General features: G+C 44.7%; 3 protein-coding genes across 4 annotated transcripts in view; all 3 read left to right on the top strand.

The window, feature by feature from the left end:
• Window positions 1-10787, top strand: part of Tmem273 (transmembrane protein 273) — a 19811-nt gene extending 9024 nt beyond the window's left edge. The window contains exons 2-4 of the mRNA XM_035453070.1: window positions 7721-7774; window positions 8622-8753; window positions 10753-10787. Coding sequence (XP_035308961.1) covers window positions 7721-7774; window positions 8622-8753; window positions 10753-10787 — 221 coding nt within the window. The remainder of the gene's footprint in view (window positions 1-7720; window positions 7775-8621; window positions 8754-10752) is intronic.
• Window positions 10788-38326: 27539 nt separating this feature from the next.
• Window positions 38327-40551, top strand: Fam170b (family with sequence similarity 170 member B). Its single transcript, XM_027389337.2, has 2 exons — window positions 38327-38441; window positions 39626-40551. Exons 1-2 carry the CDS (start codon window positions 38327-38329, stop codon window positions 40549-40551), a joined length of 1041 nt encoding a protein of 346 aa, XP_027245138.1.
• An 11259-nt stretch (window positions 40552-51810) lies between these two features.
• On the top strand, window positions 51811-137015 carry Vstm4 (V-set and transmembrane domain containing 4). Of its 2 annotated transcripts, XM_027389485.2 has the most exons (8): window positions 51811-51965; window positions 58743-59141; window positions 80907-80975; window positions 86321-86428; window positions 97639-97672; window positions 112212-112318; window positions 113606-113667; window positions 135841-137015. In XM_027389485.2, exons 1-8 carry the CDS (start codon window positions 51911-51913, stop codon window positions 135964-135966), a joined length of 960 nt encoding a protein of 319 aa, XP_027245286.1. In that variant the 5' UTR covers window positions 51811-51910; the 3' UTR covers window positions 135967-137015. The 2 variants fall into 2 exon arrangements, with proteins under 2 accessions (XP_027245286.1, XP_027245287.1); XM_027389486.2 differs by lacking the exon at window positions 86321-86428.
• The last annotated feature ends 7164 nt before the right edge of the window (window positions 137016-144179 follow it).

Here is a 144179-nt window from a genome sequence, read left to right as displayed (position 1 = left end):
TTCTCTGCAATGTCATGGCCCCTTCTAGTGGGCCAGGACAGCTGTCATCCCACAGCTCCGCTGCCTGCCTGGGCATGTGCTTCCCTCAGCAGGTCCCTCAGGACTCTAAGCAAAGCTTCCCAAGGCTGAAGAGTACAGTATGAATATTGCATGAATAATAATAACCCCACCACTTAGCGGTTATGCAGCGCTTCCCTCTTTCCTGATACTTTACCATCATTAATTAGTTATTCTGCACTGAGCCTGCCTCCCTGCTCACTGCCAAGACAGCCCCGAAAAGGCAGCTCTGAGCTGAAGCTCCAAGACAGGCTTGCAGACCTTTCTCCTTTTATAATCTGGTCCCTTTTGCCTTTGCTGGGAGGATCATCCTTCCGGTCTGAACACTCCCTTGAAAGCTCCTCCCTCTCCCACCAGGAAAGAAAACACTCTCTAAGTGGGTAGCATGTTTACAGGTGCAAAGACAGCTGTTGCCTGCCTTTGCCTGTGGGGGTACACACATCCAGAGGATTCATTTGGCCACACTCTGCCAGTGGCACTGAGCTCAGCACACCACCATATTCAGCCCAAAGTCACTGATTGGTAGCAAAGTAGGATTTCCTGATTCTGAGTATTCTCCATGTTCCCCTCTATACCTGTGACTCCCCCTCTCCCCCCCAGGTCACAGTGAGGCTTTCAGGCACTCACTAATGGGTTTGGCACTCACAAATTTCCCTAGTGAATGTGGGCCTTCGCAGCAGCGGGGTGGGGGTGGGGGCACCAGAATCCCTTGGAGGGCTCAGCTTGCTAACATCCACCGGGCTCCCCTTCTTCTAGTGTCTATCTCCACCCTCAAGGCTAGTAGCCACTTCCTTGCCAAGTTTTGGTTTGGTGAGTGTCTTTACTTTCTGGTAAGAATGAATGCATCCCCTCCCAGGACTCTCCAGTTTTGCAAAAGTTCTCATTCAGACCCAAGCCATCTCCTAACTCCAGCCCCTCCATTAGTCTGAGAAGTTATCGATTGCTTTGGCTTCTGGAAGCTGAGTGTTTGGATACCAGTGTGTGAATCTTTAAGAATTAATTAGCCAAGATTGCTTGGGAAAACATTATGGGCCCAAGGTTTTGATGTTGTCTGGTCACCCACTGTTATCATTCCCCTCTTAATTATGTTGCTATTTCTGGAATGTGGAGGTACTTGCTCATGTTTCATGGCCTCCCTTGGCCTCATCATCTGTCTGGTGGCCTTCTATGGCTTCCTGCTTCTCACTTGTGCCCAGGGCAAATGTGTCCTAGCTGGACAAAATATGGGCAAGACCACGCCCTCCAGCCCTCAGAACTGCAGTTTAGTAACAAGGACCATCAAGGTGACCTGTGGTATTGTCCCCATATGTATTTGAGGATACTCGTGACAGTCTCTATGTCAGTGCCCTGAGAGCTCTACCCATTTGAGCCACTATTTTGGTTCTCACACTCTCTTATCAAGCTTCCTCTCCCTCATCCCTGACTCCTCCTCTGCCTTCATCACCCCTCCCACCCCTCTTCACGGGCTCCCATGAGTCTTCCTGCCTTTAATTGAACTGTGAGCTTGTAGAAGCTTCCCAACACCTCAGGCAGAGCTGAATGCCCCATTGGTCCTCTTTGCTGGTCAATCACCATGGACTGAATGTATGGATAGAGAGGTACTGTGTATGGCCATATCCACTCACTGTCCACCTTCTTGGGTGTCAAGTCCAAGGGCTTGGCTAGATGTGTGGATCAAGAGATTGCTCTGAGTCCTTGGAGATTCTCTTTCCATAGGATGGGCTCCCTGGGTACCAGGGGGCAGCCATTGTGCCCCTAACTGCCTGTAGCTTCTCTCTGCTCTACTGTGTTTTCTCTTACTCAGAAGCATACAGCTCTATCTCTAATCTTGGTCCTTTCAGAAAAAGACAGGGGCATAAAGAGCCATGGGAGGATGTGAGGATATCCTGTTTACTTAAAGTTTGGCTGCAAAGTTCTGGCTGTGATGAGAGAGAAGGTGACCCAGGAAAAGCTGTTTTTGGTGGTTTTGGAGCTTGTGATAGGGCACCTGAGGTTTCTGTAAGTTATGGCATCTCAGAAGGTTCTAGACCCCAGTGGAAACCACACAGGCAGTGGGAGTGAAAAGACCACAAAACCAGATAGCATGTCTGCAGTATTCTACTGGGACAAAGGTTGACACATACCACATAATGGCAGACATGTGTCATTTCAGGTTCAGTTCAAACAGCCCCGTGGAGAGGGCTAAAAGGGACAAGGCTGCTGGCCTTGCTTTTCTTAGATTCCCACCCATTTATGAGTGGCCAGGAAGGGAAGGAGCTGCTACCACACTCAGACCACCCAAACAGGCCAACCTAAAAAACATGCTTTGTGCTCTGCTCTGACTTCCTTGTACAGAGAGGAAGCTGTGTCTCTGGTCAGATAAGGGTCTTCTGTCTCCATTTTCTCAGAAGAAAAGCAAGGCTCAGATTCCAATAGTGACATGAAGCCCAGCCAGACTGTCCCTTTGATGTTGCATATTCGGGGTCCTTTCTGAGCCTCTTTCAACTGCTACATAGTTCTAGCCATGTGCCATCATGTCCCAGGCTCCTGAGAACTCAGCTCACTGCAGAAGATGCTGCGTAGCTGTTCCCAGGCTCAGAGCCACACATGCAATGCTATCGCTCATTTGTCTTGTGGTTGAACTTGACTTTACTTTTTACAAACTTGATCTTATCACTTCAAGACTTCAGTCTACTTCTGGGCTGTTGAGTAGCTTTAGAGTGATTGCTTGGTCAGTTCAGGACTCTGCCTTCCATTTTTCTCTGTCAATCAGGCAGGAATCCAAGTTCCAAGGGTTCTCAGGTATCATCCTGGCCCCGGGGAAACTAAATCTTGTATTATTGGTACCTCTGTGTCATAGAGCATGACACATGGGGAGAGGTCTGAGGAGGGTGCAGAAGTGATCCTGGACCAACAGAGCCAATAGGAGACTTCCAGAGGACTTCTAGAGGTGGCTTTTATGCTAACTCTTAGAGGTGATAAAAAACATCAGGACAGGGGAAAGCATTGTACCAAGACTGCAGCATCTGTAAGGGCCCAGGATGTATAAGGGCTTGATCTGCTTGCATGCTCTCACAGGGTTTATCTGCCACTGTCCTAATTAGTTCCCCATTTCAGCCTACATTCTCCATTCCCACCTCACTTGACAGCCTGATTTTCCACGGTGATGTGTCAAGACCATCGCCTAAGTCAGTGACCAGTGTGCTTCACAAGGCCATCCTGGAGCCAGCCCTTCCCCAACAAAAATCACCTAAGTAGCTCCCCAGAGAAACATGAAGGTGTTACTAGCAGACAAGGCATCAAGGGTGGTGGCAGACATTTATTCAAGTTTCCTTGGTCACTCTTTGGCAGCTCATGATCTCCTCAGGGCACTTTGAATTGGCCTGCTGCCGGTTCCTTGTTTGTGTGTGGACTCTTTAATGACAAGGTGGATGCTGGCCCTAACATTTGAAACCCATTTCCTCTAGCTGGGGATGTCGGAATTCATAAGATCTAAAGTTAGGACCCAACGCCCACCCCACAATGCTCAAGTACCAAGATGAATGTGGCCAGGCATCAGTTGACAAACACTTAGGGCAGCCACCCTATTTTTAGCTCAGATACTTATAGAATGACACATGGCGACTAGCCTACAACTGAGAATCACACACCCTGATTCTTCCCAAATAAGGTGGCAGCAGGGAATTTTAGCCCCCAGTGAGGGTGGACCCAACAGGTGGACAGCACAAAGAGGCCTGGATGCCAGGGATGGGCTTTTAGCTGATCAGATTCCAACAGAGATGGGCAAGTCCAAACTGTGCCCTGGGATCACTCTTCTTGGCTCTTCTGAGGCAGCCCCATCCTCTTCTGCTCCAGGAGGGGTTAAGCCACTTGGTATGGCCATTTCCTCTTGTCCCCCAATTCCGTGCTGGCAATGAGATATGGGACTTGATGCATGCTAAGTAAGTGTGCTACCACTCAGTTACCTACACCCCTAGCTCAAGAGCCATTTACTCTTGCAACATTGGAAGATACCTGCAGAGTAGGCCCCAGGCTGGAAGGCTGCAGGAGACTTTGCTGTGATCATACCTCATCAAATTTATCTGAAGCTGCTTTGTTAAGGGCAGAGCCACTCGCAGAGGCTGTGTGGACCACTTCTCTGGAATGCTTCAGGGTCTCAGCAAATGCATCTAGAAGGCAGCAGCAGAGGCTCAACCTCTATACCCAGCTCACAAGGGACAGTGCTGGGGCACAGTGTGTGTGTGTGTGTGTGTGTGTGTGTGTGTGTGTGTGTGTGGTCAGCCAGGCTCATGGGGCTAGTGGTAGCAAATAACATTTGCCTTAGCGACAGCAGTCATGACAGGTACATCCAGGCCCAGCCCCTCTGGACTGCTTGAGGGTCTTAGAGCCTGTGTTCCAGTACTGTGCCCTGCCTCAGCATTGCCAGGACTCCTGCTGAGCACATGGGAAGAAGCTTCTTCTGGCTTTGCTGGGGCTTCCTTCTGGGGTCTCACGCATCCCAGTGCAGAGCAAGGCATCTCACATGGAGTACTCTGGCTGTGCTGGAAGACAAGCCCTGCTAGGGCCATCCATCCTCCAGCTACTTTGCAGAACTGGGGGCTTGCTAAGGGTCTACAGCCCAAGAGGGACTACCCCAGCTCATGACCCTAGCAGGAGGCAGGTCTCCTGGTGATGGATCCTCACCCGGGGGCTCATTAGAGAGTTAGACCTCCCAGTAAGACTGTGAGAGCAAAGGAGTCAGGACAGATCGGGAGTAGTTTTCTCCCTGAGGAGGGGAAAGGCTGCCGCCGAGTGGCCAGAGGGCTAGCTAGCAGGAATTATTGCTCCAGTGCACAGCTCGATCCAGTAAGTTTGTCTCCATGCTCACACATCTGCTCAACAGTAATGCAGACCTAAGGGAAGAAGTTCCCAAACTGGAAGCTCCAAAGACTGGTAGAATGCCTCAAAGCTTAGAGGGATCTGAGCACAGTACAGAAAGGGTGGTGTCTCAGGGACCTGAAAAAGGCTGAGCTGACTAGAGGCATGGATTACTGCCTTGGGACCCAGCAGAAGGAGCCTAGTGTAAGGACAACGTTAATCTAGACAGTATTGCTGCCTAGGATGGGAGCTGGGGAGAGCAGAGCCAGGATGCTGTCGGATGCGGATGCTGGAGCAGGGCTTGGGGCTTGACACTGGGGCTTCCCTCCTTTCTCCCGTCACTCTTCCCCAGTGTTCTAAGCTTTCCTGACACAGCCTCTGGGTCCTGTGGTTGTGGCTATTGGCTCTGCATCTGGCTTTCTCATCTGTATTTCTCAACCTTATTTCCTTGTCAGTTTCATCTGGGGCTGGTGTAAAGTGTGTATGACAAGTGCTCCCATTATTAAGAGCTGTGGTCGCCAAGGGGAAGACCCAAAGATGGGAACCTGGAAGCCCATGATTGGGCAGCAAAGGCAGGCTGACCCCTAGAGGCGGAACCTCCCTAGAGGATGCCCTCCCTGGCTCCTCCTGCCTTTTATCCAGTAAAGACAGAAAGAGGCCTCTCTGTCAGCAGAAGGCATGGCTCAATGTGAACATGGAGCACAGTGGCTCTAAGGCTAGAGCATCTACCTGAAATCCTGCTCTCATCCATAGCCCCTCAGTGCAGTTCTAGATCTTTCCCAGGTGCATGAATGGTCCAATCTAGCAGGCTTTATTTAAGGAAATGTTAATGCAGTGTATCTTATTGGGGTCTTCATCCATTAGACAAAATCAAGGTTATTATGTGCAGTGATAAGTGTGTGTGTGTGCACACACGCACGTGTGTAAGCTTGACTTCTGTTTGAAAGAGACATCTGTGTGTCTCTAAAGGAGCTATAGTCAGAACAAGACTGTGAGCTTTTGCTCTAGAATCCCCAGGCTTCATTCACCCATCAAACGGGTGAGATAAAACTTTAAAACTAGGGGCTGGGGAGATGCTCAGTGGTTAAGATTACTCACTGCTCTTCCAAGAGGACTCAAGTTGCGTTCTCAGCACTCAAGCCAGGCAGTGCATAACTGCCTGTTCCCCCAGCCCTAGGGGATCTGACACCATCTACTAGACTCCTTAGCTGTGTGCACGTATGCATGCATGTGCACCCCCCAGACACATACCTATACACACAATTAAAAGTGAAGCCAATTTTTAAAAATAAACCCTGGTGTCTTATAATGATCTCCTCCCCACTAAATAGAGAACACAGTTGTCCTTCTTGTAATTCTGGCTTAACACCCTGTGCTGAATGTCACTGAGAGTGGTAGTGGTCATGGGTGGATGGAAAAGGTCTTTACTGATTGGGCAAACAGAGTCTCTATTCCTTTCTCCCCTAGGAAGTTGGGCCTTTACTGCCTCTATCATTAATTCAGTCATTCATCAGACATTTGTTGACACTTCCTATATGTTCCTATGTGTCAGATGCTGTGTCAAATACTGGACACTCTAGTGAAGACAGTGGGAGAGCACCAAGACATATTCTGTGGGCTGATAACTGGCTGACATGCTACTAGCATGGTATCCAATGCACAGCAGCAATATGAAAATGTTGAGTTGGTATTGACTTGGACAGTTAGGTTGGGGAAGCACAGGGCTATTGAGGTCCTAGAAGGGTAGCTCACCTAGGTGTGGGGATCAAGGGAACAAATAACATAGAGCCAATACCAGATAAGAGCAGAGAAGGGAGCAGGAGAGACCAGACAGAGAGAGAGGGCCAATGGCATCTAGTCAGAAGATGCCTGACTAGACTACAAAGGGGTTGGTGAGTATGATCTGGATGTAGGCTAGGATCAGCACAGAAGTCTTAGAAACTGCTCAGGAATAGTGTGCTGAACTCAACAAGACCTTGTTCCTCATTTGGGTGTTGGGGAAAGCTTGAGCACTTCAGCAAGGCCCTGAGACTCCATGACAGTCAGAATCCCACTGAGTCCTTGAGGGTGGTGGTCAAGGGGAAGCAGGTGAAGGGGAGTCAAGTTTGGCCAACAACCTCCCAGCTGGCACTCTGCCCTCTGTCCCCACCAGTGTTGGGCTTTTTTTGTTATTTTTAGTGTGTGTGTTGGGGTGTGCACACATGCATCTGTGAATATTTATGTGAAGGCCAGAGAAGGACACTGGGTACACTACGCGATCATTCTTTGCCTATTTCCTTGAGACAGGGTGTCTTAGTTAGCTAGCTGTGAAGGGACATTTAATTGGGGTTGGCTTACAGTTTCAGAGATTCATCCCGTTACCATGGCTGAAACATGGTAGCATATAGGCAGACATAGTGCTAGAGAAGGAGCTGTGAGTTCTACATTTTGATCCTCAGGCAACAGGAAGTGAACTGTGACATTGGGCATGGCTTGAGCATAGGAGACCCCAAAGCCCACTCCCACAGTGACATACTTCCTCCAGCAAGGCCACACCTAATAATACTATTCCTTTTGGGGACCATTTTCTTTCCAACAACCACGAGGGTTTCTTACTAAACCTAGAGCCAGGCTGGTAGCCAGTAATCCCCATATCTATCCTGTCTCTGTCCTACTACAAAACTGTGGTTACAGGCACATGTGTGATTGTGCCTCTCCTACGTTTTATAATGTAGGTGCTGTGGATTGAACTTGGGTTCTCATGTTTGTGTAGAAATTGCTTTTACACCAAGTAATCCCCAGGCCTGGCTGTGGGTTTCTAAAAAGGTTTGGGATTCTTTCTTTGCAGGTGTGGGAGGAACTCAAGTGCTGGCAACGGACAAGTCTGCTGGGACTGAGATTGGTAGGTGGTCTCCCTACATGTTCTGTATACAGAGTCAGGCAAGACTCTGTAAAGAATGCAGGTAGATGCTGCTGTTCATTCTTACTAGCCAGCACACATCTTGTCCACAGGTCTGCTTAGTGGCCAAAATAGCATTATCCTGGGGACACAAGCCATCAGGCTACCTCTGTGTACTGTCTGTATCTGATCAGCAGCCCTAGCTCCTCCAATGCCTTATGCTGTATTTATGGACATTCTCCCTGGTCCTCACCTACTCATCAGCCCTCTTCTTATAGTGCCTGCTTCTCCACACATTGAGGCTTGCTTTCCTAGCAAGGAACATTCCACCCATCACCTCCTTTAAGAAGGCCCTCAGCCCCAGGGCTCCCACACCAGTCCAGACCACCTGTCATGTGACCTTACTGTGAGCCCTTTGCCTGACTTTCTCAGCCGACTCCAGGCTCCTCTAAGACAGCGCAGGTCCTTCCCCATTAGCTTTCAGGTTCACCATATAGCAACAATTTTCATATCCTTGATAGAAATGTCAATGAATGAATTAAGGATGGCAGGAAGCCAGAGTCAGCTGCCTACCACCAGACTTCAGGTGGCCAGGTCCTGCTGCACTTGAATGACCCTTGAAGATGGGCACAGTTCTGAGAGTTGGATGTCTTAGTTAGTTAGCTGAGAGTTGGAGAGACACAGGGATGAAGCTTTGGGGGATGGGGAGAGTGGAAAACAAGGCTAGCACAGTAGATTGACATTGGGATGTAAGGGTCCAGGGACATGAGTCTGGCCTTCATGTAGAGCCATGGAAGGCCCTTGGAGGCTGGCAGCTGAATCTTGAGTTCAATTCTTCCCTGTGCTTCAGATTTCAAATATGCCATCATTGGTACGGCCTTGGGAGTAGCCATATCTGCAGGTTTCCTTGCCCTGAAGATCTGCATGATCCGGAGACATTTGTCTGATAATGACTCTTCAGACCTGAAGAACACACCTCAGGGTAAGGGACCCATGACAAGCAGAACCTGCACTGCTCTGCAGAAGAAGGGACTGTCTGTTGGTCTTTGGTGTTTCTGTGACAAAATACCTGAGGCAATCAACTTAAAGAGTTGGAAAGGGTTTGGGACTCATGGTTTGGGAATTTTGGTCCATGCTCTATTGGTCTTCTTGGCTTGGGACCTATGGTGACATGATGTACCATGAGTGTGTGGAAAAGGAAGCTGCTTCCTCTCAGAAGAAACTGGGACTTTGCAATTCCCCTCAAAGACATGCCCCCAAGGCCTAAGATCTCCCAGTAGTTCCCACCTTTTAAAGGTTGCCCCACTTCCCAATAGCATCATGGGCTGGGGAATAAGCCTTTAACAGATGGGCCTTTGGAGAACATTCTAGACCCAAACTATAGCAGATGGTGTCCTGTGAAGCCCCTTAATGTGAAGCACCAGGGGAAACTGTGGCAAAAGAGCGAGCAAAAGCACAGGCTCACAGCCCAGGAACTTCCCCAGAGAATAAATGGGTGTCTCTGCATCTATCTTTGTGCTGTATGTCTCTGCCTAGCTCTCTGTCATAATGTCTTCTATATTCAGTTACTTTCAGTAGTCTGAGAATTAAGTTTTCTGGAAAAAGGTAGAAAGATGTTGTTGGTTGGTTTTTTGCTCCTTGCTCTTTTGGGGGGCCTATCACCTAGCTTCCAAATAAACACACACAGAGAGTTATTATAATGCCTGGCCTTAGTTTGGCTTGTTTCTTGCCAGTTTTTCTTAACTTAAATTATCTCATCTATCTTTTGCCTCTGGGCTTTTATGTTACTCTTTTCTGTATACCTTTCTTTACTTCTTACTCCATGGCTTGCTGTGTAGCTGGGTGGCTGGCTCCTGATGCTCTCCTCCTTTTCTTACTCTTTCTCCTCTCTTGCTCTTTTGATCTCACCTCCCAGATTTCTCCCCCTATTTTTTCTCTTTGCCTGGCAGCCTTGCCCATCCTTTATCTTGCCCTGCCATTGACTATTCAGCCCTTTATTAGACCAATCAAGTGTTTTAGACAAGCAAAGTGATACAACTTCACAGAGTTAAACAAATGCACCATAAAGGTATGCAATACATCTTTGCATTATTAAACAAATGTTGCATAGCATAAACAAATGCAACACATCTTAAAATAATATTCCACAACAGAAAGAACTGAAGTTAGTTTCAAAATGGCACTTCTGTTTTCTTGTCCCATGGATATGATCAGATAAAACTGATCCCAGGAGGTCCTGTGGTAGTTCTGACCTCAGCTCATTGATGGGCGGGTCAAACCCAGAGCAGGACAGAGTGGTTGCACATGATTCAGATGTGCTAGGCTCATGTGAGTCTGTGAACAGCAGCATGGCACATCCTGTGCTGTTTTGGGAAGGAGGGAAGAACTTCACTGCAGGATCTGAGCAGTTTCTCTGTGAGTTATGTAGCAAAATGTAATGCTGATTTTCAGCCCTCTCTCTGGAAGATGCCTGCAAAGCACTCTCTGAGACAACGGAGATGATGATGGTGCAGTTTTCTGTGGGGTGGTTCTGAGGACAAGGAGGAAGGATGTTTTCTTACCTTTGAAAATATAACATGACCTGTAGAGATACATGGAAAGGGTGGTATGGGTGGAAATGGGCATCATAAGCCCTGGCTTAGCTTTGGTTTTTGTTTCCCTGCCAGTAAGAGTGGAGGAAGCTGTCCCTTTATCCCACAGTCCCTGGCCTCCACTCTCCTGAGAACTTCAGCCCCATTGGGAGACTCAGGCTGCAAACAGAGGGGATGTGGGCCCTGGGCAGTATGGGGAACTATCAAACACACCTGTGTACTAGCCAAGGGGCTCAGGGACTGGCCATGGACAGCACTAAGATGAGCCCTGAACCACTTCCCAGTGAGTGACCCACCCTAGAGCTCCTCCACCAGGCTGGCTTTGAACCCCGCCACATAGGCAGAGGAGTCACAGGCCTTCCTTGCTAATTTTCTATTTTCTATGTTTAGACACCATCTTGCAGAAGAAGAGAAGCCCCAGGTAAGGTCACTGCAGACAAGTCAGTGTGTACCATCCCACACCCTCAGCCCTTGGCCCCTCCTCAGCTAGTCAGTCACCATAGAGGACTGAAATGTACCCTACACAGGAGTGCCTGCAGCAGAGGGAGATGTCCAAGTTTTCCAAGTTATCAGGAGATGAAGTCTGGGGAATCCCAGGCAACTTGAGACCCAGCAGCTGAGCACAAGGAGCCAGGGCTCCCACACAGCCTGGCCTTACCATCCATTCTGAACTAGACTATTAACAACATTCTCCTCTGTTCCAAGGCTGGTCCTCAGTGTCCTGTGTAGCTCATGGGCTGTATTCAGAATAGTAACTCAACAGCTACCTGGGATGGCCACTCTAGGTCTGAAATCATCTCCCATCTTCCCCCTGTCCTCTTTCTGTTTGGAAAAAAAAGAAACTTGAAATCCACAGAAAAGTTCAAAACTTGCAAACAAAATATTTATGTTCCCTGCACCTCTTTTTTTTTTGTCTTTCTCACCACAATATTGTTCATTTTGAACTGCTTCAGCTAAAAATTGTATTATGTCCCATTTTCTTTTCTTTCTTTTTTGGGGGTATCAAGAATACTGGGGCTGGGGCAGCATTGCCTATCTTGTGCTGTTTAGTGCCTGGAGGTGTAAACCAGGCTTCCTGTTGGTTTTGCTTCTTTTGATAGCTTGGCTTGCTCTAGGCACTGTAGAGATTACACTGTTCTTTGTCAATATCAAATAGGCTAATACCAGTGCTTTGTGAGCACAGCCTGATCCCTAGTGATCCTCACCCATTGATTTCACCTATTCGTAAGCCAGGTCTGGGTCAGCTGCTGTGATTGGTGCTTATGAAAATATTGAGTGTCCAATCCTGTTACTACCTCTGCATTTAACACCTGTCATTCTTTTGGGGTGGGGAGATATTTTTATAGTTTTTTATATATTTTATATAGTTTAAAATATATAGATATTTTATAGTTTTATATTTTTATAGGATAGACGTTTTTATAGTTCTCTTTTTCCCAAGACTGTTTCCCAAGCCAGACTTCAATGCTTTTTAATCTATCACTGAAATAGTTCTTTGTTGCTCAAAGTATCCCAAGTTGAGTAAATGCAAGGCATTCCTTTTTTAAAAACTATTTATGAATTCTTTGTGTCTTTCACATCACCCATCTTGATTCCATTCATCTCCCTCTCCCTTCTTACCTGCCCTCTGTTCTTGCAACCTCTCCCCCCATATAATAACATAAAATTTAAGAGAAAAGAAAAAAAGAAGAAAAATATCATCATATTCACTGTAGTCCATATATCTTTACTTGAAAGTGTTCCATGCAGAGTCATTGATCTTGTTCAAGGCTACACTTTGATACTGGGGCCCTCACTGGTTCTTCTCATGGCTATCCTGTTTCTGTCCTGTGTTGTGGAAATCCTGCAGCTTTGGATCTGTAGGACTGGCCCCTTCACATGCTCCAGTAGATCATAGATGGGGTGGATGTTGGGGTGGGCCAACTCACAGCCCTGATTCTGGACCTGTGTGGTTGCAGGGTTGGTCAGCAAGCCAGCTCTCTCACCAGGGTGAGCTCTCCAGTATTGCCCCTGTACCCTATGCAGCAAGGATCAAGGGACGAGACAAGTTCTCCTGCTTTCAGGTCCCCAGGGTCAGTTTATGCACACCTACACCACCAGGGCCAACTCTACAGTGTTCCCCAGGTGAGGTACAGGGGCCACCCTTCTCAGTGCTGCAGCTGTTGAGGGGCAGGGACAGCTCTCCCAACTGTCACAGGCCAAGAAGGGCAGGAGAAGGGAGAAGTGAAAGTCATTTTTTGATGACAAGTGGACCCCTGTGACAACATCCTGACTGTTCTGGAGCACCTTCCAGACTAAATACACACACACACACACACACACACACACACACACACACACACACACACACACACACACACACACACACAGGATCTCAGGTCCCTTTTGTACTATCTCATCCAGAGTTACACCTCACCCCTTTCCTTTGTTTTCCTTCTAGTTTTATGGGGGTTGATTTTTAGAAATCACATTTGGACAGACTATGTCACACTCATGACCACCAGCATATCTTTTTTCCTACGTCCTTTCAGTGTGTATATGTAACAGGCTAAGCCAGTCCTCTGAGGTCCTCCCAAGCTTCCCCATCTGCGTTTCCGTCTTGCCTCCCCTGACATGGAGACCCTGTTTCTCTATCATAGCCAGATTTTTACCCTTTTGTTCAAGTCCACTCACCACACATGATGCTTCCTGAATTACAACGGTGTCCTGACAAAGCCTGCCCAGCAAGCACGAAGACATATTTGCAGTGCTTTTTGTCTGTGGAGTTTTGCTTTTTTATGTGTATACAGATGGAGTGATATGTTCAACTTAAATAATTTTCTCTGTGTGGTTAGTGCTACTTAGTTGATACAGAATTAGAGATACTGGTCTCAGGGCCTAGGGCAGTTTAATGTTTTTAAAAACCCTTTAATTTTATTTTTGAACATGTAAAACAGGAACAAAAGCCAAAGATGAGACTGTTCAAACATAAACATAGAGAATTCTTTCCCTTCAAACTATTGATATGTCTCTGCTTTTAGGTCATCATCTCAATGGCTCCTGGCTGACTAAAGCCCTGCCCTTGACCTTTTCACAAAAATGTATCTCAACATTTACATATAATCAGTTTTAATTTTATATCTATTCATGATATTTTATGCTATTTACATATAATGATCTATAATGTATCTATTCAGATACATTTTTTGTGGTATTTAAAGATTTTCTTTTGTTTGAATTGCTGGCATTCATTCTGGTGTGTGGGGTGAGCTATTGATACAATACGGTCTTTTACACAAATGGCAATCTCATTAAAAACATTGGTAAAGTGTAGTGGTGCATGCCTGTAATTCTAGTGCTGGAGGGTTGCCAGTTAGAGTCCAGCCTGAACTAGACAGTGAGTCCCTGTCTCAGAAACAAATGAATGGTGCTGGAGACACTGTACAGCAATTAGGTGCTTGCTGCCCTACCAGGGGACCTGAGTTCAGTTGCCCGTGCCCATGTCCAATGGTTCACAGCTGCCTGGAACTCTGTAACTTGAGCTCCAAGGTGATCTGATGCACTTTTCTGACCTTCAAAGGCACATACACGTGTGTGTGTGTGTGTGTGTGTGTGTGTGTGTGTGTGTGTGTGTGTGTGTACATACTCTAAACGCACCCACCCACAAAATAAATAAATTAAAAAAAAAAGACAAATGGTAGTGCTGGCTCCAACCTCTTTTCCCATTCTCTAATTTGCTCTTGGTTCCAACACGTGTGGATGTTTCTGGACTTGGCCACCTGTGGTCAGTAATGGGCAGGTACCACACTATTACTTGTGGGGATTCCTGGTGTGCTTTGCCATCCGGTAGGCTGGCTCCTTACCCCCAGGAAACCCACACTGCTCTTGCTTCTCAAGGAAATGTTTGCTAGTTTAGTTCTGGTAGCTTTAGGCACAACTTTCCAGTCAACTTTAGAATTTTGCTATAAAAACAGATTTCTTGCTATTTCATTTGGGGATATATTATTTTTACACATTAGATTAGAGCTGATTAATTTCATTGTGACATTAACCAGAAATCCATGGGAAAATCTATTTTATTTTTGATTAGCAAATGGCGTTAATCACACATATTAGTGGGGTTTAGTATGCTGTCTCAGTACCTACATGTAGCATTCAAATCCAGCCTCGATTTATCCTGACCTCTAGTGCTCAATAGTGTATGTTCAGGTTAATTTTTTCCTAACATCCACCTGTGTTCAGAACATGTGAGAGCTTGCTGTGTCTAGCCCACTGCATTTAACTCAATGCCCTCCAGCTCTAGCCATTTCTACACACCACAGTCTTTTTCTGTTCTTTATGGCTGCATTCCTTATGAATACATACCATAGTTTTGTTATAAAGACACTTAACATACTTGTTCTCATGTGTTTCAGTGGAAGCTCTTGGGTTTTATCCATAAGTTTCTTACTTTTATTGTAAATTTAATCCTAACTATCTTGTGTGTTTATGGTCTTTTCCTTTACTCCTCTGACCTGGCCACTGAGCATGTATTACACTGGTTGTCCTCACAGATGCTTGTATCATTTGGCTTGTTTTTTCTTTGGTCCCTTTGAGTTTTCATGGCACTCCCTACATCTGCCCAAACACATCCCTTCTTTCCCAGCTCTTTTTTTTTTTTTTTTTTTTTTTTTTTTGGTTTTCGAGACAGGGTTTCTCTGTGGCTTTGGAGGCTGTCCTGGAACTAGCTCTTGTAGACCAGGCTGGTCTTGAACTCACGTGCTGGGATTAAAGGCATGTGCCGCCACCACTGCCCGGCCTTTCCCAGTTCTTATGACACTAATTGTTCTCTTCTTGATATATCTTAAATTGCCACTGTTATGTGACACGAGACATGGAGTACTACATGCCTTGGAGGGAAACACACTCAGCATCCACTGACCAGCAACCTGGGTTTTGAGTGGGCTGTCAGGGAAGGACTTTACCCATGACATTTAGTGGGCTACCTCCTCATCAGTAGACATTTCTGACAAAATCCAAGACCCATGCCTATTTCCAAAACTCAATAATAAATGCTCTGAGGCTCTCCCTGTCTCACCAGACACAGAAGCACATATTGATTTTATTATCTATTTGGTTTTCCTTTTCTTATTGACTGACCTACATGTGATTTTTTTGGAGAACATGGTAAAATATTTTAGCTTAACAGTCACTCTAATTGTATTGTGTCCAAAATTTTTTGTTCCTTCTCTTCATGCCAACACATTGCTGGGCAGTCTAATTCTGCTACTCACCTAACCAGCTTATGTTGTTGCCTCCTTTGCCTAGCTTGCATTTTGCTGCAGGCTGTGTCTGGCTCCCAGGAGCCTGTTGACACCCACACATTCATAGAGTCATGACTCCTATGAGAGAATGACTTGGTCCAGGAGGTACTTGTCTAGCTCAGGGCTGCAATGGCAAGGAGGCTGTTCTCCTTGTCCGCTTGGGTCTTCAGCATCTTAAGCACTCGTGCAGAGTGACCAGACACCTAACATTCTCTCTTCAACCCTGAATGGGCTTTTGAACTTGGGCTGGATAAAGTCAACAGAAGGAATGAACTCTGCCCAGCCTCTGCCTATCTAGACCAGCCCTCACAAACTCCATGTTCTTTTGCACCATTATCCTTTTTATGGAGACACACTAGCGTTTGACCTCATTGGGTGCCTTCTCTTAGATTTTTCTTCTTCAATTATCTTTGGATCTTTCTTTTTTTAATGTTTTTGTTAGCAAATATTAATTTTACAAAGTAATGGGTTTCTTCCTGACATTTCCAGGGATGCATATAGTGTACTTTGATCAGACACACTCCTGCCCTGTCCTAGGTAGTTGTCTATCGCTGTGGATAAGATCATGACTAAATGCAGCATGGGGAGGAAAGGGTTCATTTCATCTTACAGCTTGAAGTGCATCACAGGGGGATGTTGGGGCAGGAACTGAGGCAGGAGCCTGGAAGCAGAGATAACAGAGGAAGACTGGCTTACTCTCAAAGCTCATCCCACAACCACCTGCAGAGGGGTAGCACCTCCCACATCAAGAAAATGCCCCACAGACTTGCCTACAGGATGGAGGTATTTTCTCATCTTCGGTTCCCTCTTCCCAGCTGACCCTTATGTATGCCAAGTTGACAAGAAACTAAGTGGCACATCCCCATTACTCTTTTGTCTGCGACCATGCCATTCTCGCTTGCTCATAATCATTGTCAGTTCACCTGTCATTAAGCTCCATAAGCTTGAGCCTCACATGTGTCCTTAGCCCTCAGACTCAGGCTAGGTGAAGATGTGCTGTCTCTTATGGTCATTGACTTGAGATGCCCCATGCATGCTCTGTTCTTCTGTCTTCCTGCCATGGCTCCTCCTACCCCTACGCTGAGATGTCTGACCCCAAGAGATTGGTGCTGAACAGACCCAATGAATAGCATTTCCAATTAGGGAGCAGTCAGTGAAGCATGAATGTGGCATTCTGTTGTCGCTATAGGTAATGATTATGAGAAACTGTGGTATCAGTGTGAATTCCATCTCCTTCATGGAGATGTTGGCAATCTCCATGAAGATGTCCTTTATCCCAGAGCTTTGTACCCCAACCTCCAGCTCCAGGTGTTTGGTGACATCATCTTTTCTTCTGTTTTCCTCTTTTTAAAAAACATTCATGGACAGTGCCTTCCCTCCTGTCTCAGTTGATAAAGAAACTAACAACTTGTGACTTAGAGCCGAGGGAATCATCTTTCATTATATTCCCATAGCCTCCCTATCTTGTTCCTCTTAGCCTCAGCCCAGATCTGAACATGTTCTTCACACACAGACAGTGATACTTTCCCCAAACAGTCTGATTAACACTAAGGAACGAGTTCCCGACACTTTCTGATTAACATTGAGGAATGAGTGCCTGACACTACTGTATTGATGTGGGTTAAGTCTTGTGGCCTTGGGTTTGTCAGGTAGGAACAACCCCATGGCTGATATCTGGCTTCAGCACTGGCTGCAGGCATCTTTCTAGATCATTTGAAGGGAGGCTGCTTGGTACTGACCTCTGCTGGTGAGCACATGCTTACTGTGCTGCCATAAGGACACAATCATTCTAACAGTGAAACCTCTAATGTTTCTTTTCCTTTCTAGAGATGCCCAGGAGATTAAGCTGTGAGTGGCCAGCCACATCGGGAGAGGCTTTGGGTGTTTTGGGTCTGAACACCCAAGGCTGATGATGGATCATTACATGGCCTCAGCATAGCAGCAGGTACTAAAAGGACTACAATCAGCAGCACCTCAGTCCTGAGGGGAGATGCCACTCCTGTTCTGTAAGTGTGTCTGCACAGGGGCAGTAAATGACTCAGCAGTCAGGAAAAAGAAATCCCAAAGCCATATTTCCCAGCCTGCGTGCCCATGTAAGAGCTGTGCAAGCTTCTACAACAGCATTGTGTCCACATCAATGGCACCCCACCCCAACATAGCTCATGAAAATGGGAACAAAGACAAGACAGATCCTCAGCACCACAGGCTTTAACCACCTAGACTTAGGCCTCGAAGTCTTAGCTGCCTGGAGGTTCCCACTTTAAAGAGGAACCATGGAAGCATCCAGAAGGGTATGGAGCTGATGAGCCAGTGTCTAGTACTATCAATGGAAGACTGACCTGGTAAAGAGGAGGGGACAGTCCAGGCCATGGTTAGAGGAAGGGCATCAACAGCCCTGGGAAGGGCCTTGTAGCTGCAGCTCTTCACATGAAGGGGGCAGGGGTCAAGAGCAAGCTGGAACGGTGCCCCACAGAGAGCTACAAGAATGCAAGCTGGCATTGTTACCCTCTTATAATGGTTTTGTGGTGATTGTTGCAGTATACACAGTGCTTGCATGAAAGGCCTCAGGCAACCCCCGTCATGCACTATTGACATAAATACAAGATTCGGGACACAGGCTCTACAAACATTCCCTTACTCGAATCATTTCTGTCTTGGAAGACCCTGCTTTTCCATTCTCCCAGAAGACGGGTGACCGTGAGGACTTGGTCTGCTCAGACAGGGTTATCTTCATCATGTTGTGATGAAAGAGGAGCTTTTTTTTTTTTTTTTTTTCCAGAACAAAGTGCTGCATTATAATAGCATCTGGAGTCCCAGGGTATCTTTTGTCTGACTTGATAACAGTGCTACTCATTAGCAGCTTTTGCTAACTGATCACCTAAAGCAGTTACATGATACTCATAAGCAATCTTCTGTGTGTGAGATAGAATAAATCATCGTGTACTGGAGCTGGTAATTGATTTGTTTCTTTTAGCAGCATTTTAATTAAAACATCTGGTTTGTGAACGGCAGAATCACTCGTGAGCGAAGGTGAATTGCTTTGGATTCTCAGTCCTTGTTTTACGTCCTCCCCACCACTGCACCTCATGACAAAGTTTCCGGACATGAGTTTGTTTTTTTCTCCTTGCCCTGCACAAAGTTTAACAAAGAGAAGCACAGTCATGTGACACTGGATGGTGGGGAAACTCCGAGGAAGGCATCACTCCATGCTTTCAACTTTGGGTAGGCACCACACAGCATGCTTTACATAAGACAAATTAAGATGGTTGTAAGGTCTCTAGATGATGCAGTCTTACTGTACGCCTCATATAGGCAGTCCATTCTTGACTGAAATGCCATTGCACTGTTCTTGGCTGACCAGCATCCTCTCCCCAGATGACAAGAGACTAATGTCATGGATGGGGGAGGGTCATTGACAATGATACCTCCCTGGCTCTCTTCCCAAACCCCAATTCAAGTTCTTCTAGCTTTAATAGGAAACTACCAGGCCCTTCTTCAGAGCAGCCCCCAGAGATTCCACTCCAGAGGACAGTACCTTCTGACAGTACCCCTTCTCAGGAGCAGCTTCCAGGGAGGACAGTAGCTCTTAGAGATATTGGGACAACCACAATGAATCACTATGTGGGTGCAGTGTCTTGGGGATAGGGCCATTCAGACCTGGTTGTCTTACCCTCTCACTTGGGAACATTGTAGCAGAGGCCATGGATGAGGTAAACCTTACTTTGCTGGCCTAGGAGACCCCAAAGCACTTGTAGTGTGCTCCCCACATCAGGGAGAACACCATGCTTAAAGATCAGGGACAAGTGACTCTTGTATCTTGTATCTGAAGGAAGAGAAGGGGAAGGTGAGAGAAGTCAGCAAATTAAAAATTATCGATAGACATATCAATCTACTTAGAAGTTAAAAATATTGACATTTAATTCCTAAATAAACCCAAGGCATAAGAATAAATGTATGCATATATGTATGCTTTCTACTGTGTATTAAAAGTGCACACAGGCAAGTCTAAGAAATGTGTGGGGATTGTAGGTGATGCTGTAGATCCCCTTGTATCATCAAAGGCTAAAAACAGCTACATACAGACAAGTTATGCAGGTAGAGGTGAAATGTCAGGTTGATTTCCAAATGAGTCAGTATCCTTCTGTATCTTTGTCCCGATCCAAGCAGAAGGATAATGTAGTTGGGGCTGGAATAAGGCAGCAATGATGGTGAGGATGGATAGGTTGGAGGAGAATGGAAAGGAGATAAAAGAGGAAAACAGCCCTACTCTCATGTCAGCAGCCCCTGGCTTAGGCTAGACCCTACCTAGCCAGGAAAGGTCTACAGCTGAGTCCTGGATTGTTAAAGTGACGCTTGAGAGCCAGCATAGGCTGGCTGCATTTGGACAAAGTGAACCTCACATTTCCCACAGGGTTTTTACAAGAATTCTGTAGAGGTTGTGCCTGAGAATTAGGATTAAAAGCATGTGTGAATTTTTATTCTAGACTGGATTATGCTTAGAGATCCCTGAGAAGGTCCAGTGGGATGGGGAGAGGGGAGAAGCAGACTGGAGGAGATGAAGGAGGAAGGTGGGATTGCTGAGACAAAGGAATGCTGAGGCCAGCAAAGCCATGACATAAACACAGAGAAGGGCTGTTGAGGGCAAGTCTGAGAGAGGGCTGCCTGGGCTGCTCAGAGCACAGCCTGAGAACTGATTCTCTTCCTCTTGGGTCATTTGTCACAACCTCAGACTTGTCATACTAATTAATCAACCTTCAAAAATGGGCTTTTTCAGGAGTGTATTACTATCAGACGAAAAGTAAGTGGCACTTTCAGGCTATGAAAGCAGAGTTCAGGATTGTCACCACGGCATCATCAGCCCTGGTCAATGTATCTTAGACCCAAGTGCTCATGGTCCTGAGTTTCAGCCAACAATCAACACATTCTCTCTCTCTGTGTCCCTCTGTCTCTCCTTCATTTGTGGTTGCTGGCCTGTGTAGTACAGGACGGTATTGTGGTGTGCAGGCTCTGCAATCAAATGCTGCTTTGCAAGCAAGACAAATCAACAGCATCTTTCCTCACTCTCCTCATCTGTACAATGGACTGAGAGTTATGCTGTCTGTACTATCTTTGGGTTAACAAAATAAAATTGTGCATATAAAGCTCTTAGCTTACTGACACTCAGGTGGCCCTCAGTCAACACGAACTATTACTTACCAATGATTTGGGTCAACTTCTACCAAATCCCCAAATTCAAAAAAGGGAATCTAAGCAAGTTTCAAAGGAAAGTTTTCACAGTGTAGGTGAGTTCTGGGAATCTAACTCAGTCATCTGGCTTGGCAGTAGTCACTTTTATCTTTGGAGATTTCTTGCCTTTTTGTGGTCCTTTAAAGCTAAGTTGGAAACAAACTAGAATGCAAAAAAAAAAAAAAAAAAAAAACTAAGTGTTCACTTATCTTTATTATTTCTGAAATATATAAAATTACACAAAAGTTAACAAACCCCAATTATATTTAAACTGGATAGATTCAATAAAAGGAAAGATTTTATTGTTCAAATAAAGCTAAACAGGCGCTAGGAGGGCAGCTCAATGCTAAAAGATGTGCTTAGCAAGTACGTGGTGATGGGTTAGATTCCCAGCACCCCAGATAACACACACACACACACACACACACACACACACACACACACACACACACACACACGATAAAATAGGACATGAGCACCATTTGGACAAGGGGGTGCTCTCCTTAAGCAGTGAAGGCCAGCATGTGCTTCAGGGAACAGCAGAGATCAGGGGAGCTGAGGGCCTCAGCTGAGTAAGGGAATTATAGTGGGAAATTACCAGCTGTAGCCACGCCTACTTAGGGGCTGGCTACAGCTTCCCCTACAGGGAATGCTATCCTCTCACCAAGGAAAAACTGCTTCTTCATGTCATCTCTAGAGCCACCTGGGAAGATGGACCAGAGCTGCCCCTGATTTGTCTCTACAAAAAGAGACTCATTGGGAAGTATTTATAATGCAATCTCTACAATGTGGCTTCTATTTTTCCTCTATCGTGTTTACATCAAGAGATAGCTGAAAGTTGTGAGTCTGTCACAGAGGCTGAACAACAAGAAAAGAATGAAACCATGGTGGAGAGTCACCCCAGTGCTTCCTGATGGGGTGTTTACAGCCACCAGTTCTGCGCCTGTGGCCAGCAAGCTCTTCCCAAGGGGAGATGCTTCGTGGACTCCCCCAGGATGCACCTCCTCTGCATGGTATACCATGCCCGTCTTACCTCCATTAGCTTTTAAAAGCCAGGGCCTGTCACTTGCTCTGTGCCTCCTATCAGATTAAACTGAATCTACTCCATGAGTTAGTGTGTGGGACTCATGGTCCTGCAAAGGTCCTCGTATTAAATGTGTACTCACCAGCTTGATGGGATCTTTAAGAGTTGGAGCCTAGAGAGCAGTCACCCTGTGTGCTCTTGAAGGTGATAAGGTGACCCTGGATCCTCCTCTTTCTTCTTTTTCACTCTGGTCATGAGGTAGGTAGTTGGATGAGCAGCCAAAGGCCCACAGCAATGGGGTCAACAGGCAGAACTAACATAAACCTTCTTTTTTCTAAGTATAGGTCAGAATGGCCCTTTTCTCATCATATGTTGGTTTATCTCAAGTCTTTATTAGACAGACAGGAAATTTGACTAGTGCAAATAGCTTCATAGACATAATAGGCCTCAGACACAAATAAAATAAGAGAATACTAAAAGAGAGACGGCCATCTTACACCGTGGCTACTTCACTCACACCCCCACCCATTATGTCTGTGTCACCAACCATATCTTGCCTAGGTGTACAATTGGTTTTCCACAATTACAGGTCTACATTTATGGGTTCAAATAATCATGGTTTGGTCCTTTTCAGAAAAGTAAGTTATACTTGTATTGAACATATACAGACTTTTTAAAAAAGTTATTCCCTAAACAATAAGGAATACTTATTTACATTACAAACACTTATATCTGGTACTATAAGCAATCTGGAGATGTCTTACAGTATTTGGCATGGTTATTTAGCTTGTATACAGATACCATATTCTTTATATAAGAGACTTGAACATTCTCTGATTTTGGTACCCAGAGCCTCCATGGATTCCTAGGGGCAATTGGAGTTCCACTCACTGTAATAACCCACCATCATTGGCAATCTGCTGCTTCAGGGATTGACTCATTTATTCACCATGGGTAGCAGTATGAACTCTGGACCAGCAGGCTGAAGTGAGACTCTGGAGTGACTCTACTGTATCCCAGATTTCTCATATCTGAAATGAAGCTGATGACCATAGAGGGCTAGGTGATCACCACTGTGTGTGAGACACTGATCTCTGCTGTGTGTGAAACACGGAACATACTCAAATTTATAAATGATCTACCCGTGTGCCCTCCTCTAGACACTGTAGGAAAGATACCAAAGACAGAAGCAGCCCTTAGTTGTAGGAACCTCAGGCAAGTGAATAAGAAGCATCATTATAGAGGTGTGAATGGGGTGCAGTTAGAGTATAGGGGGAGGGGGACAGAAAATCCTAACCACCCTCATAGTCACCTCCCACCCCTGCATGAAGGAAGAGTTCAGGGAATCATGTTCCTTGGTATGCACAAAGTTACAAGTATAAAAGACCATGGCAAAGCTAAAGGCAAGAAAGTTAGGTGTTTGGGGCTAAGACTTCATTGAAGACCATGGTCACACAAGGTCTTGCTATCTTGGGCTATTTGACTATGTCTATTTTGTGAAACTGATTTTATTGTTCAGAAATGAATTAAGTGACTAGTCATGAAAGTTCAGAAAAGTAGAGAAAAGATCCAGAGGTCTGACATGTGTTTAGGAAGTATTTAGAAGAGAACAGTTAGAACCAAGAAAAGTGTAACTCATAAGAAAGACTCGGGGCTGAGGAGATGGCTCAGAGGGTTGAATGCTTGCTGTGAAAACTCGAGGAGCAGAGTTCAAACCCCAGAATACACATAAAGCATCAGTCTAAGTTTTGCAGGTTTGTTCATCCCTGTGCTGGGTGGGGTGGACACAGGAGGATTGCTGGAGTTTGTTGACTGTCAGCCTAGCTCCAGATTCAGTGAAAAACCAATCTCAAGGGAATAGGACACATTATATCCTCTTGTGGCCTCTGCACAGACATACACATGTTTATCACATGAACACACACACACACACACACACACACACACACACACACACACACACACACACACACAACCTTATCAGAGTTGTAGAGGACAGGAGGTTGTGATGTCATCTACTTCTCTCACTGGCAAAAGCCAATGAAAACAGAGGAGTAATATATTCAAAAAATTTAAGTACCAATTGAAGTAGGAATCCTGAGAATGGCTTTCAGAACCCAGGCCAGAGAACCCTATTAAATGCAAATCCTTGCACTCACTAATACACATCTAGATAATACTATAGCAGATGTGTTCTTCCTACCTCCTGGTTTTGCTTTGCTTTGTTTGTTTGTTTTGGGTTTTTCTTTTTTTGAGATATAGCCCACACTACCTTCAAATTCATGCTCTGCAGTGAGGCAGGTCTTGAACTCCTGCCTCCACCTCCCATGTGCTGGGACTATAAATGCAAGCCACTACACCTGTTGTTTATTGAGTTGGTTTTTGTTGTTGTTTTTGGTTTTGGGCAGTGTTGAGACTGGCAGGCCTTGTGTGGGCAAGGCAAGCACTCTTCCTCTGTGCTACATCTCCAGCCTTGTGCTCTTCCACTGTGCTCAGTCTACCCATGAGCATTATGGCACAACTACAAAGCACAGTTGCTTTGTGTATAGTCCCTTCTAGAAGTGAACCTGAGGGCAGAGGTTATCCTTTTCATCTCATGGCCCTTGTTTCCTCCATGCATGCCCACTGTACCCTTATTGCTCAATTATTGGACTGAATGGTACAACTTGTAATCTCCAAATGGGTCTGGTACAAAAACCAAAAGATTGAAGATAATCGGAAAAAATTTAAGTACCAGAGTATCCCATACTGAAACAGAAAACTATCACTAAATGAGAAGGCAGAGTCAAATGAGCAACAGGACTTTACAATGTGAGCAACAAAGACTTTACAACATTCACTGCCAGCGTTTACTATCAAGATCATCTGCTGAGGAAGTAGATGGACTTTAGCACAGGGAAATTTTTGTTTTAGACAGGATATCCTCTGTAGCCCAGGTTGGCCTGGAACTCACTATGTAGCCCAGGCTAGGCTTTGAAGTTGTAATGATCCTCCTGCCTTAGTCTCAGGGTTAGGGTTAGGATTAGGGTTAGGGTTGGGATTACAGATGCAACACACATAGACGACAATTTTCAGAGGTGTGAGTGAGCAAGGGAATGGGGTGAGAGCGAGGCCAGTAGTGTTCACATTCATTGATAGGCACCTGGAAACAGCAGCACCAAATCATTCATTGAGGTTCCTGTGATCTCAGGATGGGAGCTGGTGCCAGGCCAACAGAGAGAGGAGGAAGAGCTGTTATCAAGAGAAAAAGGCAGACTGTTGCAGGACTGATTCATGCTCCATTGACTGACAGCAAGGTGAAGCTCTGAGTTTGTGTGGTGACAATTGAAGATGCTAAGAACAAAAAGAAAGTGCACTGGATGCTTACAAACAGCTACCGTCCAGAAGGGTGGGGAGAGACAGGAGGGAAAGGGGAGGGAAAGGAGGAGGAGCAAACCCATCGAATTGTGTCATCAAAGCAAGTGGAAGTGGATGCAGTGGTGCATGTCTGCAACCCTAGAACTCAGGAGGCAGAGGCAGGAGAGTCAGAGGTCAGGGACATCCTCAGCTACGTGGTTACTCGAAAGTCAGCTTGTACTATGTAAGATCTTGTCTCACAAATTTACATAAACCAATAAATTAGGTGTAAATTAATTAAATTTATGAAATTTACCTACAAAACCATTTATTTTTACTTTTAAATTGAACAACATGTTATTTTCTAGGAACACAACTAAAATTAAAATTATATAAAAATTATAGTGTGATTGCAAATAAGAAAATGAGACTTAGCATATATAAGGCCTGTGATGGGGCCATTATACAACACATACGGACACAAGGAGACACAGCCACACAACACAAACACAACACACACACAGGCACACAAAGGCACACTAACACACAACATACACACACACACACACACACACACACACACAAAACATTTACAGACACATATACAGAAGCACAATACAACACAGACCCACAGAGTCACACAGACACAAAACAAAGACACAATACATACAAACACACACACAGACACACAACACATATAGACACCCACACAGACATCCACATACACACAACACACATATACAATATATACATACATACATATACACAGACACACATAAAACACAGAGATGCATACACAGAGATAAACACACACACACACATATACATAACACATATAAACATACACAGGAACATCCACAAATAACACTCATAATACCACAGATAAACACACAATATATACAGACATATACACAGAGACACAGAAAGCACTGATACACAGACACATATACAGAACACACACTGACACACATACATACAACACACAATATAAATACAAGTAAAGCACACAAATTCACAATACACATGGACACACAAAGAGAGAGACACATACAGAGTGATAGGAACATACACTTTAAATGCTAGAAAAAATATTTATTTACTTGGAAGTTGCAGGACACTAAAAAATAATGCAGGATTCCAATGCTGGGGATAACCGAGTTATGCCTCATTCTCCTCTTCCCCAGTGTCCACAATATACTTGTACAAAGAGTAGTAAAAGAGCCTTTAGAAGGGCCATTCGGAGCTGCCAAAACCTTCAGGGTCTCCGGTCTGCTAGCCTACTCTGTGGATTTAGTCCTCACTTACTAAACTTACTCCAATTTTGTCTGAGCCAACCCCCTCTTTCTACACACAAGTCCTGATGTTCCTGAGAGTCCTGATGCAAGTAGTGAGCTCAAGAGTCTTCTATTCAAGGCAGGATGGGCTGGAAACAAACTGAAATAGACCAACAAAGCCCACGACCAGAATCACAGCAACATCCCATTTAACCTGCCAGACCAATGACCTGTGTCAAGGTATTAAATTGTAAAGATGACAAGTGTTTTACTACACAGAATTTGATGTCACTGAAGAAGTATTCCTACAAGAGAAAGGCACACACTATGTCTCGCATGGCAACAGTGGGTGACAGGAAACAGGAGGGAAAATTTAAGTGACTACACTTGAAGTGAAAGGAAGTTGGAAACAGTGCAATCACTGCAGGGGAACTGAAGGTGAAAACAAAACAAAGCAGCCACTGCTTCATTCTTCAAGGATGAGTCTGTGTCCCCCATCCCCTCTGCCCAGAACAATATGGTAACCCTGTCCACATGCTCTCAGATGCCTGATTTTCTGCCGTCTGCCATCTTTAATTGACTTAAATAGTTTCCAGTGTTTTCCTTGGTTGAAGTATTACAATTAATAACTAATACGTAGCCCGTGATGGTCAGGATATATATTTATTAGGTAGCCAACCGGCAGGCTAGCAGAACAAGCCAAAACAGCAGGGAAAAGAGAGCTACCTTGTGCATTCCCTATCCCTTTAAACCTTTCCCTTGTCACCCTGACATCACCTTGACCACACCCTGATGGGCGTGGCCTGGCACACCTGTAGCCAGCCCTTAGAAGGCGTGGTTATGGTGTCTCCCTACAGCAGGGAGCCTGGGCTCCATAACTTCTGCACCCAACATCAGAACAGAAGCCTCTGAGTTTATATTTCAGGTTTGACTCCATGGACAGCAGAAGTTATCTTTTGCTCTCTTTTCTCAAGAGCAGATAACTTGGTGATAGCTTTATTCCCATTGGTTAGATCAGCAGGCATGAGGATGCCTGAGACCATATAGGAGCCTCTGGGCTCAAGTGTCCAGCTTGGGGAGGCTCTGGCCTTCCTGGTGGTTGTAGATCTACACCAGTTCAACTGTCAAAGTAGACAAGTTATAGAGAGCAGTCCCCTCCCATTCTGTGTGAGAACCTGTGTCTAAATTGCCTCTGACAGCAGAGAGGGGAGCAGAGGAAGAGCATATTTGGGCCCAGGTGGGAAAACAGGCAAGTGCTTCAGCTGTTCTCCAGTGACTCTGGGATATTCATCTCCCAGGGGGAAACTTCTCCTCAATTAAGAGTAACTTACCACACTGTTGTTGACAGAGGTTCTGTTCCACCTGGTCTCACAGCCCTTTAGCCCCAAATAAACACATAAAGACTAATATTAATTATAAGCCAGTGGCTCAGGCTTCTTATCAGCTAGCTTTCTTTTTAATTATTAACCCATTTCTATTAATGTAAGTATTTTCATGTGACATTGCCTTACCGGAGAATGCTCCAGCATGTTACTCTTTCAGCTGCTACATGGCATCTCCTTTTGGCCTCTCACTATACTTTCTGCTTGGCTACTGACAAATCAGTGTTTTATTCATCCACCAATAAGGGAAACATATATACAGAAAAGCATCCCCGATCACACTGTCTAGTGCAATTCTAGATAAACGCCATAATGTGGCTCCAGTTTTTTAGGCTGGAAGCAAGAGACTCCTCACTCAGGTGCGATTATGAGCCACAGATGCATTTAGTGCAACTAACATGACACTCTGTCACACTTCAGAGGACTGTCTTCTCCTTGGCTGCTAAACTTCAGAGGAGGCCCAGGTTACATGTTGCTCTTCACCATTGTGAAGTCACAGAAGAGCGAGTCCAAGTATCTCAGGCTGGGGCACCAGCAGCACCTTGCCTGGCTTTAGCCATCTCTCCTGGGGATTCCCTCCTGGAGTGGGTGGAAGAGCTGTGCCTGGGGACAGGTGTCTGGAGGAGGAAAGGGAGGTGCTGGAAAGCCCCAGGCAGCAAGATGACCCTCTGTGACATGACATGGACCTTAGTGATGATGTTCACTCCATAGCTTAGCAGCTATTTGAGCTTGTGAAACAAAGGAAAATGGGGATGGGAGGGTGAGGAGGCAAGTGCATCCCCTCAGGGGCTTTCCATACATGTGCAGGGTCATGCATCCTATTTTCCTTTCTGCTGCTATGACAAAATACCTTTACCAAAAGCAACTTAGGGATAAAGGGCTTGTTTTAGTGCCCACTTTCAGGTTATGGTTCATCACTACAGGAAGTCAAGGCAGGACCTTGAAGCAGCTAGTCACATCCATAGCTAGAGCAAAGAGACTCAAATGCATGAATGCCTCTTACTACTCAGCTCATGCTCTCCATTCTCCTATGTCCAGGACACAACACCAGGGAACAATGCCACCCACATCCAATTACCCCAGTGCCTCCTTGGTGGTAGGTGTGTGCTGCCCTGCTATCGTGAGGCTGAGAAAACACCTAAGTGGGTCTCCTCCTAGCAGCTAGAACCGCCACCCCTCAGGTGTCTGAGCTGGTCATGTCCAACCTCCCAGGCAGTGTTGAGTTCTAGGCCATGCTCAGCAGTCCACACAGCTGGAGAGGCTGCTCTGACCTCCAGAGTCTACTAGGCCAAGCCCACCCCTGGGCGCGGCTCTTCCTGCAGCCCAGCTGGCTTCCATCAGGCTTTCCCCCAGAGTGTACTGTCTTCATTTGTCCTTGTTTATGTTTTCTGGCAAATGCATGTCATGGCTTTCCCACAGGGCCCTGTTCTTGCCTGTCCAGTTTTAACCCTTTGTGGCTGGGACATTTTGTCTCCTCAGCCCAACTCCATTAGCTGCACCCATGGATGGGGAACTGTCCTTGATCCCATGGGGCTGGTGCTGATGCTAGGCCTCTGGCTTGAGAGGCCTATGGGAGGGGCTGGTGCTGAGCCTTAAGTGGACAAAGGTTTCACAGGAGGCTTTGCATATCTTACTCAAGAACCTGTATCTTTTCCCCCAATCTCATACATTTAAATAAAACAGAGGTAATTTATTGCTTATTTTCTTATGTAAACAAAAATTTATAACACAGGGTCATTGTTTAGGGTGAGCACTTAAACCAGGCAGAAACAACTGAAAGTGAACAACAAAAGTCAAAAACAAAAACAAAAACAAACAAAAAGGAAAACAAAAAATACACCAGAAACAGCCAAAAGTAAATAACAAAAACAAAACAAAACAAAAACCCAAACCAAAAGTCAAGTAAAATGTAGCCACTGATGAGTTCCAATCACCATCAGGGTCTCCAAACTGAAGCTAAGTTGTCCCCTCACTTGCCAAGACCAAGTCAGCCAAAATCCCAGCATGGATGAAGTGGGGGTGCTCATAGAATCCCATCCTTAGCTGAGGAACCATCAGTAAACGATGAGGGAGAGTCAGTTTTTTTCAGGGACAACAGCCTCTGAGAGACTCCCCGTGCTCCAGTAGATAGTCCCACAACCATGCACACACTGGCAGCATTGAGAGGATTCAGTTGGTTAAAAAAGAAAAAAAGCACCTGAGGTTGGGAGGAAATATTTACTGGTGGGAGCTCATAGTGGGCAAACTGAAATGGAGGGAATGAGGGTGGATTTCATCAAATCACACTGTATATATGTATGAATTCTAAAATCATGAGAAAACAGAGTCCTTACAAAGTGAGGCCACCAGCCTGCAGGCAGCAGTTTCTCCTTCTGCCTCTTTATCATGATGCACATGGTAGCACCATGCTGTTCAGATTCCAGCTATCAAACTCATGAGTCAAATAAGCCTCTTTTGCTTACAAAATATGTGTCACAGCAACACAAAACAGACTAGGCAGCTATCTTTTCCCATGTGAACAAAGCCGAATGTCTACAAGATTGGCCAGGGTTCTTTCTCCTCTTAATGGTGCTGGTTGGTACAACCAGATAGATTGGTGGGGGGGCTGATCTGGTCTCTTCTGCCCAATCCCTGTTGCTGTGGCTGTCTGTGATCCCAGTTCTGCCAATCTAAAGCCATAGCATCAGGGATGGAGCAAAAGAACAGGTGGCTCAGCATATTCATAAGGCAACCTGTAGCAACAAATAGCCCCGAGAATCAGACTCTCTAAGGTCTCGGGGTTAGTGTGGTGGTGTGCCTGTTGCCGAGCCAGTCCCATCAAACTGCAGAGGATGCAGTTGTGGGACGATTAGAGAGCTTGAAAGCCCACTTCATGCTCTACTCTAAGCCTTGGCTTTGCATTGCTTTCCGGGAACTTTCTGGTGGACATTTCACATGACCTGATCCAGCCTTCCCAGAAACCCCCACTCCATGCCGCTGCATTACTGAGATTTGGAGTTTTTTGCTGGGTTGGGACAGAGTTGTGGGACCCCTCCCCCTCGTTAAGCAATTCCACCACATCTCTGAAAAATGGTGTGAGAGCAGGCCGGTCTTAGGGCAGATCTTTGAAAGCAGATAATTGACTCATGATTCTGGGGCTGGAAGGAAAGGGGTAATCTGTAACTTCAGATGGTTTCCTACAACGCCACCCATATGCTTTGGATGTGAGCCAAGGGTGCAGCACAATGCACAGGCGGACTTGGAAGTTAACCAAGTTGGCCTTCAGGGCTGTCACATCCAAGTACAAGATCATTCCAGTTAATTTAGCAATCGCAGCCTGGGAGCTGGGGGTCTGGCTGAGAAGGAAGGCAGTTCTATCCTAGAGCTTCTGGTGTGACTCTCTAAGAACACACAGAGGGTGTGGTCAGCTGCTGGGTGCCAGATCCTGGATCACGTGCTGGAGTCCCGCTGTTAGAGAGAGGCATTATTGCATGGAGCAGCCTCATTAAACAGCAGAGTTCCCACTGAGCTCCAGCTGAGCAGGAGGGAGGCAGGTTCTTGGCTGGACTTGTCTTGCCTTAGGGCTCAACTACTCCCTGCTCCTAGAGGGAGAAAGGCTAGGCTGCTTGTGTAGGAACCCAAAGGTGAAGGTCAAAACTTTCAAAACAAGCTGTGTTCAAGGAGCAGCCAGTTCCAAAACCAGAAGGACAAAAGCGAAACTCTGTGCCTTCTGCTTGTGCTTGCCTTTTGAGACCAGACTCGTGCTGCTACATTGCTAAGTGACTGAGTTTTTCCATGTGGGTCTACAAACTCATAAAAAAAAATCCTCAGGAGAAGCAATAGACAACAGCTCCAAAGGCAATATTTCTCTGTGTACCCTCAACCTGTCTGATCACACTGGCACTTTCTTTGTCCACATAACACAAGGATGAGGTCATCTTTAATCCCTTCACTGTAAGACACTGCTTTCCCCAGCTTTGCCCTTGCCCATGCCTGGCCCAGTTTCTAATGCTGCTGCCCATTGCCTCTTTCCCTTGGGTGTTAGGTCTTGCTTTGAGGAGGGGCCTCAGAAGTAGTCACTACTGGGAGGTGTTTACCTTTCAGTAGGAAGACAGGGTCCCTCCCCACTGAAACACCTTTGCAATGTGACTTGAATACAGAAATCCCACAACCACAGCCTGAGCCCAGACGCCACACCAGGCCACACCAGGCGTGGACAGGCTATTTCTGGCTCTGGTTGTGTGGGATGGATGGGTGATCTGAAGCTCTGCAGTCTATTTTGCAGCACAAGTCTCACTGGAATTAGAAGCCAAGGCAAGGCAAGTGTGGAGTCTCTGCTTCCTGCATGGTTGTGGCTGCTTTGTTTCCTGTTTCCTTCTCAGCTGAGATGATCTGAGGCAGGGAGGAGCAGGGTTTGGAAGAAAGGAGGGTTGGAAAATACTGCAAGCTTTCTGGACCAGGCTTCGGGCTCACATGCAATGTGTGCAGAGCATTGGCCAAGAGACAGCCAGAGCTCCAAGAAAATGCTGTGCTAGGCCTTTTGGGGTTTTGCACACAACCCCTCCTGGCTGCCTCAGAGAAGCATGGAGGTTCCTGGCAAGACCAAAGACCCAGCTGGAAAACTTTGGAGCTGAGGTGGGGGGTAGGGGATGGGGTTGGAGAGGACTGAGCAGAGCCATGCATGTGTTCTTTGCTCAGTGTCTGTGTGGAGTAAGTGGAAGGCCCTTTCCATGGGCAGGAACAGTCCAGAGACAGTTGTGAAGGTGAAAGATAGTTGCACGCTATTGTAGGGTTTAAGCAACCTAGGAAGCAACCCTCATGTACCACACTATACAGCCCAGAAGAGCCACCTTGCCTTACACATGTAGGGGATCAGAACCCTTCCACAGCCCTCCCACCTGTGCCTCTCTTCCTATGTATAGGAAGTATGAACAGTGCCTTCCTGCTGGGACTGGCGACAGGATTTCAAGTCACAAAATTCTGGGAAGAGGGGAGGATCTGACTAGAAACTATGAGGCTGAAGACAAAGCCATATATCTATAAATCATGTCATCCAGTTGGTAGTGTCCAATGAGATGGGGTTAATGGTGTTGAATTTGCTGACAGAACACTGGGTCTGAACAAAATGTCCTCCCAGACTGTCCCGGGAAACCAGAATCACCTGGTTCTTAGTGGTGACCTGTTCTGAAATTCCCTAATGGGTCCAGGGAGGCCACAGAACCAGTTGTATCTGGGAAACATGTTGCCCTCTAGTACAGGGCACAAAAAAAACAAGCCCACTTATTGGGGGTAGGAAATTCAGACTGGGCAAGAAGATGATGTCCAGGGCCCCACCTGGACCACTCCACAGCTGGGCAGCAAGCAAGGTCATCTGAAAATACTCTCACTTTTGAATATAGTGACTGCTGCCTGGAGTACCTGTGTGGCCTCTCTATGTGGTCTGAGCATTCTGGACGCAAGGTGGAAGACTGAAAAGGAGAGTAGGGAGGGTAGAGAGGAAGCCACCTTCGCTAGCCTGGCGCTGGCAGTGGGCAATCTCCTCTCCTCCACACTGGACTGAGACAATTACAGAATCTGCCCTGGCCCAAGATGCAGGACCCTTTCACACTATGCAAGAAGAGCACAGAGCCTGAAACTGGTGTTGGCATCTGTGATGCTTGGAATGAACAATGTTTTCTGTAGGCCATGTATTTGAACACTTGGAACCAGTTGGAAGGGATCTTTGAGGAGATGATGGGACCTTTGGGTTGTCTTAGAATTTCTATTGCTGTGATAAACACCATGATCTTAAGCATCTTGAGGAAGAAGTTTATTTGCATTCACTTCTGCATCACAGTCCATCATGAAGGTACCTCAGGGCAGGAACTCAAGGCAGGAGCCTGGAGGCAGGAGGTGAGGAAGAGACCATGCAAGAGCACTGCTTACTGGTTTGCTCCTCATGGCTTGATCAGCTTGCTTTCTTATATAACTGGGGACTATATGTCCAGGGGTAGCACTGGCCTTCTGTGGGTGACCCCATCTATCATTAATCAAGACAACACTCCACGGACTTGCTTACAGGCCAATCTTATGGAGGCATTTTCTCACTTGAGGATTTCTTTTTGCCAGACTGACAGAATACTAGCCAGCACAGAGGTGGAGACTTGCTAAAGGAGGAGGGTAGCCCTAGGACACATATAACCTGGCTCAATTTCCTGTTCTTTCTCTCTGCTTCCCTGTGTGTTTGAAAATGTGACCAGTCAGCTATACATGCTATCATGCCTTCACCTCCTGTGGACTCTGACAACCCTGGAACTACACACTAAAACAAATCCTTTCTTCCCTAAGGTCCTGCTTTTGGTCATGGTATTTTATCATAGCAACAGAAAATTCACTAGTTCACTGTCTGTGGGGAAAGTCAGTCTCCCACACTTCAACTAATTATTCCTTTTTCTGAAGAGGACAGCTCACACTTGGGTATGTCAGTTTCAAATCCTCCTTGTGTCTTTCTATATGTTCATAACAGAATCCTATTTGGGACTTTCGTGGAGAAGGGCACACATTTAGTTTTCCACAAGTGACATCATCACTACGTTTAATGACTAGTTAGTGAGGCTCTCATTATGGAATGGTATTACATAGTCTGATTACACTGTGATTTATTTGACCATTTCTTTCTCTTTTTTTAGTTTTTTATTTTTTATACATTTGAATTACAAACAAGATTGAATTACATGACGATCCCAGTTCCCCCTCCCTTTCTCCTCTACCACCCTCCCCCAACTAAAATCCTACCCATCATATGTCCTTTCTTCTAATATACACCTGACTCAAAATTTCTGCCTCCTCATGACCTCTGCATCCTTCCTTTTCTTCCCTTCTCACTCTCATAGCTTCCTCCCCCCTCTTCCTGTGTTCTCAATTTGCTCAGGGGGGACCATTTCTTTCTTTTGATGACTTTATGAATGTTTCCTTTTTTCCCCACTATCGATAGCCAAAGCTGAAATCAGTATTTCTCTGTGTGCTGTTTTACATAATGCAGTGTGGTTCTTTCCTAGGAAGAAGATGGTGGTAGCATGTACAGTGTGGAGCATGCCCACAGGCATGATGGTAGTGTGTACGGTGTAGAGCATGCCCACTGAAATGATGGTAGCTTGTACAGTGTGGGGCATGCCCACTGACATGTTGGTAGCTTGTACAGTGTGGGGCATGCCCACTGAAATGATGGTAGCTTGTATAGTGTGGAGCATGCCCACTGACATGTTGGTAGCATGTACAGTGTGGAGCATGCCCACTGACATGATGGAAGCTTGTACAGTGTGGAGCATGCCCACTGACATGTTGGTAGCTTGTACGGTGTGGAGCATGCCCACTGAAATGATGGTAACATGTGTAGTGTGAAGCATGCCCACTGACATGTTGGTAGCATGTAAAGTGTAGAGCATGTCCTCTGACATAATGGTAGTGTGTATAGTATAGAGCATGCCCACTGACATGTTGGCAGCATGTGCAGTGTGGAGCATGCCCACTGACACCCACGGATAAATTGAACTATTTTATGAAACGTTAAGTTTTTGTGTTAACACGGGGTGTGACTGTTCCCTCATCTTCACCAGCATTTGCTAGCTTCAATCCTTCTCACTTCTGCCTGCCTTATAAGGGGAGCTTGATGCAATAGAGAAGTGAGTGAGCTTTGAAGTGGCTAATGATGGCTAGATGGAAAGGCTTCTCTGTTTCATTCTGGGGGAAATTGCCTATTCATTCCCTTTGCTCTTTCATTTCATTTTGTTAAGACATAGAGAAATGCAACTACAAATTGAAACTTCGCTGTTTGCATTATTTTTTAAACAGGATCCCAGGTTAGTCTTCAGCTTCTGATTTCACCAACTCTATCTCTCAAATGCTGGGACTCTAGGTAGATACCACCGACCCCTGTGAACAGTAAGAGATTTGTTAAACACAGATGTGATGACAAACACTCTTAAAGGGTCATCGAGATGGCTCAATGGATAAAGGCAACTGTTACCAAACTTGACAACCTGAGTTGAATCCCTGGGGCCACCAGGTCGAAGGAGAGAACTGATTCCTGTAAGTTGTCCTCCGACCTCCAAACACGTGCCATGGCACATGGGTGCCTCTTCCTGATGCCACTTGCAACACAAAATAAGTAAGCAAAATGTAATAAAAACCTAAAATAAAAAAAGACCCATAGTGCTTGTGTGGACAGATACCACTTAGTAAAGCCACACTAAAATTGCATATAAATTATTTTTCTCTTTACACACTTATTATTAGACATAGCCTCTGAGCTGAATGAAGAATATTTTAGTTGTTTCACATGAGGTGAGACCCAAGTTCACCTTTTTATAGCACTCGATATAAATTTTCAGGATCATTTACTGGCCAAGTACTCTTTTCCACCAGACCGTTGTTTATTTGCGTTATTTGCTTAAATGTTCTAACTTCCCTCTACCATCGATTCAAATGTTCTTTCCTCTACCATCGATTGATTGCAATGTTCTGCTGGTACCCTCCCTTTCTTATAAGGCATGCCTTTGTGTTTATATGGCGGAAAGGGCACACAGCTTCCTATTCCCACTGTGAACTTGATGCAGGTGTGACTTCCTGGTTCAGTAGAAGTTTGCCAGGAAGAAGCTGGATATGTAGGTAATTTAGGGTTGTTTTGGGAATATTGGGGTTCTCATAAATCCATCACTTTTCATAACTGTTGAGAATTTTGAATTCAAAGGGCTAAAGCTGGTGAGACTGAGCAATGAGTGGGCATGCTCCAGGAAGTGCACGCAAACGCTAGGATGAGCTGGAGGAGAGAGATGGTGGCAGGCAGGACTTGTGCTAGGCTATTTGTGTAAGTGGAGGGAGGAGAAGGTGATTCTCTGAGTCTTTATGTGAGAGGAACCAGTATGCCTGGGAGCTTCGGGGCTTTGGGGTGTAGTAAGCAGGCAGCTTCAGGAGGTAGGTCATAGTCTAGTCAGACCAATCATTCATGTTTGTTTAGTCACTGATTTGGCAATCAGCACTTGTTAATGTTGCTTAAGTATGAGCCATATAACTGTTAAGGTAGAGGCCTCACCTCAGCCCCATCTCTCTTTCCAGACCCCACCCCAGAGAAAGCCCACCAAGCAGAAGCTCTTCTCCAGGAGGTTATTTAAGGACTCCTCCTCAGGAGCAGCCTCGTGGTTTCCCCTCTTCCACTAGACAACCTAGGAATGCATTGCTCAGATTAAAACCTGGACTTGGCTTGATTGGCATATTGCATCAGCAGAATTATATACGACTGGGTTAGGGGATATTTTTTTATTATCAATAATGAGAAAGATGAAGGACATCTCAACTCAGGGTTTGCATTTAAAGAGAGACTAGATCTGGTAGCAATCCCACCACTCAGGTCACTCAGGTGGGATGGATGATGGGTAGTCTGAGGCCAGTGTGGGCTCATTCAAGGTTGACTTCAACTGCATGGGGGGAGATACTGCTTTCAAAAACAAACAGAAAAGATAATTGTGTGTGTATATGTGTGGCTAACGTCATCAAGGAAAACAAAGATCTTAGAATCTGGGGCAGACAAGGAGTGACAAAGTCAAGAGCCCCGAGCCCAGGAGAGGTGTCTTTTAGCCTGTGAGGGCAACTGAGAGGAAGTGAAGCAGCAGGAAGTGGGGAAGGCATGCAGAAAGGAACAACTTGTGCTGGGGAGCCTAAACTTGCCAGGTGAATGCTTTAGAGCCAAGCATTCTGATAAACTGTTTCCATGATGTGAAGTCAGGCCAGGTTGATGTTAGGTGATGGCTGTTCACTTGTGTGCCTATCTATTATTCAATTCATATGGTGTGAGATCATATGTGTGGATGTGTGTGTGTGATTGAGAGTATGTGCCTCATATGCTTGTGTGTGTGTGTATGTGTGTGTGTGTCAGTGTGAATGCTGTAAACATATACTAATATACCTTGTCTGTGTGTTTATGTGTGCTTTAACATGTGCATCGAAGTGATTTATGTATGCAAAGGTTCACAATTATGTATGTAAACACTTACATTTTTGTTTTTTTTTTCATTTTATGTGTGTGTTTTGCCTGCATATACCTCTGCACTTCATGAGTGCAGTACCCGCAGAGGCCAGAAGAAGGCATCAGACTTCCTGGGGCTGGAATTACAGATAGTGTAATATGGATGTTAGGAATGAAATCTGTGTGCTCTGAAGATCATGTGCCAGCATTTGTGTTCCTGAGAACACACCAGGCAGAGAAGATCACAAAGGGAAATGAGCTCACACTGGGGCCCTTTCCTGATAAGCTGGCAGGGACTTTAGCTTGCCAAGGGTCACAGAACAGACCCGTGTCACTGATGACATCACAGAATAAAGCCAGGATCCTAGTGACCATGTGGCCACTCAGGCTGGGGCTGGCTGGAGGGCTTCAGCACAGCCCACACCAGCTCTCACTGAGATTCTGGGTGCTGGTTTAAAGCCATGAAACGCCAACTCATGGAGCAGAGGGAAGAACAGACACCAATCAGTGGGACCACTATCAACATGGACAACCCAGAGTCCAAGGAGGAGAGCACGGGAGTGTGCTGGCCAGGTGGTCAATAAATGGGGAAGGGGCAGGTTGGTCTCTGATGCTGTTATCAAAGGGGTGTGTTGATCATACAAAGCAGATGTGGGAAGGGCCACAAAGAGAGTGATCTTCAGGGGAAGCTGGTAGTTCCTAAGCTGTTGTGCATCTATGGGAGTTAGTTCAGGAGCCATGTAGATGAGAATGTAACTGTTCACCTTTCTGTATTGATTTTAATGTGTTTGAAAAAATTATGCCAATCCTGTAAGTCCTGTGGTAATGTAAACATTCCTTTATAGTACCTAGATGCAAGCTAATCTAGAATGCCAACTCAATGATCACCAGGGTGTGTCTTCAGGCAGCACTTTAGGATAAAATCGGCTCTTGGAGCCAAGTGGCTCAGCCAAGCAGGCACATCCTCTTTGCCTCAGTTTCTTTATCTGCTGGGTAAAAATCCAAAGAGTGAAATTCTTTAGGCTTGCTTTGAACCTTAAAGGAATCAAAACATGGCAGACACTTGCATGGGGACAGGAACACAGTGTGTCCAAAGAGTGGATGGGAGGCCCTCTGGATGAGATCTGAGATAAGTCACAGAGGAGAAGCTGGGGCTTCACTGATTAACAGAAGCACAGCTCCATTCTTGATTTTAAGTGGGTTTTATGGACCATCTGATATCTGCATAAATTATTTGTACAGTGGAAAGAACTGTGACACTGTTCATTTGAGTGGCAGCCACAGCCAAAGCACAGGATAGAATCATGACCCCTAAAATTCCCCCATGGGACCTTTATGTCCTGTCCACTCCTCCAGCTCTTGGTAATTGCTGTGTCCCTATAGATTTGCTTTTTCTAGAATGTCTTCTAAGTGGAATCATGAAGTGGCTTCTTTCATTTAGCAGATACTTTATCTTTCATGTCTATTCTGCATACATTCCTAGTTCATTCATTTTATCCATAATATAATTGCATCTTGTGGTTGTACCACAATCTACTTTTTAGTCTACCAGCCACTGGCCTTTTACACATCAGTTGGTAAGGTTCACACACTCTTTTATCCTTGTGTCCCTATGAGGTAGCATTATGGTCATCTCTGATGAATAGCAGGCACTTTCCCCAAAGCCACCAGAGCCTTCATGATTCTGCTGTGACTTCTCATGATAGTTGTGAATTGAAGCCTTCTGAGAGCACTGATGAAACTGTCCTTCCACTTCTCAGGGACCATGAAGAAGAATGAGTCATCTCCACAGCCAGGGCCTGCCTTCCTCCCGGAGGACGACATGTACTTGGAAGCCCGGGCACATGGGATGCTGGGCTGGAGCAGCTCTCTATCATCTCAGTCGTCCTCAGAGTACCAGTCTTATTCTCAGTACCAGTCCTGGGCCTCCAGCAGGAGCGAAGAGCAGCAGGATGCCCCACCCGAGAGTGTGTGTGCCCTGTACACCCACGTGCAGACCGTGCGTGGTGTGGCAGTGGCTTGGGAGACCGATGATGGCTTTGAGCCAGTCACCAGGAAGCCCCTTATCCGCGAGGCTGAGTTCATCAAGCGACAGCGGCTGAAAGGCTCCTCCTTCGAGATGGCCTCCAAAACAGACCTGCGCTGGGAGCTGGAAGCCTGCCAGCACTACTGCCCACAGGCTGAGGACAATGTGGACTGCTGCTTGCAAGAGCTGCGAGCACCACCAGACTGGCTGGTCACCACCAACCATGGCCTGCGCTGCGTGGCCTGCTGCAGAGTCTTCCCCACGCTGGAGGCGCTGCTGGACCACGCCCAGCATGGCATCCGTGATGGCTTCAGCTGCCAGATATTCTTCGAGGAGATGCTGGAAAGGAAACGGGCCCGGGATCAAATGCAGGACCAACAGCCTGTAGAGGAGGAACAGAGCCCTTCAGATAATAGTGAATGTTTCAAGTCCTGCGCCAAGGTGCCTTCCCAGCAGCAACAGCCCGAGCAGCAGCTGCAGCAGCCACAGCCGCCACAGCAGCCACAGCAGCAGCAACAGCCACAGCCGCCACCGCAGCAGCAGCAACAGCCACAAGCACAGCAGCAGCAGCCACAGAAACAGCCACAGCAGCAGAAGTCACAGCAGCAGCTGCAGGAGCAGAAGCAGCAGCAGCAAACACAGCATCCACAGGGGAAGTAGAGATCGGAGGTGAGGTGCCCACCGTCCCTCCAGCATCATGGCTGGCTGGCTTTTCCAGCCAGCAGGACCAGAGCCACCAGAGCATGGGGAGAGGACCAAGGTGGTGGGGGGAAAAGCCATCCATGTGGCAAGGTGGGAGGGGTAGGACCTTTCCCCAAGGTGCAACATTTCCACCAAGTCCATTTCTAAACCTGAATCCAAAGAAGAGGGCTTCAAGAGTTCCTGCTGGTGTATGCAAAATAAGAAACATGCAAGCATGTGGCCACAGGGATTTCCATTTTTGCTGAAGGATCCGCAGCAGTCCACATTTGCCGTTCAAGCACACGTGACTCACAGGAGAGCCAACTGCAAATGAAGCTTCAGCCCTATTTTTTTCATTGTTAGGAATCCGTCATATGCCCTAATTCTATGTCTCATGTTGTTGGGATTAAACTTGAGTAACACAGAGTGGTTCAAAGTGTCTTGAGTAAACCATGCTACCAGGGTGGGCGCATAAATAGCTGTTTGTGTAGGTGACCAACTAACATGTGGGGAGACATGCAGTTTTGCAGAAGATGGTGCTTAGGTTCTTCTGACTGGTCAGTTCAAACGCATTTCAAATGTTGACAGGAAATTGATCTGCACCCTCCTCCTGACACATACAGGTGCTACAAAGATGCCGGCCAGGAACACTAGGATAGGTATGTGGCCAGTGTGGCTCATGTAGGTTGAGTAATCATTATTAGAAATGCCTGGAGTCCAAGCATTTCACACTCTTCCAGAAGTGTCACTATTTTCATATACTTAATGAAATATCTTGAGAATGGGACCTAAGTACAAAAATCTGTCTCAACCACCCTGTATACATGTATCTAGAAGGGAGTCTATTTAGCATCTGTACTGCCCCTGGTTTTCACTGGCTCAATCACATGAGGTCAAGTGTGAAATGTTACACTTGTGACATTATGACAGCGCTCAGAAAGTTTCACACTGGGGAGCAGGTCACAGTTTGAATTTCAGTTTCTGAGGTTAGGGATGCTTAATTTGTATGTAAGCTCCACAATGCCCATGACAAAGTCAATTGCAAAGCAAAGGGTTAATCTCATCAAGAAGGTCCAAGACCCAAGAGGAGGGGACCTAAGACAATCTGTATGATCAGAAGGTGCTTATACATAGTATAAGCCAGGCAGAACAATATGCAGGAGGGTTTCACAAAGACAGCATTGCCGACATTGTGGGCTAAATGGTTCTTGGTGGATATTCCTTCCTGTGACAATCAAAAACATACCCAGGTAGTAACTGTGCATAGAGATAAGACTGCCCCAGGTTAAGAACCCATGAGAGAGGTAAAATGAGGGCCCTGGGAGAGAGAATGAGTCAGTGCGTTCAGAGAGTACTGTCCACCTGACCTAGCTGCCAGGCTGGAGGTATTGCTCTCTACACTTTCAGTGAAGACTTAACACCTACCACATGGCAGGGGCCAACTAGACACAGGAACGAGAAAAGGATAAAAGGGATGAAAACAGGTGTAGGTGCTGTTTGGGGGACCATATAGCCAATGGGGGTGAACTGATTAGAAATAATTTCAAAAGTGCTTTCTCCTGACCTGCAGGGCCCTCAGAGCTCACTCAGGGCACTTTTCATCTGCCCCAGCACTATCTGCTTCACTTGCTGTGTTCTAGCCACACTGGCCTTTCTTAAAGTGTCTAAGATTTCAATCCTCAGAGCCTTGGCACATGTACTCAAGTGGAATGTAGTCCCTTCCCTGTCCTCCGGCGGACATGTTGCTCTTCTCTGGAATTTTCTCAGTCATGCCACCTTAGCTTATTCCTCCTTCTATGTGCTGATTTAAGAAGACAAGTGACAGGATCAAGCCCACGTGTTTAAAAGCACAATGCAGAGTATAAGAACTCGGATGGTAGCAGAAGGGGAAGGTGAGAGGTGGGAGATTTGTAACACAGTACAGGAGTTTAGCTCAAAATGGTGGTGATTTCTCAGGGATAAGAGGAATGAGTTCATTCATGACATATTTGGGGAATCAAGCATGAAGGACTTGGAGATGAAGAAAGGGCACACCAAGGTGGAGTATCCAGTTGATAGCAGGAAATAATGTTTGCTGACTGATAAGGGAGACTTTGGTGGAAGATTGGAGTGTGTTTATGTGAACATATGTGTGAACATACTGTGAGCATGCACATGTGCCTTATGTGATTGTGTCTGTGTGTGAGCATGGTCTCCATGTGAACACAGTTCTGGCATAGAGGTCAGTTGGGACGTGTGAATTCTAAATGCTAACGACAAGTTCAAGTAGAGATGTTGACTGTGAAGTGGTGTCTGAGTTAGACACAGAGCAGCAGACACGTCTGAATTGGAACTGTAAAAGAGGATGCTGAGAGAATTCCCAAGGTGGACAGATGAGACTCTAGGGAGCTGGAGTGGAGATAGACTGTGTGAGCTGGGAAATAGAACTGGGTAGGTGACTCAGCTGTTGAAAGTTAGTCTTACAACCAAAAAGGTCAAGAAATGGGGAGGGGATGCTTCATAGGATTTTCCTTCTGTTCATCTGACTTAAGGAAATATGGTCTTCAGGAGTGGTAAGCAGTGCAGTGCCTGCTGCTGGGGGAGTGGAGTGAGCCAAGGACAAAGCTGTTTTATTTCCTCTGGGTTTTATGAAGCAGGCTCAGTGGCTGAGAAGAGCAGCAGTCAGATAGGACTGGTCAGGTGGAAACATAAGACAAATCTTTAGGGTCAAGCCTGAAACCACCCTAGTGACAAAGCAACCATGGACCAGAAGGAAACTGAGAACAGAATCAAGTGTGGATGCTAATGAAAATAACCCAGTGGAGAGGGAGAAATGCAAGAAAAAGCCAGGGAAATCCAGGACCCAGGCAGGGAGGATTGAAAAGGAAGGAAAAATTGACCTGGAAGAAGTCAGCTTTGTATTCTGTTGCATGTGGTGGTAGTTTGGTTAAGTGGGGCTTCAGAGTGTAAATCATGGAACCTGAATTTCCACCCCTTGGCAATATCAAGGAGCTATTGAATGTTAAGCAAATGAGATTGCATCTGTGAATGACACTGGTGAACATGGTGGAGGATGGAGAAGAGCAGCCTGGCTGCTGACAAGGGGTCCAGGTGGTCTGACAGCTGGGGAAATTCAGAGGATTGAAACTATGGAGTCTGGCTGGGGGAGGTGACCTGGGAATTTCTCTGGGGGTGTGATGGTGAATGTTAGAACTAAAAGAATGGAGTGGGGGTTGAGAAAAGAGAGGAGATTAATTAAGATGCTGATGAGAAGTTTGAGAAGCATCTAGAAGGGAGCTGGTTTGAAAGGTGCAGAATGCGGAAGAGTGATACTTAAGAATGGAGATGATTTGCGATTACCTACACATGTATGGTTAACTGAGACCATGATGTACCCCATGGGCCTCATGAAGGATGTATTCCCTTTGTTGGTTCCAGAGAATCTGCCATGAGGACCTAATCCATTTTAAAAGGCTGTCTGAATGCACTTTGAAAGACGCTAGAGGATCTATATTGTCTGAGTCATAGAAAAGCTATTTGGCATAGAAGGGGACTCAGTCAGCTTAACGGCAGGTAGAATCCAACCAAGGACAATGTAAGAAAAGAGGAAACCGCTGAGTCAGAAAAACACCAGTGACAAGCAGGATATTTTTATGTCAAATTTGGTAGGCAAAGAAGCTAAGGTCAGACATAGTAGTCTAGAGTTGACATGTTTACACATGCTTAACCTTGATATTCTAAAGACTTTGCGTTGTTTAACTTGCCTCATTCATATTAAATCATGTATATTCTCTACAATTCCACAAAAGGCAGCTCCCAGCCTTATCTCTGACTGAGTGACCCAAGACTTCATCAAGGTCACATGGCTATGCATGACAGAGTAAGGCTTCACTTCCAGCAGCCTGGCTCCAAACTGTACTGTAACCATGACGCTGAGACCCCAGCTTGGATGGGGAGACAGATGAATGTGTCTAGGAAAGCATATATGTTCACCCTCACAGACTGTGTTGGCTTTAGATTAAATAGCAACACCCAGATAACAGAAGAGATGATGGGAATATAGGACAAATAAAGGATTGTGGGTGACATGGATTGGGGAGAGGATAAATGATGCTTTGCACAGTGCCTGGCTCCTACAGATCGCTTTGCAGAGATCTGGGACCTCCATATAAGACCAGTACCAGAGTGTGAAAAACTCTTCTACACTTTTCAAGGCATCACAAACATTTGAAATGATAAATCACCTTAAACTCTTTATTTTCCCAAGGCATAGGGGGAAAATAGAACTCATTTCCCAAAACGTATATAAAGCCAATAACAAAGCCTGTCTAGGGTGGCACTAAAAGTCAAATGATGCATTAATCTCATACACACACATGATCATCAAATTTAACCAAGTATAAAAGGTATAATTCACCTTGACTGAGTCCAGGTTATCTCTTGACTGAGGATAGTTAAAAATTATTACATCTGGCAATAATTAGTATTGAAAGAACAATCATGATTCTCTCAATATGAAGTGGACCTGATAGGCGACTCTCTCAAGTCCACGCCCACTCTAGGACATGCACTACTGTGCACTTACATGTCTCCCTTTCTCATAATGTCTGTGTTTAAAATCTATAGTAAAACCATTTCCTACTAAACTCCAGCCTTGCTGCAAAAATATAAAAGATGACATGATAAACAATAAGCTGAAGTAAAACCCATATATTTGTGATCAATTGATTTTCTGATGCAGGCATCAGGCAAGATAATTCAGTGGGGAAAATTAATTTCTTCAATTGAAACCAAAAACATTGGGTATCTGCAGACAAGCAGTGGAATTGAGGGCCTTAAGAGACAGCTTAGTGGTTAAGAGCACTTGCTGTTCATATAGAGGACCTAGGTTCAATTCTCAGCACTCACAGGGCAACTTATAACTAACTCTAGGGACATAATGCTACCTTCTGGTCTCCATGGGCAGCTGAACACACACATAATGTATATACTCAGGAACATAAGCATGCACATAAAAACAAGTCTTAAAAAACAATGGAGTTGTGTATCTATTTCTCTCTCTCTCTCTCTCTCTCTCTCTCTCTCTCTCTCTCTCTCTCTCTCTCACACACACACACACACACACACACACACACACAACCACACACACACACACACAGGAACCATAGGTGCAAAATCTGAGACTTGAAAACTTGTCTACACGGAAGCTTATATGTGAATATTCAGAAGCAGCATTACTCATAGTATAAAAATGTGAAAACATAACCTACATATCCACCCAATGGTGAACAGATAAACAAATGTAGTGTTTATAGTATATATCTACACAATGGGATATGTGTAGTGCATGGAAAACATGAACTGAACCCTGTGCAAATGTGAAAGAAGCCAGCCATAAAAGGTTACCTAATGTGCAATCCTGCACATTTTAAATATCCAAATAGGTGACTTCACAGAGACAGTAAGCATATTAGTAATTGCCAAGCATTCATCCAAGGGCAGGCATGTGAGCGATGCTAACCTCTGTGGTGTTTCTTGGAGTGATAAACACATTCCAGAATTAGCGGTTGATGGGGGAGGTCCTTCTGTGTATGTGCTTGTCTTATTTGGTTGATGAATAAAGTACTGTTGGCCAATAGGGAAGCAAGATAGGCAGGACTAGGAGAGGAGGAGGATTCTGGGAAAGGTAGGAGTCAGAGTCACCATGTGAGCCCAGGAAGAGAGGACACTTGCCGCTGGTGTCCTCTAAGATAAATCTTATAAAACATATAGATTTATGATAGTTAATACTGAGCTAGCATATAAGAAACCCTAGTCAATTGGCCAGCAGCATTGTAACCTAATATAAGACTCTGTGTGTTATTCTGGGCGCCCTCATGGCGGCAGGGCTCAGGCAGATGGAGTCAACACTTATCATCATAAGCGGTAATGTGTACAAAGCTTTGTAACTGTAATAAGGCACTCAGTTGTATACTTGAAAAAGTTGAATTTTATGGACTATGGATTATATCTTAATAAAAAGAGTGAAAAAACACAACCACCATTGTGGGTCAGCAATAGACCTTAATCAGTGTACCTGGTGGCCTTGCAAGAAGAGGAGGTGAAAGCATAAAGCTGTACAGAGAAAAGCCATGTGTGTTAGCTCCCTCTCAGAAAGGGGAGTGTTGTTAGCTTTCTGTTGCTATGACAAATGTCTGGGATAAGCCACTTATGAAAACAAAAGGCTTGTTTTGGATCACAGTTTTGGAGATTTCAGCTCATTATATTGGTTGGTCCTGTCGCTTTGGGGCCTGTGGTGGGTCAGATGACTATAGTGGGACAGTTTACTATGGTGTGGACACATAGCAGAAGAAGCTCTTTTACCTGGTAGCTATGTAGGAAAGAGAGAAAAGAAAGAAGAAACCAGGTCCCACAACCCCATTTAAGGATACACAGTCAATGTCTAAAATCACCCAATAGGTCTCTTTCTGTCTGTCTGTCTCTGTAGTATATGTGGGTGTGTGTGCATGTTTATGAGTATATGTACATGTGTGGGTGGGTGTGGCTGTGGAGATCAGAGGTTAACCTTAGATGTCTTCCTTTGGGAGCTGCCCATCTTTGCTGGTATTTGAGAGAGGGCTTCCGACTGGTACCTGGGGCTTACAGATTCAAGGCCCCAGGCATCCTCCTGTTTCTACCTCCCCAGATCTTCCATCTCAAGTTTACACTACCATGCCCAGCTTTGCACGTGGGTGCTGATAAATAGACTGGCCATGGCACTTTACTGACTGAGCTGTTTTCCAGCCTTATAGGATTCACCTCTCAAAGGCTCCACCACCTTATAATGCCAACATCAGAGCCAGTCCTTCAACACATGGCCCTTGCAGAATCATGTAAGATCTACACTATAGCAGAGGATGACTATCTATAATCCAGGGGAAGGGCAAGACTCAGAAGAAACCAACATTGGGTAGTCAAGTCCTGAGACTCACAGTTTGCTTTCAGACTTCTGACCTGTATGTAGGTCCATGGGACAATGCATTTTATCCTGTCTGGGCTCTTTGTGACAGCCCATGTGACTGAATCTGAGGAGCAGAAGCCAAAGGATGGCAGCAACAGCCAGGGATGAGTGAGATTCTCTTCCTGGTTGATAATCCTTGGAACAATCACAAAGCAAGAGCTGTGTAGTGTTTGTAGGTATAGAGATAACATAAACTTCATGAATTATGAAGTTCCGTTCTGAGTGGCCTCAAGTCTAGAGCAAGCAGTATGTGTGGTCACCTGTCAGAATGTTTGTAAGAGGGCTTGGGTGTGAGTGCATGGTGACACTCTGAAGCCTAGCCTTCCTCTCTGGGAAGCCTGATCAGTAGATTGCACCAGGAGCACAGCTGGACACAGGGATGAGGAGGCTGTCCTGAGCTGAAAGGAAGGCAGAGCAAAGAAGTCTGTGAAAGTGTCACTTATAGATCACAAAGCCTGGCAAGCACATGGTGTGTCTGTGTTTGTAGGTGTGAGGGTGTGTGTGAACACAAAAGCCCATTTGTGCCTGTGTTGGTAGGCTTGGGAGTGTGTATACATATGCATGGCATCCTGATGTCCTGCACTGTCACTAACAAGAGGCTTGGGGCAGAGCACAGACCTATGGAAGGTCGACAGATGGTACATGTTCCCAAGAGTGTTTACATTCTCTGCAGAGCTTTCTGGAATCTTACAAGTACAAACAATACAGTGTGAACTAAGGCACTGTCATCCCCAGGAGGAAGAGTATGGGGGGGTCTATGAGACTTGCCCAGGGGCTGGAGAGATTACATTGGCTGCTCTTCTAGAGGACCTGGGTTCCAACTCCCAGCACCCACATGGCAGCTCACAACTGTCTGTGATTCCAGTTCCAGAGGATCTGACACCTTCACTCAGACATACCTGCAGACAAAATGCCAATGCACATGAAATAAAATTTAAAAGAATTTCCCAGAGCAGTATCAAGTGAACTCCAGTCCTGTGCTTTTTCAGGACCAGGAACACATTTACTAAAACTGTGCTGACTCAAGCTACTGCTGCTGAAATTATTTAAGCAACACAGACATAGACATCTGAGCTTATAGTTGCCTTACAACTGTAAACCAACACATTTTTACATTAAACACACACACATTACAGTGACAATAAAATCCAATGTAACAGCATTAATTTTATATGATGGCTTGGGAAACAGAGTTGCCTCTTACACGTGTTTACGGTTGAACATGGTGGAGAGTGTTCTGGATTACTGGCGTCTCACCACCGTGTTCCAGACAGTGAGGCTGTCACTTCCAGCAGGGAGCTGAAGACCTGTTGCTTCTATAAGCCTTTTGGTCTAGATTTTCCCCAACCTGGGAGTCTTCACTTCTGCATACAGATAATCATAATTCTGTCACAGAAAGCATATACCACTGTGTCAAACACGGTAAGATGTCTCCATCTTCTATTTCCAAATTATTAGGAGACTAAAATGGGAACTTTCTGATAGCCAGGACCTCATTTTAGATTCATAAAACCTAAGAAATCTATTGTGTGAAAACATCTCTGAAACTGGGGGTAGGATTGTGTACTCAACATTACCTTAAAATAACTCAACTGTGAAAATGTGCATGGTATCTTAGATAACTACAGGGTGCTCGTACCCAACTATCAAACAAAAATGAGAATATATTTCATAGTCTGTAACCATTTTGTGTGCATGTATGTGTGTGGTGTGTATGCATGAGTGTGCTATGCATGTACAAGTGTATGTGTGTTTTGCATGTGTGTGACACAGGTGCATGGAAGTACATATGCATGCGTGTACATATGTGAGTGCACACTCAAGGGTGGCATCCAATGTCCTCCTCAATTACTCTCTGTTGTATACTGAGGCAGGCCTGGTGCTTTACCTTTTTTCTCAGTCTGGCTAGTTAGCTTTCTTCAGGGAGTTCCTGTCTCTGCCTCCCTTGCACTGGGATTATAGGTGGGCTGTCACATGCTGCTGGCTTTTACGTGGGATCTAGAAATCAGTATTCTAGCCCTCAGACTTACAAGGCAGTCCCCATACCCTCTGAGCCACACCCCCCCGCCGTGTGTATTTTAATTAAGATGAGATCTGCTATTGCCTAGGCTGTCTTTGAACTCCTAGACTCAAGCAATCCTCCTGCCTCAGCCTCTCAGGTAGGTGGGACCATAGGCATATGTCACCACACTGGCCATAAACAAATGTTCATTTCTGAATTTTATTTCAAAATACAACAAACTTGCAAAGGCTGTACAATAAAGTCTTTATAGTCTTCACCTAGTGTCTCATTGGGCCCTTCTCTTCTTGTGTGTCTCTCTACAAATATTTCAGAATACATGTTGCAGATACGTGTTGTTGTTTATTTAAGAGTAGTTTGTTAATATCATGTCTGTTAAGCTCAAACACCAAGTGCCAACATCAACACATTGTCTTCCAGAACCACATCTAGGAAGTAAACCTAAGTGATATGCGATTTGTATTGTCTGTGTACAAATTATTTGGAAGTTATTTTCTGATCCACCATACACCGAGTTCCTTTTAACCGCCTCTATTTTGTGTAACTCCTGCATCGTTTTGCTCAGTGAGTGTTTTATTTGTTGATCTGAGAACCGACGGCACGGTGTGCTCAGTTATATAGGTGGCCTGTCCCATTCCTACATGCTTTATTCTAATCCCCTCCTTTTAGAGCCTTTGACTCTGGATCTCCCCTTTTTCTGCCTCCTGGGAACCGACCCAGATTATTGTATCCAGTTAGCCTGCAGAGTCCTTGGCACCAGTGACACTTACCACTAAGGGCATTGTAGTCTGAGTACAAAATGTCCCTAACAGTGTTGAAGCCTACGTCCCAGCTGGTAGGCCTATTTTGGCAGGTGATGGTAATGTCTTGGTCTTGGCGTATGATGCATGGGCACTTACACACACACACACACACACACACACACACACACACACACACACTACAAAGAAAAGAAATCATGTGGTCCATAGTATCCTGAAGATCAAACTCAAAGCCCTACATGAGCTTGGCAAACATTCAATCACTGAGTGGCACCCCTCACCCCTAAGGAGACAAGGTCTTGTTAAGTTGCCAAGGATGACAATCCTCCTGCCTCAGCTTCCCCTGTAGTTGGGATTGCAGTCGTGTGCCACTAGACCTGCTAGTCTTTAATTCTTGGCCTGGTGCCCACCCAGCAGCTCTGCAGCTGCCTCCCCATCAGGCCTCCCCGCCTTCCACAGACCTGGCTCTGTAACAACGGAGCTGCTGTTTCCCTCCTGGCTTTCTGGGTGACCACTCCAGTGCCTGGGAAGCTCTGCTCCATGGGAGGAACCCAGAGGTGGCAGGTACCAAAGGAATCGAAAAGCCCACTAGTGTTACAAGCAGGAGTGGATGGTCCACCCTGGAGTACTTCTCTCGCCTTACTCCAAGCCTCCCCCAGTCTTCCTCACACCTTGTGAGCGGAAGGGTGTGAGGCTTCTGCTTTTTCTTCTCCCACTCCTCACCCTCTTCCTTTTCCTACTCCTACCCTCTCGTTCCTCCTCCCCCTTCTTCCCGCTTCCAGGGACCCTACTGGCTGTTGCTTTTCTTTTCTGAAACCCCATAAAGGAGCCCCGAATAACTGACACAAATGATTGCTGATGTTCACCATCAGGCGTTGGGTGCCAAACTTAACCTGATTGGCACACACCACTAGGAAGGGCGGGACCATTGCCCTGCAACAGAGCAACAGATGGAAGACACAGAGGCGCATGAACATTCCAGGCTCATTCTAGGCTTTCCCCTGCAAAGTTTCCTAACACCTACAAGCCAGGCCCAGGGACGGAGAGCCCTAAATAGCTATTCTTGCCCATAGTCTCCAACCTTTTCTGTGAACCCTTTAACTTTCTAAGGATCATCACCCAGCTCCCAGTTCCTTCAAATTCAAGGCAGAAATAGAAAACTTTTCTCTCAACTGCTGTAAGCCTCAATGGGAGTGCCTGGGGAGCGAATGTGTGAGGTCCAGGGTTAGGGTTTGTGGATGAACAGGGTCCGGTCCATAGATGCCTGGACTCCTCTTAGGAATATCCATGTTGGGGAGGAGGCGGCCAAGGAGACCCAAAGGCCTCAAGGAGACCACAAGGTCCTCGGGTCTGTATGGCCTGAATCTCCAGTGTCACCTCAGTTTTCCTATCTGAGACATGGGCGTGGTGAAACGGGACACCATGGGCTGGTTGAGCCCGTTGATGGAGAGGCCGCTCCCCCAACCCGGCGCGGACCCAGGGCTGGCCAGGGCTGTGGCAGGAGGCCGAGGGGCGGGCCGGACCGGGCGGGCGGAGGAGCTCTCCCGGGTCACAGCGCCGAGCGGCGGCGGCGGGAAGATGCGGCTGCGGCTCCTGGCGCTGGCGGCGGCCGTGCTGTTGTGTCCGGCCCCGGGTAAGCGCGGCGCGGCGGGCGGCTGCGCGGGAGGCCGGGGCTCGAGCGGGAGGGGAGGCCAAGGCTGCGCGGGTTACTGGCGGCGCACTCCTCCCGGAGATCGTGGCGGCGCAAGAGCGCCGACCCAGCTCTCTGCGATTCCTTGGTCCTGCCGGCGTCCCGTGATGGGGACCCGCTCTCGGGACAGCTCCGGGTCCCTTCCGAGCCGCAGGCCGCGGAGCACAGGGAGAAGTCAGCCAGATCGGAGCCCTAAGTTGGCGGCTTCTTTCTGTCTTCCGTAGCAGGCGGGACCCGCGGCTGCTGCCAGCATCAACTTCCCTTTAACTATCTCTGGAGACACTCCGAAATGAGGCCAGGAGCGACCCGATCCTGGGCACTGAGAACTTACACTTGGGTCTTCTGAGATGCTCAGACCTGGTTAGAGAGGGTGTCCTAGGCTTCAACCAGCCGGGTCCTCTCACACAAACACTGCTGGCTTGCCTGGAGCTTCACGGTTCCCACTTAGAGTCGCTGAAGAGCCTTCTCTTGGTTCCCTAGGACCGTGCTGGCTGGAATAATAGGCATAGATACATTAGTGGCTCCCATTTCCCAGGCGACTACTACCAGTGCCAGGGGCACACCACCTCATTTAATCACAAAGTAAGAACCTCAAGTATTTATTGATCCAAGTACTTCACAAAACATTGGCGCAATTTATCAGCCCACCAGTCTCTGAGGGTTGTGCGGTTTTGTCCCCATTTTTAAAAAACGAAGAACAGAGGTACAGCCCTGAAAAGCAGAATAGAATCCTTTAGATTCTGTCCTGGACGTACCTAGGGCCACCCAGTAGCTCCTGCTTGTGTGGCCTTCACCCAGGGCCTGTCATCTACTTGTTTAAATGTCTCCTCCAAGATCCTCATCTTCATTTGCAAGGAAAGGCCCAGCATATCTGCTTAATGTGTAAACCCACACTCCTGCTTCAGTCTTCCACCTCCATTTAGGGGGTAGAATGGGAGTTTGTTGACCACCCAATCCTAAAATTCATTTTACAGAAACAACAACAACAACAACAACAACAACAACAACAACAACCCCTGCCAGTCCAAGTAGCCACAAATCCAGGCCATTTGAAGTCAGATCTCCCAGGTTTGAATTTCATCCAGGCTATGTGCTGTGTGAGCTTGAACAAATTGCTCAGCTTCACTGGGCCCTCAGTCTTGTCTGTAAAATGAGAATTGGCAGCTGGTGAAGATAAATTGAAAAAATACTTCTGATTGCCTTAGAACTGTGTTAGGCCTGAAGTCCACTTGAGCAGATGCCCACCTCTGTAATTTTAGGTGCCAATTTTGGCTCACAGTGAGTGCTGTGTGGGCTAGGTCTAGAGGCCCCTCTGCTTGGAGCTTCTCAGCAACCCATGTGATGCTGCAAACATTCATGAAAGGCAGTGTACTTCTCCAGAGTTCTGCTGTCCTGAATCAGACATCACTTTGCTGTCATTGAGGAGTTCCTGGCTCCTGGAATTGAGTGGAGCATTTCTTTAGGCAGAGAGGAAGGCAGGCCATACTTAGTACCATACTCATCTTCCTGGTGTGCTCAGAACTGTGACTGCTTCTGCGTTGAGTGGGTGGTGGTGGGGTGAAGCCCTTGCTCCCTGCACCTGAGGGCTGCTTCAGGAGAAGACATTGCTGTTGTGTCAGGTTTGTGGATCCCAGAGACTAACCCAAGGAGTTGACACTGTGATGCAAAAGCAAAGGTTTCTTTTTATTTCAAGCTGGCCAGGTAGGATCTCACTGCATGGTGGGCAAATGAGATGCCAACCTGCCAAAAAGAGAAGCTTTTAAAGGGGCAGACCATAAGTTTGAAGGCCACAAATTTCAGAGTTTCCATGGTTACTTAAGGCCATACAAAGTACAGAGTAAAGCAGTAGCTATATATTTTAAGTGAGATACATTTGAGTGAGATAAGACAGGGCATGGGCTTATAGGGTTACAGGGTCACAGGGTCTGTCAGTTATCCCCTGGGTTGGAGGATCTTTACGGTCAGCAATTAGCAAAGGAATATTAATAGGAGTGGTGGACAGTTATCTCCCTTTCTCTGAGAGCAGGGAATCAGGCTCCAGCCATGGCACTCCTGATTTAAGGAGTTAAATTTTCCTTTACCATTAAAAGTTCCCTTTTCAGAGCCTAAGATTTTAAACATTTATTAATTTTATTTTTTGGTTCCCCAATTGCCATCTGGAGCTCCACAGGCTTCCTCGAAGAGAGCTGTGGGAGTCTTGTCCTTCTGTTTGGATCAATGTCTTCCATTGTCACCTTCCTCTTTTAAGAACTGGCTTTTGATTGGGATAAAGAGTCCCTGCCAGAGGACTATGAGCAGGAAGGGGCGTCAGTCTAGGCCATAGTGGGACAAAGTTCACAAAGGGATAGCCATCTTTCCAGTTCCAGCCTGCACCTGGTTCTTCCTGCCTCAGGGACTCTGCATAATGAGACCCTATCCCTTGGGGGGTCATTCTTGGCTGTTGAGTTTTTGCTTCATTGATTTCAAGATAGCCTTCATCTCATGGCCATATTCTTGGGTCTCTTTAACCCCAAGGCCAGGGTTCTTCCAGGAATTCCTTAAACCCTGCATGTTTCCCCCATGGCCAGTGACACTGTAGTTACACCCCACTCCCTTGTGCTGATGAGAAGCTCTCTCGCCCACTAGGCTATGAGCTCCATAAGGTCAATAGAGGCAGTGGAGACAAGGGGGAGGTAGAAACTCTGAGTGAGGATGTGCAGTGTGGGGGTAGCCTACTTCTCACCTTAGTTTTCTGCAGTGGATGTTCATAAAGCAAACATTTGCCTTCTGCTTCAGGCTAATGTGACAGGTTTTTGGGTCAGGGATTGCGGGTCAGCCCTGCCTGGTGGCTACATTATGTCAGCAGGATGAAGAGTGGCGTCTACCCTGTGCGATGCCTCATGCTGAGCCAGCATTTACTCAGTGTTCCTTTCCTGCCCACAGGTTGTACATGTTCTGCCATTCAGTCTGTCTGGCCTGTATGTCTACCCACCCTGTTGGCCCCACCTCAGTCATGCCTCCTGTAAGGATTCAGACATTAGGCTGGCCTGCCCCTGTCTCCTGGCAGAATGCACTCAGGCAGCACCCTGGTCAGCCCAGGGTTCCATGGTTGCATAGTCTGCACACAGGTGCAAAGGACCCCTTTAAAAGACAGACCCCTGCCAAATTATGCTCTCTTTCCCCGAGATTCCCCTGGGGCAGACAGGACTTTTCCTGTCTTCCTCTTCTCTTCAGTCCTCTCTCTGTCTCTGTGTCTTTTTACCTCTTTTCTCTTTCCTTTCCCCTCCTTCCCCTTTCTAATAAAACGTCTCACTTAAGCTCTGTCTGCCTGGCATGTTTGTCCCTCCATCTCGGTCACCCCCACCTGCCATGGAATTTCAACAAAGTCCCACATGCAAGGTCCCCCCACAAGCTTTATCATAACACCTCCTAATGCTTTTCCCCCCTTTATACTGAGCCAAAGGGGACACAATGACCATGGTGGGACAGAAACAGTTCAAGCTTCTCTCTACAAGTATTGAAAGAATAGCCTTAACTTAAAAAAGTCTGTGCTTGTCTATGCTTGTCCTTCCCTTCTGGGCCCACGTTCCAGCCGTCTGTCTGCTCATGAGCTGAGCTCCCATATGTATATGCTTGGTTGGCACAAGGAACCTTCAACTCAGCTCCAGTGCTGGAGGGTGCTTGCTCATGGCACCTGGCTTTGACAGAGAACCCCATTTCTGAGAGCCTGTGACTTTTCAGCAAAGCTTTTCTGACAGAGCCTGAGGTGCTTTGCCATCTCAGGTTAAATATCTCCCCACTTTTTTGTGTGTTAGCAAGGATCAGGGCCAGTGGCAGGTGAAGGGTTAGGGTAAGCCTTCATCAACAGGGCTGTATGCAGTTGCCTGCTACCGCACCAAGTGGCTTATCAATAAACATGTATTGACTAAAAAGGGGTGAAATCTGAGATCAAGGTGTTGGGTGGAGTGGTTGGTGGGGGTTCCCCAAGGTGTCTCTGTCTGCTTGGCTTTCAGTGGTGTCATCTTCCTGTATGTTCAGTCTTCCTCTGTATGTGTATCTTCTTATATGGCCACCAGTCAAATTGGGCCACATTGTCTCTGGGCACACCCTAAGGCTCTCATTTAACTTAGTCTTTACCTCTAAAGATACCCACATTAGGAGGTAGTAGGGGCTAGTACTTTGATGTATGAATAGCCTAGGGTTCTTCACAATTCAGTCCATGATGAATGTATTTGCACTCCCATGGGAGACACCAGGGTTTGGACCATATGTAAGAGAACATGAGGTGAAAGGAGGGCAGAAGGGAATGCTAAGAGAAGAGGGCACACTCTGAGGAGTCCCTTTGCTGCCCTCTAAGCTCAGTCCCTTCATTTCCGGAAAGCAGGGACTGCTTGAGCCTGAGTCACAGGGGGACAGGAGGGGAAGGGTTACAAATTTGCCTCTGGGATGGAATCTGGCCTCCCATGGGGAACACTTGGCACATTCTCTCCTTTCAGTCACTATAAATAATCCCCTCTTCGTGTAGAGTTAACAGGGGGAGCCTGGAGCATAGGGTTCAGTCTGCTTTCATCCCACCCATGTTGTTTCCGTTCCCTCTCTTCCCAGCCCCTCTGGCTCCAGTGGGGAGCCTTTGGGGGTGGGTCAGCCTGGCCTTGGATTCTGTAAGCCAGCTGCTGCTGCTTGGTGCTCTCTCTTCTGTCCAGTTCTCAGTGGCTAATGGAATGGGGTCAGCCAGGGGTCTCAGATGCCTCCTTATTCACTAGGGAACTCCCACAAGAGGCTATCTGCACTCCAGATGAGCCTCAGCCATCAGGAGGAAGTGCTGTCCACATGAGCCAGGTGCCAGCCAGGTGGGCGAGATACACAGGAGGTGTGGACCACTGGTCTGGTTCACTGTGGTTGACTTCTCACAACAAGGCACTGTCCCTGGGGAAGCCAGGGAGCAGCCCATAGGACACTCCCAAACAACCCAAGAGTTTGACTTAACCCAAACAGTGCAGAGTGCCCCTTGGCATGTAAAATGACAATTGAGGTCCCTAAGCCTAAGGTAGACTTTCTCAGATACCTGTTGATTTGGATTTCTCATGTATTCTTGGCCTGTTTTGGTCCCTCATTGCTGGAAAGAAAGGATTGGGGACCTCACACAGATGCATAGCACCCAGCTGCCTTTCCCCTAACCAAAGGCTGTCATGGTGTCAGATGGGTGCTGAAAAATACCTCCCAATATATACTGTCCCGACCCTCCTTGGGAATGTTACCTTACATGACCAACAGAACTGATGGATACAACTGAGTAAAAGTTCTTATATTATTCTGGAGGGTCCTGAGTTGAGCACCAGATAAAGGATAGAACAGTGATCCTCAGAACATAACTCTCCATATGTTAAATTATTTAAAATAACCAAGAGCACGGCTGCTGTGGGTTGAATGTGGCTTACCCTCAGAAACTCGGGTTGAAATTGGATTTCCATTGTGAGATACTAAGAGATGGGGCTTTTAAGAGGTGGTTAGGACCCTGTCCTCATGAATGGATGGATCTGTTCATTCAATCAATGACTGTTATTGTAGAGCATTTGGCTAGGTCACTTGAGCACCCTTGTCATGACCTGTGATAGCCTGTGTTAAGTTGGATTCTTCTAGCAAGAAGGCCGCCTTTCCTCCAGTCCACGGTAAGGTCTCTCAAGCACTTATGTCTTGAAAAGTGATTTCCTGTGCTACCCTGGGACCCTGCAGAAAGCTGTGGTTTAGAAGGGCTCCGAGGACACCTGCAGCTGAGAAGGCCCCTCCCATGAACTTCAGGGTGGCATGGCTGTGTTGTATCACCCATGGTACACTGTGGGAAGTGGTACATGAAAAAGGCAACAGTGTTCTGCTTCTTTAGGATCAGGTAGTCTGGGTGCTCTGGTGGGTATTGGGGTGCTCCACAGAAGGTCAGTCAGCTCAGGTGTAGAACTGTAGCTACATGTGGGCTACCTCTGGGTTAGTTTGAACTAAGAAATCAAAGAGCAGGTTGTAGTGGACAAGACCTGGAGTTCTGAAGCATCTTCTAGGGTATTGGGAAAGCCCCATATCCCTCTGGTTGCAGAGATTCCTTCACTTTTTATTTTACTTTGTGTGCTTCAATTCTGAGACCATAGATCCCGATTCCAAAGAAGCCACTGAGAATCGAGTGTTGGTCCAGCTTGCTAGCACTAGTGTAGCCTTCTCCTTGACCATTATTGCCTAGAGATGGACTCACTGAGACTAAGAAAGTGAGTAGGGAGAGAGACAGATTCAGTCTCCTAGTTAGCAAGACATATCACAGGTTGAATCTCTAGCCTGCATTAAACAGCTGTGACCCACAGCCCTGTCATCTTGGATTAAAACACTCCTTGGGGAGGTTACTGGAGAAGATGGGGTATTAGCTGAGTTTTCAAAAGTCCTGATTCATTTATGTAATCAAATGCTAGTGGCAGATTAAGACATTTTAGAACATGTCTGTTTGGATGGCCAGTGCTTCACTCTCATGTGAAAGAGACCATCATAGGTAAGAATTTGGGTGCCCATGAGGCCATAGAAGAGCCATCCCTTTGGTCACAGTGAGACTGGGGAGTGAGTGTAGAGAGCACTGAGACCATGGCCTCTCTGGCCTTACAGAGTATCTAGATGTCAGCAGAATCAGCATATCCCTGGCTCCTGGCAATGGCCTGGAGGCCACCTTCATTCATTTATCTTTTCTCCCTTTACTCTTTTCATTTGCAGAGGTATGTGGTGCTCTCAATGTCACTGTGACCCCAGGACCTGTGGTTGACTACTTGGAAGGGGAAAATGCCACTCTCCTCTGCCATGTCTCCCAGAAGAGACGGAAGGACAGCTTGCTGGCTGTGCGCTGGTTCTTTGCCCCTGATGGCTCCCAGGAGGCCTTAATGGTGAAGATGACCAAGCTTCGGGTGATTCAGTACTATGGGAACTTCAGCCGTATTGCCAACCAGCAGAGGCTGCGCCTGCGTGAGGAGCGTCGGGGAGTACTATACAGGCTGTCTGTCCTGACACTCCGGCCAGCAGATCAGGGGCAGTATGTCTGCAAAGTACAAGAAATCAGCAAGCACAGGAACAAGTGGACAGCCTGGTCCAATGGCTCCTCAGCAACAGAAATGAGAGGTAAGAGTGTGACTGGGGTCTCTGAGGTGGGTATGTGGTAGGTAAGGGGTCCCTGCTTCCATTACTATGCAAATGCTGGTTGGCTCATTTGCCCTGCTAGTATAGTACAAGTCTTGTGGGCTCTGTGGGCCACTGGCCTGTGAGTCAAGTCATGCACATGAGGACAGATCTTAGACACTGTGGCTGAGGTGTAGTGTAGATGTGGAAGCAAGGACAGAGGAGTGATTGACCACCTCCATGCACATCATGTCCTGTCTGAAATATTGGACTATGTGTGCTGTCAGATAAAGAAAGCTGGTTCCCACTTACAGTGGTCAGGCATCTGTTAGAGTTGGGCCTGAACTGCACTTATTTGGACATGTACTGAGACTTTGTGGTTCTGAGACATAATAACAGGGGTGTGAGGGGGTGACTATGTGGGACACTGAGTCATGGGAGTATACAAGTTACAGAGAGCAATAGTGTTTGTTACTTTTCTTGGAAATCATTTAAGAGGGGGGATTATTATGGTTTATTGTTTTAGTGTTCAGGATGCAGCTACTTGGCCCCATGCATCGGGCCCAATTGTCATGCAGTGGGAGGACGGGGTGGTGGAGGGCAGCTGCTCATGTCACAGCCAACCCAAAGTCAAGGGCATGGTAGGGTGAGGCTGGGCATGGTAGACCTCCAGGGTCCCACTTTCTCTAGCTAGGTTCTACTGCCCACAGTGTCTACTAGCTCCTCAGTTAGCACCCGCAGCAGCTGGGGACTAAGCTTTCAACACTTACACCTATGGGGACATTTCACACTTAAAGGGTAATGATATTGAAAAGCAAGGGGTCTTTTCACTTGGCCCATGTGGAAATGTCTAAGTATATATAAGAAGTTTCCAGAAGCAGGATCCTCCCTTTTCACAAAGGCTGGAAGATGAGGTATTTTCAGATATGATCAGCTAGAGATAGGTCTTTGGATACCTTGAGTTTTCTCAGGTGGGCGCAGCATGTCAAGTGCATCATCACAGGCACGTGGCCTTGAACTGTGAGTAACACTATCTATTCGACTGCTCCCAAGTCAAGGTTGAGCCTAGCTGAGAAAGATCCCAAGGAACTAGATTAGACTTTAGTTAGGAAAAAAACCACTTTTTCAATTCCCGGCCCATTTTTAGGGCTATGTCTCTGTGATCACCTTAACTAGAGGTGCCTGGTACCCCAAAGCAAATTTATGATGAGAGGGCCTGATATAAACTTCTTGCCCTGTAAATTGGCAGCCATGTGTTCCTGATCTGCTGCCAGGCTTAGGTCTCAGCTAACTGTGAAGTTAGGAAGTCAGGAAGGTGAAGGCCCCAGGCTGGCCCTCCCTTCCTGCAGGCAGATAGGAGGTGAGTTTGCATTTTCCAAATATCTTGGCTACCAAACACCGTGTTGGAAAAGGCTGTCATTTTTATCTCCGGTGTTCAATGATCTTATCACAAAGACGCCTCTGGCAATTTTAATGCCTTTCTATTGTGCACTCAGATCATGTCTTTGATAGAGTCAAACTTGGATTTAATTGCACACAGGATCAAGAGATTCACAGAGAAGAGCTGCTTGTTTGAAATATGAAAGAGAGGATAATTTTATCACATACAACATATAGTATTAAACATTAAGACACATTGTTTTGATAAGCCCTTTAAAAGGTGACTTTTTTTTTTCATTTGCGATAGGTATTTTTACAGTCCTGTGTATTAAGGCACATGTTAAAGGGAGATAATCCATGTGGGGGGTCTTTGAAACAGCCACTTGTCCCCTGGAGCAGGTGTTATGCTTCGTGGTATGATGTATTTGCAAAAATGTTGTGCACTTTCCCTCCTTAAGCAAATTAATTCAAGAAAACAAATGACTGCTAATATAAATATGTATTTTGGCAAAGAAAACAAAAAAGTTACAGTGGCTGAGGATGCAAACCACAAAGATGATCTCTTGGCTCTACAATATTAGATCCTTTGTGTTCCTGTGCCTCTCTCTCTCTCTCTCTCTGTCTCTCTCTCTCTGTGTGTGTGTGTGTGTGTGTGTGTGTGTAATATATATGTCTAAGTGTCCCATATATCTTCGAGTCATGTACTAAATCTGCTGGCAGTGACAACTGCTACCAATTAGCATATGTAAAAAGGTCTGCTGCCTTTAAGTAAGCAATTACCCAGTTTATTAGTTCATGTGAATCTGCTTTAAGTGAATGAAGCTAGGTTCTTTCCAGAACATTTATTTGAAAACTTGCTTCAAAAATCCAAGGTAGCTTGCAAGACTTCACCAGAAATAAAGATTTCCTCCCTTCATTTCCCTCTCCCCTCTCTCTCCTTCATTTCTGTTCATCCCATTTCTCCCCCTCAGCTCCCTTTCCCTTTGTTCATTTTCTTTTATATTTATCTTTTTCTTTTTTTAAAGCTGAGTAATATTCCATTGTGTGTCACTGACACCTTTTCATTACCCATTTTTCAGTTTATGGACATATAGGTTGTTTCTATTCACTAGCTACTGTGAATAGAGCAGCAATGAAGATGCTGAACAAGTATATTTCTAGTAGGATATAAAGACCTTTAGGTAAATGCCCAGGAGTGGTAGAGCTAGGTCGTATGATAGATCCATTTCTAATTGTTTGAGAAATCTCCATACTTATCTCCAAAGAGACTTCACTCCTTTGTACATCCACCAACCCTGTAAGCATCTGCCTTTCCCCATACCCATGGGAGTATTTGTCATCACTTGTGCTCCTGGGGGCCATTCTGATTGGGTGAGTTTGGTGCAGGGAGGGTGGTAAGGATGGAGTTTTATTTTCTTCTATGTTGAAGAACTGGTTTCTCAGCACTATTTGTTAAAGTTTCTGTCTTTTCCTCGTTTGTTTTCTGGTGTCTTTGTCAAAGATCAGATAGCTATAATCACATAGAGTGTATATGGCTCCTCTATTCTATTCCAACAATCTATGTGTATGTTTTGTGCCAGTATCATGCTGTTTTCATTGCTATGGCTCTGTAGTGTAACTTGCAATCAGGCATGGTGATACCTCCTTTTGTTCACCATTGCTTTGGCTTGGTCTTTTGTGTTTCCACATACATTTTGAGTTTTATTTTTAATTTCTGTGAAGAAAGGGTCTGGTGTTTTGATTGGGATTGCATTAAACCTAATCTGTGGATTGCCTTTGGTAATATCCGAGTTCCTGTTCTATTGCAGTGAAGAGATGCCATGAACAAGGCAGCTCTTATAAAAGAGAGCATTTCACCAAGGGCTTGCTTACAGTTTCAGAGGGTTAGTTCATGATCACTATGGCAGGAGCAGACAGACATGGCACTGGAGCAGTAGCTCCAGAGTTTTATAGCCTGATATTCACATACAGTAGGCAGAGAGAGACACTGGGCCTGGCATGCACAGGCTTTTGAAACCTCAAAACCCACTCCCAGTGACATATATCCTCCAACAAGGCCACACTTCCTAATCTTCCCCAAGAAGTTCCACTAAATGGTAGTAAACATTCAGATTGGTAAGCCTATGGTAGCTATTCTCATTCAAATCACCACAAGTAGGGTTGCCATTTTGATAATATTGATTCCACTGGTCCATGAACTGGGTAGTCTATCTATCTGTTAGTGTCTACCTTGATTTCTTTCTTCAGTGTATTGAAGTTTTCAGAACATCCGGGAACTCTTGCTCCCCAGTCTGATAGCTGGGATACCAGCATGGGACTGATCCAGATCCCAGGAACGTGGGTTTCTGTGAGGAAACCTCAAAAATCTACGGGACCTCCTGTAGTAGATCAGTATTTATCTCTAGCAAAGGTGTGGACTTTGGGAGCCCATTCCATATAGAGGAATACAACCTGAGCCAAGACACACGGGGATGGGCCTAGGCCCTATCCCAAAGGATACAATAGACACTGATGACATCCTATGGAAGGCTTCACCATCCAGGGGAAGCAGAAAGGATATGTGACAGATAGGGTTTTAGTTGGGGGGGGTAGGGGAGGACGGGTGGGAGAAGGGAACTGGGGTTGCCATGTAAAACAATCCTGTTTCTAATTCAAATAAAAAAGTTGGAAAAAAAAGAACTAGAATTTACAATTTCAAATAAAAAATTAAAGGTTTCCTTAGTTATATTTATTCCCAGTTATTTTAATTTTTATGACTATTATGAATTGTTTTGTTTTTCAGACTTCTTTTTTAGTATGTTTGTCATATGTATATATACACATACATAAATACATATGAAAGCTACTTATTTTTGTGTGTTAATTTTGTATCCTGTTACTTTGCAAAAACACTTATCAGGCTTTTTTTTGGTAGAATCTTAAAGGTCTCTTATGTATAGAATCATGTCATATGCAGAAAGGAATACTTTGACTTCCTCTTTTCCTATTTCTTTTCTTGTCTTATTGCTCTAGCTAAGACTTCAAGCACTATACTAAACCACACAAATACTTCACATTTTATGGTGATTTGTGTGTCTAACTTGCATCCTTTTCCATTGTGGTATTCCTTTTTCAGAAGTTGTTTTTACTTGGATGTAATTTACACTTGATTAATTATACTGAGTAATTTTGGTGTCTACTCTTAGAAAATATTTCCAATTTCATGCTTATAAATGTATTTATAATTTTCTCTCACACTTTTACTCTTAAAAACTTTATTTTTTATCTCTTTGAAATCCATATTTATATAAAGATAACTTACTTTTATTTCCAACTATTCCAATTATTAGAGAATCAGACAAGTCCCCCCATTGTCAGTGTTTCATATTTTCTTATGTATTTTGTTTTATTATTCTTACATGATTTATTTTTCATTAAGATGATCTTGAGAAACAACTTACCTAGTTTTGTGGATATTGTGTGAGGTTTTGACTGGTATGTTGACTTTTAAAATTATGACTGTGTTGATAAGTGCAGTTCTATTTTTTTCTGTTTTCTGTTGCTATGGAAAAATGTCTGAGGTTGGGGTTTTGATAAGGCAAATGGGTTTATCTAATTAACAGCTTTATAGGCTAAGAGCCCAAGATTGGGGGCTGCATCTGCTTGGCGCTGATAAGAGACCTCTTGGCTGTAGCAAAGTATGACAGTGGGCATCAAGATAGACATGTTCAAGAAGGAGAGGTACATGGTGAGACAGGAAGCCAGTGGGAAAGTGTAATCTGTGTTTTGCCTTTCTGTAGCAGTCATCTTTAAAGAAACTAACCAGGGACTTAAAAAACCTTAGTCCCTTCTGAGGGCAGTATCCCAAATAAACCAACAAATTGGCTCCACTTCTGCAAGGTCCCAACACCTCTGAAAGTCACTTGCCAAGGACCAAGCCTCTAGCACATGAGTTCCTGGAGAGAAAACTCATAACCATAGGCACAATTTGTATATCCTTGCTATGTAGTTATTCTTATCCATGAGCCCTATGTTCCTTTGTCTATTTCAGCTTTTTAAGCACCTTATGAAAATATATCCACACAGGACTCTTGAAAATTTTTTATTTTATTTCCCAATATTTGATTGTTGTAACTAAAATCTAGCCCTCTGTCCCATTCATGCACACACAGTTTGGGATTGGTTATTGCTGGTAAGTAGGGAGTCTGACTTTTGTTGACTTGTTTTTAGCAATGCATGGCGTCCTGTGTACTTCAGATGTGATCTTCTCAATTGCTTATTAGTGTGTCTGTCACTTTATATATTATGATCTTTTTTGATACATGTCCTAGGGGCCAGTACTTTAAAAAATTTACCTGCATTTGTTTGGGTTTCCGTCCTGATCACCTTTTTTTTTTTTTTTTTATTAGAGACTGTTGAGACTCCTGTTAGAGGCTCAGTTGCCTTAGTGAAAAAGCCAAATTTGAGATATCTGTGGTCTCTACTAGTCAACTCACCAGAGAGGTCACTGTGGTTGTCCTGGAGGACTTTGCACTCTGGGGTTTCCAAAGCCCTTGTTTAGACATCCATTCTATATGTCTGTCAGAGAGAGGGAAAGCCCATCAATTCATCATAGTGACATTCACATGCTTCTAACCATCTGGCATTCCTCCTCTTTTCTAGGAGATTCCATCTTCCTTAGCTGTAATTACTTCTGTGCCTGTGAGTGGTCATCTCATAGAAAGGACAGAATTCTTTCCCCCCTTGGAAGGGGAGGGAGGAGAATAGGACGTCATCTGGCCATAAAGAGTCATTGGTAGGAAGCCCTCAGCTACACTGTTGCGTAGATGCAAACCATGAATATTATTGGGCACTACAACCAAGGTTCATGACCGTGGTGAAGTGTATTCAGGTAGGATTCAAAGTATTTAAGTATATCACGAAGCAGTGAGGTCTGATATCAAGGCACCATTCATATCACTGGGCTTTGATTTACTACTTTGAGTGGGAGAGCTAGGGAAAGAGCTGATATACAGAGACAGACTGCATAACCTTTACCCTGTCCCACCCACACTGCATCCTGTGGGTGGTGGATTCATGTACCTGTCAAATTTATTGTGAATGCCATGCACAATAAAAATGGGAGCAACAACACTGAGAAGCCATGCTCCGAACAAAACAATCATCACTCACCAATAACTGCAGCTCCCCTTGCCTAACTTTGTTCTGTTGATGTACCTGTGATTTTTCCCTAGGTCAGGCCATACCCTGGAGCCTGTGTGCATGAAATAAGTAACATTTTGGTGGAGTAAAACTATGCTAATAGGGCTGCTGTTTTACATTTAAAGTGAAAAATTATTAAGCGATGACAGAGATCAGAGATTTTGAAATGTGGAGAAATAGACATTGGGGCCTGTCAGAAAATCATGTGTTGGGTTTTGGCAATTGCTCCTGGGTGCCCCAGAAGTTGCTGGTGTGATGGGACACAAATACATAGGCAGAAATGATGAGTGAACACTTGAGCCTCCTGAGGACCATGACTGGGTTCAGCTTATTGGAGAAAATCTGTCATAGCTCATGAACTTGTCAGCGGAGTCTTTCTGTGCCAAGGTAAAGGCAAAGGCAAAGCACGAGGCACCCTGTGCCATGTGCCACTTGCTGGGTTAAAAACCCTGCTTAGAGAGGATGGGGACTAAAGAGTCCTCTGTCGTGCATGGTGTCAGAGTCCCGCTGACCTGTGCAAGCATCAGGGTCAGTGTTGGGTCTGATTGCACTTAATTGTTTTTATCAATGGTATTAAAAAGAGTGTTTATATCGCCTTAACCAACTTTCACAATATACAAAATTGAGAATTTTTTTAACATCGGTGAGGAGTACAGCATAATAAAAATGATTCCAGAGAGGTAAGAAACACAAGCAGGAAATAACAAAATGAGATTCAATTTGAAGGCAGGCAGAGTAATACATTGGGGGCACATGAATCTTAAGCATTGTAGGATCATCACCAGGAGGCTGTCTCTGTGAAGGGATAATGGAAAGTGATTAGATGATCTTCTGCAATGTGACACCACAGAGTATCAGCTGTTGTTATTTCTATACATACACGGATCAGCTGACATCCCTAGGAAGACAGGCAAGTGTGCCAGACACTGTGTTGGTGACATTTAGTGGGATCACACAATGAACTCTGAGAATACATTTTCAGAAAAACAGATACAATCCTTTAAAAGAAAGACCAATGTAAGGAATGACAGCCCTGGGGAGGGAATTTGATTTTTTCAGTCCGAGAACCTATGGTTGGTTTAGTGAAGAAGTTGCACTGGAAAAAATACCTTCTAGTGCTAAGTGAACTCATTTATTTGGATATGTATCTTAGTTCCCTTTTTTATTGCTGTAACAAAATGCCTGAGACTGGGTAATTCATAAATAATAGAGATTTATTTAGCTTACGATTCCAGAGGCCAAGAAGTTAAGTGCGTGTTTCTGGCATCATTGATGGCTTCCTGTTTATTGGTGTAGTCCAGGGCAGAAGGCTCACTTTTATAACAGACTTTCCTATATAATCCAACTTACTGATCATATCATTGATCTGTGAATGGATTTGAGAGGGCCGTGTCCAATCACCTTTTTAAAGTCCTACCTTTCAACATTGCTGCATTGGTGACCAAGTTGCCAATGCAAGAAGTTTTGTGGGACACAGTCAGATCATAGCGGGATCATAAAGTTACTTACTAGACCATTGAAATGATGTGGATGTGGGAGCACGAGTGGATCCATTCTGCAGGAGAGATAGCCCATTATGAGTACAGTGGTAGAGATTCACAGAGGGGCCCCTTACTAGCTAAGGGAGAGAGCAGTGTTGGTGCTGACACTGGTGGCTTATCATGAGGTGTTGATAACTAGGGGTCACAGACTGGACCATGAAGGGGCCTGTACAGAATCCAATGGGTGTTGCAGGGCAGTGTTTTCAACTTTGCCTGATGAAAGCATCACTGGAGGCATTATGAGGGTGTGGATTCCCAAGTGTGTGCATGGGGTTCTGGTTTATGGGGTCTGAGATGGATTTGATCACTCAGTCTGGGGGGGGGGTTCTGCTTCAGTGCTTTTAGCCATGGGAAACTGTGATGCAGCCCACAGCTTTAGGTGGATCTATCTGTTGACTGACTGTCACATGTGTTTAAGGAACCAGATGAAAGGGGAGGAGACTGTCTTTTGTAGTTCAAAGGATTACAATGATGGGGTGTTAAACTTGGCCAAAAGGAAAAGAGAGATACTAAGATGTCAAGTGAGAAACATTTACTAATGGACTGAGTGGTTATGAGAGAGATCTTTGGGACCTCAGTGTGAGGTGGAGCCCAGACAAGCAGTGATGTTTGAAATCTTCGTCCCAGGGGTACCCACATAGGTGGGCCTGCAGTTTCCTGGGTTCTGACCACTTCGAGCTGATCTCTGAGTTGAACAGGTAGAGGCTTCTGGGTGGGTAAGATGTTCAAAGATGGGGCTGTGGCAAACACCAGTATTGGGGCAATGGAAGGATATAGTTTGACTTGGTGTTCACTGCATGGCTCCTCTGGGCTGGTGTTAGCATCCTCTTTTCTCTTGCTGTGATAAAAACACTTTGATCAAGAAGCAGTTTAGGGGAGGAAGGGCTTACTTGGCTTAGACTTATAGGTCACAATCCATCATCGAGTCAGTCAAGTTAGGGAAGGAAAGCAAGCAGAAACTTGAAGCAGAACCTATGGAGTAATACTATTCCCTGGATCATGCTCAGCTACCTTTCTTATGTAGCTGAGGCCCACCAGCCTTGGGATGGTGCTGCCCACAGTGGGCCAGGTCATTCCTCATCAATCATCAGTTAAAATAATCTCTTACAGGCAAGAATATGGGTAAATTAGATCTGGGCAATTTCTCCACTGAGACTCCCTCTTCCCAGGTAACTCTAGGTTGTGTCAAGCTGACAAAAGCTAACAAGTACAGGGGTATTCAGAGTGTTCTGAGTTGGAATGGATTTTGTGTCTGGCAAGCATGATAGATTCCCAAATGCCATTGGCTTTTGGTATCCGCAGGCATAAAAGGACACAAAATAGGAAACAAACAAACCAAAATAAAGTTGGGAAGGGTTTTACTGAGATAGTGTTGATTGTTGGATAATCAACGTAAGTATCTCTGTCTTAGAAACTGAGAGCACTTGATGGCTCTTGAGACTGAGACAAAGTGTGCTTGTTCTCTTGGGGGGTACAATCCCAAGGTCACCTTTGAAATGAAGTGAAGGTTCCCTATATTAAGGGGTTCAAAATCTCTCATACATGTGAAAAATATGGATAATTGAGTGTCCCTTATCTGAAATTCTTGGACCAGCTTTGGGAATATTTGCTTTACCATGAGAAAATCTCTAATTTGAAGTGTGAAAAACTTTTAAATATGATAAAATTTCAGGTTAGGGACAATTGACCAGTCTATTGTTGGTTTTTTTTTTTCCAGCTAATGGTATTTCTGTAGAAAGGGGCTTTGCCCCTAAAGATATGAAGGTCTTGACCAAACTCATCTGTACTCCCCATGTAGTACTGACTGATCACTTCTGTGCATGGGCATGACAATTTGCAACTCAAGCCATTGTCTTCCTGTGCTGAAATGTGAGAATCCCAGATGCCTCTTTAAGTATTCCTACCCCCACCCTCTGCCCACGTCCATGGTGCTAGTCGTCTCCTCACTGCTCTCTGAAGACATTGCTTTTCCTCATTTGACCAATCTGATCTTTCCAAGCTGTGGGAGTATCCCCTGCTTTGTGACTCCTCCGATCTATGTTGTGTTTCATGACCCCCAGGCTTGTCCCTCTAGGACATTGATCTGGCCAGGTCCATCCCGGGAAATGCAGATTCCTTAGATTTGTCAGCATGGCCCTGGCCACAGTGGGATCCCTACGCCTTGCTGTTTCTTCAACTGTGTACAGAGGTGTTTTCAGGATGAAGTCTAGGGGTCCATAGGGTTCTGACCAAGTGTGGGTGCCTAGCCTCCATCCTGGTGCCACATCCTTCGGTCACCCGTTAAAAGCTAAATAGGCTAGTTGACAGGGCTCATCCTGATGGCCCTGTGTGAGTATGGTATTGCCTTCCACTTTAGGCTTCAGCTGTGAGGGGTGCAACAACTTTGGTCCTCTGGAGTTTGTGAAAAATGACCTTTGGTGGTTTTTCAGCCAAGTTTTGCAGCCTGTGGGATAAAAAGCAATGCAACATTTTGAGATGAATCTCCCACCACCTTGTTCAGGGAGAACTCCCTTCATCATTCATCAACAGTAAAATGCCCAGAAGTGCAGCAACCTGCAGACTTCTGCAGTTTAACCAGGGTTTTACTCTAACCACAAACAGCATAGTTGAAGGAGCCAGACTGTTGGTCGATTTAAGGTTATAAAAGTCAGCTGTCAATGGAAAAATGCTATTACCTTAAAAGTTCAGTGGCAGAGCAGGCAAGATGGTTCAGTGTGTAAAGCACATGCCAGGCACATGTGAGGATCTGTTCCATCCCCAGAACCCACCCAAAAACTACATCCAAGGGGAAGTTTGTAATCCCAACTCATCTCTGGGATGAGATGAGAGGTGGAGACAGAAAAATCCTGGAAGCTTTTGAATAACTACCCAGGCTTACACAGTGAGTGGCAAACAAAAGATCCTATCTCAATGAGATGGAAAGTGAGGGACAACAGCCCAGGTCTTTCTCCGACCTCCACATAAACTCTGTGCATCTGTGCATCTTTGCACCCACATGTGAACACATGAATGCATCATGCCCAGACACATCACACACACACACACACACACACACACAGAGAGAGAGAGAGAGAGAGAGAGAGAGAGAGAGAGAGAGAGAGAGAGAGAGAGAGAGCATGAGTGCAATTTGTTAATTTGTTTGGGGTCATAGGTAAAGTCAGAACATAATTTATCATCTGAGTATTTGACCCCAAAGTGTGAGAGGGGACTTAATAATTAGATTCGAACTTAACACTACAGGGATCAGACACTTCAGGTTTCCATGGAAGAAGTTAACTAAATCCCTTTTCTCTGGAAACATGGAAGAGATAATTAGGAATGAGATTCACTCAACATTTAGCACTACTGCTTAATTAAGCAAGTGCACATCATGGTGTTTACAGTGTCAACAGGTCCAGGCACTCAGAAGAAACAAATTGACAACCAGAGTGTAATTTAAACAACACTCACACACATTCTTCACTGGATCAAACCACAGGCCAACCCCTGGTCTTGTAAAATGTCAGGAGATTAAAATCTCAAACTCCCAAAGCTGAAGGAAGCTTTTGTTTCTGAAGCTGTCTATGGGACACTGTGCCCAAAGAGGCATGAGGTAGATAGCTAGCATCCCTGCTTACCTTGGACCAAGGCCTCCTAATCCAGGGGAAGGTCATGAGGAGACAGGATGAAAAGGCAGGACTATATGGCATATCCTAGACATGGGAGGAAAGCAGGGATACAGTTCTGGGATGCATATGAGAGGTCACTTTAGGGGGCCATAAGATCCTGCTTGGATCACTCTAGGGCTTCAGCAGAAATGACAGGCCCTGCTGTATCAGAACTGAAGGCAGCTCAGGCCTAAGCAAGAGGAAGAAACTCAAAGAATCTAGGAGATGCAGATTGGCCATGTGGGGCGGAGGAGGGAGTGGGCAGTGACAGGCTGGCGAAGTGACCTGGCCAGGGATTTCAGCACCATGCCAACTCTGATTTGATGCCACTTAGTGCATGGGCACAGAAGAGGTTCCAGAACTTATTTTGCACATAAAAAGTGAATGAGGGACTTAAACACTTGGGTAAAAAGCCCAATTGAAATGGCCAAAAAGGGCAGAAGGGCAGATGCTGGGAGTGAGTCAGTAATGAAGTCTTGCACTTGGCTACAGTGGTGCTCCAGAGAATGCTGACCCTTGTCTTCTGTAGCTGGCTCCCTTGGGGAATGTGGACTTCCTTTGCAACCGCCCAGCACCCTGGGAAGTTTGTTTATTTTTAATCCTTTGCTTGGTTTGCTTTGTTTTTTGCAATTTGCCTTTGCCCGAGTGCAAAAGGCAAGAGGGGCTTAAAGGGAACAAAGACGAGCCTCAGTGTTTATCAGCAGTGGCCCCAGGCAGGTCACTGGGTGACCTTTCTGACAGAGGCAGCTCTGTCTGAATCTCCAGAGGGGCTGCCTCTGGCCCATCTTGGAGAAGCAAAGAGGAAAGGAAGTGATAGGCAACCCTCAGAACGGAAATGGAGGCCTCTGTGTCTATGGTTGCCTCACCAACTTGTGGATCCAGTTATATACAGTGGGAACACAGCTACATTTTAACACTGCTTCCCCATGGGAATTATCTGGTCCTTGAAAAAGGAAGGGTAGTGAGCCTACTAACTTTGAATTAGGAGCACAGGGGTTGCAGACTTATTCCTTTATTTTCAGATCACCTTACATATATTTTTCTTAGCATGGATCTGTGTTGTGTGCAGCCTGGGGAAACTGAGGCAGGGTGGTATCTGTTCCCCCTGGGAACAAATGAGCAAGGCTCACATGCCAGGAAGTAGATCTTAGATTTCCTGTCTTCTTGGCCAAAGCTAGGAACCATCCTTTGCCTAAGGAATCTGATTCCTTCCTGTAGCAATCTGTGAAATAAACCTCCGTGAAGTGAAAGTCCAGGGCCGGCACATGTGGGATCTGTGAGCTCTGTGGCTGGTGTGTTGTGTGTCTCTCTGGCTTCTGAGGCTTCGGAGAAGAAAGGGGGCTTGGGTAGGATGGTGCTTCTGCCCTGGCCTCTCCCAAAGCTTCTAATATGTAACTATATCATGGTCCTGACTTCAGTTCTTTTTGAGTAGCCTGCTTCCCTAGTATGTCCCACTGTGCCCTACATAACCACACCATACCATACCATACTATACCATACCATACCACATCACATCATACCACACAACACCATACCATATCATACCATACCATACCACACATAACCACACCATACCATACCACACCATACTATACTATGCCATACCACATTATACCATACTATACCACACCACACCACACCATACCATAGACTGACTACTTGATTCATTCATTTTTGTTGTTGTTGCTGCTAACACACAGTCTTGTTATGTTGCCCAGCATTGATTCCAACTCCTGGGCTCCAGGGATCTTCTTGCTTTAGCCAAGGGCTACTGGATATGCTTCCAGAACCACTTCACTCCTTGACCTCAGACCAAGGAAAATTCTAGAAAGTGAAGGAACAAGACATAGATGCAGATATTACAAGGGGACATCTGGCCGGAACACACTGTGTAGGTAGTGATGCAAGTGATGTAAGGCACATTTAGCAGGAGTGAGATGTTGTATAGTCCCTGGAGAAAGAAATCTCTGACTCAAGTGGCCTCCAAAGTCCAAGTCTGAAGGTCCTTTCTTTCAGGGAGGAATGCTGTCCTAGCATAGCATCCATTGCCATCTTAACTAGAGCAGCTGTTATTGCCACGAGAGACCCTTGATACCCAGCCTGTTGTGTTTTCTCATAGGAGAAATGGCCATTACACCCTTGTCTGAGGTTCTGACCACCTCCTCTTATACTTTTCCATGATCTGTATGTAATTCTACCACAACTGCAAGTGGTCTTGGAAGGTGTAGGTATCTAAGAGGTGGAAAGTTAGCTGACAGGGACCATTTACAAAGCCATGGGAAAGTTGTCATCCATGGTAGGGAGAGACTTTTCTGTGTTGTGACTATTTTGAGGCCATCCATGCTCCGATAAGTAGTCCCAATGAATTCCCTGACTTACTAAGACAGGCTTGGGTAAAGTTGGTCCTTGGGGCCCTATTTTGAGGAGAGTAAACCCATGTCCACATCTCCGCAGGGAAAGTTCAAACAACAGAGATGTATAGATGGATCCTTATAGATATCCATCCAGCCCTTTTGGGTATAACTTTCCTTAAAGTTCTCTGTGCATATTTTCTGTGATGACACATGACCCATGAATGAATTCTGGAACCCTTGGGAACACACTGCTCTGCCAGTTCACTCCTATGTGCTGTTACTCTTGCTATCCCTGCGCTGGACTAAGGAGGTGCTGTCTAGAGTGTTTACTTGAGTCCTAAATCCAGCCCTGGGCTGCACAGGAGGCCAACCCAAGGCTCCTGTGACCTAAACCTCCCCTCCCATATCTTCTTGGGCTTGGCTCCCATGTCTCTTCCAGGCAGGGTCCTCCATGTGGGGTCCTGGAACCTGGAGCCTCTGGCCCTTCTGAGAGGTGTTGCTAATCAGGCAAATTCTCCTTCCCCTCTCATCCCCAGAAACTCAGGCACACTGCCAGAGAATCTTCATTTTAACAAAAGCCAGTTGATTATCTTGCATTTAAGGATTTCCCATCTTGGTCTACCAGGTACTAGGCAGCTTACCCTGAGATCAACTGGTACAGAATCCAGATTAATGCTTTAGCCATCCTGGCCAAGCAGCAGAGTCAGAAAGGCTGAGGTGGGTCTCCTAATGCACCCTTCCCAGGGCCATCTCTGGGGCTTTCTTTTCAAGTTAGGATTCAAGGTCATTGATGACCCTGTCTAGAGATGGGTTCCCTAAGGCCCCAATCAAAGGATGTGACTGAGATTCTTTTTTTTTTTTTTTGTAAACTTTCTGCTCCTTCTAGACAAAATTGGTTTGTCTGAGTCCTCCGGGATGCAACCTTCTTTTTTTGATCTTGTGGTCACTTTTAGTCAGCAGCTCGCAGAGGGGCAGGAGTGTGGTGGATCTCACAAATTATTAGCTTTGTTTGTGTTCTGCTCTCCTGGGGAGGGTCTAGAATAGCTGGGGGCTTAGTCATCTGGGCCACTGCCTCCTTGAGAAGATACACAGGGTCTGTGTACTGGTGCCAGGTCCCAAGACAATGACAAAGAAGCCAGCAGTCAGGAGTTGACTGGGGTAGAAGCAATCTTGCTTTCTCTCCTCCATTATGATCTTTGAACCAACTGACCAATAGGCACAGTATTCAAGTAGACCAAAGCCCTCTCTATGGCTGATGTAACTGTATTGAGAAAGCTTCCTTCCGTTTCTGCATCTGTCTCCCACAGAGGAACTAGAAGCCCTAAATTCTGTAGGGACAGGAGGTCCTACACCTGACTTTCCTGGACACAGGCAGGACTGATGAGAAGACAGTACATCAATTACAGTGTAGGGAGGGCAATCGTCACTCATTTGCAGGAGCTTGAGTGATGAGTCCATCCCAAGGCATGTTTAGGCTCTGTCCCCTCAAGTAGCGCCAGCCCCTACAAAACAACCTACCAGTGGCTGTCAGGTTATAGAAATTCCAGCAATTTGGCAGAGCAGTGGTGGCACATGCCTTTAATGCCAGCACTCAGGAGGCAGGTGGATCTCAGTGAGTTCAAGGCCAGCCTGGTCTACAAAGCAAGTTCCATGACAGCCAGGACTATTACACAGAGAAACCCTGTCTCAAAAAAGAAAAAAAATCCAGCAATTTGGACATGAGGGCTGTTTGTTGTCCATTACTGTCTGACTGTACAGATAGTTGATAAGGAAAGAATATACAATAGCCAAAATACACAGCCTTGCTGACTTCTATCAGAGAGCCAGCAGTCTTTAGATGACTAGCTAGTTCACTGGATGTGAATTTTGCAAAAATTTGTGTTTTATTTCAGAATGTCTTGGGTTAATGTGAATAATGTGTGGTGAAAAACGTGTCACATTTGTGTTTTGTGGTGGTAGGAATCAAGCCCAGGGCTTCACACATACTAAGACGTACTTGACCACTGACTGAGCTGTTGCCAGCTTCCAGTGAAACTCTTTCTGCTAGTACTGGTATTCTCTTCCAGCCCATCCACCCTGAAGAGGCCTCTTTCACTCTATGCCTACAAGAAAGGTTGTCAAGGTCAATTTATATCAGCCTGGTGCATTGGCCACAGTGGGAGGGTCAAGTGCAGGGAACGGAGCCATGGCCACTCTACTACAAAGCTCTTGCTGTGGATAGGCTGTATCAGACAGCCATGTTTCTTTACAGTCTGTGTTCTCAGACACATAGTTCAACATTGTGTCAAATTCACTGGAGATAGTACAGGATTCACAGCTGAAATAAGAAAGGCACAACAGAACTTTGGGAAAATTCCTGAAGGCCTGGCAGGGTTCCTGGGCAATTTTTCTTTCTTGTAGAAGCAGATAAGTAAGTGTTGCTAATCTTCAGGCACCAGAAAAATGTCTGCCCCTGTCAAATTGCCTAGACTGGGAAGGCGGGTGAGAATCCCCCTAGCTTGGAACTCCCCATTTATGAGATTTCTTAGGATGTGTCTCCATGTTGTGTACTAACTGGAATTGGTTACCTGCTGTCATACATGAGGCAGAAGGACCAGCACTCATATTATATCTGAACCATGGGTTCTTTCTCTGGAAGACATATGGAGTTGATCTCTGGGCACCTGTCTTGGCCAAGGGGGATGGAAACCTATTCCAACTGGAGGGTTAATCACAGGAGTGGAGAACCCTTTCATTTTGGCCATTTGGACAACTGGATATTCACTCCATGTAAAGCAATTTGCCTCTTCTGAGGCAAAGAACCCTTCTAGGCATACTAGGAATCATAGTAGTCAATAAAAGCAACATTATGCTCTTAAGGGATGGATGCCTGTGGATAGAGATGTTCATGACGTCTCAGACAAAACTGGAAGTACTCCGTAATTCTAACCCGAGTAACCCTCACCTGTGCTGTCACAAGTATTTATCACCCATTTTAGAGCTAAGACATGGGATCCTAGAGCCTTCATCCAGCAGCTGGTGGAAGTGGAAGCAGACACCCACAGCTAATCACTGAACTGACCTGGAATCCAGTTGCAGAGAAGGAGGAGTGATGAGCAAAGGGGTCCAGACCAGGCTGGTGAAACCCACAGAAACAGCTGACCTGAACAAGGGGGAGCTCTTGGCCCCCCAGACTGATAGCTGGGAAACCAGCATGGGACTGATCCAGACCCACTGAACCTGGGTGTCAGTGAGGAAACCTCGGAAATCTATGGGGTCTCTTGTAGTGGATCAGTACTTATCCCTAGCATAGGAATGGACTTTGGGGGCCCATGCCACATGAAGGGATACTCCCTGAGCCTAGATATGACAGACTCCCTACGGAAGGCTCACCCTCCCTGGGGAGCAGAAAGGGTATGGGATAGGTAGGGTGTTAGTTGCGGGAGGGCAGAGAAGAAGGGGAGGGAGAGGGAACTGGGATTGACATGTAAAATAATCTTTCTAATTCAAATAAAAAAATAATAAAAAATAAAAAATAAGGCATCGGGCACTTCAGTGACTTAACTGAGTTCCCACTTCCAGTAAATGGCAGTTGAGCACTTCAAGCTATTGTTCATGAGTCCACTACACCTTTTATTTCTTTTTTAAAAATTGTGAACATGAGTTTGTGGCGTTTTGTACCTGCTGCTCTAAGTATGTGCATATATGCATGCATACTGAGGACAGGTCAGTGTTGGATGTCTTTTCTCCATTGCTCTCCACCTTCAATTTTGTAACAGTTTGTCACTGTACCTGAAGGTCATTGATTCAACTAGACTGGCTGGCCAGTGAGCTTCAGAGATCCCCAAGTCTCCATCTCCCCTCATCACTGATGTTATAAGCATGCTTTGCTATGCCCAGGTATTTTTTCCCCACTTTTTAAATTTTTTTTTGCGAATTTCATACATGCCTATTATGTTTTGATCAAACCAAACCAAACCAGTCCCCATTCCTTCTCCAATTTCTACTGTATGCCCCCATCACTACTTTCTCATCCCAACTTCATGTGGTTTTCTTAAACCCACTGACTCTTCAGTGCTGCCCAGATGTCCATGGGTGTGGGACCATCTACAGGAGCATGGGTAGCTTCTCAGGGTCCACATCACTGAAGAAGAAAACTGACTCTCCTTCCCACAGCAACTATCATTTGCCAGTATCCTCTCATATACGGGTGGGACTTTGTAAGACCGGCCAGCACCCTGGGAGTTTTGCTGGCTCTATCCTTTAAAGGTCTTGTGCATGCATTCACAGCCTCTGTGAGTTATTATGTGCAATGGCCCTATCCTGTCTGAAAAATGTTGTTTTGCTATCTAATTCCTCTTTTACAGTAATCCCCGAGCTTTTGGGGGAGGGATATGTTATAGATGTCCCATTTAGAAGTGAGCACTACGTGGTCTCTTATTCTCTACATGCTGACCAGTTGTGGATCTCTTTATAAATTATCATGTATTGCCAAAAGAAACTTTTCTGAAGAGAGTTGAGATGAGAATGTGGTCAAGGGCAGTACTGTTTCTGTTCATACAGTAATAGTATTAAGTTCTTCTGGCTCTTATGTAGGTGCTGGAAATCCAAATTCAGGTCCCACACTTGCAGGGCGGGTACATTATTGATTCTGCTGCCTTCCTCAGCTCCAGCTTCACATTTTACATGTGACTCACTAGACTCTCAGTTAACTCTGAGGCCATCAATCTGGGATGGGGACTGTGGTTCTGCCCTTGTGACAAATTCCTCGGTGGCACTGATGCTGCTGACTCCTGGACCACATTGGAGGATAGTTTCTGGACTATGATGATCATCTTTCATCTCCTGGAGCTAAGCTACTCCATTCTGCGCTATCTTCCTTAGGACTTTGTGGTATTATCCTTTCCCAGGCTCGGTAGGTTGAAGATTGTGGTTGAGAAAACCATTCATGGTAGTTCAGGAAATGGATGGTTGGCTGGAGGGTACAAAGCTCATGCATAACATGAAGAATAGACAGCACATCAGGCTTCTTTGGACCTTGAGCCCCATCAAGTTCAAGTCTCCCCCTATACGTCCTCTCTACTGATTCTTTCCTCCACTCCAGTTTGCTCCCCACCTTTCCAACATGACCGCTTCGCTAAAAATGTACCAGCCCCTTCAGACCCCACAACAGTTCACAATAAACACATGCCTATTGTTTTAAATCTGGAATCTTGCTTGCTTTGTCAGTCAGAAGAGCATTAGAGTTCTGGATTAAAATAAATTGAGCAGGAAGGGGAAGTAGAGTTTCCATAAAATACTTTATTCTCTCTCTCTCTCTCTCTCTCTCTCTCTCTCTCTCTCTCTCTCTCTCTCTCTCTCTTGTGTGTGTGTGTGTGTGTGTGTGTGTGTCTGTCTGTCTGTCTGTCTGTCTGTCTGTCTGTCTCTGTCTCTCTCTCTCTCAACACCATGTATGCAATGAGAGTTAAGTCTTGGAGGTCCAGGTTGCTTTCTGCAACACACACACACACACACACACACACACACACACACACACACACACTACTTGCCACCCTCAAGAAAAATCTCAAGTGAAGGTGATACAACTACTGGTTTTAAAGAAGTTTGGTTCTTCTGGGACACGCGTTTCCTTTAGGAGGGGAGAGAAATCTCTCTGAATTTCTGATTTCTGAACTGCATCTTTGTGCATTCCCCAATTATACATTCATTTATTTATTTATTTTTCATTTTGAACTTTTTATATGTGAGTATTTTGCCTGTAAGTTATGTCTGTGTATCATGTGTGTGCCTGAACCCCACAGAGGACAGAGAGGGTGTTAAATTCCAGAAACTGGAGTTATAGAAGGTTGTGAGACAACACCTGGGGGCTGCAAATTGAGGCTGGTTCCTCTGGAAGAGCAGCCAGTGCTTTTAACTAGTGAGTCACTTCTCCAGTGGCATGCACAGTAATTTATGAGCTTATGTACTTGCTCTTAGATAGCCTAGGAGATTACAGAGGAGTCCAGTCATCAGATGCAAAAGTCTTCCGGAAGTTCATCTGGAACTGCTCAACAGGAGCTGCAGAGAAAATGACAGGCGGGATATTTTGAAGGCAAATGAGTTTGGGGTGTCCCTGAACCTAGTATGTGAGGACTGTGACAAACAATCCAGGCTTCCTGCTATGGAATCCGGAGGGACTAAACCCAAACTTTTAGGATCTAAAAGTCTAGATCCTAAGCAATTCAAGCCCTGGGTGGGTTAAGGTGATCATCAATCTTCTCCACCTGGCTCTCAGGGACCTGGAGACTTTTCTAGAGACTTTGGGATTTTTCTATCAATATCTGAAATTCAATTTGGAAAAATTCTCAGACACAATGAGACAATGTCAAAATCAAAAGCAGATGAGAGAACAAGTCTGTGGGTCATATTGCTATGGAAGTTGTCAGGCAGGGCTGTTGAAATTTATCACTGACTTGGCTAGGAAATTAGGTGAGAAACTGGAGGGTTCATTGGAGAACTGGGGTGTGTGAAGAAGATAATCCACAGCTGAAAGATTACATAAGTGAAAATAAAGACTGAATAAATAGGCTTTGTGGCAAATTAGATACACATGAAGACAAGATTAGCTGTCTAGAAGACACCTCAAAATCAAATATCCAATAAATGCTCCAAAAGACAAAAGAATAGAAAATAAGAATTGAGATCCATGACAACAACAATTCAGAAACTTATAGGAGGTACAATAAAATGAAACGAACATACAGGCCATGTTTGCCTTGTTTCTGGCTCTCATACTAGTTCCATCTGCATTCCACCTGCTTTTTAAAAAATTCAAGTCCTCCATTCTCTTGTCTAGAGCTCTTCACTTGTGACAGTTTAATTCTAAATTCCTGAAATTTGATCCAATTGTAAATTTAATGTCTTGGTCAGACTACCCATGTTTTAAGTGCTCAATAGCCACACATGACCAGTAGCTGCTCACCTGGACAACACTTACTTGGAACATTTCTATTGACACACAAAACCCTATTGAACAATCAGATCAATTCCTGATGTTGTATGTGTTTTGTTATTGTTGGTAGTTTTGTTGCTGTTGTTGTTGTCTGTTTAATTCCCAAGTGCGATGTTCAAAGTTTTATATATTATAACTCAACCTTTCCTACTGGAAGCAGAGTGAATCCAGTGATCACCCAATAAACAGAAGAAGAAAAAATAATCTCAGGACCAGGATCCTGTTGTCTTTCAGAGAGTCTTGCATACAGAGAGGTGCTCAGGGCCTGATACCACCGTTGCATGACTCCAGATGCTCCTGACTAGAAATAAATGCCCAACACTGCACCATGGAAGACGGTAAAATCATCAAGGAAATGGTGGTTTGATTTTGGCCCCATCAAAAAGCTCTTTATACTTGAAGTATGTGGTGCAGGCCAGACTTTCATTGAGTTGTACTTTGGCTTTGTCATTTACTGGCTTTTAAACTCAGACAGGTTTCTTTGCACATCTTGGGCCCAGGTTTCTCAGCTGTTTGGTGTATAATGTTGTGTTTCTCCTTGGTATTTGGGTTATGATGACTCGAGGCAGTGTTGTTAATATGGACATTATAAATTTAAGAGACATTGGTACCACATGGCACTGCTTGAGGTTACAATGTAGGTTAGGGCTGCAAGCTGCTGTGTGTCATGCTGTCTTGTCTCTTTGTGTTTTCAGTGATTTCCCTCAAAGCTACTGAAGATTCATCATTTGAGAAAAAGAAAGTGACATGGGCATTTTTTGAAGGTAAGTCTGGTGTCTTGATGCAGCCTAATTTCTAGACAGTAAAAAGGGAATAGAAAAAAAAGTGGGGGTGTGAATTCTAGTTTCTTAACTTTTTCATAACATCAAGTTATGTTCCTGGACTGATCTCTGCAAGAGTGAGATGGGAATCCCAATTGGTTTGAAAGCCTTAGTCTGCCTGGTTCTATTTGTTTCCTTGTCCCCATCCCCATCTCCACCCCACAAATCCCTCTCCTGGGTGATAATAGGGAGAGCCTTCCATGTGATGCAAAACTAAAGAACGTCTACTGAAGGAACATTTAATTCTTAGTTGCTTCAGAAGTTAGGGGTTCTAGAAGAGCATGAAAGCCACAAACAGAGGTTTTCATCCCATGTTAGAACTGCTCACGGAGCTTTCAAAACCGGGATGCCTGCAGGAGATTCTGACTCAGTTGAAACTAATACCTGCCATTTGAGTCCATCATGCAGCAGACTAGCAGCCCCAGCCTGAGAGACAGGACCTGGCAGTAGCCCCACCTGGGAGCTTGTTATGAATGCAGGCTAGACTCTGAGGTGGTGCCTTATGCCTTTGGAAGACTGCAGCAGTCAGTCTTGATGTGCTTTGCAGCATGGTTTGAATCTCTAAGACACTTGATGTAATGTAAACCTCTGGTGTCCCTTTAAGTATGAGTGGTGTTCTCCACAGGAGGTGCTTTTGCCCCCATAGAGGACATTTGCTGGTCTCAGGAGACAGTTTTGGTTGTCTCCAGTGTGGGAATGCCACTAGCATCTTGTGGTTAGAGGCAATGTATGAGACAGTCCCCACATCAAAGGATTCTGCTTCCAAATGCCAAGAGTTGGGAGGTTACAGGTCTCTCTCCCAGAGAAAGGACAGTAGATAAATGCTCATCACAAAGTAACTGAGGGTTATGACCATAAGCAATGACATCATGTGCTCTGAGTTGTCAATCAGAGCCTTTGATCAGGGGACGGTGCTTAACATCAACAGGGGAAGGACTGTAGTGGACAAGATGCCACTACACAGGACCTTTGAAAGGATTCCATCTTGTGAAGTCTTTGGGTTGACTGATGAGGAATGAGTTGGTCTCCCACCCCTGTGTGCTCCCCCACCCCTGTGAGACAAACAAGACAGTATGTAGCAGGAGATCCAGCCTTAGGGGGCACAGCACAGGAATTCAAAGCTACATTTCCTAGTAGCATGTTAGACAGACACAGTATCTCTTTGAAAAATTCTACTGTAATTGTGGTTGGCAAACACCCCCAGTTTGCCAGGACTCACTATTTAGTTTTATACTTGTAAGTTGGTTTTTTTTTTTTTTTTTCCTCAGATCACATTTTATCCAATAACGAATCTTTGTATCTTTGGAATCTTCTACACTTCATAATTGCCTTTTTTGATATCTAATGACTTTCTCCTAGCAAGGCATCCCTGGTTCCCTTCCTCTGTCTCTTGGCTCTCTTTGGCTTCCTCTTGGCCAGAGATAAAAGTGGCTGTGGGGAAGACAGCCACTTCTCATCACAATGAGTGAAACTGGGGCAATCTGGTCGAGCTTTGGCCCATGCCTCCAAAACTGTCTTGATCACTGGTGTTAGGATGAGGTAGAACAATGGCAATGGCTGTGGGACTCTCTAAGGAAGGTCACTGAAGAATGAGCCAGAGCAGACCCTGGCTCCACCTCTGCAATTCTGATGATCACACTAGGAGTCATGTGTTCATAGGTGTGAGATGGTTTTGATGCGAGTGGTCTAAGGATTGTATTTGAAAACTGCAATGATATATATATTAATTATATATAATTTAATTTAATTATATTAATTAATCTATATATATATATATATATAGATTAAAATATATATATTAAAAGACCATTTGGAAAGACTGTAGCAGTCAGTCTTGACACACTTTGCAGCATGATTTCAATCTCTAAGACCCTTTATGTAATTGGCAACATTTTATAATTCCACAGATGTAGAGTATAAGCTTCACTCCCACCTTAACTGTAAGTGAAATCTGTGGCCCAGCATGGACTTTCCTCTCAATAGAGACAATCAAACCCTATCAAAGACTGGGAGTTGTCGTTCTCACCATGCATCATGCATGCCCCAGGGCAGCAGTTTCCATGCCTTCTTTCCCTATGTTGGGGGTGGTGGTCATGGCACTGGTGGTAGCAGCAGTAGCAATGTCTCTGTGTTCTGTTTTTTAACCCACCACAGCTTTGGCAAGGTCAAGGGTGTAGCTGAAACTCTGGCACAGGATCTCAGGCCTTTTGCCCTTTTGTTCCTGATTGGAAGAGCTTCCGTGTGGGTTGTGGACAGATATCCATCCTCCTGGGGCTGAGCTGGGCCTGGCTGTGTGCCTGCCCAACAAAACAAGCATTGATTGTCAGGGCTCTTGATGAGATGTTGGAGTGAGTTAAAATCCCTCAGGGCTATCACTCAGGTATTTTGCCCTGAGCAAGATGGTATTACAGGCTACATTAAAAACTAGTGGAAGTACATGGAGTTTTATTGCCGGAACAGCTATTCCCTAAGCGCTTGCCTTTGAACTGGAAATGTAGAATACTGACCCTGGCTTTCTTGACTGTGGATGTATGTGTATGGGGGGTGTGATGCTTGGTTGTGCTAAGGAATGCTGGGGTCACCCAGTTTCAAAGCAGTACTGAATAAATACTCTGTTGTGTTGCCAGGCAACAGGTGCCTTTGTCCTGCCTGGCTTGGTTGGCAGTCTGGGAGGATGGGCAAGAGCGGGCATACAAGCATTGTCACCCTGTGTTGGCCTCCCTGTGGCATACACAGGCACAGCAGCCTGCTGGCCCTGCCATCTGCTTTGAGGAGACCTGGATTCTTTGCTGCTTGTCTAGAAATGGCAGTAGTGTCTTTAGAATTCCAGTGGCAAAAAAATAATTGCAAACAGATTTGAGGACTAAAAAGTGATATTTGCTATTACTGTTGAGTATGCAGGTATTGGTAATATTTTACTTTGTTACTTATATATTAATTTTTTGCATTTATTCATTTATTATTTATTTGGACAGAATGAAATTCAATGCATTCCACAGTCTGTGCTTGTACTTCACCACAGAGCTAACTCCCCAGTTGTATATGGTTATTCATTCATTTATTCATTCATTTGGTACCTAGGCCGCATGCATGCCATGAACACTCCACACCCCAATCTCCCTCCCTTGAGGCATTTAAAAGCTGGTTTTGTTGAGTTTAGGGCTAAATTTTTAGTTTCATTCTCCAAACAATGTTATTTGTCTAGGCTTGATTTTTTGAAATATTTTGAGCCATGTTTTTAGAAATAAAGGTTTTTTTTTTTTTTTTTTTTTTTTTTTTACACTAACTAAAGGACATGTGTGAAGACAGGGTGACATCAGGCCATAATGCCTGCCTCTGGAACACATGGCAACTAGCCTGAGCTGTTCACTGTGAAAATGTAACCCTGGAGTCTTCTGATTTTGTGGCCCTGGCTTTAGGTTAGCTGTTGTTTACAGAGAAACCTGGGGTCAGTGGCAGAGTCACTGTTTTGAACAGGTTTGCTTGCTTTGTGTAGTAAAAGGAATGCTTGGCATGGAGACGAAGTCAGAACTTCTCAGTATCGATTGCTGCCTGATCTAGGGAAAAATGGATGTGAAGTGATGCAATTCAAGGATCCCATAGCTCCAAGAACGGAGCAGAGAGCTTCCACTGTCACCCATGCATGGAGACCCACGTGTGGGTGGATGGTGCCTACTGGCGAGTGTCCATTGCCCCCAGGGTCTCTGGGCTTGCTGGAGCAGCAGAGCATTGCACACTGGCCAGATGTTCTATGATTCTGCAGCTACAGCTGCCTGGGGACAGCCAGCCCCCTCTGTGCTATATCTAGGCTGAGATCAGAAAGCACAACTAGACCTTGAGTTCTTTGTCTCCCGCTAGGAGAAAGCATGCCCTAGATGTGTGTGGTGTGTTATAGGGACATTTGTCAGAGCTCACCTGGAACCTGTTCTTTCTTGGTCCCTTTAGTCTGGAAACCATAGACAGAGTATATGAATGCACAGTCTGATGGGTGCGGATGCTTTAATCTTGGGGCCTAGAAACTTTAGTAAGTCAGTTTTTTCCTTCCATCCAAGAAGAAATAGAAGCCAATTACCCTGCCTTTTATATCAGGGCTGACATCTGACTCCCTCAGAGGCAGGCTTTGTCTCCATGTGCCCCAGTTCTGTCTGGCCCAGCAAAGCAATTGGGTTATTTAGTACTTTTTCTCTATGCCAGCCAAGTTCCTGGAGTAATTTGCTCAACAATGAATAAATCAGGACTGGCTGTGGGGTCACAGGATCTGGACTGTCCTGTGTCCTGGTATCCTGTCTTCAGTTTGGGTCTGTGACCTTCGTTGATCATGACTTGTCTCTTTTGGAATCCATGTGTCCCCTTGTTGAGTTTCACATTGTTGAAGCAGAGGCACAAGCCTGTCCTCCCTAACCATTCCAACCTATCAATCTATAAAGCCACACACGAGGACACATATGCCCCCGGACAGAAGCAGTTGGACTTTACTACCAGCGAAAAGCCGCTCTGTTTCCAACTAGACCTCCTCACACCCTGTGACTTTCCACCCACTGTAGCAGCCTGGCTTCCACCAAGGTTTTCCCAGCATCTTCTGCGTGGGAAGACCCAGTGGGTGCTTATGCCCAGCATTGGATGCACCAAGGAATGGCCCCCCACAGTGCTTCATTCTTGTGTTAGAACTCTCCCTCACGCTCCCCACTCTGCTTCCATTATAGCTCTAGGATCCTCATGGGAAACCCTTCATTCTTCCCACCCATCTGCTGGCTCCCTTAGCTGTTAATAAAAGTGGTCTGATCTACATACGAGTCCCAGGATAAGCAGGGCTACATAGAGGGTGGTGAAATGTCTCTGCATGCTTTGCTCACTTTCCAGGGGAAATCCTTTGCTTACTTTTCATAGTTGATTTTTGATAGCTCTTGACATACTGTAGATACCTCCCTGTTTGGATCTCTGGTTTTAAATGCTCTCTCCCAACCTGCGGCTTGACTTTTCGTCTTCATGCAGCTGTTCACAGAGCACGAATTTTCAGTTATGGTGAAGCAGGTTTATCTTTTCTAATGACTGAACATGTATGCTGGGTGGGTGCCCTGTCTCTGAGCTGTGTCCCTAGCCATCAAGGTTTTCTCCGGGGGGTGGGGGGGAGGATGCCTCTGGTGACAGGTCTAGGAGCCCTGTCTCTTAGATTTAGATCTGAAGGTTTTCCTCTTGTACAAATTTCCCCTCAAAGGCGTTACAATTTACATCTGAAATTCTTTATGTGGTTTGTTTTGCGTTAATGTTGATGACGATGTGCCCTTCAGATCTCTATATGTATGCCGTCCTGGTGTGCTGCGTGGGGATCCTCAGTGTTCTACTCTTCACCCTGGTCATCGCCTGGCAGTCTGTGTTTCACAAGAGGAAATCCAGAGGTAAGATAAGATCATGTCTGGAATGGGTAGCCACCCACCCACACACAGGCAGATGATGGCAGGCAAAATATCACCTTGGAGGGACGGCATCCTGGGTCTGTAATTGTTTGCCTGGAAGCAGAAAGCAAAGTGAGTGAGAAGACTTGCTTCTCACTGAAATAAACTGACCTCTGTCATGCCAGCTAAATTCCCTTCTTCAAATCTCTTCCTTCCTGGGGCTTTGGGTTCCTTAACTACTATCATGTTATTCATCCCAGGAAGGCTGTGGCTGGAGCAGCCTGGCATTGCATTTTGGCTCACCCTCTTAGGAGTGAATTTTGGGGCCAGGTTTCTGAACCAAGGGACTTGCAAATGTCTTCTTGGCAGGCAGGTGGGATGGGAATGTCTCCCTCTGTTCGTTTCCTGACTGGGGCCTCCTGTTTTCTTGTCAGTGTCCCTGACCCTTGGAGGCTGGGCTCAGTCCTTTCCCTTCTGCTTTCTTTCTCAGGCATTACTTTCCATGACTCCTATCTCCTTAGGAACAACACTGTCGATCCTAACCACAGCCCATCTCTTTTTCTAAGCTCAACTTCCCAATCCAGCAGTTCTGAGAATCTGCCTGGATGTCTACCTCTGTTTTGTTCTCCGAGGATGGCTCAGCAGACCTTATTCCAGGGTGTTGGCTGCCTTGGGCTTTTCTTCCTTTAAATCCCTTTCTTGAATGCTCCTCATGCAATCCTCTCCCAGAACTTCCAAAACCAGTTGGGGACATAGTTGCTCTCTGAGGTGACCAAGACAGACTGAGCCCAGTTTCAATGACACCCCCTCACTTAGCAACCAGGAACCCAGCTTCTCTATCTTTGCTTCCTCATGGAGACCTGAGTGACAGGAGTGCACCTGTCTGAGAGCTGGGAAAGAAGAGATGCTCAGACCCCTGAGCACGTTTATGGTGACATGTGAATAAATCACACATCACTGTCATTATTAGTCCTAGCTTGTGAATCTGGGAAGATTTCGCTTTCTTTCATGTGCATAGGGACCTTTAAACTGGGAAACTATGTTTCCCAGATATGAAGGGGACACTCCCAGAGATGTGGCCAAGACTGGGGAAAGCAGGATGGGAGATGGACATCTAGGGGCTGATACCATGGGAGACTGTTTCTCGGGGTGAAGAGGGGAGGTTCTGGAAGAGCTGCTGTTGTCACAGAGCTCAGCAGCTGAGAGCACTGTCTTCCAGAAGACCTGGGTTCAATTCTCACCATCAACATGATAGTTCACATAGATAACTCCAGTTCCAGGGAATCTGACGCTCTCATAGGGCCTCCTCCAGCACCAGGTAGGGACACTGTGCATGGACATACATTCAGGCTAAACATCTGGCACATAAAATAAAATAAAAAGAATTGTTGTTGTGGGAGAGGTGGTATGAAGAGCAATTCTGCTAATGTCTGCTAATTCTGCTAATGGAGCAACAAGAGGGCTTAAGGATCCTGCATTTTCTACACAGGAGTCCCTGGTTGCTTTTTCCCCTTGAAATTAAACCAAAGCCAGAAAGCACGAAAGACAAAGGTTCCATCAGTAGCTTCCATGGTGTGGTTGGGGTTGACAGGGAGCAGAGAATAGCATGCAGCCCTTGAAATGGAGCCAGGGGTACAGGCCAGCTCTCCCTCCACTAGAGCCTGAGTGTTTCCCACCAGACTTGTGTTTCATTGTTCTGCCCTTGGGTACCTTCCTCCATGGCATCTGCCACCCCATCAAGCTATCCCGGCATTTCCCTTGTTCCCAGTCCTCAGCTGCTTCTCTGAGCTTGTGGCAAATGTTGCCTGTGGGTGTTGGCCCTTTGCCTCCCTTCCGGAGAACCCTGTGTGAGGCAGAGACCATGCATGTGACCCATCCTCCTTGGAATCTGGCTCATGACAGATGCTCCACAAATGATGAACAAATAGATTTGCTTCCCAGCTGCTCTGCTCTCAGCTGCTGGAGCTTAAAAGACACTAGCAGTTTCTAGGATGGGTGTGTGCTAAGGGCAGCTCCACCAGGGCTTGGGTAGACTTGTGCTACAGACCCTGTGGGACTTCAGACATGACACAGGAATCAAAGAAAGGCCAAAAATGGCAGATTGGACACACAGGGACACCTAGCATCTTCCTCCAGGCCTTACAGAGAGTCTGCAAGGAATGGGAATTATAACTGGCTCATCCTCCTCCACTGCCAGGGCGGGTTCCAGGGTGACCACCTGTGCTCAGCATCTGAAGCCCTACTCAGCTGTCCAGAGCATTGTCTGAGCACCTGTTACAGCCCAGACATATGATTCTACTCTCCACATCCTTGTGTAGCCTGTGTAGTTCCCACGAGACACAGAGTATGATAATATCCCTATACTAGCAGTGCCTGTATCTCAAATACCCTAGTTTTCTTATCTGGAAAAATCCACAGATATCTGAGCATGACCTTTATGAAGGAACGTTCCTCCAATGTTCTGTGGAGGTTGCCGATGAGGTTCCTTCCATGCAGATCTGCCTGGCTTCTGTGGTCCCATGTACATCCTTTGATACCTCTGAGTTTCAGAGAGGACAATAATCTTTCCTAGGTGATTCCTAAAGGCTGCATAGGATATGTTTGAAGACATGGTGTTATGGTTTGGGCATAAAATGTCCCCACCAGAGGCTCATGTGTTTGAAGCTGGGGCCAAAGCTGATGGTACTATTTTGGAAGATCCTGGGAACTTTGCAAGGTAGCACATGGCTGGTGGAGGTAGGTCACTGGTCAGGTTCTTGGGGGTTTCTTGTCACTGGCCCTGTCCTGGTTTGTTCTCTGCTTTTGTCCACCAAGAACTAAAGAGCAGCCTCTGCCACTTGCTGCCCCTCCCATGGTGTTCTGCCTGAGCACACGAGGCCAAGCAACCATAGGCTGAACCCTTGGCAGCCAAGAGCAAGGAACTCCTTCCCCCATTCAAGTGTTCTTCCAGGTATTTTGGTCAGAGCTATATAAAAGTCAATAACATACTTTATGTATATGTGACAGAAACAAGTATATGTGGATGCAGATAGAGGCTAGAGCTGCTCATAAAACCCAGGTGCTGGGACAGTTGCCAGGAAAGTGCCAAATAAAGCCCACATGTTTGGTTTTCATGCCCTTATAACATCCATTGTATATTAAAAGGGAGCAAAACCATACTTAGAGACATTGTATTTAGATTAAATGAGCTTAGGTCCTAGGATCTTAGGAATAGGTTTTTTTCCTATTCATAATGTGAATTACAGATGGCCATTAAACTGGGACACATCATTTGTAGAGCATATTATCACCATGTGTCTAGTATGCCTGTCCTCTGCTGGTCAGATATAGTCCTCATCAGTACCATAAACAGAATTATGCAATAAAAAGAAATTCAGATAGTCTCCAGTTGGTGGATTCCCTTGAGTACCAAAGCCACCGAGCAGAATATTTCCAGCTTTGGTGCCCTGAGTTCAAGGATATCAAGTTTTTAGAAGCTGGTAGACAAGTCAAGCAGGGGGCAGATCCTTCTGCGACTCTGCTTCTGTACCGATGCTCTCTTGTGCATTATTCCTATGAATCCTCATTTCTTACTGGAAAAGGAGGGAATGCAGAGTGATGGTGATTTGCTCCAGCATTGCCATCTCTCTTACTCCCAGACTGGAAGCAAGGTAGATCCCAGTTTGGGGAGAAGGAAGGAGTACAGCCCAGTTACTACAGGTAACTGGGTAATAACTGATGGCTGTGGGAGTCCTGGGGGTTTGGAATACTGGGTTGTTTCCATGGCAACCATCTGGCCAGGGTATAACATAGAACGTGGCCCCTTTTGTGGCCTAGCTGCTGTCAATGGCTATGGCTCTCACTGACTCATTAAGCATTTGTGGGCCATGCTACATGTGTCCAAATGATTCTGTGACCCTAAGATACTAAAACCCAATGACACTTGTCAACTTTGTATAGCATGGTCTCCCTTTCCATGCATTGAATTGTAATAAATTTGCATCATTGAGATTAAAGCTAAACCATAAATAAAAGCCTGAGAATAGTGCTTTGTTTGAAGAGGATCCAATTCATACCAGGGGGTCTGAGTGTGAGCCTGTTGGTTTTTAGATTTCCCCCTCAAAGTGTGTTGCTTGGACTTTTACATAGATGGTTGGGCAAACCAGCCCTTTCTGTAGGGGTCACAGAGCACTGAGGTCTATAGGCTGCTCCTATACAATGATGCTTCTTGGTTCCTGCAGCAACATCTGGACATTAAAGTAGCAGACCCACTCCTGAGGACCCTCCACTATTCTTGGCTCTTCCAAAGCCAAGGGCGGCAGGCCAGCTTTCTTGGCTGCTGTTCTGCCTCAGCCATCACTGCTGTGTTTCCAGGACACTCAGCTGGACTACGAGCAAAGTTAATTGTACCCATGTGTTGTCAGTCCAGCACACGCACACTCCATTCTTCTCCCTAGCGCAATCTCTGTGCTTGCTCTGTGTTAGTCCTGAAGTAACCAGGACCTCATCACAGGGCCTCTTCAGCTGAGTCTCCCCAGAGAATAACAGTTCTGGGGTCTAGGACTGAGCTCTGAATTCTGGATACTGGTTTCTAAGGCCATTGCTTTTCCGGAGCCCACCTAGTCTTACTGGCCTAGGGAGCTTCTAGTGATTCCCCAGTCTTCTGTGCCCAAGCTTCCAAAAGTAGAGTCTTATGACATCTTGGAGCCAGGTAGGAACAGCGGTAAACTTTCCTTACTGTCTGAACTCTTCACCGGGAACTCTTGTTCCTTCCCATTTGCAGTCTGTCTTTTGAGACCAGAGATGGACAATCCAAGGCTTATTATAAACTATCCCTCCCCTACCTGCTTCCCTGTGAGGAAAAACAAAAAGACTTGTGGACTTTTCCTCCAGAGGTACAAGGAAGAGGGAACTAGGGACTGTGTTCCACTCACAGCCAGATTGGGGTGGGAGAAGAGACCACAAAAGAGAACGGGTGGCTGGGGTGACAGAGAACAGGATGACCTGAGAAGGCCAAAGGGTTCGGCTGTCTGGAGTCAAAGACACCTGATAGCCCCAAAGGCAACCTCACCCCTTGTCTTTTGGCAAATAGCTCCACTGGCTATGCTTAGTCCCACGGGTTCTGCACAGACCCACTGAGACTGGTAGAAAAGAGGCCATCTTCCCTTTGTAAGACTTAGCTTCCTGGTAGCTTCCTGAGGAGTCCTGCACTTAGAGCCTAGATTTAAAATCTTCTATTTATAAAGCAAGTCTTCAGAAACTGCAAATGAATTATATATTAGCCCCCAAATGTGCTAACTGTATAACAGGGAGGGCGTTCCTCTTACCTTTCAGGACTGTGGGAGTCCTGCGTGTGGGCGGAGCAGGTATCCTGTTAGTCAGCCTTCCATGACTGGAAAAATCCTGGGAAACACCAACTTAATTTCAGCTCATAGATTGGAGCTTTCAGTTTATGATCACTTGGCCCCATTGCTTTGGCCTTCAGGGAGGCAGAACCTCATGGCAGGGAGCATGCAGTGACCAGAGTAGTTCATCTCATGGTGTCTTGGAAGCAGAGAGGGAGAAGGGAACCTAGGACAAGACATGGCCCCCAAGACCCACTCACTTCATCTGTGCTCTACTGCCTAAGTTTCCATCACCTCACAGTATCTCATTGCCAAATCATGAACCAGTTAACAGATTGATCCACTGATGAAGTCAAAACACTTTTGGTCCCAGGATTCCCCTAAGGCCTTACTTCTAAGCATTCCTGTGTTGGTGGTCATTCAGTTTCATTTCTGTTGCTGTGACAAATACCAAAAAGCAGCTTTGGGGGACACAGCTTTGGTTTACTATTACAAGTCACAGTCCATAATTGAGGGGAGTTAAGGGGATAACTCAAGACAGGAACCTGAAGACACCCACTTGGTATTTCACACAGCATTACCTTCAATTGAGGTACTCACTTCATAGCCAAAGATGGCAGGAAGCATGGGGGTAATATGCTTGCTAGCTGGATTACATCTCATCTAGCTTTTTTACACAGCACTAGAGCCCTTGCCCTGGGAATGGTGCCACCTATGATCCTCATCAATTAAAAAAAAAAAAAGACATTCTTCCACAGACATGCCCACAAACCAGGCCAAACTAGGCAACCCTTCAATTGAGATTCCCTTCCATGTGACTATAGGCTGTGTCAATAGTGAAAGCTGACTAGAACCATGCTCAAGCTTTCAATTCATGAGCCTTTGGGGGGCATTCCAGATATAACTGTAATCAAGTACCTTCTCACATGAGCGCCTTACCTTCCCTGGTTACATGCTTCCATTACCATGCTGGCCATCCTACTGCTAAAGCTAACACACAGTCACAGTAAACATATGTGAACCACAGATGGAATCTGTTGTCTCATTACTAAGGTTTTTAAAACAAAGTTGGATAAAAATTTGTTTTGATCTACTATGTTCAAAGCTGCAATTTCTAAGGACAGAATAGGTGAGACTCAATTGCATATTTCACACTTAGCTGCATACCTTGTTTGGGGGCTTGTTTCATTTTGAGAGCTCCACAGCCACTTGGGTCTGCTGGTCAGCACACGGGACAGAACACAGCAAACAGGCAACTTTATGTGCGGTGCTTTTCATTCACCCAGTGTGGCTGTTAAATGGTTCCTGGTATCAAACTCCTGGTCAGCTTCCCCTGTGTGACAGAAGCAGGTGATGCTTTCCTAGTGGCTGTACTGACCAGGAGGGTTTTTTTTTTGGCATGTCTGCTTCCTGGAGGTGGGAGCTCTTGGGCTCTGTGTGGTGAGAGGACAGTGTAGTGCACAGGGAGGGGTGCACCAAGGCCCTGACTCCTAGGAAATGCATGCAGGGTGTGGACTGGGCCTAGAAGCCAGACAGTGCTTTCCCAGGCTTTGGGGCCCCCTGACCTGGGGACTTGATGGGTAGAAAGAGCTCTCTGCAAACTTGCTCCTGGGTGCTATAGAGATCCTGTCCTGGGAATGCTCTGCCCTGAGAGGAGATCCCTAACAAAAACACCCTAACAAGCAGGACTAGCAAGGATCTCTGAAAGGTCTAGGAAACCAAAATGAGTATACGGGGAAGTATTTGTGTGTCTCTGTGTGTGTGTGTGGTCAGCCACACCCTGGAGGTCCCAACACTGCAATGGAACTGATAAGATGGGGGTGTGGTTCCTTCAGCCTGTCTTCCCACTTCCGGTGGAAGTGGTGACAGTGACAGGCTCAGCTGGAGAAGTCACAGCCTTTAGGCCTGACACACTTTGAGGACTTGGTCATGGGTGGTGACTTTGAGCAATGAGGACCTAGCTGAGAAGGAAGAAAAGGATGGTTGGCAGGAAGAGGCTAGCAGCTAGAGTGTCATGTCAGGAGGGGTGAGAAGCACTGGCTTTCCTTCCAGAAGCTCTGGAGATCTTCCCAAACAATACCTTGTGTCTTGTGTTTTTATCTCTGAGGATAAATGCCCTGCACTAGGTGCTGGGGACAGTGATGGAAGACTGTCCCATCAGTCACCCCTGGTGGGTTTTTCTCCATCCAGGCTCCTAACACCCAGAGCTAGTACCATAATTAGGGGGGTCCTGTCTCCCTGGGCAGCCTCTCACACATCTCTGAACCCTCACTGTGTGGGCTTTGCCTCCTCAGAGTCCAGGTTAAGCTAGGACACTGATGTGACCGGCATGCTGCTATGCCTAGTGATGGAGGGACTCTGGGGACACCCACTTCTTAGAAACTTGCAATTGTCCAGAGTCACCAATAGTCCCTGATGGCCCATCCTCATCAGTGGAAGTGTTGGTTCTGCATTCATCCAGCACAGACCTCACATTCATCTGCCAAAACATATTAGTGGGGCATCCCGCCAGGCTGGTGGCCCTTCTTAGGGCCTGACTGAAGTACCCCAACTTCTCTCCTGACTCTTAATTCCTGGTCTGTATCTAACCCATTGCTTCTCCCTCCCACCACACCTGGACCGCACCTCCCCCCACACAGGGAAGCTCCTGGTATTCTGCTGGCTCTCAGCCCTGCTCTGCAAGCTGCAGCTGCCTCACAGTGTATACAAGCCATAGGTTCTAGGAAACTGGGCATGCCTGTGTGTAGATGACACCAGCTCTCAGTTTCTCTGAGGGTGGCACGGAGTAAGTACAGAAGGATCCAAGTCAGGTCACTCTGCCCGTGACCTGGAAGCACTTACATGGTTGCTGTAACAGTACAGCCTGGGCTGTGTGACAGACTTGCTTGACCTTACTGTCATGGACATTGGAGGTCTGAGATGGAGATGCTGCTGTATCAGGGCTGGTTTCTCCTGTGGCTTCTCTCTTGGTATCTTCTCCTTATGGTTCACCTGGCTTTCTGTCTGCATTTGTGGCCTGGTTCTTTGCTCTAAAGACACTAGTCTTGTTGAATGGGAACTCACCCTAATGGCCTCATTTTAACTAAATTCTTTCTAACATCCTATATCCAATCGCAGTCCTATTACAAAGTCCCCAAGATTAGGTCTTCAGCATATGAATTTTGGAGGGAACACAACTTGGTCCATAAACACTTGCTGTGTGACTATGGATAAGTTTGCTACCTTTTCTGTACTTTTTAGTGTCTTTCCTCACAACATAGGAACATCATATAAAGAGGCTACTGTAAAGCTGAAGTTGGAGAACAGAGCTGTACATGTGTTGCCTGAATAATTCTTTTTCACAAACTCTGTGGCCCTTGGTATTTCATTTTAGTGTTGTTGACATCTCGGTTTTTTTCCTTAGAAATGTAAATTGTTTCAAAGGAGGTACTCTCCAGAGCACTGCAGACATAGCTATCTTAAAATGATATGACTACGTCAGGCCCTTTTGTATTCTTGATTTTGATCACTAGCCCTGTTTATTTTAAGCACCACATGAAGGAAGAAAAAAGCACCCCATGAAGGAGAGGTGGGAGATGAGGGGGGTGGGGGGGCCGGCAAGAAGCCTCGACTATTAGGAATGCCGTCTTGTCCTTTTACTCTCTTTTTCTCTTTATCCACTTGTCCCACAGAATTTTGTCCTACTTTCCCACAGCTATAGTGCTGAGTGACTGTTGTGATTAGCTGCATGCATATGTACATGCGCACAAATGTGCGTTCATAACTTCTCCATTCCCTTCTCTCTGTGTCTAGGCATTAAGATACTGTTATATGATCAAATTATCAATACTCCACAATTAATGGTATTTGGGAAGATTGCTATAAAATGAACAACAATAACAGAAATAGACCATTTGTTTAGATAAATAATTAACAAGCATAAAGCAAAAATTTATTGGAAGTGCATTTCTATTGAAATAGATTTTTATTTTTACTTTATATATCCTCACAGGTAAATGAGAAGATGAGAATTCAGAATTTGCTTAAGGGTGTAGTTCTCTATCAGTCCCATTCTTGTTAATAGATGTGAGCTTGGGGATTTCACCTTCAATACAAAAGAAGGCAAGAATAGATGGAGTTTTTCATATGCTACTCAATACGATGCACAACTTTTGAATTATGTATGTTAAGAGTTAAATAATGATCTAGCATCAAAGATGCTGTTTAATATGCTGCTGGCTGACACCTGGATTTGGTCATCATTCAATCCTTGTTGGAAGCAAAGCATTGGAAATTTCATCCTCCTGAGTTTTAGCTCCTAAGCTGTGAGTTATTCGAAGTCTCAGGGGACAGGAATGATTCATGTCAGTTCATACGTTCTGCTCTCTGGGACAGGTTTCTATGGTCTAAGTCCCATTGAGTAGACAGCATGCCTTGGCTTTGTGAAGTGGAAATGGTGATGTTGTAAGCAGAGAATAAAAAGAATCTTAGACAGATCTCAGACACATTGCAAGAGAACCCAGAAATTGATTCCTTTCTGACCAAAGAATGCATTAGAATATGCAAACTAAATACTAAAGTCTATTGATACATATGAAGTTTACAATACTGTCATAAATATGAATGTTCAGAACATACTATGCTGCTATTGTTGTATCCATAAACCATCTAGCTCACAGTAGGTGCTCAGTAAATGGAGTGCAGGAAGGGTCTAGACATTTCTAGGAAGCTGGTTTATATATCTTTTTAGCTCTCCAATGCTGCTCGTCTTGTTCTGGACCTAGCACTGACTAACTGCATGACAAATCACCCCAAACACAAGAGCATAAAACAGCAGCCCTGCTGCTGCTCTCAGCTGGAGTTATTCATGTAGCTGCAGTCTGACGTATCAGTGGGGGCTGCTTGTTCTGGGGACTCAGCTACCATGGTTCATGCCTTCTCTGTGGGCACTCATATTCCAGAGGGCCTACAGAATAACCAACAGCAGAGGAGTTGCCTGTCACAGGCCTCAGATACAGCACTTTTTATGCCTCTGCTGGTGGCACATTGGCTAATGTTCCTTGGATCTAAGCAAGTCATGTGGCCAAGTTCTAGTTGAGGTAGGAGGTAGGAGGTGTGAACAGATGCAAGAAGGTGCAGTTCCCTGGGGCTGGCCATATAAATATTTGCCACACAACTCAGGAGTCCCCTGGCTGCTTCATCTTTTCTCTGTTGAGGTAACCTCAACTTGAGGTCCTAGAACAGACACATTCTGCATAAGGTGCCCATGTATTCTAATTTTTCCACTATAGTTTGCCTCAAGAAGAACCATGGCAGAAAGATATCTTGCTCCAAGACTTGTTTCTTTAGGACATCTTCTTGTTTTTCATTTGTTTCAAACAGAGTCACTATACAGCCCAAGGCTAGTCTTGATCTTAAGATTCTCCTTCCTTGGCCCTCAGTGTTGCACCATCATATCTGACTATCTAAGAAGTTCTTTGAGACCATAAAGAACACTAACAAAATAGTTAAAGCCCATTTACAATGAGAAGGCTCTAAGGAGAGATAGCCTGTCCTATCTGGTCCAAAAGACTATTTTCATGACTCAGAGCTCACAACTTGGAGGACTTTACCACTCCAGGACTCTTTAGCAGAGAATGCAACTCAACTTGTTTTGGCCAAAGATGAATAGTATGAAGTCTGGGGTATGTGTCTTCATACCTGGTATACAGTCCAGAAATGAAATAATATCAAGTCATTTTGGGGTGCCCTGTGGTGTCTCTGCCAGGATCTCACCCAAAAGTTGTAAGCAAGAAGCCCCAAGAGTTGGCTGGTGCAGCCCTAATACCTGAGAAAGATATGGGTCCCTGCTTTTCAGGTAGTACCAAACTAACCTGTATTCACTAATTTTTATTCTTTTTCCTTTCACAGCAAGACATTATTTGGTGAAATGCCCTCAGAACAGGTAGGAATGTTTTCTTTGTTATTTCTCTTTGATATTTTACCTTCTTTTTATACTACCAAGAAATTGGTTAGGTATATATTCTTACTAAAAGATTTTGGTCTCAAGAAAACCAAACAAAGATTGCCTGAATCTTCGAGGAGCATGAAAAGCGTTCTGTAGGGCCATATGAGAACTTATGACTGATGTAAGCCACCTCAATACCTTCTCAGCACTTCTAATCTTTTTCCACAAGTACTGACTTAGCCTATGCACTACTTTATCTGGTGACAGGCCTCATTGAGAACATAGTAGTTATAAGATACATTCAAATTCATAGTGTGTAAGATTTGGGGACTTCAAATTTTTTAAAAATGTCAATGGACACAGAGCCTCTTATTAGAATGCTATTAGAATCACCCAATGGCAGTAAAATCACAAAAATCATAACTAAAATGAAGACAGATAATTGACCACATAAGCATGGAGGCTAATCAGGTATTGGAATGACCTGATAAGGATTTTAAGCCAGTTATCATAAATCTGTTTAAGCAACTGAAAAATCTTTTGAAAGCAAATGGTAAATAAAAGTGGCATTCAACAAAGAGAAGTTATTTTAAAAAGTGGAAAGTATAGAACTGAGAAATATAACAAACACACATCTTATTGAATAGACCCAATAGGGGGCAATGTCAGTAGGTAATTGGTAAAAAAAGAAAGAGTAACAGAATCATGCATGTGAACCACATATAGAAAACAGACTGAAAAACAGATGAACACCTAGTTCTCAGGGACCTGGGTCAGGGGTAATTCCTCCCATCAGGTTACAGAAAGAGAATGAGATCTAGAGGAGTTGATCATTATTTATTTATTATAAGGAATAATAGGTGAACACTTCCCAAATTTTGCAGAAGAAAAAGATTCATAGATTCAAAAATGCTAATTCCAACCAGGATAAATATAATAAAATCTACATGAAGACACAGCATAACTAAGCAAGAGATAAATTTGAGTGTAAATACACTCACAGAAGCCAAGAAGGACAGGACAGAAAGAAATGGTCTTCTTCCTGGAATCTGAAAGAACTGCAGCCAGAAATTCTATATTCAGCGTAACTATCTTTCAAGAATGAAGGTGTAAGGAAGACATTTTCAAATGCATGGAAACTAAAATAATCTGTTGCTAGATTACTGTAAATAGGTGTTAACAATCACATGATTGAAAAACTACATCTAAAAAAAAATCTTGAGCTCAAAATGAAAGCAACCTTGAGTAATTAGGAAGGAAGGAACAATTTGAAGAACGTGTATGTATACCTGTGTGTGGGTACACACACACACACACACACACACACACACACACACACACACACACATTATATAGCAATGGTATATTTTATTACTTCATTGAGAATTTCATACATGTCTACAATGTATTTTGATCATATTCATCCTCCATTCTTCCCCTAACTCCTCTAATATCCACTCATTTTTAGACAACATCTTGTGAGTACTCATAAATTTAAAAAAATCACATCTGATAATTGAAACAAAAAATTAAATCAATTGATTCTCAGATGGTAATATTTAAAAGTAAGGAAGATAAGATGGCCCTTATAGAAGAGGGGTCTCTACTCTTCACTTGGTGAGGGAAGGTTGGTGACAGTAGATAGTAGTGGTCACACACATTTATTGTAATTCCAAAGCAACTACTAAAGTAACTCTACCCCAACACTAAAAAAGACAGTAGAACAATTAAGATAATCCTTTAAATATACTCAAGTCACATAAAGAAATAGAATAAACAGAATCATAGGAAACGGGAAGAAAACAAATAATAAATGACTTCCATAACACCTATTTTAAACTGGTCTAAATGCATCAGTTGAATCACAGAGTCTGGCATAATAAATAATTATGTGTCCCAACTATATTCTATTTATAAGAAATTCACTTCATATACATGACATAGGCAAGGTGAAAGCTAATGAATGGAAGAAGAGCTACCATGCAGTCAGCAGTCTATGTGCACATACCATATATCTCATAAAGTAAAACAGAAAAAACACTTAGCAGGGTTTGGATGGAATATTAGATGGTAAAATAACCAATTCACCAGGAAAACAAAAGGTCCTACATGGTATATGCATTGAGCAACAAAGTCACAGAACTCAAATAGATAAAACTGAAGAGCTGAAGAAAGACGGAAAAATCCATGGTGATTTTTAGCAACCAATAATATTGTTGATGAACAGGACCCAGTTGATCCATCTCCAGCAATCAGCTTATGGAAGAGCACTTTTTTTTCATGTCCCCATGAACTATTCACCAAGATATAACCCAGGCTGAGACAAACCTCAACAACTTTGGAATTATACAGTATAATCTTTGACTTGAGTGAATTAAAGTTGAAAGCAGCAGTAAAAAACAGCAGGGGACTCTCTAAACATGGGAAAAATGAAGCTTCATGCATTTTGTTAACAGTTACAAGTGGAGTATTGACAGTAAGAAAGAAGTGCCAACACAGGTACAGCAATTGAGGAAGCACACACAGTACAGAGAACAGAGGATACATGGGATGCGGAAGTAATCCTCCCATGTGTAGCCTGATATGCTGAGCTCTGACAAGGCAATTGTAAATAGAAGGCATGTACTTTTCATCAAGTGGTGTGTATTCCATAGACATCCACAGACAGAAACATGAACTGAGACTCCTTTTCTCACAGCATCAGTAAACATAATGAAAGAGTCTCGGTCCTAAGTATAAAAGCTAAAACTATAAAATTTTCTTGGAGAAAATTCTTGTGACCTTGCTCTGGGTAAAGTGACATGGTGCGAGATTCATAAATGAGAGACTGATAAAAATTTAGTCCCAAAGACACAATTACAAAAATGAAAAGACAAGCCACCAAATAGACAATGTCTGCAAATCAGGTAAGTGATGAGTAATGTGTTTCCAGATACAGCGTTCTTCCAACTGGATAATAAGATGACAAATAGCACAATTAAGATAGGCAAGAGTGATTTGAACAGGTATTTCCCTGAAGAAGATGTACCCATGGCTCATAAATATGTGGAAAGATGCCCAATATCTTTAGTCATTAATTAGGGAAATGCAAATTAAATAATAATGTGATTCCAGCACACCCCAACCATAATACCTTCAATCCCAGAGACTAATGATGCCAAGTTTTGGCATGCATATGGAAAAACTGGATCATTGTACACTCCTAAATGGAGTCGCCAATGGGAAATATAGTTTGGTAGTTTCTTAAGGTGTGACTCTTAATAATATGACCCACAAATCATATGTGTAGCAATCTGTAGAATGAGAGCATATGCCAACACAATGACCTGTATGGAATTGTTCACAACTGCTCTATTCATAGTAACCAGAAACTGGAGACAATCCAAATATGTTCATCAGCTGGCAAGAGAGTAAACAAAATGCAGGAGATACATCCAATAAAGTTCTACTTGGCAAAGAAACAGACTGTAGAAATAGGCCATTCCACAAAGTGAAAGAAACCAGGTGCGAAATTTACAACTGTGTGCTATTTTAATGAAATGCCTGGAAAAGGGAGATTTATGGAGACAGAAAATAGAGCAAAGTTTGCTTATAACTGAGGTTGTGCATGGGGATTAATTGCGGATGTGATTAATGTGCTATGGGCTAAGTCTAGAATAGGGCTGTGATTGCAATGTCCTAAAAATGTATTATACTGATGACTTACAACTTGTAGGTCTACAAAATCTACCAAAGTGTTTATTATGAGATATAGATTGTATCAGAAATCAATTATGCCTCAAGGAAGCTGCTTGTTTCTTTCTTAAGTCCATGCCCCCTCACACTCTAGGACTAGGGTGAACGTGGCATGTCATTTGGAGAGAGGATTATAGCTGGTTCTGTCATGGTTGCTGAGAGGCCAGCCTATCAGTCTCTCTTGATTCCTGAGATAGCTGACTCTGCTTCCTGGAAAGCTTGCAGCTCTCCTGTCTTGGGTCCTCCTCCCTGCTCTTCCTTACCCTCCCCCTACAGCAGTCACATTCTAAGCTGGAGACTACTGGGTGGAGTAGCAAAGATATTCTAGTTTGGTAGACATTAGAGATTTTCTCCCCTAGCCCTGGAATAATAGACAAGTGAATTAGTTATCTTTCCATTTCTGTGACAAAAAACTTGAGAAAACCAACTTAAAATGGGGAAAGGCTCCTTTTTGGTACTATTGCTTTGGAGTCTCTAGTGAGACAGCACATCATGCGGAGAGCATGGTAGAGCAAACCTTCTCATCCAGTGGTGGCAAGGAAGCAAAGAGAGAGCAGGAAGGAGTAGGGGAAGTCTTAGTTTGCTTTGCTTTGATGGAATACCCCAACAAAAGCAATTTAGAGGGGTTTACTTTGCCCTACAGTCTAGCAGGGACACAGTCCTCCTGGGAAAAGTATGGTAGCAGAAGCATGAAGCCAGCCTGTAACATTGGACCAAAAATCCAAAGGCAGAGAGAGAATAGAAAGTTGAACCAGGCTATAAAACCCCAAAGCCTGTCCCTAGTAATGTACATTCTCCTGAAAGGTCCCATCTCCTAAAGGTTCATAACCTTCCTGAGTCAAAATGTTCAAACATGTAGGCTGTGGGAGACATTTCATGTTTAAGCCATGGCAAAATCCCAATGTCCTTTTCCTGGGTGTGCCCCCAGTGGCCTAATTTCTTCCCATTAGCCCCCTCCCTCAATCAGGCACATCCTGATGGTACCGTAGACTGGTGATCAGGACTTAACTCATGGTCTTTAGAGAACATTTAAGATCCAAACTATAAGCCAGATATTAGGGTCATAGAGTTCTACCCAATTGTTGTTTCTGCCTCTGTACCAACCACTAGGGGCTGCCAGTGATGTAGTGGGGTGCTTGGCCCAAGGCTTTTTACCATAAAATGCTTTCTGCTGAACCAACTACACGTAAGCCTCTGTAAAAATCATTTTCCTCCTTCAACATGAGACCCTTGTGGGGCCAAGTCAGACCATAGATCTGCCAGAGACACTCATCTTCCTGACCAGAGCCTCACATGACCTCATGTAGTCCTGACAACCCCCACCCCCAGTGCCTGGCTAGAGAACAAGTCAATTCTTTCCTTCACCATGGTGTTGACCTGTGTCCTGGGCTACAAGCCCAGGAACTTCAGCTCATCCTTTTCATGACAAAGACCAGGTCCTGCTACCCTTTTGGTTGCTGCTGTGGGAACTGGGCCCTGGGTCTCAAGTTCTATTCATGATCAGTGTCCTTTTTTTGTCCTCTTACCACTTCCTTCTAAAGGAAAAAGGGCAGAGATCACAGGACTAGGGCCAGAATCCAGGAAAGGAAACCCTTAGGCAGGGGAGGGACCCTCAAGAGGAGGCCACATGCTGGTGCTGAGAACACTGTGGTCACAGAGAAAGGGTACTTGCCAAGTGACCAAGTGACCGGGGCAAGATGGAGACTCTAGGGAGTTCCATGACTTGCTAAGAAAAGTTCAAAGAAGAAAAGTAAAGCTTATCATGACTGTGTCCTGTCCTGAGTCAAGAAGCTGCCATGGTCTGGGAGGAGTGGCCTTGGCCTTTAAAAGGACTAAGGGACTCTGGCTTTCCCCTGGCCAAGTGTCCTTGGAAAGTAGATGTCCCAGAACAGGGCAAGCATTTCAAGGCTCGGTGGGGTTTTCAACATGCCTTCCCTTGATTGGTCAGCAATGAGAACAGTTCAGTTCATATGAAAATGCTCAAAAAAAAAAATCCCCTGAAACCCAGCTTTACAACAAAATTCCAGCAATTACTCAGAGCTGTGAGGTTTCTTGTGTGCAGGCCAATTTTTTAAAAAGCTGTTGAGAGAGGGAGAGTTGGGCTATAGAGAAGGTAGTTCCCAGCTTGGCCATCTCCTGGCTATAAGACTATACATGCTTGCAGATACAGGACAGTGGAACCATGTTTGTTTCCTATCCAGCCTTTCTTCAAGTGTGTGGTGCACACTGTCTCTTGGACAAACGGGTTGGGGTACTGTCTAATTTTTAGGGTGTTAGAGGTGCAATCCAAGGTGATTTCTGAGCATCTTTTGATACCCTTTCCATATTTCTATGAACCATCAGAGATTTTTTTAAACATTCCCTGACAATGGAAGCAAGGGGTTTAACCAGTAAGTGACATGCCAGGATCTTAGTGAAGGAAGAGGTGCAATTTCAGACTCTAAAATCTTACATGTTAGCCTTCAGAAGTTTTTTTTTTTCCATTTTTTTATTTGAATTAGAAACAAGATTGTTTTATATGTCAATACCAGTTCCGTCTCCCTCCCCTCCTCCCCTACCACCCCCTCCAAACTAAAACCCTACCTATCACATAACCTTTCTGCTCCCCAGGGAGGGTGAGGCCTTTCATAGGGGGGTCTTCAGGGTCTGTCATATCTTTTGGGATAGGGCCTAGGCCCACCCCTATGTGTCTTGGCTCAGGGAGTACCCCTCTATGTGGAATGGTCTCCCAAAGTCCACACCTTTGCTAGATATAAGTACTGATCTACTACAGGAGGCCCCATGGATTTCTGAGGCCTCCTCACTGATACCCATGATCCTGGGGTCTGGATCAGTCCTGTGCTGGTTTCCCAGCTATCAGTCTGGGGACCAAGAGTTCCCCCTTGTTCAGGTCAGCTGTTTCTGTGGGTTTCACCAGCCTGGTCTGGACCCCTTTGCTCATCACTCCTCCTTCTCTGCAACTGGATTCCAGTTCAGTTCAAGGTTTAGCTGTGGGTGTCTGCTTCCACTTCCACCAGCTGCTGAATGAAGGCTATAGGATGGCATTTTAAAGTCAAAGGAAATATTGGTCTCACAAAGCCTGTGCTGCAATGTCCAAGACTGGTGGTGGAAGGGCTTCCTGAGAGCAAGATGACCTCAGTGGCCATAGGCCCACTTTGTCTATAGGGCTACAGTGAACTGGGGTGATGTAACCCACTTGTAAATGGTCATGGGGAAGCTGTGGTGGGGGGGGATACTTGGGCAGCCACCTCACAGAGGAACAGCATCCATCTGTTCCTCAGAATATGCACACAAAAAGATCACAGGGAGGGCAGGAGACACAAAGCCTGCTAACACTGGTTGTTTCACAGCACTTACAGAACACAGCTTGCCCTACTCTCAGCTCACACATTGAGAACAGGACACTGACACTGTAAGGTAATCATGGGTGGTAATCATCACATGATTGTCATGTGACAGACACAGCTCAAGATGCTAGTATGTGTTACTCATTTAATAATTGTCATGGTGTAGGGCCATGGCAGATGACACTATTTACCTATCTTAAAAGTGAAGTTATACAACCTCTAAGTATACCCTGGCAGTTGAGGGCTCTGGAGTCTTGGGTGAGACATCTGGGAATTCACTCCATTTGTATGAGCTCTTGAATTTTATCTGTGGTGGCTGGCATTGGGGAGGGGATCGCCTGTTACTAAGATGTATTATTGTTGTAATGGTGACAGAGAGTTGCCACTGTATCTGTAGAAACTAGTAATCCTTCAGGAGTCTACAAGAGAGATCTCATGGTGCACAGTACATGCAACATCTGTGGACTGACCGAAACCTTGAGGAGGTGGCCAGAGAACCAATTGGAAAGGAGCATATAGGTCCTGTCATGATGCAAGTTGGGCATTTGCCTTGCCAGGACTGAGAAATGGAAGACATGGATGTTTCTGGCAGTAGAACAGATCAGTTAAAGGAAGGCCTTCCACAATGCTGTGGAGTAAGAAGCACTCTGGAGGCCAAGAAGGGTGCTGAGAGCTCCTTGAGACCCACCTGCTAAGGGCTCTCTGTGTCCAGATCTTTGGTCTCTGACTTCCTTATTTCAGGCTAAAACACATCTCTATGGAGCATGTGACAGACATCTCTACCCAGTGATGAGAAACCCTGCCCAGTCAATGAAGAATAGAAATGACAGACCTCAAGGAACATGTGCCTTACAATGGTCGGGTGCTACAAGATGGCCTTGGACCAAAGGATAACAGCAGGCATCTGCAGTGTGGCTCGGTGGATCACCTCAGCTCTCACTGCTAGCATGCCTCACAGAGCCTGGTATCACAATGGTCACTTGGTTGCTAGGACACCCTAAATGGACCCATGCTGTGGATTGAGATTTAGTTACCAAAGAAGACTGTGGTTGGCTATAAATGGCTTAGCTGTAATTATGTTCTCTGGAGGAATCAGCTAGTGTATGGTAGCTGTCCCCTGTTCCACTTTGTTCTCCCAGACACTTCCAGCTCTGAAGCTAAGACACAGAATTTCCATATCTGGCCCACCATGTACACTACTTGGTAGCTGGCATCATTCATTCCAGACAATTTTCAGGAACATGCTGTCCTCCTCTGCCCACTCTTAGGCTTGAACAACTTTTGGTCTTGAGCACCAGGCACAGTTGCTAGCCCCCAAGACTCCAGCACTTGTGTTGATCCACCCTCCTTCTAAGAGGGCAGGAGTTTAAGCAGTTGTACTCAATTAGAATGAACATGAAAGTACAAGGATGTTAATTCCACCTTCTGGTACCATCTCTTTAAGGAGCTGAATTAAGCCCAGAGCAACTCCAGTCTAGCTTGAATGCCAATCTTTCTGTCTTAATTTTCTAGTTCCTTGTTGTTCAGGCTGGTCCCAAAGTCCTTGCTTCAGGCTTAGTGAGTCAGACTAACCTGGACTGAATCCCACATCCCTTCCTTGGGAAGTGCCTGGGCCCTTTTCTTACCTGAGAATGCTGGAGATTATGGGTACTCTTTCCACAGTGGTTTACACAAGACACAAACACAACAATTACTACTAACTTTGCTTTCTGAAAAGGAAAAAAGTTTGCTAAGAATTTGTTTAAAGCCCCACAAATTCAGGTCATATGCTTTGTTGGCATCTTGGGGAGGCAATGAACTTACCAGTCAGTCCTCTTAATACCTGTCTGGTCTGCCCTACATTATACTTGGCCGAATATCACTATGACTGTGGGCGGGTGTGTGTCAGAGCAGGACATGATAGATGTATGCTGGACAGAAAAGTTCCTGATCAGTGTTCAAGTTGAAACTTGAAGTCATTCCCTCAGGACTAAAACATGGGCACCAGGACATCCCCTAGTGGCAACATCATATTTCCAATGAGGTGCTGTGAAATGTCCACATTGTTTGCATGCACTGGATACCTGTGAGTTATGCAGCCCTTGTAAGCCTGTAAATGTTAATTTTACTAGTCAACTTGACCAAATTTAGAATCAGCTGGGAGATTATTGACATCTCTGGCTGTGTCCATGATGGAGTTTCTAGGGAGGGTTATCTGAGGGAGAAAGACTGACCATGAGTGTGCTCAGCACCAACCTGTGGACTGGGTATCTGGACTGAACAAAAAGGAGCCAAGGACAGCCAACTTCCCTGTCTCTGCTTCCGGTCCCATGTCAGCATGGACTGTTATGCTCCTTGAGCCAAAATAATTCCTCCCTCTCTCAAGTTGTTTCTGTCACGACCATAAAAACAACCAATACAATGTCCCATCTTATTTATCCATGCTATTCCACTTGACATCATAATGGCCCCATGACATAGCTAGCAAGGGCTGCTCACCCATCTTGCAGATTGAGCGGTGGAAGTCCATGGAAATTGAGAACTTATCCAGAGTCACTTCTTCAGTTTCAGTGTCATCTTCCACTCCATTTCCAACATCTGTTCACTAAATCCTATTTCTGCTAGTCCTTGTGGGACAGAGACTTCAGGAGGCGGCACCTCTTACGAGAGACCCATTCCACATGTGCTGCCTACTGCCTCCCCATGCTGAGCCAGAAAAGCAGACCCATTTAATAACAAGCTCCCCACAAGCAGCACTTCTTTCTGCCTGCACTGCCCTCTAATTCAGAGAGAGTTTCCGGGCCTGCTTTTCCATTTTTTTTTTTTTGACTGACACCAACAACATTCTCCTGTATCAGAGACAAACTGTAGTCCTGTTTCGATTCAAGATGTAGCATAGCTTTTCTTGTAAGTTAATCATAAGGTGGGTTTTCTTAGTTGCAAAGCCCTCCCAGACTTGGCTCAATGGGAGAAACGGGATTCGAAGGGGAAAGTGTGGACCACATGTCACCACGATGACTCACTGTATACTTGAAGTCTTGCTGAACTATGAATTAGAACTAAATTTAGTTGGATGCAGTCTTACTGGTTTGGAGGAAAATGGTGATGACAAGACATATCCTTTCTGGCTTTCTAAAACCCCCGGGCATAGTGGCATACATTCTGATGTTCCAGAAACTCCTGCTGTGTATGAAAGAGGTAAAGAATCAAGTCCAAGTAAAAAGGAGAGAAAATGAAAACATTTAATTCTCCAGTATATGAGGTGCCCTGGTGTTATTATCTGAATTCAGAGGTACAAAAAAGAAAAAAGAAAGAAAGAAAGAAAGAAAGAAAGAAAGAAAGAATATCAAAGGATTTCAGCAGAAAAGGAAGAAAACTGTGCATTTAATAAAAGTCTAAGATTAAAGGGGTATTGGGAAAAAATGCAATCAATGTGTTAACTCGGTGGAAGAGATCTATGCAATCAATGTGAAAAGTCTAAGTCTTAAGTAAATAATAAGTATGAGGACGCATGGAGACAGACACAGGCCATGACCATCCTGTGTGACAATCAAGGAAATGAAGCAAAAGCAGGTCACATGTTTCTTCATGAAGTTAACTGATAAACTCAGTGATAAGGATAATGACATGGAGTGGTTCTTCAATGACATGACAATCCCAAAGTGGTGCTAACTGATGCCAATCACTTTGAAAGCAAGATGGAAATGGCTTTGAAGATAGTCCTCTCTGACATGGCAATTCCAGTTTTCAGGTTCAAACAGAAAAATGACAGCCTAAGAATGAGAAACCATTCTGCACACACACACACACACACACACACACACACACACACACACACACATATATATATGTTAGAAAATGAACCAAGGGTGTGTTGGCACATGCCTTTAATCCCGGCACTTGGGAGACAGAGGCAGGTGGGTCTCTGTGAGTTCAAGGCCAGCCTGGACTTCAGAGTGAGTTCCAGGACAATCAGGGATACACAGAAAGACCCTGTCTTGAAAAGTCAAGAAAATAAATCAGTTGTTCATACACTAGAGAATGGGGTTGTAAACTATAGCTTATCTTCTCATTAGGATAATAGGAAAATCTAAAAATTTGGAAGCTAAGGTTAAATAAAAAGAAAGTGCGATTTTTAAAAGTGTATAAAATATATTAAATATTTTATTCATATAAAGACCTGTTTATCGTAACTTTATTCCTAATTGCTCACACTGAGAAACAATCATTATTTAGGTGAAAGATGAATAAACTGCTTGACAACTAGACAAAGGAATATTATTTGGTACTATAAAGAAATGAGCCACCAAACTAGGGAAAGACATGGAGAAAGAAGCCTTAAGTGCCCGTTGTTATCAAGTGAAAAGAACTAGTCTGAGTAGGCTACATTTGGTGTATTCACAGCCCTACAATGTCCCAGAACCAGCAGAGTTGTGGAGCCAGTTAAAGCAAAGGTCAATGGTTTCTGGGACCTGAAGGGTGAGGATGGGCAAAGCACAGAGGAGTATTAAGACTGCAAAGCCCCTCTATAGGATATTATAACGCTGTGCACACTGAGTATTTGTCCAAAGCCACAGAGCAAGGCAAGTGATCCCTGATATTACCTAATATTGCTGTGGGTGCTCCTGACGATTCTGCACAGGCTTCCTTCCCAATTGCAGAGTGTGGGGTATTGAGAAAACCTCTGTACCTCCTCATTTCTTCTGTGAACCCAAAACCGCTCCAAAAATAGTCATTTTTTTTTTAAGGAGAAAAAAAGTTGTGGAAATATTTACAAAGGTTGACTTGTGGTCATGACAGGCTTATTTCCTTTCATTTCCATGCCTATAATAACCATCTTAATCCACAAAACTGCCTCATTTTATTTGAAAAGAAAAATAATAAACATGTCAAGAGTTTAAAAGGCTGCAGAACCAAGCTCTGCGTGTTTGTCTGTTTAAGCAAGCCCTTGTTTGCTCTTGGTGGTCAGAGTTCTGTAAACTCCCATTCCTTTTAGCTATTTGTGAATTTACACAGTGGGCCCTGCACTCTACAGCTATGACCACTTAGCCTGTTCCCAAAGAAAATAAGTCATCCTTGGGGAATCTCAGTGGAGACACATCCTTAGCCTTTTTCCCACACTATGTGAGGAGTCTTCACTTTGTTTCTAAATATTTAGGATCATTGTTACAATAGCCTGTAACTATATGACTACATTTACTTGTGTATAATTATAAATGTATCCAGCAGTAATTCTCTATTATGTTTCCTATCTGTGTAGTTTCCCCAGCATGCCTATTCTCAAGACCCTTGACGATGATTTTCAAAATATATAATTATATATATATATATATATATATATATATATATTCTTATATATATAAGCTAGAATGAGCATATCTTATATCTTGTTCCCCTAATTATATATGAAGTATAGAGTGTTTCTCAGTAGATGTTACCTTAGAAATGTATCTAACACTTGGAATTTTTCTCTCGACAATGTATCTTACTTCATCAGTACATAGGTCACTGCTTTATTCCTGTTTTAATTCACAACTACCAGCATAAGAATAACCATACTTGTTGGGCAGTGGTGATGGCGGCACACATCTTTAATCCCAGTACTTGGGAAGCAGAGGCAGGCAGATCTCTATGAGTTCAAGGCCAGCCTGGTGTACAGACAGCCAAGGACAGCCAGGACTCCACAGAGAAACCTTGTCTCAAAAAAACCAAACCAACCAAACAAACAAAAAACATACTTTATTTAACCAGCCAGCTGGCGAACACTTAGGCCATTCTGATGTCTGCTGGAATTTTGCAGTGCTGTAATGCTTAACTCTTATGCACATATCACTTCGTGTGCACACAGTGACATTCATGCAAGGGATTTTCAGAAGCGAGACTGCCATGTCAAAGAGGCCAAGGCTCTGTCATTTTTGGTAGATGTTGCCACGGTATGTTCCACCAGGGAAGGTCTTCACTCGGAGAAGCTCTGAAGCTCTGCATGCTTGTCAAGAGTGTTCACCCGGATTTGATTCTTGCCATTCTGGTATGCAGAGAAAAGAAGTCCTCTCTCTTTCCATCTTTTCATGACGACTTTAGCATGTTTATAGATGTGGGGCTCTTCTTTGAGATTACCCCTCTACTGACTGATCATTTTGACGAGTGATCATGGTCTTGACCACTTTAGAGATTTCTCATGACCTGAGGAGATAGACTTTCTTGAGAACCATGTCTACTAAGCTGGACTCGTTGCCTGGAAACAGAAGATTCTACAGGGAGCTTCCTTGTGAGGTGCTGGAGCCAATAGGAAAGCTTTGAAGCAAAACTGATGGCCATTCAGAGAAGCCCGTGTACCCCTCAGCACATGTGTAGAAGGATGAGAAGACTAGTCTTCATCGTCAACTAAAGGGGATTCAGAATCAACACAGATACACCTCTGACACATCTGTGGGAGCCTTTCCAGAGAGATTTAGCTAAGGTGGAAAGTTCACCTTAAATGTGGTGGTACCATGCCTTGGGCTACCTAACATCTTGGACTGAATAAATAGAGAAATGTAAGCTGAACACCAGCATTCATCTCTCTCTGATTCCTGAGTATGGATGCAATGTGACCAGCTGCCTCCTATGGATGCTGCCATGACTTCTCTGCTGCAATGGACTGGGGCATCAAACTGTCAACCAAAGTTAACCCTTTCTTCCTTGTACTGCTTTCATCAGCAGCAAGATAAGTGAATAATGTAAGAGCCAAGATCAGCTTAGTTCACTTGTTCACTGCTTATCAACAGGTTAGAGTGATCTGTTAGTTCCATGGGCTTTGACTTTCTTTAATAGAAGTCTTGTCATTCCCATCGACTGTTTAATCATGGACAGAACATAGAAAGAAACAGAAACAGCCCCACAGGATCAGCTGACTGGAAAAATGACACTTCTCAGAGCAAACTCATTTGCCTGTCTTAAAAATGAAGGCACCATAGAAGCAAGCCCCTTGTACTTATGGAGAACCCTGAAGGTGCAGCTCCCCTGAGTCCCTTCTTACTTTGCTGAGAAGCACTTGGTTTGGGGATTATGGCACCCAAGGTCATGGTCAAAGAATGTTGACTCTAGGGAAGCTAGCTCAAGTATATGTATATTTTTGGTGACATCATTAGTGGCCAATCATACATGATTAGCCAAGTTACACTTTACCCAATTAATGTAGCTATACACCATCAGTTTGTACATCTCAAACTAATGTGGATAAGCTGGTCCTTGGTTATTTCAGGGAATTTGAACTTTGAGAAACATAAGTCTCAAACTAGTTCACGTTATCACCTTTATCTTGGCCAAGGCAGAGTGGCAGACTTTCCAGCATCTCTCGAGACAGTGTAAGACACTCCCTGACTATAGACCTCCATAGGGTCTTTAAGAGCTCCTGGGAGCCACTAGTTACTTTCCCATTCTGATTTTCAGCAATGAATAGACATTGGCTTCAACTAAAGTTTTTTCTTCTACAGCTCTGGGGAGACTGTCACCAGTGTGACCAGCTTGGCCCCGCTGCATCCACAGAAGGGCAAGAGGCAGAAGGAGAAGGTAGATGTCCCACCTGCAGTCCCTGCCAAAGGTAAGAATCAGACCTGAAATTTCTTAAGTGAAAGTCACCTTGACTGATGCAGGGGTGAGCCTGGAGTCAACTGTGGGATCAGGGCAGAGGAATGGATGGATGGGGGACTTGCCATTCACTGCTACTGTAGTGCAAACAGTCACCCTGATAAAGTCTAGACAAAACAACCTAGGATGAGGTGGGAAACAGGGCACCATAGATTTGGCCTCAAGCATTGAGGTACGTCAACATGCACAGGAATGCCTATACTGTGGACTTTTTTAAAGGTGAAGTGAGGCAGGGGCTGGCAACATCTTCTTGGTTCTTAAAGAGAAAGAACATCTCTGATGCTTTAAAGATGTATGCAGTACATTTCAGACATATTCTGCTGATAAAATACATATTCTGTGACTGGTTATTCTGTGGCTGCTGTTTTTATTTAAAGCAATAGGAATGAGCAAGAAAGGGTTTTTTTTTTGGGGGGGGGAAGGAGGCATGGATCTTACCAGAACCAAGGATATACCCTATTTAGATATTTAGAGTGTCCTATCTAGATGTCCAATCCTCAACAAATTTGAGTTATCGATATAAGAAGACACAACTTTAACATGACAGAATGCATTTCATCCATTCACTGAGCCCTCTGGAAGAAGCTGGAAGAGGCATAGCTGAAAGGAAGAAAGGTTGGGAGGTGTGGGAGCTTGGGAGGGAAGGAGCAGAGATCACCTCAGCCAGGGCTCACATCTCTATATTGTGTCAGTCACTGCAGCGTGGACATTGTCCTAGTTACAAAAGATGCAGATTGCACTTGGGGAATGAAGTCTTGGACTGGGCTTTCAAATCTAAGTTCAAGTCATGTCAGTCAAGACTAGCTATGACACTGGAAAAATAGCTTCTGCTTCTATTAAACTGGGACAGTAAGCCTCTCCTTGATGAACTCACAGGATTGGGTGAGGGTCAGCCACTGTCTTGGGGTTGGGGGAGATCAGAGTCTCCAGGGGGAAATCCTACCCCAGCTTTGACCAAGGGCTACTGGTTGTCTCTCACCCCCTTGACATATGTGATGGTGACAGAGACATACAGAACTGTTGTGACCTGGCCTAAGGGAGGGAGTAACATGTCTAAAGATGAGGGATGATTGTTCTCCAGTTAGGGGTGCCCAAGGATATCTACCCCAGAAGCTTGAGCTCTTCTTGGGGCTAGGAAGGCTCACATAGTCTGCACACAGAGAGTCTGTGATGACCATGGAAGGTGGGCATTAAGAGGCCTTGGAGGAATTTCAAGCTAAAACTTGGTGTCCTTCCACAGCTCCAATAGTCACCACATTCCACAAACCAAAGCTGCTGAAACCACAGAGGAAAGTCGCCTTGGTGAGTAACTGTTCTTTGTTATTGTGGTCCCTCTAACACAAGAAATTGTGTAAGGGTCCAACAGTACCACTACAAGCTCTAAATACGTTAAAAAAAATCTGTTACCAAAGGCATTATCTCTTCTCAGATCAGATTTTGAGTCTGTTCTTCTCCACCTTAATTTCTCAGAGTGACCTTCCAAGGCAATCCAAATGGAATTACCTATCACTGTAAATGTTCCCCTACAAAAACAAGAGCAAATTCGTCATATACAGAAGGGTATAAAACAGGAAGTGTACCTGCTTGCATTAATTTACCCAATAACTCCCTGGAGAGGATGCTAATGATCTTTTCAGGAAAATATGTCATTTTTTAAACTTTGAAGAAGCTTTAGGTTTACAGAAGTAATCTCTGAGGTATGTTGAGTTTATATTGACCTTCACCCACTACTGCTAACATCTTACATAGCTGGGGTGTGTTGGTCTTAGCCAGTGGTTTCTCAACCTGTGGATCATGAGTCCTTTGGGGAGGCTGAATGATGCTTTCACAGGTGTCACATCCCAGATATGCATATCATATTTATAGTACAATTTATAACAGTAGCAAATTTACAGTTATGAAGTAGCAACAAAAATAGTTTTATGGTTGGGGTCACCACAACATGAGGAACTGTATTAAAGGATGGCAGTGTTAGTAAGGTTGAGAACCACTGCTCTAGGTTATTAACCTCAGCATGATGTCCATGCAGTACCTCTGCTGGTTGTCCACTTTGGAGATACTCCAGCACCCCACAGTAGATGCCTAATACCATCGTTGTATCAAACGTAGGGTTGTATCAAACCCTACAAACTGCATGCTCCATTTTCTTCACACATAACCCTGATAATGTTTAGTTTCTAAATTAGACACAATAGAGTAACAATGGCCAATTCTAACATGGAACAATTCTAACATGGTTATTTAAAAGCTTATGGGTTATTCAATTCTGGAACTTTCCTTTTAAGATATTCTCATGGAGGTTGACTACCTGTAACTGAAACTAATGATGGTAGAGGGCAGCTGTGTGTCCTTGAGATGTGATGTCCATTTCAACCCATGGTGAAGGCCACACCTGCCATGCCCGAGGATTTTTTTGTTTTGTTTTGTTTTTCTGTCTGTCCCCTATATGTCAGAAGCCAGGCCCTATGTCCAGTTCACAGTAAAAGCAGGCAAAAGAACTTAGGCACAGCCTTTCAAAGGGGAAGAAATCAGAATTTGTGGACCTGTTTACCACCGCAATGATTAATAGTTCCTTTGAGAGCTGTGCCAAGGCTTCTTTCTGCTCACTTATGTCACATTTACCCTTGACGTTGTCCAAGGGAGTTTCTGTGGTGGCATGTCAATGGCAGTCTTCCATTCCCCACAGCTGGTCTGTCTTTGTCACTTAGAGTTCTATAAGTAAAAACTGCCCCTTTCCTCCATTTTTATTCACTAATTCTTTTGATATAAATATATGCATAGACATTTATGTAGTGATTTTAGTGTTTGATCATCTGTGATTTGTTTTGTTGCTAACATTGTTCAGCGGAAGTATTTGTGCTATGTATGTGAAAAAAAAATATTGTCAGAGCTATTACAATGTCCATGACAACAAACAACAGTTTATTGGAGCTCTTTATTTGTTCTTAATTGGACATCCATTGATATACATAGAATACATTCATGTATATGCGGGGTCCCACAATCAGCTGGGAGACAGTCGCCAGTCTTGAATCAAGAAACTTTCTTTAGTTTACAGCCTGTTGAGCCCTTCTCCTTTATCCATTAAACATAAAACCAGGCTGTGCAGTGCGTGGCTACAAAATGCTGTCTTAAGTGGTTGTTGTTTTTGTGACTTATCAGAAGATTGGATTCAACAGCACTTAAAATAATGAATGTAGTCCCCAGTGTGAGTGTTCATTGCTGACCCTTCTGTCTGTGTTTGTGTGAACTGAGAAGCTTCTGTGGATGGGGACTTTGCATAGGAAATGAAAAAGAAAACTTGTTTCAAAGAAGTATTTCAACTTAAGGTTTCTGTATGTATGTTTTTATCTTTTATTTTATTATTTTTAGTGTATGAGTGTTTTGTCTGCGCATCTGCCTGTCTGCTACATGTATGCAGTGCCAGAGACCAGAAGAGGGAGTCAGATCCCCTGGAGCTGGAGTTACAGATGGTTGTGAGCTGCCTCTGGGATTTATATCTAGGTCTTCTGGGAGAGCAGCCAGTGCTCTTAACCAGGGAGCCATCTTTCCAGCCCCAGGTTTCTTTATTTATGTGAAAAATTTATAGAAAAAAATCGATATAAATATGAGAAGATATAAACTATGAAATAAAATAAAATATTTGTAAATGGTCAGTCTATGAAACTCTCTTCACTAAAAGTAGATCAGGGTGGTTATATATATTTCAAAGTAATTGTTTAATGAAATCTTTCTCCCCTGTGTAGTTGTTTTATGTATATGAGTGTTTGGCCTGAATGTGTATGTGTGCCTGGTGCTTGCAGAAGTCAGAAGAGGGCATCAGATCCCCTGGACCTGGAGTGGCAGATGATTGTGAGCCACCACGTGACACTAGGAACTGAAGCCGGGTCCTCTGTGAGGAAGACAGGTGCTCTTGACCTCTGAGCTGTCTCTCCAACCTCAACAAGATTTTTATTTTTTACCAACAGGTCTTTAAATACACAATTATCTTTTGGTCATTTAAGATGTAGAGAATTTTTAAAATTTTTATAGCAAATTCTCATAGAGTCAAGTTAATTTTGGTACCAGTTTCCACCAATAACAACTCACACACACACACAAGAAAAAAGAGCTGACCTCAACTAGGCCTCTGTCTGACAATATTTTAGAGTCAAAATTCTCAATAAATATTAAGATTTATTGCCCCAGGATGCTAGCATTGACCCCAGTCTCAATTTGGTCAATATTTATTTCTCAGATCAATAAATCTTGATGGTAGCTGAAACTTAAGTCAATAGCTACTTGTTGACTCAAACAGGCCTTAATGGGCAATTTAGATAATAACTTAGACACACACACGCACTGTAAAAGGTTGCATCCTGACTGAGTCCTAGGCTACAGTACCCACCAGTCCTTCTTTCTAGAAACTTATGCACCTTCTCCTTTGAGAAGAAGGCCTAAGAACTGCCACTCATTTATTGATCACCTACCAACTTCTCTTCTAGGTGTTTTATGATTCCTGTCACTTGTCTCGACTATAGTGTCTACTAGGTGACGCGTATTAATCTTAGTGTTTGCAACACTCAAGTGATTAGGAGGTTGGATTATTGTTTTAGCGTTTCTAAGACAACATGATCATTTACAAGAAATGCATCCTCTAGAGATTAACAGTGGTTGGAAAGTTTTTGCTGTGGTTTTTGTTAATGATAAAGAAACAAGAAAGAAAGCTAGGGAGAGGCATTTTAAAATCAAGGTATCAAAACTGCCCTCTCTATCCCTTATTTAAACAAGACCAAATGTAGCAATCTGCTTCCAAAGTCTGCTAGTCAGGAATGAGGCCCCCATCACAGTGATGCTGCCTGGCGGTCTGATGACGCAGTTGGCCTGGTAAGTCTGCATGTTTGCAGGAACTCTTTATTCTAACATCAGCAGTCCTTCATCTTCTGGAGAGTGACAGAACACACTCAGAGAAGTGTGGCCTGGAGATGGAATTCAGAAGCCGAGCAGGCTTTGGGTCACTACCACCATAACAGATTAAAAAATGAAAATAAAAAACAAATAAAAAAACCTCTGGGCCCTCAGAACACTCTGGAAACTGAGGAATCTGATTGATTGTTTTCATAAATTGGGTCATGGACTCCAAAAGTCACTGAAACCTATGGGGACCCCTGGTGGCCTCACCCTAGTCAAGCACTCTCATGGCATTGCCTTGGGAGCCTGTGGAACTACTTCCCACACTTCCAGGAAACATCTTGATTACTTCCTCATTTCAGGAGAATGAGAGAGCTCCCCAGTGCATCTGATTTATTTTTTTATTGCATTGGGCCAGTTTATAGACTTCGAGGCAGGAGGAAGAAAATACAGTGTCTGATGTGGAAGCCAACCCGAGTTTAAAGGGAAAAAAAGCATCAGTAAGGAGGTGATGTTAGTAGCGCCCAAAATTAATGAGAAACAAAGTGAGAATTATTCTTAGGGTTAAATGGGTTTGATGTCCACTGTGCCCCAGTCAGCATCCTGCCCTCCTCCACAGCATGCCCACGAGGCCCTCCTCTCTGTAATTAAGCCCCATGTGCCAGGGTTGCTGAGGGGTCAGGGCACCCCTATTTTCCAAAAAGAAAATGAGTTCTTGTGAGCAAGAGGCTGAAGACAGAAAAATCAGGAACACTGTGGGCTTAATTACCATGTTTCCCAGTGGGTCTCGTGGAGCCTGTCTTATTCTCTCCGATCCATCGACTGCATTGCTGCCTGGGGCCTTTCCTGAAACTGCTCCAACCATGGCATTTCCCTGGCTAGAATATTCCAATGACTCCCCTTTGCCTCTGGCTGAAGCATGGCTCCTGTGAGTGGGAGGGAGGGGCCCTTCATCTGTCACTGCTTCCTGTCCTACCCACCCCCACCCCTAGGAACATGAGACCCCTTGTGGTCCAGGCTCTCTGACCTGCATCTGCTGCCCTTCTCATGACTCACCGGAGCTACTGTTTGATCCCCCACAAAACTTGTCCTTTCGGTCTCCTGCTCCCAGCTCCCACTCCTTCACAAATCTGGTTCCACCCACCATTTTAATTTGGGATCTTGTTGAATATATTTGACTGGCTTGATACATTTAACACCGTGCCTCTGGGTCCTTCGTCATGTTGTAACCTGTGTTAGAATTGCCTTTCTTCCTAAGACAGAACTACATGGCTTTGCATGGATGTATCATGTAACATTTTGTGTGCCCATCCACCATTAGTGCACACCAAGTTGACGCCTCTTTTCAACTATTTTGAATACTATAAATATGGGCATACACACATCTGTTTAGGTCTGTCCTTTTAATTCTGTGAAGTATGAACACAGAAGTAAGTTTGCCAAATTGAATGATAAACTTTTGCATGGGGGCACCACATTCTGTGCCAAATCGGCTGCACCATTTTACACACCCACCAATAATGCCCAAGAACTGATTTTTCCACATTCCTATCTTTTTTTCCCTTCCTTCCCCCTTCCTTATTCCTCCTCACCTTCCTTCCCCTCTTCAACCCTTCTCCCCTCCTTTTCCTCCAGTTTTTTTCTTCCTCCACCCCCATCTTCTCCATTTCTAATGGTGGCATCCTAATGTGTGTAAAAGAGTATTCCAGGGTGGTTTTAAAATTTGTGTTTCCTTGACGATAACTGATGTTGAACATCTTTTCATGGTCTTATTGGCTACTTTTGTCTTCTCTGAAGAAATACAAAAGGTCTTTGTTTGTTTTTAAATTGAGTGAGGTGTGTGTGTGTGTGTGTGTGTGTGTGTGTGTGTGTGTACTCTCGTGCACATTGGTAGGTTCTTTATATATTCTGAGCATTAAATACATACTATCTAGCTGATTTGGCAGTGGTTTTAACCATTCCAAAGTCTTCAGTAAACTCCCTCCTCTCATGGTAACCCAAAGATAGGAAATCTCAGTGGTCAGAAAAGTCATTCGTTACACCAGCGTCAGAAGGACCTGTCCGAGGAGTCTGATTCTCTGTGCTTGGTTGAAAACCATGGACCAGTCTGCTGGGGCCAGGGCCCCTGTGCTGTTCTGTTTACATAGCCCCTTCCTCCAGCCCTGTTTTCATCACCCAGAACATATTGCCAAGGCCAAAAAAGACGTTTCCTTTGCTCAGTAGTAGAAAAGGGCTCTGAGGCTCATTAGGCATCAGTGATAGAATTCTGAGAGGAGTTTAATAATATTCCAGATCCCAACAAAATTATTTCCAGAGGACATGCTTTTCAGGTTTCTTGAAGGATGTTTATAATAAGCCAGAGAATTTCTCTTGTTGTCGTTAATGTGCTAGAACTGGTTTCAGCTAAATTTTACATGAAAAGGATATATTAACCTGCATAAAATATGTTCATAATCTCAATTTAAAATTAAAAAGAAGGAAAAAACCCACAACCACATGTACAATATATTGCCCCAAGTAAAAGCCTTGGGAAAAAAACAAAAACTTTGCTTGTACCGTGCTAGTACCATTTTTGCAGAGATAAAATTCTATGCCCCCCTTGGTGCACATGCACATCCCATTATTGTCACAGGGAGTTATGTATGTTGACTGCAGGGAGAATCCATGCTGAAGCATTTGAAGGGGATGAGATTGGGGGAAACAGAAGTCATTTGGTTTCATGGGCCTCTCCTCCAGAGAGAGCAGGCACCGAGGCTTCCAGAAACCGGAAGCGATCAAGAGCAAGTAAAAACAGAGCATCCTGTGCTTAGGGATTCTGTTCAGCGGGGCATGAGGCTGTCATTCCACACAGGCCACATAGATTGTGCAAGAGCATTGAGTCACCTGCCAAGTCAGGTGCCTTTCTAATGTTTGAGAAGCCAGTAACAGTAGGTTGAAGCGCTGATGATGTGTGTATTTTGTGTGTGTGTGTGGGGGGGGGGACTAAGGGAAGTTTTTAAGACAAGGTAGTGTACTAAGAACTCTTGGGAACCTCACTGGAGTGGGGGAGGGGGAACTGTTTGAGTTCCACTGTATAAGTGCCTCTCAGTTGTGAAGGCCGATGAGACTCTGGTTCTAAAGAAAGGTGAGCTCCTGTATGACTGGTTCATTCAGATCACCCTTTCAGCTCCACCCTCACTCTCTCCACTGCCCACTGAATGCTGAAAGGCAGTGTGCAAGGTACTGGGCATGGCAGAACCTGAGCCTTGGAGCCACCTGGCAAAGGTGATGAGACAGCCTGCAGAAGAGCCAGGTGGGAAGCAGGCCTGAATGCCCAGCAGGTCCTGCCCCATAGATGACCTCTCCTGACTGTCTAGTCCACCCTCCACCCAAGAATCAAGCTGGGCCGCACTCTGGGCAGCCTGTCCCCTGTGTTAGTAGGAACTGTCCCTCCCTGAAGAACCATGGCTTGCTTTCCCTCTCAGCCTAGCTGATTTGCTGCCTTTATTGGGCACTTCATTTCTGAGATCATTGTACTGCTGGGAAATTTTTTTAAGAAACTTTTTTGCTCTATTTTGGTTTTGTAATCTCGTGGAACAATATCATTTCTGCTCACATTTGATGTTTTTTAAGCCTATTTCATTTAAAAGCTCGGTTTTGAACAGAGTACTTCAGAGTTGTTATTAAAAGACTTCTTCAATCTCTGATGGAGAATACTAGAAATGAAGTGCCATTTTCGGAAAGAGAGAATACAAACCATCAACATATGTAAGACATGCATTCAAAGTATCAGGAAAAAACCTCTGTGAAATTCTGAGCTCACAACCAAACAGTAATGCATCTGAGGGATCCTTTCCTGTGACTAGATTAAATTATAATTTATTACTATACATGTTTAGATATGAATTTATTTTGCTCCATTTCCCACCCCCGGTGCTGAGGGATAAACCCAGGGCCCTGTGTTTATAAGGTAAGCTTGAACTCTATGGATCGTTTAAATTCTCAACCCCTAAATTGATAAATCATCAATAAACATGTGTGATGGCCAAAAGCCAGTTGCATATAGCTTTAGGACTTTCTGCTTGGAGTGTGCATAAAGATGAAGAATGTAAATTATTAATGTAGTCTATGTGCACTCATGGCCCACATTATATATTCTAATGTAAATTTTACAAATGATCAGGCATTCTCCTTGTCATTTTAGATTTGACCTTAATACTTAGTTCGTGCCCTGTATACCATGACAACGGCCTGATACTACGGTGATGGTGATGGTTATAATGATGACAGCAATGGTGATAATAGTAATGGTAGTGGTAGTAGTGATGATAAAATGGAGATGAAGGTAATGGTGCTGGTGGTAATGGTGAGGATAGTGGTGGTGGTACTGGTGACGATAATAGTGGTGGTGATGGTGATGGGGTGGTGATGGTGATAATGGTGGTGATGGTGGTGGTGATGATGATGATGATGGTGGTGGTGGTGATGATGATGGTGGTGATGATGATGATGATGATGATGATGGTGGTGGGACTGGTGATGATGATGATGATGATGATATTTCAGTGGCCCTTTCCATGTTCAGACCCTATTCTGATACTTATCAATAAGGAGACACATTTAATTCTGGGACAACCCCCTTATTGTTTCCATTTCCCAGATGGAACAAGGTAGTGACCTATTCCCTCACTGGCATATGTCAGACCTGATACAACCCAAGTGCTTGGTGATAAGTCCCTATTTCCGTCACTATAAGCCCATTCCTCCTGTCAAAAACACTTGGTTAAGTCGGTTGGTTCTAGGGCATTATTTTCTGCCCTGACCTCACTGAATAGGTAGGACTATTTTGGCAATTCATAATTTCCACATGTTAAAATACAAAATGCAGTTCCTTTCCTAGACTCTTATTTCTCTGCCGTGGCCTCTGTTACACACCCTTAAGTGTTGTCTATGTATACACAAAAGCCTCCTCAGTGTTGGATACCTCTGTCTCTATCTATCTATTTATCTATCTATCTATCTATCTATCTATCTATCTATCTATCTATCCCTATAGATAAATGGTATTTATATATGTAATATATATACAATATATATATACAATAAACATATAACATGTATAATTAAGATATGTATATGTATACATGGTATATTTACAATTATGTGCATATAGTATTTTAAACCCAAAAGCCATGTGCCTATGCTTTACTCTAAGCCTCAAGCTCAGTTGATCCATTCTTAATGGCATGTTATAGTAGAGTCCCTGAAGAACTTGAAAGAGACAAACAAGTTCATGAAGGACAATTTCAGTCCTCTTCCTAAAGTAGGGGACATCTCTGGATGGATTTTCAATGATGACAGATAGGTTTTCTTCCATTGTAGTATTCACTTCACACCATTAAATGCATTTTCTGGGCCAGGGAGATAAATTTGTCAATAAATCTCCCACCTTGAAAGCCTTGAGAACTTAAGTTCAAATCCCAGGAACTTACACAGAAGTCAAGCATGTTTGCACACACCTGTAACCCAGTGAGCTCTGGATTCAGTGAGAGAACTTGTCTTTAAAAAGATCATGTATGGAACAATAGTGGAAGACTCCTGCTGTCAATCTCAGGCCTTGATATATACCTGCATACCAATGTGCATACACATACACTATACATGCACATACATACACACACAGTCAGGTATGGTGCAGCACATTTGTAACCAGCTTGAAATGGTGTGAAGCAGAAACAAACAGATCCCTGAAGCTCATTGGCAAGCCAGCCTAGCCAAATCAGTGAACTTTGGGTTCAGGGAGAGACCCTGTTTCAAAAAATAAAACAGTGATGGATTAAGGAAGCCACAGAAGTCCCCCTCTGACCGTCACACAGAAGTGCATATGCATACACATAAACATTTGCAACACCAACACACGGACTTTCTGGAGCTCAATGCAAAGCCAGTGTGTGCTTTAGCCTACTCTTACCTTACAAGAGAGCCCAGATGTTGCTGGCAGCTTAGAGTGAGCCACAATGGGCTTTTGCACATTTGCACAAGTCAACCAGAGACACTACTCTTCAGGGCTGGTTTAATTTTGTCCTGTTGCTGAACACTTGGTGGAGGCATCCATGAATGGATTTGAAGTCACTAGAGGCCGGACCAAGGACCAAGTCTGCCATTTACTAGCCATTGATCACAAACAGGCTATTTGTCTTCATTTCTGCATATGTGGAATGAAGATGACTGTAAGAGTACCTTCTGCATAGGGTTGTCATCACATCAAGGAACTATGAGGTACTATTGTGAAATTCTAATGGAAAAAGAAGATACAGGATGGAATCTTATAATGCCAAGGAGCATTACATGCTGTGACAACAGTAGAGCCAAGCAGGGGTCAAGGAAGGACTCTGTTTGATAAGGAAGATACCACATCAGAGCAAAGGCTTGATAATATGATGAAACAATGTTTACCATGGTGCAGGGGAGACTCTTCCAGGCAGATAGAATGGCTTGAACAAAGGCCCTGAGGTCATCCCTGACCAAGGAGCACTGACAAGGTGTGTCCAAGAAATACACAAAGACTAGTATGGCTGGACTCTGGTCAGCAAGGACACATGGAATGAGTTTAGGAAAGACATAGGACAAGGTCCTAAGAGCCAGATGAGGACACTGAATCTTATTGTAAACATTATAGGTTTTGGAGAGCCTGTCCAGGAAGTGCTTTAACTTGTTACTTAGCAAGGCCATATTGCATCCTATTAACTGTGGCCTTGGAAGTCCATAGCTCCTAGCACACAGTGCTTCCTAAGTCTCTGAATACTTTTTTCTCTTTGCTTCTGAATATATCCAAAGAACCAATTGTGAAGACAATGCTTGTTTATAATCTGTTGTAAAAGTTATGGCCCTGACAGTAACAGTACCCCCCACCACACACACACACTGCATTTCCTGAAGTCCTGGCAGGAATTCCTCTATGGCCATCATATGTGTCAATGTATTAAATCCTTGAATGTCAGCCCACAGAGAGGAATTATGTAAGTCTTACATTGTAGATGAGGAAACACAGGCATAAAGAGGTTGGGTGCATTGCCTAGGGCCATACAGCTTATGAAGGGCAGGCTTCCTGTTTCTCAGGGGAAAACTATTGATCACCACCACAGAGACCCTTGTGTGATCCAATGTGTGAGGCCATGTGAGAATAGGATTAAAAATGGCATATTCTCAGATTACACTCGTGGTTGAAGCAGATAAGCAACCACTCTCTTTTCCTAAGCAAAAACATCATTGAGAGTGGTACTGCCTTTAGAAGCACTTTGGGAAGGCAGCTGGGGATTCATGCATCCCTGGTTCATGAGGGAAAGAAGATGAATAATTGCATCAGCTTATGGATCAGTCACTGTGCAGCCAGGAGAAGTTTCAAATATGGGAGCCTTACTGCAACCATTATCTACAATCATGTTCCTGTTTGCAAAATGTGGCTTGTAAAATCTAGAGGTATCCATCTGTCAACTTGCAAAATCTTTAACCTGTAAGGTTTATCCTTGATCTTCCTGTGCTAGCTTCAAATGCTACATATATAGATGTTGACTTGTGACTGTCCCAAGAGCTGTTATCCTGGGCATGTGGCTTTCCATCATACTGAATGTACACTGAGCATGTTCTTTAACAAATGTCCTTTGAACTCTTTGGTCTCAAGAGCATTGTGTGAATTTCCTTGACTGGGGACTTTCTGGCAAGCTTGTGCAGTCCACGGTATCAACAAACTTCAATAGATGAAACCTTTGTCTCCACTTCTTTTCTGAGTTCATACTTTCCTGTCTTCTGTAATCCTAGAGCACATTGGACTATTGGCCATCAGACTGTATGTGAGTACACAGAGATTGGAAATTGAGGTGAGAACCACAGATATGACCCCCAGGCTGAGGCAAGAGCAAAGGGTATTCTGTGCCATGGACTTTAAGGTCCTTTGTGTCTCTGGACTTTGACTTACATCATCAATATGTTCTTTGATGAGCAGTCATAGCTCCATACTGGCTTTTGGGATGTAAATGATTCAAGATCTTGAGACTACTGGTCCACCTGGACCTCTGGCCCCAGCAGCATAAGTCATCGCAGAGGCTTCTAGCATACACTTTCCCTGAAGCAGAGATCCTGGTAGATTAAGTGACATCTACTCCAAAGAGTTGGTGAAGTGACCTGGTGATTGAATTATAGTCAGTCACTTGAACTTCTCTAAGTCTTCCCATTCGACTCTCAGCTTCTTCTTGCCACTATCCAGCAGTTATTTCCCACTCAAGCTGGCCAAAGCAGAGCCTACTCCCTTGTGACCTCCATCCACCTCATACTGGTCAGAAGTGACCTGCTCCTATTGCAGAAGCCTCATGCCTAGTGTGAGAATGGGGAAGTAAGAGCCTGGAGGCTTTCTAGCTGTATTCTTCCCTGTCCCTTTTAACACCCCCTCTCAATGATGGCAGTTCTGTGTGGCTTTGTGCTGTGTGGCCTTGGGTCTTCCATCTCTTCACACCAAGCCTGCCATCTGATGAGGATGAGGCAGGCCATACCCTTCATCCTCAGAGCCTTCAGTTGGAGCTGACACTGCCTGCTGAGTGGTGTGAGTCTGTATCCAAGCCTTATGCAGTTTGAGCTAACGGTCCTTCACCCCTTTCCCCATGGGTGTCTGATGACTGTATCTTAGGGTTTGTGTTGCTGTGAAGAGACATCATGACCACAGCAACTCCTAGAAAAGAAAGTATTGGGGGTCACATGGTTCAGAGGTGGGAAGCATGGCAATGTGCAACCAGACATGGTGCTGGAGAGGAAGCTGTGTGTTCTACATCTTGACCCACAGACAATAGAATGCAACTGTGTAACACACTGAGTGTAACTTAAGCATAGGGGACCTCAAATCCCCCCCCCACCCCCAGTGATATTCTTCCTCTAACAAAGCCACATCTCCTAATAGTGTCACTCTATTTGGGGGCCATTTTCTTTTTCTTTTTATGAGTTTTTTTCTTTTTTCTTTAAATTAGAAACAAGCTTGTTTTACATGTCAACCCTAGTTCCCTCTCCCTCCCCTCCTCCCCTGCCCCCCACCGACCCATCTCCTTTCTGCTCCCCAGGGAGAGTGAGACCTTCCATGGGGGATCTTCAAAGTCTGTCATATCATTTGGAGCAGGGACTTAAACCCCCCACCCCACCCCCGTGTCTAGACTGAGAGAGTTATCTCTCTATGGGGGCCATTTTCTTTCAAAATACCACAGGCTACTTTTAGGGAAAGGGACTGCTGTCCACCAGTCTGGATCACCTAGATGTGAAGCTTGTACTTCTACCTGAGTGTACTCTCTTAACTTGAAATGCTGTTCTGCTCCTGTGCTTTTCCAAGGGGCCAGCTCCCAGGTAGGATGGATGGCTCTGACTCCCGCATATGTACCTGGGACCATAAAACAGGATTCTGCAATTTTGTTTGTTTGTTTGGTTGGTTTTGCTACTGGGTTAGTACATGGTGGCCTCCAATTCATCACCCTCCTCCTTCCACCTCTCAAGGGCTAGGATTATAGGTGTGTTACCATTCCCAGCAGCTTCCTGCCTTCTAAAAGCTGTCTGTTCATCGGGGATAAGTGTGACCATTGGCCCCACCTCACAGGACAGAGGTGAGAACTGAATGGGATGGTAAAAGTTAGTTGTCAATGAGCTGAGTTCTCTTCTCAAAAGAACCAAGTCTCAGGCACCACACCGAGCCACTCTGGGTCATTTGCCATTTCTCTCTTGGAAAAGTATATCTTTTGTTGATTTTCCTCCTTAATTTTTATTTAACATCACACCAGAAAACTCTAGATCCTCTTTTCAGAACTATCAGTATATATGCTTGAAAGTGACCCACACAACTCAACAATGCCAAGTTCATCTCCAAGGCATGTTGGCAGTAGTATGATCGATGAGCCTAAGGCATATTTTTCCCTCCTGAGTATGGATGTTTAGAGACTCTCGAGGCTCTGGGTCAGGGAGAGCAGAATGTGCTAAACATTCAGCTTCAGCATCCTCACTGGCCATGGTTGTGTGTGCAGGGGCTTCAGGGAGATTTTGTTTTTACCAGTTCCTTCTCTGTTGAATAAAAAATGAGCACTTATCTTGAAGGGAGAAGAGGAAGTCTGCCCCTGACAATTCTCATGGTCTCTTGGGGAAATGGATTCCTGATACTGCAACTCTGTAGAACTGCAGCTTGGGTTGGAGCTCTGAGGTGACGTGAGTGCAAAGCTCCCATGTCCTGGGTATTGATCTGTTGCTGTGATAATGGTATTACCTCACTGAACTCTTCACACTGGCAACGGGCAACCGCTGCAATTGCATTTCTCTCTTATTCCTGCAAACTTAATTCAACATGCACATCCAGCTGCAATCTTTACAAGAAAGTATTGTTTTGCAGGAGTCTGCATAAGAGATCATTAAGTCCCTGCTCACCCAGGAAGGGTAACTTTCAGTTGACTCTATGGAAACCCCTGCACAAGATGCAATCCTCAGAAAGTGCCCATTAGGAGCTTGAAGTATGTGTTGGGAAGAGATGCATAACTCCCGGATCTCTTGAGGTCGGTTTTCCTGGTGTCAGCAGACTCAAGCCAGTCCTTCCTCATGGGTGTACTTTCCATAACCATCACCCTAAACTGGGGCAGAGAAAGGCTTAAATTAGAGCCGGGAGAGGCAGCCTAAGCTGGTATCTGTGGTCTCAGCATCTTTCCACTGGTGGAGCGGAAGGATGAGGCTAGGCAGGCCATCTAAAGCTCTGAAATTCTCATTCATTCTTACACTGAGAATGCAAAGACTCCCTACAGCATCCAATCTGTAGCCTGTGTGATCACAGGAAGTCATGCTGTGTATGAGAATTTAACCTAGCTCCTTAGCCATCAATGACAAGTTGAGTTTAAGTCTAGGATTAGTGGGTTTCCCCAAGGATGGGGGATTACTGTACTCCTGATGCTTACTAACATGAGTAAAGAAAACAATAGGTGACAATAAGGAAATGGAGCTATTGATGCTCATGCTTCTTGGGGGAGGGCAAATGGTACCCTCTGGAAGTCTGATGGTTTCTTAAGAGCTAAACATACATTTATCATATGACCAAGCTGTCCCATTTTGGGGTATTTACTCTAGAGAAACAGGAACACCCACAAAATCCTGTCAATGCATGTTTATAATGACAGCTGCTGTGGCCAAGTCATGTATATCCCTGGCTGGTTTGGGGGTTTTCTGAGGCCAGAGACCAGGTACTGTCTTCACCTCCCTCTGCCATTCTGAACACACTGGCCTCAATTTTCATTCTTGCTGCCTCCAGCAGCTCCAGTTCTACTTTTCAGTGAAAGAAAAAAAAGAGAGAGACTTCACTCAAGAGTCCTGAGCACACAGGTACAGCTGGGGCCCTTCCCTGGGCAAGGAGCCCCTTTCTGTAAAAATTTTTATGCCTTTGATTTAGCATGTCCCAAACCTCAGCCCAGGCTCATCCCGAAAGGCAACATCTGGCCACATTCTTCTGCTGCTTCCAGTGTCCTCAGCACAAGGGAAAGACAGGCAACAACACCAAAAAAAAAAAAAAAAAAATGTGGCCTTGTTAGGCTGTGGATGTCAGGTGGACACACAGGGACTGGGCAGAAAACATCTGACAGTGAACCCTCTTCCTCCCCCAGAGCCTGTATGTTCAGTCAGGAAGGTGAGAATGACTTAGGGTTCACCCCAAGGCTGGGGTGCAGGTGACCTGGAAGCCAGGCTCCTTACTCAGGTGGAAGCAGTTCATCTCTGTTGCTGCTGTCACTGACTCCTCCCTCACAATGGAGCCTACCAACCCTATTCCCAGGAAGCACAGAGATGCCTAAGTCCCTATTGTCTCTTCCCAATGGCTGGCAGTGCATATCAGCCGCCCACCATGTAGATGGATTTACTGCAACTCAGAGTTAAGGTCAAGCTGTAGAGGGCAGGACAGCAGGGAGGCATGTGTCTGGGAGGATTGCATGATGGGGTCCTAAAATCTCCCATTTCCAGCTTGCTTTCTCACTGAATAGCACCAGACACCCGCCTCTTGCTTCCCTTACCCCTGATGTTGGCATGACCTAGCATGTACTGTCCACGGGAAGGCAGTTCATCTCTTCTTTCCCCAAACAAAGCATTTTCTATTCATCTATACTGTGACCAACAGGCTAATATGTTGAGAATGCCATAATTAAATTCCACAAACAAAATAACTTATACACCAGAGATATGTTTTCCCAAAAAGGCTTCAAGCCCAAGATCAACATGGCAGTGGGCCTGATTTCCCATGATTTCTCCTTAGCTTATAGATGACCAGTGTCTTCACAGTGCCACCCCGCTAAGTGGCCTGTATCCCAATGTTCGCTGTAAAGTAGTCACATTGGATTAGAATTCATCTACCAACCTCATCTTAAACTGATTTTTATTACTTTAAAGACCCCTTCTCCAAATACGTTTGCATTCTGAGTTACTGGGGGATAAACAACACAGGAATTTGGCAGTGGGAGGGGCATAATCCAGCCCCTAACTAATTTCCCAGACTCTTATCCCATCAATAAAGAAAAATTCTGGCTTACATGGTCCACACTGATCTTGTTGATGTGTGAAGGATTCAAAGTGTACAAAGGCCAAAGACATTGAGCTGGCCAGATGGAAAGGGATGATGTCAGAATGTGGAGTTGTTCAACACACATGTATTTAGCACCTTCTTTGGGGCAGAAGCTGTATCAGAATTCTCACATGCATCTCATTTATACACTCACAGCTGACTATTTAGCTAGTTACTATTGTTCCTGAGCACGGCTGGGAGAACTGCCCAAAGTCAAGTAACTGCCATTTGAATCTCATGCAAATTCCTCTTGCCCCTATGCTCTGCAGGCAGGTGAGAACTATGCTTAAGCTCTCCTCCCCTCTTCATGAACAAGACCCCAATAATACAAGCAAGAAGAGTTGGCTGCCTTAATTGTACTAATGCCTTACTGCATCTTCTCTGTTACTTACTGACTAGGGAACCTCCCTCCAACTGTAGGAAGGCTCCCCACTTCTTACTGAGAAATGTATGAAAAGGCGATCAAAGGTGACAAAAGATAAAGGGTTAAGGGTGTATGAGGTCAGGGCAGCTGTGCACAGATGGCACATCCTTCATCATGTAGGCTCAACCAGTTACAAGGTGACAATATTGGGGGGAATTGAATTGTACCAAACTTGAACAGTCTTTTCACTTTTTTGCTTCTTATTATTCCCCAAATAAGGAAGTGTAGCAATGATGTGCAGAGAATTTACATTATAACTCATGGTATAATTCATCTAGAAGTCACTTAAAGTGCATGAGAGCATGTGTGTGCACATGTGAACATGTGAACTTCTATACGAGAACATGACACTTCTATACAAGGGCCTTGGGCGTTGGAGGACTTGTGCAGCTCTTGGAACCAATCCCTGTGGATTTCAAGGGCTGGTCATACAGTGGCTTTGAGAAACAACAGGGAGATCTCACTAAACATTTCTGAGGCAAAGGAAGGTAAAGCCAGTGTGCCCTGAAGAGGTGCTGCTGACCGATTTCAACATTCCACTGTCTGTTTCCAGGAAATTCAGCAGCATCTGTGTATAACATACAGCTGGGTCAGAGGCCATGAGTCCCATGAGTCTGACTTTTCAAGTTCCTGTTAATGTTCTCAGGGCAGCCTGAGGCTGCAAGAGGGCTTGCAAATAGCAGTTAGTGTGACTGAAGCTTTGCAGCCTGTGTATGGCCACCCCTCTGATTCCTTGGGGGAATGCTTGTAGGACTCCCCATATAAACCAAAGCCAAGTCCTTTGTATAAAATTGTGCATATTTGCATCACAAAGTAGCTCCTTCTGTATATCTGAGATCATCCCTAAATTGCTTACCATACTAAATATAATGCAAATGCTGTATAAACAGTCAACTTGCTGTATTGTTTAGGGAACGAAGAGAAGAAAGTCCGCAGTTTTAGCACAGATGCAGCTTTTCCTCCAGATATTTTCAACCCATAGTTGTTTTCAGGACTCGCAGACATAGAAAACTAACTGTAATTCTATCCCTCCAGCATCCAGAGTACCACACAGGCCTGAAGAGTGCTGTTTTGAGAACTGGTGGCCTGTAGAGAACTCAGAGTGCTTCCTGGTCCATCCCCAGGACTTTGGTCTAGGACTGGAATTGCTGTCAGTTGGTGTCAGTAGGGTTTGTCTAGCCAGTGAGAGTACATGGACTATAGCACTCAAGGCCTTGCCACAGGTCCCTTACCTTATTTTGTCCCATGGCAAGCCCTTGCCACCTGGAATAGTTACCTCACACTTTGTTTTTGGCTCCTGGCTTTACTGTGTCCTCTGGTCTTACCTAGTCTTCCTGAGAAGGCAGAAACCATCTCTAAGCTATTCTTAGGTAGAGCTAAGCTCTACTGAGGCATCAATGTAAACAAAGGCAGGTTGGTGAAAACCAGTGAGGAGTCCCATTTGCTCTTGTTCCCTGGCTGCTAGGACTTTATTTCCAGTTGATCAAGCTGGGGAGTGTAGTTAAGCACATGTTTGATGGTGTCAGCCAACTGTGCCTGCCAGAAAAACAATAGGTTCTTTAAAGGTGCCAAGCGCTGATATTATGCATCTTCTGTTGTAAACTGTATACACTTCACACTCCTGAGCCTCCCGTGTGCTGCCTCATATCTTCAATCAAATTATTACACTCCAGAAATATGCATAAGGGAAATGATTGTACACATTTTATGGTGGGTTGCTGCTTGTAGCAGTAATTGAAGTACCTTTTCCACTTATGAAAGTACTAATTTTATTTGTTTTTATTGCTTTTCTAGATGCAATTATTTATTTAGTGTGCTTTGGCTTTATTAAATTATGTTTACTATAGGAACATCATAAAAATGTATGAAAACAACAGATCAGCCAAGCCAGCCTGGTGACCTGTATTGAGAAAGCTGGTGTTATTTTTCATATCCAAACATAATGAAATAACTTAAGAATAAACAGATAATCTACGCTAGAAAACAATACAGTTTCAAAGTAATGCAATAAAACAACTGGACAATATGATTTCATAAACCTGGGTTCTAAAATTTACATGAGTTGGGTTTTGAGTACTTATTGGAAGACACGTGGTGTTCCTAAATGGAATCATTACAATGTGAAATGTAATTAAAGCAAAAGGCGAGAACGTACATGGGGTTTTGTTGGCCAGTAAGATGTGGATGACTAAGAAGCAATATAAAGACTTTTGGTGTCAAAAGGCAAACAGAGACTCCATCCCTACAAATGTGCTTAACTTTGAAACCTGAAAAATGGCTAGACCCTTGTGCACATCACTTGAAAAATCACCTGGGCTGGGTATGCTGGCATTAAGTACTTTGTTCACCCTTTGGCCCTTTCAGTATTTTGTCTCAAAAGAACAAAACTCTCTGCTTTGACATTCCATTTGAGAAGCTTACATTTGATTTAACAGTTTCTTTGTCCTGCACTTCCATAAGATAAAAAAGACAGGGACATATAGTTTTTGTTTGTTTGTTTTTAAAGAGTGTATGATTCAAACTAACAGCAAAACAAAAACTGAAAACCTAAACTTTAAGTCTAACATGTGAATTAGAAGCATAGAATTGCTGAAATGAAAATGTCAATATGAGTCTAAATTTGTGATCACTTTTACTTATTTAATTACAAATTTAATCAGTGCAATTTACAAATTGGGTAAATAAATTGCCACTGTGACATCCAAAAGGTACTACGCAAAGAATTTTCAAAAGGTATGAGTCTTCCCAACCACCCAGTTTCCACCCCTTGAAGCCATGGCTATTGGATTCTCCAGCAGCTAATTTCCAAGGGTAACATGTGCATATGTTTGCTTATGTGCATGCATGCATAAATATTTTCATAAATAACACTGCATACAGATCATGTACAGCTCCGTCAGTTTTGAGTGATACGTGTGAGACTGAAGGTCAAACCCCATGCCTTGAACATACTTGGCAAGCAGCATACAAGTGAGCTACAGCCCCAGCCCAACTCCATAGTTGTTAAAGATTACTCCATTGTATATTCATATGCTTCATTCTACAAATGCCCAGGTTTCTCCTGGAAGAATCTCTCTCTCTCTCTCTCTCTCTCTCTCTCTCTCTCTCTCTCTCTCTCTCTCTCTCTCTCTCTCTCTCTCTCTCTCTCTCTCTGTATGTCTTCCCCCCACTAGCTCACAAGCTCTCATCTGCATCCCCACCCTCTACTGCCTTCCTATATTCTCTCTCTCTCTCTCTCTCTCTCTCTCTCTCTCTCTCTCTCTTTCTCTCTCTCTCTCTCACTCACTCTTTTCCAAAGAATAGAATAATCTCAACAGGAAAAAATGAGAGGATATGATAGTTTGGGCAACTTAAAAATGTTTGGTAACTTAAAGCTGAAACGTCACACTTACAATTTAAAATTGTGACTTCCGGTAATAGTGATTGTGTCAGCTTTCTCGAGCCCCATTCAAGCCAGACCAAATCCAAGCATGAAAAGAAGAGGTGAATGAAGATGAAGTCTCACCCCCAGCCGAGGAGCCATTGGCAATCTGCAGCTGCTGGGAGAGGGACAGTCAGTTAAAGGCCACACATCCAAGAATATATGTGCAGCACACACACACACACACACACACACACACACACACACACACACACACACACACACACACACACACACACACACACACACCAAGTTGGGTGGAATAAAAACAAGTACGAAGTTTTCAAAAAACTAAAAACAAACAAAACTACCGATCACTCTGGGTGAGCAAGGTTGTCTGTCTTCATCTGTGTCAGAGCTGTTGCCCATCCCCTCTCCTGGGAGCCATGGGAGGTCTTTGCCACCCGCTGCTTTGTTTTCCAGTTGGTCCATCTTTGCTGAGCTGTAAGCCCCTTAGATATGAGCTGCAAACATCTTGTTCTTTTGTTTTTATTGTTTTTGACTCTATTTAGAGAATATTTTGCCATTTACAGCAGGACAGTGCTCCATTTGTAAAGTTATCTTACTCCTAAGCTGGTTTTCCTAAAAGTTCTCCATATGTTTTTCTAATAGTGTTAGGAGTTTACATATTTTAAACTTATTTGGGGAGATTTAGGGTGTGATTTATTTTATTTTTCTCCCAAATATTCCAATAGCATTCACTGAAAGATAACCTCAGTTAGCTTCTGGAGTCTCTAGTCAGTTCCACTGACATTACGATATGTAAATTAGTTCAGTTGTATAGTTTTAATATTACCAGAATTGGATTGCCAATTGTTCATTTTCTTAACATCTCCTAATCATATTAAGAAATCATGCAGCTGTGAATATGTCTTTCAAAGATTGATTTTTGTCAACAGTGGTCTTTAAATGTTATTGAATGGTTTTCCAGCATCTATAGAGATAATGAGGTTTTTCTTTTGATCTTTTACTAGTATACAACATTTTAAAATACTGAGCCAGATTTGTGTTCCAGGATAGCATCAACCTGAATATGATTACCTATCACTTATGTGTCTCTTCACTCTCCTGAACAAATCTGAATTAAAATGTGTATGAACAGAGTTTGTTCTAACACCATCTAGATTTGCTTCCTTCTTGTTCTCTGATCAGTGTGATGACATGAGATGGTTTGAGCTGCATAGGAGTTTCCTTCAGAAATGCCCTGCCAACAGCTCTCCTAGGGCTGTCAAGAGGCAGCCCTTCCTTGCTGACCCACTGAGGGTATTTAGCAAATTCAAATTGCCTACACTCAGCATTTATCGTTTATATTTTTCTGGGACACTATCATTTTACCCTGTGTTTCAGCTTCCCTCTTTAGTGTGTTAAGCCAAGCAGTCTTCTAACAGTGTAAATTTTCCTTCATTTATATTCTGTTACCTTTCTTGTTTCCTGTTTTATTCATCCTTGCTTTCTTATATTTTTCCTTTTTATAGTCATCAATTTTCCACCAATAGGCACATTACTGGTACTTTCCAAGCACTTGATTTTAGATATTTTGGTTTTGCTGTTCTGTGGTTTTTGTCCTTATTATTTTGTTTCCTTTTGTTTATTTTTTCATTTCCTAACTTGCTAAATTTGATGTTTGACCCTCATCATGTTATTAAATAATAAATCACTTAATGCTCCATGACCACTGTTCTCTCTATAATCTTTAGCATGTAGCAAGAAATACTTTCTCCATTATTTTCCAGATACTCTGAATTTTTAGTTATGTAATTACAGCATTCACAAAATTTTCTAAGTTTGTTATTAATTTCCAGTAGGCTTATTTCTGTCTCCTGTGCATTTTCTTTTGACCAGTGTTAGTACTCTGTTTTGCTTTTCAGAATTAGCTATTATCTGTGAGGTAAAGTTCAATGGCTTTTGTGAAAACTTGATACCAACTTCAACTATGGCAGTGTCTCTTGGCAGAGCATGATGTTCTATGTGGGGCAATGAATTGTATCTTTTTGTGTTACTTGGTTTTGCCCAAGCTTTTATTTATTTTTGCCTACACATTTCCCTTTTGCCCCTATAAATACTGTGAGAACATGTACTTGGTAAATGAATACCTGGCAGATAACTTGACTGTGGTCAGCTTAACCTGTGTTTTGCTTTTGTTTTTCTATACAGCCAAAGATCACTGAGGAAAACTTGACCTATGCCGAGCTAGAGCTGATCAAACCACCCCGTGCTGCCAAAGGTGTCCCCAGCAGCACCGTGTACGCACAGATCCTCTTCGAGGAGAACCAGCTGTAGTGACACCTCTCCTCTGGCTGTCACCTGAGCTCCCACATATTTATGAAAGAAAGGTCCTATTTTTGTATTTTCACTTGTGCCTTCAGTGTGGTGGGGAGCCCCGTCCCATGGCATTCAAAACGGTACACACTCTCCAGGAAAGAGGGGGCACAGCCTTTGGCCATGTCTCCTCAGACAAGAGGTCCCTGACCTGATCCTGAGGTGCAGGGACTCTGTTCCTGAGAGCATCTGCTGAGCCAACCCTTATCACCTTCTTCTCTTCTCCTGAGTCTTAATTTGCTGAAAATCAAGCTAAATCTTAATTTTAGTCTACCACCCTCACTGTGCCTGAGACATCGAGCACCCAGTTTATAACCACAGGAAATGCCTGCAGAGGTCACAAAGAGAGGTGGGCTATATGGACTCACTGGTTCTGAGGCTTGGATGGTATTGCTGGGACACCCAGAGCTCAGCAAGCCCCTGAGGGTAATGGCAAGCAGCTGCTTATGATGGCATCCGTTGTTTTGAATAGATGCTCTGAAGCTGGCCATTGGAAAGTGCTTGTCCCCTTTGGTGAAATGGACCAGGACTGACAGGAAAACATACTGTTCACTCTTTTCCAAAGACTCTAGTGTGGTGCCAGTGGGTACATCACATGAGAGAGTAAACTGTGCCAAACTCAGTCAGCTCCCACTCGGGGGAGAGCAGAGCCTCTCACTGTCCCCTCTGAATAGAAGCAGAAGTACAAGCCATGCAGGAAAGCTATGCCCAGGAAGACTCAACAATTGGCAAGTGTTTTGTCCATCTCAGCTTTGGATGTGAACTGTAATGGTCTTGTGTACATGTCAGGGACCTTGGGACATAAGTCCATGGGGAAGTTTCTCTGAAGACCTAAACAATGTACAGAAATGTTGGACTTTATGGAAGTAGATTCACTCTGCAAAAGTCATCTTGATATCAGGATGCTTTTTGATGTAGGTGTACTCTGGTGGCCATTTGCTATACTCTGTAAACATTGTTTGGCTATGTAATTTACATGTATATATGATAAATTATCTATTTTAAACACAGCTGGGATGTGAGTTGTGCCCTTTTTATCACCATGGGACTTACCTGAGTTTCTTACCCCTAATTACCTCAGACTTTCTGTATATTTAAAAAGAATTTAACACTCCCTAGGATTCTTGAAGGTTAAGTGGGACAATGAACATTGTAAGATTCTGCAAACTATAAGCCAGTAAACACATGATCTCTCCTGACAGCATTTAGCATTTTGAATGCTAAAACCACTGTGCATTTTTTTGTTTTGTTTTTTGAGACAGGGTTTCTCTGTGTAGCTTTGGAGCCTATCCTGGCACTTGTTCTGTAGACCAGGCTGGCCTCAAACTCACAGAGATCCACCTGCCTCTGCCTCCCGAGTACTGGAATTAAAGGCATGAGCCACTAACGCCCAGCCCACTGTGTATTTTTAAAACAAACAAAACAACTAAACTTTTGTTTGCAGAGTGTGGGCTTTGCCCATGATCTAGCAGGCCCTCTACCTTTAAACTGAATTTCTAGGGTTGCAGTAGCTTTTACACACAAGTTTTTAGCTGGAAACTAAGTCTTAAAGCTGTAACATTTTGCCAGGCAGTGAATTTTCTAGGGCATCTCTTTTAGAAGAGGAAAACCATGACTCACACATCACTGATACAATTATTATCATAAGAGGGCATTGCATTTTGTCATGACAGAGTTCTGGCAGGTGAATATATAGTCTTTTGAGGACACAAAGTGATTTCCTAATTTTCACACAAAGCCATATAGACAAATAGGGACACTGAGATGACAATTGGGAGTAGAGAGGGGGGCAAATGAAGAGGTGATGGAAACAGGATAAGAGGCAATATTTTCTGAGACCTGTAAGACGCCAAGCCCACCCTGTTTTGAATACAAGGAAAGTTTAGGGCAACGTACATGGACATGAACACATTCCACTCAGAACAGCACATGCTTTTTAGAAACACAGTGGTGGCCCATGCCTTTTAGTCCCAGCACTCAGGAAGCAGAGGCAGGTGGATCTCTGTGAGTTCGAGGCCAGTCTGATCTACAGAGTGAGTTCCAGGACAGTCTCCAAAGCCACAGAGAAAACTATCTCAAAAAAAAAAAAAAAAAGAAGAAGAAAAGAAAAGAATCATTCAGAAGCTGTGACTTTAACAGGTTTACTTTAGCCTTTTTCTCTCAAGTTCTGCTCACAGCTGCACAAGTCAGCACCAAGTTGTGGGAAGGGGGGACCAGCTGAACATTTCCTTTAGGAGGAGCAGGAGCCTCACAACATCCATCCCTGCAGTGCTTATCTCTCTGCCATCTCCAAAAGAAAACCATACAAGCCACGCAAGCACTCACAGAGCATTGGTGAGGAGTGATTTGTACCTGGTGCTTGAAGCGACAGATTTTGGCATTCTTGCTTAGAAAATGTGTCTAGTTGCTCATTCTCTACCAAATAGACCACTCACCATGAATTGACATTTCTAAAGCTAAGTGAGGGGAAACAACCAACAACTAGAAAGTGCAAAGACTTCTTGCTATAAGGCATCAATAGGAGCAATGATGTAATCATTGATTGAGTAATTTCTCAAAATGGACAGTTGCTTCCATGTTCAAATCAATTAAAGCAAGCATGGAGCCATGTCTGGAGTAATGGCTTCTCAGGGATGGAGTGCAGATAGGCTCAGATTCAGGGATGAATTTTGACCTTCTTCACTACAGCACTAAATCTCCTCAGTGCTCAGGAAACAAAAGCCACACTGGGCCTGTCACTGCCTGGTAAACATGAAAACGACATGGGACACGTCATAGTTTTTAATGCATAATTATGTGGATTGGCTAAAGGCTGACTTTTAGAGATTATTCTTGATCATTTTTATCACTCTGATATTCATGACCATCAAGAGTGGGGCTTGTGCCTCTGCCCACAAATATGGTCCAAAGATGAGTATGCTCACCTCAGCCAGCCAGTCCTGTGAGAAAGAAACTGTCTTTTCCTTTTGAGGATAACAGACTGAGGCCTCTGGAGGCAGAGAGAGAAATGGGTGAAAATGGCCTGTAAACACATGATCCTGTCCATGTCCCCAAGACTCATCTCTTTCTCCAGATCTTCTTTTAATCACAACCTGCCTCATCATCCTACCATTTAAATCTACATTCTTCCCTGTCTAGACAGATAGCAATGGGAATAATTCTGAAAGGGTGTGTGGTCATGCTTTTTCCAGCACAGGAAAACTGAAAAATCTCCTTACTTAAAGAGCCCACTTATGTCTATCTCACCCAATGGCTCTACAGCCATCCTTTGTTCTTCGGGGTTGACTCTAGGGTCCCGGTGGCTATCCAAAGCTACAGGGCTCATCCTTTCTGTAAAATATAAAATATAACACATGTAGCCTACTCACATCCACTAAATACTTAAGTCATTTCTAGCTAGCCTACAGCTGCTGGTATAATATAAATGATATAAAATGGCATTTAGGGAATAATGATCAGAAAACAAGAGTGTACATATTCAGCACTAATATTAAAAAAAATAGTCTCAATCCATTTAGGTGATTGAGACACCTATGGGTGTGGAAGGTGGTCTGTCTTTGTAACTGTGAACACCCACTGCCTGAGTGACATCCTTCTCAATAAAGAATTTCAGCACTGTTGCACTTCCTAAGGAAGGGACTCTCAGGTTTAGAGTAGGGATGCCATCTGGGGTCCTGCTGAGAGGTTGACCAATGCACTACATCAGGTATGCTTTCATTGTTGACTCTGAATTTTAAGATGGCTTTCCCCATGACAGGATGCCTTTCCAGTCCTCTTGAGTTAGGACACTGGTTAGAGAAGGTGACCAGCTCTGTCACATGGAGCCAGCCCTTTAGTGAGGTGAGGTAACCACATTGTAGAGATGATGACCCCACTCAGAGTCATACCCCAACCCCATGTGTACAGCAGAAGCTGTTCCTTGTCATTGAAAAAAAAAACAGGGATTTACAGCATCGGGGAAAGGTCTGCATTCAACGTGGTCTCATTGAGCTTCTTTTACAATGGAGTATACAGTGAGTTGTGTCTTAGATTAACGCTCTCTATATAGTGCATAGATCATGTGTAGCCTTGGCAAACTGCTGTGGTGGCTTGAATGTAATTTACCCACATAATCTCATAGGGGGTGGCACTATTAGGAAGTGTAGCTTTGTTGGAGTAGATATGGCCTAATTGGAGGAAGTGTGGCAGAGTGTGAGTGAGCTTTGAGGTTTCATAAATACTCAAGCCACACCCTGTGTCTCAGTTCACTTCTTGTAGCTTTTGGATCAAGATGTGGGACTCTCAGCTCCTTCTCCAGCACCACATCTGCTTGCATGCCTCTGTGTCCCACCATCATTATAATGGACTAAAACCCTGATAATGTAAGCCATCCAATTAAATGTTTTCCTTCCTAAGCATTACTGTGGACCTGGTGTCTCTTCACAGCAATAGAAACCCTAACTGGCAACTGACAATCCTGGTTGAGGAAGTCTGGAATGGGACCTAGGATTCTGAGTTTCTCAGTAGTTCCCAGAGAGAATGTTCCACTTCTGACCCCAAGGCCACACTCAGTAGCAAGGATATTGAGTGTTGAAAACAGAATTGTGAATCCTGAGCTCACATGGGGATTGAGGTGTCCTCAGAGCATTAGGCCAAAGCTGGAGCCTGGACAGTGGGCCAAATCCTCAGGGAGATGCCACCCAAGGAGGAAGCAAGGTGGCTGGATCTGAATGGTGAGAAGTGTCTTGTATGACGGGTCCAGAGCATGTGAGGAGGCCAGAGGAGATCAGAGGTGAGTGAGCAAGCAGAGTCGGGTCATGAGCAGGAGATGCTCTGGATTTCTCCTCTTGGAAGGAGTAGAGGTTGTGTCTTGGCACATTCTTAAAGATTCTCATTTTAAAAATGTGCTACCCCAGGGGAAAATTTCCCTAGGTGCACGAGGCTTTGGCATGGAGCTATGTCTGGTTGACCTAGCATTTCTTTCCCAAAGCAATCTGCATCTTTTTACACCGTGATTTGGACAAGACTCTTAATGGATGGACAAGGTGGGGCATGAGGAGTGGTGTGGCTGAGTTCTGTCCCTTCTGTTGTCATTGGTACCTGCTTTCTAGCAAACACAGCTTGATTAGTTCCGCACCAATTCAGTGTCTGTCTGGTTGTTAGATGTTAATGCACTGCACCCTATAGTTTTAAATAGAATTAGAGGTGTTTACAGCTTTGGTTATATGCACCTTGTTCTTCCACATTAAACTTTATTGTAAGTATCTTGCTTGGCAAACAGGGGAAAAGCTCATTAGCCCCTGGTCTCTGTGGGGGCTGTGCTGCTGCTGTAGGGAATGCAGGTGTTTATTGCAGGCATTGATTGCAGGTGTTTATTGAGGCTTGCAGCTGCTTCGGGCAGCTGAATGGGACTCTCCCTGTTGTTGGATGAGAACCTCAGACTACTGGGTCTAGGGTGGGTCTTTGGAACCCACTGACAGCCTGGCGTTCTTGGGTGGATGTCTGTATTATGTCTAAGAGTTTGAAGTTCTGTCTTTTCAGTTTTCTAAAGGGATCTGTGGTCTAGCAGATGTGGGAATTTTAGAGACAGGATCTTCCAGGGTCCCCACGGTCATCACTGCCACGATGAACTAGGAAAGCTAAGAAAAGAAAGGACAGCCAATTGGACCTGGGCTTTTGACTCTCTGTCATGTGGCCTTCCCATGTGTGTTTATTTTATTATTCATTTATTTTAGTTAGTGCACAAAACAGTGGGTTTCATCACGACATTTTCCATTTCCATAACGAATACCACTGTAGTTCTCATACACATTAACCATGACACCCATACTCTGTAAACAAATGCTGGCTCCAGGGAGCCCATCCACTCCTTGTGCCCTGTCTGTCTGGTACACATTTTCCCCCCTGAACTGTACTTGGTTCAGCTAAGGACAGGGACCCAGCATCCTCTTTGAAGACCTAGGTTCTATTTCTCCTTTCCTCCCTCAGCTTGGGCAAGTTGCAAGTTCCCCAGATTACCCCAATGACCCCAGAGCCCAGGACCTCACCTCAGGCCGCCATGTCTAAGCTTGGTGTTCTTTAAGCTTCTCATTCCTGCCCCATCTTCCCTCATTCTTCCCTCTTCTGCTTCATCTGGATCCGCCTGCTGCTCTCCTGGTGCTCTGCTCCGACTTTTTCTCCTTCAACTTCTCCCCAGGTCTCCAAGTTGACAAGGATCTTTTCCCAGGACAGACCTCCTCCCCTTTTGTCAGTGTCTTGCTCTGCTCCCTCCCCCACCACCCCGCTCTGTTCCCTGCTGGTCCAGTCTCTGCCCAGCATCCCACAGTGCTAACTGCTGCTGACTGCCCTTCTATACCTTGCAAAACTCACCACTGCTCAGCAGCTTCCAGAATCATCACTGACCATGTGTTCCAAAGATGCTGAACCCTCGAGCACAGAGGGAATTTTCCTCTTTGAAGTCGACTCTCTGATTGCTTTGTGACACACTTCCTGTCCTTTCTCTTGTGACAACACTTACCTTTTTTCTGGTGCTCTTCTACTCAGCATTAGCTGAGGGATTCCCGTCACCCTAACCATTGGTTCTTCCCATTTCATTCACACCCATGCCTCTGATCGTGCCTCAGCTGCAATCTGGGGACTTTGAGGACTCTGCTCCAGCTGAAGCACCCTCCTGAGCTCTACAGGTGCCCCACTGGCCTTTAAACCTTAGCATCTCCTCATCTCTTTGCTTCCTTTAATTCCAGTGAGTGCGTCCCACCACCCTGATTAAGAACTCCACCTCTGAGTAGGACTAATCCAATGTCACTGGAGATGTAGGAATCACTGCTGACTTTCATTGGAATGTGCTGAATTGAACACTTGGTCTGTCTTGTCTCATTTACACTGGTTCAATTCTACGATGGTTAGCAGATTAAGATGCAGATATTTGGAACTCTTCGCTATCTGACCCCTGATGACAGAGCTGGAGCCATGATATCTCCTGCATTTCTTCCTTAAATTGCCCACTCTTGTCCTATCCTCTCAACACAGTCCCTACTTTCCAGAAACTACAATCAACTAACTCTCTCATAGACCACCACACTTACTCTCGACCTTCTCCTCTACCATATTATCCACCCACAAGCACTGTCAGAGGCTGGCCTCAGAGAGCAGCTAGGCCAAGTCACCTTCCACCCCACCTAAAAACCTGCTTCCTGGCTCTTAGGACACAGAAAAATCTCCTAGAAGAGTAACCACTACCCTTCAATACAAAGAATTCTGTGCAGGCTAAGGGCTGGCATTGAAGCAGCAACTGTCACTGGGGTGTATAGTGAGCTTAGCTCAGGACTCTCGACTGCTAGGTGCCTTCTAGGCAGCCAATCACACAGCTCTGGCTTTGGCTCCTTCCCAGATAAGAGCCTGAGGATCTCAAAGCCCTAGCAAGGCCTTGTGGCACCCATTGTCATAGTTACAACTGCTGGCTTTGGTGGCAGCATGTAAGTCCTGGAACAGTTTCCATTGGAGGCAGTGCAGCAAGGAGAGCTCAAGCCTCCAGGTGATCCCGGTTTGTCTACGCTAATGAGGACTGATCATGATACCACAGATAGGACCTTCTGGGCAGTTTTTGACTTGTCAGTAGGGAACAGCAAATGAAGAGACAAAGCCTGTTCTTGATGCTGGAGCTGGAACTCCAAGAGGGCCTCATTGAGCATGGCATATTTTATTTCTCCTCTAAGGTACTGATGCCTGCTGGTCCCACCTGCAGCAGACAATGGCTCTTTCCCAGGCTCCTTCGAGTCCCTTCTTATCCAGCCCTCCCCTTCAGCCCAAGGGTGCATGTATCCAGTGGATGGTAGCCATTGGGCAGCCTCCCATTCACTCCATGGCAGCTTTCACTAGTCAAGGACCAACTTCCTGAGTCTCCCAAGATCCGCTGGGGCCAATACATTATCATGCTAGCCAGCTCCTTGTCAGAGCATTTGCCTAAGTGTGATCCTGGGGATTTCGTGCAGCTATGGGAAGGAGATTGCATCACTGCTTCATGACTGTGAAAAAATGGGAGCCAGAGTCCTCATAAGTGACTTCCCAATGCCACTACCCCATTCTTTAAGCTGAAGAGTTGGTGAACTCAAAGTTACCCAGCTTCAATACTTGACTCTTCCAGTTATGTACTAGTACCAAAGTGCCCAGGGAACCAGAAGAAAAGATTCAGAACA

The sequence above is a fragment of the Cricetulus griseus genome (assembly GCF_003668045.3).
Source record: "Cricetulus griseus strain 17A/GY chromosome 1 unlocalized genomic scaffold, alternate assembly CriGri-PICRH-1.0 chr1_1, whole genome shotgun sequence".
In the NCBI taxonomy this organism is placed as follows: Eukaryota; Metazoa; Chordata; class Mammalia; order Rodentia; family Cricetidae; genus Cricetulus; species Cricetulus griseus.
This window is presented reverse-complemented; position numbering and strand designations above follow the sequence as displayed.

Excerpts from the sequence above, each read along its gene's own strand:
- Vstm4 (XM_027389485.2), top strand. The coding sequence starts at position 51,911 with ATGCGGCTGCGGCTCCTGGCGCTGGCGGCGGCCGTGCTGTTGTGTCCG. Across the intron at positions 86,429-97,638 it reads TCACAAGAGGAAATCCAGAG|CAAGACATTATTTGGTGAAA; the intron begins GTAAGATAAGAT and ends TTCCTTTCACAG. Across the intron at positions 112,319-113,605 it reads ACCTGCAGTCCCTGCCAAAG|CTCCAATAGTCACCACATTC; the intron begins GTAAGAATCAGA and ends GTCCTTCCACAG.
- Fam170b (XM_027389337.2), top strand. The coding sequence starts at position 38,327 with ATGAAACGCCAACTCATGGAGCAGAGGGAAGAACAGACACCAATCAGT. Across the intron at positions 38,442-39,625 it reads GGGAGTGTGCTGGCCAGGTG|GGACCATGAAGAAGAATGAG; the intron begins GTCAATAAATGG and ends TCCACTTCTCAG.